We start from the raw sequence: 120,971 nt of genomic DNA, 5'->3' as shown, positions 1-120,971 counted from the left end.
CTTATCAGGTTCTGTGGCGAAATAAAACTAAATAATTTATATCTATTGTCCTTAACAAGGTCAAAAGCAGGAAACAATAAGCAAAGCTTATTTTCAAAATGCTGAACTAAACAGACTCCATTTCCCTCAGATCATTAAAGGAAGGGACTTCTTCAATAAGTAACGGCACCCCACACACTTGATACCACTAAGAAAATTGAGAATTCTTGGAGTGATGAACTAGGGCTAATTTTTTTATCTTTTCTTAATTTTTTCCATTATTTTTCAAATAATCTATAAAACAGTTTAACTTTATCATCAATGTGAAAGTCCTGCCCACTCATCCTAGCGAGCAAGAATTTAGCTCTTTGGGTTTTAGGCATTTCATGGTGGGGGGAAAAGGGTACTCGATCCATTTATTTAAAATCCAGGCTGAAAAATAAACCAACAAAAAGTTCTTGTCCCTCTGGAGACTTTAGTATATTTATTTGAAAACCAGGTTCTGTGAAAGAGCGCACCAAGAGTCATACATCTTCTCTCCAACCAGATGTGAGGACAGGGTTCTTCAGGTCAGCGCAGATGCAGTGATACATGCAGTGACGAGCAGGTGTCAACGCCGAGTTTCCTCCCAGGCATTTCCAAGGAGCCTGGGCAGTCTTCTTCAGCTGAGCGATGAGGCCCTGGGGAAGATAGGGTCATTCTTTATTTTCAAAACATTTTTATGTTGTCTTTTAGACTACTAGCTGTTGAAGTCTAAAAGTAGCCCCTAACCCTGCCTATACGTCCTAATATGCCAGTTTGTGCCTACATTACAGTCTTCAAACTTCTATTGTTCTGAATATTTTATCCTTTTGAAAACCAACACGGATCCAATTGCTTTCTGCAAACTTCTAAGCCACCTTTAAAGACCTCACTGGGGGTTTTCAGGAGGGTGCTGTGAAAGGCTGAGCGGACTCTGTACAGGCCCAGTGCTCATGGTAGGAATACTGACTGCTGGGGGCTGTCTGGATAAGCTTAGGGAACCATCAAGGGCTGAAAGAGAATGCTCAAGGGCAAGTTTAGATAGCAGTGAAGTCAGTATAAATTTCCCTCTCCAAGGTTCAAACTGTCTCTCAGAGGCTTGAAAAATAGTATTTTCCTACTAACAGCAGAGTTTCTGCCATAATACATACCTGACATTTCTGTAAAAACTTTCATTGTTAGTCAGTGTATAATACCCATAGTGCTAGATTTGTAACCTGACATTTGCAACCTGACATGTATTTTCTTTTGTCATAATGTAATAAACGATACTGTTCTTATTTTCTTGAGAGTTGAATAAGTTCATATTTGTCTGACAATGTTATTTATATTAGGGTGGAATTAGACAATCTTGATTACACATTTTACATGCATCTTCAAATATGTGATGACTGTTCAAGAAAATGGGGGAAATAAGAATGAAAATTTCATGAAATTAGATTATTCCAATCTTTTGCATTTAAAGACCCCCTTTCAACATTGTTAGAACAGTAGCATAATAATAATCTTTTTCAACGGGATAAACCTTTGTGTTAGAGTCTAACTGACCCCAAAATACATTAGATGTTCAACAGCTTCACTGATTAAATGAATGTTATGGCTTTTAGTGCCAAACGTATTGGCAAAGAAAAGGGAGAGACAGAAGAATCAGTGAGAAGTACAGACCTGTGCTTCTCAAACTGTAATCTACGGACCAGTGCTGGCCCACAAACTGTAACTGACCCACAACTAGGAGCTTACATCAAAATGTAAATCAACTCCACTGTTGAGCCAAGTGTCGGCAGTTCAGCGGACTTTCTCAATAAAAGAAGCATTGAGCAGACTCCTATTCTGAAGCAAGCTCTCTCCTTCCTCATGGAGCTACGGAAACACTCTGCAGAGCAGCCGCTTCGAACTGCACTGTTCGTACACTATAGGTAGTGAGCCAACGAAGACAGAAAAAGAGTTGGAAGAAGAGGTGAAAAGGGGAAGTTTTAATATTGTTTATGTAAAGCGGGATTAAGCACAGAAGAAAGGGAAGAAGTGGGACAATGCGCCTGCACAAAACCACCGAGTAAAATGTTTGCTGCACACACACCTCTGGGCCTTAATCATCAATGTACTCAAACGGTTCTGGGGGTTCTGGCTCTTGTTCTTCTTCCTCGATTTTTGGGCCATGCGCTGCCACAGGTTCCACGAGCTCTTCCATGTCTTCACTGGTATCCTTCAGAATGATGATGCCTCCAATGGACAGCTGTCAACACACAGCAGGGAATAAAGAGGCACAAGCTGCACTCACATTCCAGACTGCTCCAGAATCCAGTGTGCGAATTTGTTAAATGGGTAAATGGTACCTTAAGACCACCTGAATGTTTTGGAGGCAAAGAACTGGGCTAGAACTACACTTTACTAGGTGAGAGCCAGGAAACCTGGGCATTCATGCCTGTGTGCTGCTACACTGGTGACTTAACCAGACTGTTCAACTGGAAGAAGGGGCTGAGATCTTCCTGTTCTATTCCTTCAGGTTAGTCTGAGGCATGAATGAGGAAAGCAATGGCAGTGTGTACTACACGGGACAGAGAAAACTGGAATCTATGAGGAGTATCTGCAAGCTTAACCCAGGCGCTCTGTCTGCGTGATACATCCCATTTAAGAAGAGTATTTCCCAGTACAAGCCTCAGTCTGAGTGCGAGGAGAATGTTTACTGTCCAAACATGGTATTCTAATACCATATTCTAGAACTGCACCTTGCTACTCAATAACATCGTTATCACCTGGGAGCTGTTAGATGCAGAAAACTTGGTCCTACCTTAGAGCTACAGAATCTGCATTTTAACAAGATCTCCATCCAGGTGATTTGTACGCACACTGAAGTTTGAGAAGTACACTAGTCTAATAGACACCTTATTATTTGTGAGAAAACCATCATTTTTGACACAAAAGACAATCTACAAACAAATATATGGTGATGGAAGGAGAACTGACTCTGGGTGATGAACACACAATGGGATTTATAGATGATGTAATACAGAATGGTACACCTGAAATCTATGTAACTTTACTAACAATTGACACCCCGATAAACTTTAATTAAAAAAAAAGACAATCTACAAATGAAAAGCCAATTTTCTCCAGCAATTTCAGAATGACAGAATAACATAAATACAACAGATACCTGACTGTTTTCCACTTTAATCTACAAATCCTTGTGATGGAAGACAATGAAGAAATAGCAATTCTATTAAGCCCTCTCCCAAACTTATTAGCAGAAGGTAAATTCAAACAGCAAACTGTTCACCCATCCCTGGTGTGCTAATCTTATTCTGTTTGCTTGCCTGTGTCAAAGGAAATGGAAAGCTGCTCTCTGTAATTAAATCAGTCAACAGTGGCAGGGCACATCTGGAAAAAATGTATTTCTACCAAAGCACATTACTGGGAAGGAAAAGAAGCACAAGAACATTAGTTAAATGATTTACATATGTGTAAGCATCTCTGCAGTTCAATCTAATCTGATTTTTTTATGCATCAGAACTCTGCCCTGCCACGCTATAAAACTGGTGCACCTTCATGAATTTCTAAACGATTTCCCTTCTCTCAACAGCCACATATCTGTACTCATTACTCTAGAACTCTTTTCCTTAAAAAGTTTGCTTTTCTTGAAGCTGGGCCATTTTATGAATGGACCCTGCCTTTACCACCAACATTCACCCAACAACAATCAGAGTACATGGCGACTGTCCTAATCCTCCATGGCCTAGAAGTTTACTCAAATCTTCTAAAGGACCAAATGCAAATGAGTTTTCTACTAAATAGAAGAAATTACCCATGTTTACAAAAGGAGTTCTTACATGTTGGAAACACATGGCTCCAGATTATAACTACTACATCATGCGTAAATGGAATGAAATAATCCAACTCAAGCCCTGCAATATAATCAACATATGGAAAGAGCTTTTTATAGCTGCATGGTTTAGGCTTATTAATGCTTTACGTGTTAGTGAGAAAGTTCATATTCTCTAAACAGAGGATAATATACGTGTATATGACATTGTTTTCGGAGAAGGTTAGTGACAACTGAAGACACAGGCAATAGAACATTTCCTGTTGCCAAGCACTCCACACTCTTAAGACATCTTTTAAGATGTACAGGAAGCACATCTAATTCAAGAACACGTTCATTAATCTAAAAGAAACCCTGCACCATTAGCAGTCACTCTCTATTCCCCCTACTCCCAGCCCCTGGCAACCATTAATGTAACTTCTGTTTCTATGGGTGTGCCTCTTCTGGACATTTCATGTAAATGGAATCATACAATATGTGGACTTTTGTGTCTGGCTTATATCACATCTTGCTTATCCATTCACGACCTGATGGACATTTCAGTTATTTCTACATTTTGGCTATTACACAGAAAGCTGGCATGAATGTTAGTGTGCACATATTTGTGTGGACACAGTTTTCATTCTCTTGGGAGTGGAACTGCTGGGTTATATGGAAAGTCTACATTTAACTTTTTGAAGAATTGCCAACTGGCTTCCACAGAATCTGAAATAGTCTATATTCCCACCAGTGTTTTATGAAGATTCCAATTTCTCCACATACTTGCTAACTTTAACCTACAAATCTACTGCCCTTCTTTTTTATTATAACCACTCTAGTGGGTATGATGCCGTATCTCCTTGTGGTTTTGATTTTCATTTCCCTAATGATTACTGATGTGGCACATCTTGTTACGGGTTACTGGCTACTTGTATATATTCATTCTTTGGAGAAATGTCTATTAAAATCCGTTGCCCATTTTAAAAATAGGTTGTCTTCTTATTGTAGAGTTGGAAGAGATTTTTAAATGTATTCAGGATACAAGTCTCTTATCAGATATATAATTTGAAAATATTTTCTCCTATTCTGTGGATTATTTTTAACTTTCTTACTAGTGTGTATCTTTTGCAACACAAAAGTTTTTTTTTTTTTATAAAGTCGAATTTATTGTTTTTTTGGTTGCTTGTGCTTTAGATGTCATATATAAGAAAACATCACCTAATCCAAGGTCACAAAGATTTACATGTATGTTTTCATCTATGGATTTTATAGTTTTAGTTCTTATATTTAAGTCTTTGATCATTTTTAGTTAATTTTATTTTTTTAAATTTTATTGGGGAATATTGGGGAACAGTGTGCTTCTCCAGGGCCCATCAGCTCCAAGTCATTGTCCTTCAATCTAGTTGTGGAGGGCGCAGCTCAGCTCCAAGTCTAGTTGCTGTTTTCAATCTTTAGTTGCAGGGGGTGCAGTCCACCATCCGATGTGGGAATTGAACCAGCAAACTTGTTGAGAGCTCACGCTCTAACCAACTGAGCCATCTAGCTGCACCTCCGGAAGCTCAGCGGCAGCTCCTTGTCTTTACTCTAGTTGCGGAGGGCGCAGCTCACTGGCCCAGGTGGGAATCGAACCCACAACCCTGTTGTTTGGAGCTCATGCTCTAACCAACTGAGCCATCCGGCTGCCCTTCAGTTAATTTTTATAAATGATATGAGGTAGGGGTCCAACTTAATTCTCTTGCAGGTGAATATCCAGTTGTCCCAGCACTATTTCTTGAAAAGACTTATTCTTTCGTCATTGAATGGTCTTAGCATCCTTGTCAAAAATCAACTGACTATAAATGTATGGGTTTATTTCTGGACTCTCAATTTAATTCCACTGATCTGTATGTGTAAACTTATCCCAATACCACACAGTCTTGATTATTGTAGCTCTGTAGTAAGTTTTGAAATTGGGAAGTGTGATTCTTCCAATTTTATTCTTTTTTAAGACTGTTTTGGTTATTCTGAGTACCCTGCATTTCCATATGAATTTGAAGATCAGCCTGCCAATTTCTGTAAAGTCAGCTGGGATTTTGATAAGGATTGTGTTGAATCTGTAGATCAAATTGAAGAGTACTGCTATCTTAATAATATTAAGTCTTCCAATCCATGAACATTGATTATTGGTCTGTAGTTTTCTTTTCTTGTAGGTCTTTGTCTGGTTTTACTATCAGGGTAATACTGGCCTCATAGAATGAATCAGGCAGTGTTCCCTCCTCTTCCATTTTTTCAGAAGTTTGCAAAGGATTGGTATTAATTTTTTAAAAATGTTTTAAAGAATTAACCAGGGAAATCATCTGGCTCTGGGCTTTTTTTGGGGTAGTTTTCTGATTATTAATTCAATCTCTTTACTTATTATAGGTCTATTCAGATTTTCTATTTCTTCGAGTCAGTTATAGTAGTTTGTGTTTTTCTGGGAATTTGTCCATTTCATCTAAATTACTTAATTTGTTGACATACAGTAATTCATAGTGTTCTCCTATAATCCTTTTTATTTCTGTAAGGTTGGTAGTAATGACCCTCTTTGTTTCCTGATTTTAATAATTTAAGTCCCCCCCTTTTTGATTAAACAGATAGGCTTACTCGTATTTATTTGCCATATATAGTAAGAATAATTATAACAATAACCAACATTTATTGTATATTTTGTGCCAGACATGGCTCTAGATGCTTGTATGAATTACTAATTTTATCTTTATAAGCCTGATATAGACAATATCTATAATAAAGATATAGATATAATAATAACAATGATTATCATTAACTCTCATTTTATAGATGAAGAAATAAAAGCATGGAGAAATTAATTTGTCAGCAATCTAGGGCTAATACAATTTTTTAAAATCTTTCATTTCTTTTAATAAATAGACTTTATTTTTTAGAGCAATTTTAGATTCACAGCAAAACTGAGTGGAAAGTATAGAGATTTCCCATATAGCCCTGGCCCCACTCATGTATAGCTTCTAACATTTTTAGCACCCTCTATCAGGGTGTGCAATTATTTGCTATAATCGATGAACCTACATTGACACATCATTATCACTCGAAGTCCATAGTGTACATTAGGGTTTACTCTTGGTGCTATATATTCTATGAGTTTGGACAAATGTGTAATGACATTTATCTATTATTATAGTATCATAAAGAGCAGTTTCACTTCCCTAAAAATCCTGTGCTGCACCTGTTCATCCCTCTCTGACCCTATCTTCTCTCCTTTTTTCTTGCTCAATCTAGGTAAAAGTTTGTCAACTTTGTTAATTTCTAAAGGAATCAACTTTTGGCTTTCTTGATTTTCTCTACTGTTTTCCTATTTCTCTATGTTATAACTATGGTGTATTATGAACTTCTATGGCATAAGCCTCTGGCAGATGAAGGATATTTGAAGCACTACATAAAGAAAAGCTCCCCCATATCTATATGGAATGGAAGGAAATGTTCTCTCTTTTGCTAAGAGATTTATTAGTACTAAAGAGCTATCTCCAATGCTTTGGAGTTTTATCCTTTTCTACCAATATTCCATTGTCCTGTGGGTTAATATCCCTTGGGTATATAGCTAAGGGCCATAGGTCACTTACTGGTTTGAAAGGCTGGTATCTACAGGTCTCTGGCATGGTCAGAACCTTAAGCTGGGCAGGCATAACTCGGGCTGGGTTATCCAGTAACTGGAAGTTTGGCTCAGGTTCTTTTTTCTTCTCTTTTTCTTCCTTTTTCTCTGCCTCATCCTAGAAAATATTTAAAAAATTGCCCAAAAAAGGTTCACTTCTGTTCCACATCACTGAATAATGTTTAATAACTTTACCGAGCAACTATTAGGTAGAAAAGGTAGTTAGGATTAGATACAATGGAGGTACAATTAAAGTAATATCAGACTCAGAGGAGGGAGAGTATTACTCTGCTTGGGGGTGAGAATTGTTATTTAACTTGGTTTAATAGAAAGAAAAGGTTTTTTTCACCAGCAGAGATCAGGAAAAAAAGGGTCTATTTAAGCAAATGACCCATTTCAGTTGTCATTTCCTCCAAGAACGCTTTTCTGATTTGTACGATGCTCTTTTCTTCCCGTGAATGAATATAATTTCTTAAGTCTCTTCCAATTAAAATTTTATGAGTCTCTATCATTGGAACAGAATAATTATTTAAAGGGAGCCAAGAGCAAGGTATAATAATGTTCAGCTAAGGAAGAATGTAGACCATGACGGAGATAGATAAATCAACCCACATAAACACCAAGTTATACCCACCACTTCCATTTTTTCCTCCTCTTTTTTTTCTTTTTCTTTTTCTTTCTTTTTCGCCTTGGCAGTAATAGATAACACAGCTGTGGAAACCTAAAGGAAAGGAACAGTGTAAATCATTATAATCCCTCATCTACATAGAAACGTGCTAGCACAAAGAGAACTCAGTCCCACAATACTGTTCTATTTCCTGGCAGTAAGTATCATAAAGAACAAAGCAATCGAGGCATAAACGGGAAAAGCAAGCAGGACATTTATTCATATAATTACTATGGTCATCAGGTGAAGCTTGTGTCCAATATAACTCTTATTTACTTATTCATTTTTTTACCTGAAGCTTACGTTGGATGTGGATTTGCTATCATGAGCTTCTGAGATGGAGATCTGGGTGCTGCACCCTTTTATATTCTACAGGGAAAACACTAGAAAACATAAAATTTTTTTCTACACCTGGTCGTAAAGATACTCTCACTGGACTAGATGCCCTGGAAATACACAGTGGGTGAGTGATTAGTCTGGAATTATCCTCCTTGATGGGCTTCACTGAAATCAAAGGTGAAACAGGGACTCTGAAAAGCTGAGCAGTACTGCTGTAAACTGACTTTGTTTCAGACCCTAAAGGGGGGAGTGTGAAACACAGCTGATGAAACAACATGTTGTCATCAAAGGATATTCATTACCCACCACCCTCAAATTAGGTCACTTATGTAATTATCCCTACTTACACACAAATTTACAGCAAATAATCAACAACTGGCTAATATGGAACATTATCTTGAGAGAAAGAACCACTTTCCTAAATGTAAGGTATCATGACGGGTAATTTTACTAAGAAAACTTTAGGGATATGTTCAGCCCTCTAATTCACCATAGTCTGATTTAACACATAGCAACGAGTGTCTTCACACACTGTTGGTAGGAGTATAAATGGGTTATATCCATTTTGAAGGTAAATGTAGTTAATACCTATGAAAATAAATAATGTGCATTGCTTTTGATCAAGCAATTCCACATCTAAGATACTAACCTATAGCTATATTTGTACTAGTGCACAAATATATGTGTATAAAGACTCTTATTCCAGTTTCATTTGTAACAGTGACAAATTAGAAATAACTTTAAATATCTGTCAGATAAGGAACTGGTAAGAAAAATGATATATATGTAAAGGGACTGCCCTGCAGCTTTGGAAAAAAACAAGATCCATATACACTGAAAGATTTAAAGACTAATTGTTTAAGTGAAAACAATAAGATGCAGAATAGTATGTAGAGAATAATTCTATTTGTGGTATAAAAAGTATTGATAGGTGCAGAGAAAACATTTGAAGGGATTCACAAATGGTGATTCCTGCAACATGGGACTTGAATGACCAGGAGAGAAAGAGGGCTCTTACTTCATATTCTTGTATAATGTTGGATTTTACCAGAAGAAGTATTACTTTAAAAGTGTCTAATTTAAAATATAAAAATATGTAAAACAAACTCAAGTGAAACACGAAGCAATTCCTATATATAAGTACAAATAGTGCTCAAAGAAACAAAGAACCTACCTTTTCCTTCTCTTTTTCTTTTGGTACTTCCAGAGGGGCAGGATATGCAAATGTAGACGGTTTACAGTTCGATTTATACTGAACTTTCGGCATCTGAAGACAAAAGAATTACCCCCTCCATTAAAATAATCAAAATCAAGATTTAAGTATCATATACTATTAACAAACATACAAATGCAAAGTTTCAATCCAGGCAAAATGTTCAATTACAGTGCTATTCAATTTATGTTATCATTCGTCCCTTAAAGGCATCTGTCTTCTTTCAGTGAGTTAGTTTTGTGGTGCTTTACAGAACTACCTGCACTTCCCTATACTTTCCTGAAGCTCTGTGTCTTTGAACAGGCATCCCTTGATCTCATCTTTACTGACCATGCATCCTGCTTCAGTGGGTTAAGTCCCACTCATGGTACTTATCAGATCAACTGCACCTCCTTTTAAAGTGTTACATGATTACCTAGCCTGCACAACTAATGTCCACATTCCTTCCTTGTACCACACTAACAACCTGTATAAGTTTGTATACATAAGTTTCTATGCCATATAATCATACTGCACAAGATTCTAACATGAGCCTAATGGAAAAGTCAGCTTCACATCACTTCTTGACCAGGTTTAAAATTCTCCAGTCTGAATTTTTCTGTTTACCTAGTTTGCATTGGTAAAGAGTGGTAATAAGCATCATATATACTAGTACAAGAAATCTTGTCTTTCCATCCCTCTTTCATTGTGAAGAACAGAAACAGAGGTCATAAAATTGTGTGCCAGAGGAGTATGTCCCTAAAGATTATACGGGATGTTTAGCCACAATATCAAAAGTTAGGGGCACGGCCAGATGGCTCAGTTGGTTAGAGCGTGAGCTCTGAACAAGAGGGTTGCTGGTTCAATTCTCACATGGGCCAGTGAGCTGTGCCCTCCACAACTAGATTGAAGACAACGAGCTGCAGGTGAGCCTCCGGAGGGGCAGCTGGATGGTTCAGTTGGTTAGAGCACGAGCTCTCAACAACAAGGTTGCCAGTTCAATTCCCACATGGGGTGGTGGGCTGTGCCACCTGCAACTAAGAATGAAAATGGCAACTAGACTTGGAGCTGAGCGGCACGGCACCCTCCACAACTAGATTGAAGGACAACAACTTGGAGCTGATGGGCCCTGGAGAAACACACTGTTTCCCAATATTCCCCAATAAAATAAAATAAAAAAAGGGTTATGGGTTGGGAAACCAAAAATTCTTGTTTTGAAAGATAAAACTGCTCAATATTTTCACATGTGAGTAGTTTAATGCTGAAACACTGACAGGATAATTTGCTGTACTGCTATACTGAAAAGAATCAATTTAATGAAATATTCAATCTTTATCAACCATTTTTTTTTCGGCCTAAAATTTTTCCACTCTGAGAGCTTAGCAGAACATTTTAACAACAGTGATGACCAGACGTAGGAGTTACTTAAGGTTAGAAAGGCCCTCTGAGAAGATGGAAGAACAGGGTGAATGAATCATTGGGCCACAGGACTGAGAAAGACCTAAGCACAAACCCCATTAAGAAAGGATGATGTGATGACAGGGGATGTATCACCTTAAGTCCTTGACTTAAGTGATTAGTTTCCTCCTGTCAGACTCCCTGGCTCCTTGCTGTTGGTCTTGTTTTCTGCCACTACCAAAGGGACATCCTCGTTTTTCCCTTTAGTAATAATCCTTCTTCCATCAAATATTCTAGCACCAAATATCTCTGAAACACATCCCTGTCTCAAACCTTCATTCCTTATTAAGATTTCCTTTAGGTCCTCTTTCTTCCTTGCCCAGATTATTGCAATGCCATTGTAATGGATTTCCATTGATACCAGAATGATGTTTCTAGAATGCAAACTTTATTATGTTATTTATCTGCATGAAATTATTCCACAGTTCCCACAGATTTTTAGTATTAATAAAGTTCATCAGGGTGATCTATAAAGCTTTTTCATATATACATATATATATATATATATATATATATATATATATATATATATATATATATATTTAAGTGGTTTATCGTTTAGTTATATGACCCATTTCCTAATGTTTTGGTATACTGAATTTCCGCCCCCCTTCCGCCTCCGCCCCACCCCCACTCCAGTTCAAGCCGTTGTTTCTCAGTCTAGTTGTGTAGGACACAGCTCCCTGGCCCAGGCTGGTGTTATGAGCCTTCTGCTTTCCCTGGCTGAGGCAGTCGGTCGCCAGTCCTCTGTCGGACACTCACGGCAGCTCCCGGCAGCTCTTGCCAGCTGCTGGCTGCTCATGCTGGCTGCCGGCTACTCACGGCGGCACATGGTAGCCCACGGCTGCTTCAGGGAAAGCTGTTGTTCACATTCTTAGCTGTAGAGGGCGCAGCTCACTGGCCCATGTGGGAATTGAACCGGTGACCTCGGCGTTAGGAGCACGGTGCTCCAACCACCTGAGCCATCGGGCTGGCCCACTTTTTCATATTTTTATGTTTTGTCCCCTCTCTCACCATTCCCTCTCAATTGATTTACCCAAGGTTACAGTTAGTAAGGAGGCTTGATTTTCAACAATTTCAGCACATTCCACTCAACATGGTGACGACTTAATTTGAAGGGGAAATACTTTATTGATGAGATGCCACCTCATCTTTAAAATTTCATGAAAATCTTCATGAGTGGGTGGTGAATAGAATACGGTGAAGAAGATACACTATAAAACGGAGGTCTCACAAACATACCTTTAAGTCCTTGTTAAGGCCAATGACACAGGTCGGGGTATAAGCCAATGACAGGAAGTGTGAAAGAGGAAACCAGAACCAGAACTGGGTAAAGACAAGGACACCAACCACAGAAGGCATATGGGTGTGCCCAGTCCTGGACTGCAAGGAGATTGTGACATTATGACCACCTGTAGAAAAAGAGAAACCATGAACATGAATCCAGGAAATCAATAGGATTTTTAAGTACTGCACTAGGGAAACATTTGTGATTATTGTAAGAGTACAGTTCATAAAATCTAATATGGTGTTGCTGTAATTAGTCAGCCAGTGAGCAATCTCGAGTCTCCAAAACCGGAAGTACTGTATTTTAACTGGACTCAGGGTAAATCTAGGTCTGCTTTCTATACAGGAAGGCATTTTTCAAAAAATAAGCTTGAAGGATGCCAAAACTGTATGTTAAATTAAATATTAGTCTATTATTATACATAGGCTTTTAATGTACTAATAAAAAGTAAAACTTTAACACCCGTATTTGCAAAAAATAGGCAAGAGGCAAAAGGTAGACACTGTTTGCTTAGTTTTACTCTTTATGCTTTAGTCATGTCTAACTGCAGGCAGCTCCAAGATTAACTAGCCTTGTGACCCTGGACAAATCACTTTACCTCTAAAAAAAGTATTTTCCCCCATTGGTAAAATGAGGGCTTGAACGTGAGTACTTGAACTAGAGCACTACCACTAACAAGGAAAATGTTAATCTCCAATCTTTGATTCAATTGAAATTATTCTGAGAAAGCACAAAATATAAAACAATGAAATCAGAGCTAATTCTAGTTCATCAGAAATTTGGACTGTTGAGAGGGTATATGGCTTGGAACCTGACCTGTTCAGCTACCTCTTGGCACATCCCCTAGGCTACCCCTTCAGGAAGTGCAGAGAAACAGTTTGAACAAGAGCTGAGCTCCAAGTATTAGTTAGACGGCTGGATCTTGATCGGGCCTTTTTAAGCTGAGGTTCTTGGAGGCTATTAGGGGTTGCAAACTTGAATACCTTTAGGAAGCAGTCAGGTAAAGGAATGAGAAAACTTGGGCTGAAAGCAATGGGGATTGAAGCAAACTGGAAAGCTCATGTCTTATTTAAAGAGGACATGTTACTAGGGGCGTAGGTCTAGGGTCACTAGGTAATTTTGTTTTAAAAAGCAGACTTGAAGACTTGAATCTGGATTTTGAACAAAAGTTTGCAAATTTTTCTAGGTAGACAAAACAAAACACATGTTTAAGTCAGATTTGGTCCAGGGGCTGCTGTGTTGCAGTCTCTGGTCTATATGGTAACAGTGTCAGGGCCGAACCTCAGGACTCTGAGACGCAGATCTTTTAGTTTATACAATATAGACCATAAAAATGGGGCAGTCTGTGCCTAGCCACCATCATAATTTGATTTCCAATTCTGGATCCCTGCTGTTCACATTTCACTTTGCTAATCTCGGTATCTCACAGAGGCCATGTGCATGTTTTGCTTGGAGTCAGGAAGTGAGTATCAACTTTACTAAACCAAAAAGCATTTAAAGTTTTTATAAGAATCAGGGTTCTACTGCCCAACCAAATAATCTAGATTTTCTGAATACTCCACTACAGATATTTAAGATTTTATCTGGAAAAAAAATCAGGCATACTTTAATTTTGTTTTTTCCAATAGGAATGAGTTATATACACTTACTGTTTGCTTGTACTCTTCTCTACTCTAACCCCACATTCACTGAATGCTTACTACATGTTGAAAGTTTTGAACAAAATACTGAAAAAGATCCCAAGGAGCCTCCAGTTTAGTACAGAAGACAGATAATTCAAAAATTAAAATAAGGCATAAAAGTACTTCTGATAGTTATAAACCTGGGTACTGGTGGGAACATACAGCCAAGAATGTGATATCTGATCAAGTTTTGAAGCTAAATTTCCTTTTATTTCAATGAAACCTATCGTCTTCAAACTTAGAAACTAAACTAGCCTCTTGCTCTAATAGTCCAAGTTTCCGATAAAAGAAGGGAGAGTTTATCCTATTGATAGTGTTTACACAGTTTTACAAACTTCAGTCATAAATCTTAATCTTCAGCTTTTTTCCCTGAAAAGACCAAATCATTGAGCGAGTTCCCATAACTTTGCTCATTCCTCTGAAGTTGCCCTCTCCACATTTTTTCTGTTACCACTAACTTCTGAGAGACAGACTGCAGGACTACAAATTTTTCTAAGGTAGTTAGCATAGTTTTATAGGAGGATAGGATAGTAAAGGAAAATGGGGTAAGAGAATGCTTTTATGCTCATAATAGTGAACATGACAGTAGACTTCTATGTGCTAAATACTAAAATACCAAACGCAAAAGCCATTATAAATAGAGAAATGAACAGAAGCATCAAAATTGATTGGTCCATGACAAATCAAATAGACACTTGCAAAAAAAGAGGTAGAAGGAGAGAGGAGCTGCAAGAAGGAAGGAAGGAGGGGAAAACAGATTGAACTTCTAAAGCTGAAACAGAGAATTATCCTCCCCTAATTCTAACACAAACTCTATTATAGTAAAAACTGGCAAAAAAACTGTAGTTTATTAAATCAACAAGTAAAGGGTTGTAGTTTATACCCACAAACTTCAAAAAGTGGCAGCTAGAAGGAATAAAAAGACTGTGGAGTAGAAAAATGTCACTCTAAATCTTACATTAAAACTAATTATCAAAAGTAGCCAATCTGTAAAGGCTACATACTATATGATTCCAACTATATAACATTCCGGAAAAGGAAAAACTAAAGCTATAGAGACAGTAAAAAGATCAGTGGTTGCCAGGGGATTGTGGGGAGAGAGGGAGGGAAGAAAAGGTGGAGCACAGAATTTTTTGGTCAGTGAAACTATTCTGTATAATACTGTGATGGTAGATATATTTCATCATGCATTTGTCAAAATCCAGCGAGACTCAAGCCGAATGTAAACCAGGCATAAACTAGGGACTGATAAAATCCAGCCAATTAAGTGATAAATCTTAGTACAGTACCCAGGAATAAGCAGCAGCAATAACAGAAATGGTGGTGAACACTGAATCCATTTCAAGATATAACTAAGACTAAACTGAGAGAGCTAGGATTTCACAAGAGAATGTAAATATTATAAACCATGACAATGGAAACATAAAAATATTGGAAGGTGGTAAGGAATGAGGAAGAAACTATGGCATATCAATCTGTGCAGTTTAGATGCGTCGAGAATTGAAATGTTTATACTTTAAAGTATCTATGGCATATTTTCCTTATTTACACACAGCTGCAAGAAACTGTCTTTCAATTAAAAGAGAAAAAAGAAATTGTACCCAACACTAAAAATTTAAGTCTCAACTTCTTGGAAAATTAAAACAAAACAAAAACATCTCCACTAGACAAATGGATTAAAAGAGAATTATTTGCCTTAAAAACTTAGAAAAGTGCACCAACGTCCTAAGAAAAGAAAAAGCAAATAAAAGGTCCAAGCAGAAATAAAGAAATTAGAGAAAAAAGAGAGTAGCATCAGAATACAAACAAACAAAAAGTGAAATCTCTAGCAAATCTAATGGAGAAAAAGAGAAAGAAAAAAAAATTAGAAAGGAGACAGAGATTTTAAAAAAGCCATTAAGGGAGATTATCTAAAAGTATAAAACAAGGACACTGAAAACCTTGATAACGATTAAAAAACACTCAGCATGTATAAAACCTAAAGAGATTTAATTAAAAAAAAATCCTTAAAAAAATATGTATTTTCCTTATCTCCTTCACTATAAATATACATACATTTCTAGTTGACTAAGAAAAGAATAACTGCCATAAATATGGCTAACAGTGTTTTAAGTGAAAGAAATGCAGATGGCTAATAAATTTGAGGAAATGTTCATCTAATAACAGAACTACTATGAAACCATGAGATACTATTTTTCACCTTTCAAATTAGCAAAGATTAACAGAAAAGATTATATTCTACATGGCTAAGGTACAGTAAGAAAAGGAATCACATACTGGTACAATGAAATAGGCATGCTTGTTCTCTTCTACCCTATTGAAACGTCACCGATAACAACAGTTAAGGAACATGTCGAACGAACCCCAAGTCCAAGGTACTTAAGCACACCATTCTACCGTGGAAGGGCAGTCTGCTTCTTTTGAAATGAACCACACCGCACAGTGCTATGTAAGCATTTATCAGGCAAATATTCCATGTATCTTATTTTAGGATGATTTGGTTGCTAGAATTTGTCTAAAACCTAATGTTTCCTCAAAAAATTTCCAATGTCAACTATTTAAAACTGATATATATTAATAAAATTAAAGAAAAAAAAACCCAGCCAACACTCACTGAGCACTTTACTAGGTGACAGGCACTATTATGTTTCCCCGAAAATAAGCCCTAGCCAGACCATCAAGTCTAATGAATCTTTTGGAGCAAAAATTAATACAAGACCCAGTCACATTACATCACATCACATCACATCACCTCACATCACGTCTTATATTAAATTATACATATATATATACATATATACATATATATACATATATATATATATATATATATATATATATATTTTTTTTTTTTTTTTTAAGATTTTATTGGGGAAGGGGAACAGGACTTTATTGGGGAAGAGTGTGTTCTTCCAGGACTTTTATTTTCCAAGTCAAGTTGTTGTCCTCTCAATCTTAGTTGTGGAGGGTCCAGCTCAGCTCCAGGTCCAGTTGCCGTTGCTAGTTGCAGGGGGCGCAGCCCACCAACCCCTGCGGGAGTCGAACCGGCAACCCTGTGGTTGAAAGGACGCACTCCAACCAACTGAGCCATCCAGGAGCTCAGCAGCAGCTCAGCTCAAGGTGCCGGGCTCAATCCCAGTTGCAGGGGGCGGAGCCCACCATCCCTTGCAGGACTCGAGGAACTGAACTGGCAACCTTGTGGTTGAGAGCCCACCGGCCCACGCAGGAATCGAACCGGCAGCCCTCGGAGCCAGGAGCACGGAGTCCCAACCGCCTGAGCCACCGGGCTGGCACTTAGATTATATTATATTATTATTATACCCAGTCTTATATAAAGTAAGACTGGGTCTTTCTTATATTAATTTTTGCTCCAAAAGATGCATTAGAGCTGATGGTCCAACTAGGTCTTATTTTCAGGGAAACACGGTAAGCACTATTCTAATTGCTTTACATGTATTTTCAATCCTCCCAACACTATGAGGTAGACTTCATAAGACAAAAAAACAGACACATAGAGGGGGAAATAACTTCTCAGGTTATATAGCTAGTATACTGTAAAGGGACTGGGATTCAAACTCTAACAGTCTGCACTCAACAACTCTACTACTTCCTATAAACTGTAGTCTCTAAATTTTCTCCAGGAATAATTTACCCCAGACTCAATTTACACTATGTCATATAGTTATTTCATTAGATTTAGTTTAAATAGATAAATAAATCTGGAAGACTTAAAATCATTTACCTGCATCCAATATTCCCTGGGCCAGAATAGCGCCAAACTTGGCCATGACATCATCGTGTTTATCATTGATGACTTTGGAATACAGCTGTCTGAACTGATTCACCTGAAGGAACAAGAAAAAGAATTATATAGTCTGATTCTATTCATATACTGTGTCATTTTAGAGCAGGAAATAACTTGCTCAATTGGCAATGAAACTTGAGTTCTGAATTTCACAACATTCTAAAAGAGAGGGTATGGAGCAGAGTTGAGGGCAACACAGTTCCACGGTTGAAATCATGGAGTTAGGACTTTTCTGGTGTGGGAGCACCAGTTCTGTTTTCAATTCTCATGCCACAGTGGATGATTCAGACTCAAGGGAATGTTGAATTCGATTTCATATGGCACCACTGTTAGTCAGCAGGCTTAAACAGTTCAAGGGAACAGTAAAGCTTTCGTTGAACTGTGAATTACAGCTATTCTGCTTACCATCAACCTTACAGATTTCTTAACAGGCACGGTCCTTTGGGTCTACCTTAAAGTAAACTACCCTTCAGTGAAATTGTGTGAGGTATATTTTGGATTAAGTGTATTCACACATAAAGATTTTCATTATGCACACACATTAATTTTTTGAGGACATGTCACAATAATTACTCTTATTAAAAGGAACAAACCAAAATGAAACATGTGCTGACTCACTTAGGATGGGATTACTGGTAATTTTTGTTTGCTTTATTCTTTTCTGCATTTTCTAGAATTAACATATATTACTTTTACAATTAGAAAATATTTACAGAACATGTTATTAATATACTTGTGATTCCTTTAAAAGTGTATGGATGACAATAAGGCAACTATTTTATGCTTCTTCTACATATTCCACTTCTGTTTTCCCACCAGTGCTTTTCAAATGGCAGGCACCCAGGAAGCACATGATCACGGAGCGCCCCAAATCTGCCCAAAGCAGAAAATATGAATTTCCTAATGTGATGACTTTATATGCATTAAATATTCTTTCAGACTCTCTTCCCTCTTCATTCATCGTGGTCTGCCGGGCCACACTGTGATGTAGGGCAGAGTCATATAGAATCAGACAACCCTGGCTTATAAATACTTCTGCTCTTACAGTAAGCTGTTTGGATAAGTTACTTAGCTTCTCTGGGTCTGTTTCTTCATCTCTACAGGGATCATAGTACCTACCTAACATGGCTGTTGTAAGGATTATGTGAGATAATATTCATATAATGTAATATGTAAAAGGCAGTTTATAGTTCAATAAGCATGGCTGTCTTACCTTACCAAGTCAGAATCCTACCAGTCCTATTATCTCTGCAATCTAAATACTGCTAGTAAAATTATACTCCTTAAAACATGGTTCTCGTTTTTATTCACAGGCAGCAACAGAATGTGATGGAAAAACAATGAAGCAACTCTGCCACCACGCAGCATATAAGCATTAGTAAGCTACTGACTTCTCTAGCTCTTACTTTTTCTAACTATAAACCCCAGCATGATTAGATCATCACAAAATTTCTGTCAAGTTTTAAAAATCCAAAGGTTTGATGCTTTTATTCTGGTTCAACAGGCCAAATTCCTTTGATTCTGAACTTATTTTAGAAGAACACTTACATTACCTTATATAGGATGGAAACTTTATGTGCTAAAGATTTATGAAATAGTTCAAGAACTTATAAAAAGAAACATTGGACAAAGCACTGTATGTATATTAGAAGGAAGAATTTAAATACAAAATTGCATCCAAAACAATAGGCAAACATTCAGTGAAATTGAAAGATGGATAAAAAAAAAAAAAAATCAATGCAAATACATATAATGGGCTTATCTAAACTTTTTAAGCATAGCTTTAATATTTTATTTTTCAATTACAGTTGACATTTAATATTATTTTATATTAGTTTCGGGTATACAGCATAGTGGTTAGACATTTACATAATTTATAAAGGGACTGTCCCCTCCCCAGTAAGTCTAGTACTCACCTGGTACATACAATAACTACGTAATGCATAGTTATTACAGTATTACTGACTGTATTCCCTATGGGCTTATCTAATTAATATTAAGTATACTACTTTAAAAAGCTAGTTTTTAATAATTAAACAAATTTTCTTCACATTTTATTACTTATGCAGCAGTAACTCAACTCTCACTCTTCTTTGTAAATAATCATTATTTTAGTAGGTTAGGATAGTATCTTAAATTTGGAGTCAACTTTGAGATCATCTGGTATACTCCCTCTATTTTACAAATGTGAAAACTGACGTAAAATAGGTGAAACGACTGGCTTGCTTGTGATCACAAACAACTAACTGCAGTCATGGCTAGGATCATGATTTTCTGACTCAACTTCATTGTTATGAATAGTCTGCCCCCCACATAAGACCAAGTAGAATTTGTAGGAGAAAATCACATTAATTTTCCATTTTATAGTATGATAATCCCACAGATGAGAGAAAGTTTCCTGTTCTGCATGATCATCTAAAATCTTAACATTTCATGTTTTTAACTCTATACCGTGTACTGTTGGGGGGGCACTCTGAAATGTCAGGGAGAAAAATTAAGGATGGGGAGAGGTAAGTAAACTTTCTTGGAGTCATTTCTGTTGGTGCTCATCACCTGGTTATGTCTCGTTCTTTCTAGTTTCTTCTTTTTTTCCTGAACATAGAACTGTAGCTGCACATGAGGGATCAGTTTGAGTTTCTATTTTTTTGTCTTTTCTCTTTCTATGACATTTTATCTGCTCTTATGATTGAACTATAGGTCTCTAATTCCTTCCATGAAATCCTTGAGGCCAGATGAACTTTGGAATTCAGAATTTAGAAAGCTAACAGGGCGCATACGCCATATTGAGATGGGATTATGCAATACTCTCAGTGTAGTGTGGGGGCAATAGCCCATAATCAAACAAGGTAATATTTCTGAAGCAGCAAACTGATTAAAATTAACACTAAATGGGATAAAGGTTATCAATGAGTTTAGGTTTTGTAGCTGAACGAGTCCTTAAAAACAAATCTCTTTTAGTTTTCAGAGCTTTCTGGATTTTGGAGTTGCAGATACAGAGCTATGCACTTAATATGATTTGTTTGTGGCTAGTTCCCAAATCTCTTTCTTCAGTTCTGATTCTTTTCCTGTGCTCTCATCTTATGTCCAACTGACTTGCTATCATGTCATCTCAAACTCAACATACCTAAAACGAAAATTCTTTATTCTTCTTTCCTGGTATTCCTGTCAATGCTATCATGACTTTCCCATTATCAATATCCCAAGTAATGTTTTCAGCTCTTCTCAATTTTATCAGTACTATTTTGTTCATGGTAGTTGCTTGCAGCCTTTTCTTTACATTACCACTGACACTTAAAGTGATTATTACTGTATCTTAAGGTAATAATACAGTAATATAGATTACTATTTACGAATGTTTTATGGTGTAAAATACCACCATATAATATAAAATTTCATGCTTATAATTTCATCTTATAAAAAGTTCACACATTTCACTACAGAAATATTTCTAGGTTACCATGATGGCTCACAAAAGCCTAATCTACCCAAACTGTGATTTATTTTAGAACCACAAAAGCTTATCAAGCTTGGCTAAATATGATCCTGCTTCCAAAAAGGGTACCCTGTCAGTGGTGGGAGAAGTTTCCCTGTAGCAGACTTTAGGCCCGGTGATATTAGGTGAGGAGGAGCCAGATCCTATTCTTACACTGTGATATTTCTATCTGATTCTATGTATGATATTTACTATGTACAAGTCCAAATAACTCCTAAAGGTAGATTTCACTTAACAGGAAAAACAAAAGCTGGATCCTTCCTAAAGAGCAGAGTTGGGTTCCTGAAGAAAATAGCTCCAAGGACCGTTAATGTCCAAAAGACATTATTGTAGTTAAAGGCTCTGAATCTCTGGTCTAAGGGCTTTCTAAAGGGGGTTTGCAAGCACCCAGGGGTGGATGCATGTTCCTGGGTCTATGTTTGTGAGACTGAGTGAGCAAAAAACTGGCAGAAGAAAAGCAAAGATGTACTGGAGTTACTTAAACTAAGACTAGAATGTGTAGGGCCAAGTGTTAAGACCGCATTCTGTAAAAGGTAGTGACATATTTCATGATTACATAAAAGTCTTTCCTTTGGAAATGTCCATTGTAAATCTCACAAAATATCCAAAAAATGTCCCTTTTGGAGTCCTTTGAGGAGGAACTATAGTCTTGATGAAATTAACACTCGATCTTTGATTTCGAGGCGCTTCATTTTATTTCATGGACTAATTTACAACCTTGTGACTAGGACTCTTGCTTCTCTTCAAGCATGTTAACAGCTTTTTCTTTTCAGCAAAATGTCACATCCCACCCAAAGGAATATCAGTGTTGTCTTATTAGCAATTATTGGATAAAAGAGAGATGACAGAAACTATAATCCACAAAGTTCTTTATCATGTGTTGATAGCAGAAAACAACGAAATAGAACTTAAAACTCTTAAGAATTCATGAGCTGAGTAAGAATGTCATTCTCTGGGACAGTGTCTCCTGAAAGAACATATATAGTTTTGCTTTTGTAGGCAATGGGGGTACACACTTGACTTTCCTACCAGGTTTATATTAATGGCAAAGGCTACCAGCTATAACTGCATCTCAACATTCTTAATCAATACCCGAGATTCTGATACAACCTAAAGATGGAAGTGTGCATCACATAGTCACATCAGCTAAGCATTGGTTCAACAGTATTTTACGGAATGATTTAAAAATACTAATTATTTAAAATGTTTTCTTTTTTTGTTTTTTTCCTCATTTTTTCTAAATATGAAAAAGTGTTCTTTACTTATTAGAATAAGAAGTTAAATGCTTCTCAAACTGTACAGTCTACCCTGTCCTACTCCCATTCCAAAGGGCTCTGCCATTGTTGGTGCAGAGCTTATGATTGTAAAATCAATGAAATCCTACAGCAGAGGACAGGAAGATGTTAAAACATTTATCTTGTTCACAATGCAAATAATGTGAAACTGACATGTGAGGTCAAAGTGAATAAAAATCTACGTGTATATATTAGGGGAAGTGCTTCCCATAGCCTAAATTTCCTTCTTTAATGACATTACCTCCAACTGATAAAGATCAGCAGAGGATCAAATAAAAGATGCAAAAGCTACTCATATTATAATTGCTATATATATATATATTTTTTAAAAAAGCAAAAAGAAAATAGTCTCTGAAAAATTGTTTATGTTCTAGAAGACCAAATAATATTAATACAGAATCAGAAGTCTGATTCTATCTTTGTACCAATCCAATTTTTATAAGTCTTAAAAATGATTTTTACACAGAGAAGCACTGAATAAAGGAAACAAAAATGGTACCACCTGCTTAAAAACTGAAATCTATTAAATAAAGTTCCATAAAATGAGAATGAATAATTGATGAGTTCTGGAAATTTTTCTCCCTTCCCATCAACCTACTTTGCCGAAAATGAGGATGTTCTACATCTGCTTGATGAGGCAGAAAACAGTATGCCAACGTTTTTTTTTTCTGTTGTCAATTTTTTGACTGCTGCTCATATAGGAGTAGAATTAGTACAAGGCTGTTAATTGCCATAATTTTAACTTAAGAATTAAAAGATCTGAAACTGTTGCATAAATTATCACATCTATTTAATATATCAACATGGTAATTTTTAGTACATGTAAATATGATCTATGCATTTTCTCAATGAAATGAGAACTTTTGGCTCAGGTGCCAAGATACATTAGATATCAAACTCTAACATGAGGTCTGAGAGGTTGTCGTGAGGACATTTTAAAAGAAACGTCTCAAAATCTGTTAACAGAGTCATCTGCAGGGTGTAATAAGTCTTGGACTGTAGCAGAACATGTGATGAGGATTTCTACGGGAAAAGCTGGGCTGTGAGTCTTCCCCTCAGTCCAAGCCTAGAGATGCACTTCAGAGGAACCACTTGGAGAGCTTAATATGGTCAGTGGTCACTGTGCACTGACACCTAGCACATGAAGTAAGAGGCATTTAGCTTTTGACTGAGGCACTCGCAGAGAGAGTAGAGGGAGAGAGAAGGAAGGAATGAGACAGAGAGGGAGAGGGGCAGGCAAAGCTGCACTGAGAGCCTACTATACCTCTACCCACAAGGGGCAAAATATGCAGGAGTGTTTCTTTGAAAATGTTGGTCCAGATGGAAATGACATTCTATCATAGAATCTGGATGTACTCATTTCTAAACTGAGATTGTATGTACTATATAAAGTGACTGTAGGGCTGTTTATCACCTCAGAAGAATGGATCAAAGAAGTTATGGACTGCCTGAGTTTGCATCCTGTATCAGAGGAACAAGTTATCCCATTGAATAAATTTTAAAAGGACAGTAGAAGGCAAAAATTAAAGTTGATTTTTATGATTTCATCAACCCACAAGTTCTAAATTTTCAAGTATGGCTATATAATTGAATTAAGAAAGTGACCATAAATCTATAAAAATGCATTTAAAGAGTATTATGTATTTGAAGTTTCCCATACTCCTACCTCTTTACTTCCTATGAGTTCAGTGTTTACCACATCGGAGGTAAAAATGTCCTCAAAAGAAAAGCCCAAAACAGCTCTATTCCAGAGAATTTTTCTGTTGGCTCACCTTTGGACAAGTGATTTCGGTCTGCTGGATCATGATGAGAGCTGAAGCTATGAGTGCTCCTTGCCTCACATAGTTCACAGGGTCATTTGTCATTGGTTCTAGCAAATTAATTGCTTCCTGAAAACATTAAAACAAAAAACAAAACAAAAACCTTAAATAAAGTTGCATAGCTGGATTTTCAAATTAGTTACATCATTCTAAGTCAGTATTTTTATCTAACATTGTAGTAACAAGTTAATTTAAGACTAACTGGATGCAATAGTTCAGAACTGAGTATGCTTTAAGTATCAATATAATGATGGTTCATGAAAAGGAAACTCGTAGAACAAGAGTGCTCCCGTCTTGAGGTAAAAAGAGGTCAAAAAGAAAGGGAAAATGAAGTTAATGTTTGATAAGCACCCATTATTTTCTAGGCACAGTGAGAGGTATTTTATGTTATCCCATATAAGCCTCTCAATCCTAAAAATAAAACAAAAACAAAACAACAACAGCAACACAAAATAATCTTTATAAATAAAGAAACAGAGTAAGAAAGGTTAAGTAATTTGCCCAAAACCACATAAATAGCTAATAACTCAGGTCAGTCTGACTAGAAAACCTGTAATAACATCCAACTTCTTTCAAATACTAGGGTATGGTAATGTCTTAGATGATTTTACAAGACCTAATTTAAAAAATTAAATTTTTGAAAAACAAAAAACAAAGATAAACTCCCAAAACAAAAAGATTTTATTTGCTAGTAGAATGGTAAAACATTAAGTCAAACAGGAATAGAATTGATTTCACTTGACAAGATTTTCTAAAATATTTATTGGGATTTCCCAATACCATATCCTTCAAAATATCAGTTCGGGGGTGGGGGGGGGAGGAGAATTCCTTGATTAAATCAGTTTGGGAGCTCCTGCATACACACACAGACACACACACACACACACATGCGCACACACACGGTGCCAAACAATGTATACACATTTTAAGAAAGGAAAACTGTATTAAAATTGTAATACTCAATATATACCAATAACAAAAGATGAATACAAGTCACGTTTGACTTCTGCAATTACAAGAGGTGCTCAAAGTGGTCACCATTAGCGTCTAGACACCTCTGATTATGGCGAACTATTGCTTGAGAAACGCTGACCAAAGTGTCCATTTGTATACATTTTTTTGGCACCTCCACTATACATATAAATCACCTCCTCTTGAAGATTCAAATGTATATAGCATATCAAAGACTCTAGGAATGTACATATCCTAACAAAAGCTCCAGGAAGCCTCATTAAAGAAACCTTACAACTTTTGTTTATCCCAGCATTTGTACATTGTATTTGACCAAGAACTCTTTTAGCCCATAAAACGCCTGTTAACAACCTTCAGAACCTTTGTTAAGTGCCACTTTATAACATCTCTTATAAGGTCCTTAGGTATGAATATGAAGGAACAGAGCAACGGATTTACATGATTTTCAAACTTATTTCTTAATACAGTGTCATTTCTCAAACATCCTTTGTTCCAAAGCCAAGGAAAGGAAGAATAAATGGAATTCTCCTTTTGGGAAAACGACTTTAGATTTCTTTCCATGTGGATTTAGTCACGCACTGCTTAATGATGGGGCCATGTTCTGAGAAATGCGTAGTTAGGTGACTTTGCTGCTGTGCAAACATCACAGAACGCACTTACACAGACCTAGACGGTATATCCTGCTACTGTAATGTAATGCGCGGTACTTTTATACATCCGGCAGTGCAGTCGGTTTGTTTACACCAGCATCACCACAAACACGTGAGTAATGCTTTGCACTAACCCGATGTTACCATGGTTACATCGCTAGGTAATAGGAATTTTTCAGCTCCATTATAATCTTATGGGACCTAAACACCATTATTCAGCACATGATTATATTTGTTTTAAAAAATCAGAACTATTAACAGATAATTTATGTACTAGATAAATGTTTTCTTTCTCCCCACTTTTACGAAAAATGTAATGACATTGTGCAGAGTAGGTTTTTCAAACGTTACTTACATATTGTCAATATTGTTTATGAAATAGTCATGATAAAAATATAACCAAATTTCCAACTTATAAGTTAAAAGACACTAACTTTGCCTTTGAGGTATATGATGTAACATCAAAGATATATTTTAGAATAAAAGGATGTTCTAGGTTTTTAAGAAACAAAAATAATCAAAGCACCAAACTTTAGTCAGATAGGTATTGATACGTAAATCACACAAAGTATCTAGAAATAAAGCAGACTTGTTTAGTATGAGTAATAAAAATATTCATTGAATTAACTTGTCAGATGCTGTGTCTCAAAGAACATTTGCTCCGAGATATCATATTAAGTTCAGAATAATCTGGAAAGAAAAAAATCTAATTTACATTTAACTTATGAGGCCTGACATAAATGTCTACTAAAGATCTGACAGGGGAGATACTTAGCAAAACATTCAACTATGTTTTCCTTTGTTTATAGAACATATGTGTCCCAGAAAAAAATGAAGGCCAATTCCTATAAACTGCATTTTATATACCCAATGACATTTCTAATAAAACTGAAGATACATTCTCATGTAAGAATTTTTCACCCAAAAGAAATGAAAACATTTTAAAAACAACTCTGTGAGGGCAGAGACCATGTCCAACTTTTTCACCGTCATATCCTTAAATGATCATCCCTCCATCATTCATCTGACAAATATTTACTGAAATTCTATGTGCCAGGTCTGACTTTAGATTCTAGTAGTGAACACACCCTTCTCAGGGACTTCACATTTCAGTGGAGAGGAGACAGAAAATAAACAAAATAGGTGTAAAAATATGCCAGGTGGTGGTAAGTATTGTGAAGAAAAATAAAGCAGGGTAAGGAGACAGAATGAGAGTACTAGAAAGGGGTGTCTCCATAAATTTTTACACAATTCTTGCCACATGTAGTAAAAATGCCTATTGTAATTTCTAGCTTCAATTACGTTTTATATGATTAGAAAGTTATTTGTATCCAATACTAATAACGCTTTTTAGAGAAAAAGTCAAGCAAATTAAAATTTAATCCTGGAATCACTCAATAAACTAATAACTATGCTTTATTTTATTTTCGTTTGAACAGAGAAGATAAAAAAGCAACTCCTTCCCGCTGCTGTGAAGACACTGGGAACATAATCATGTTCTCATTCTCTGGTCCGTCTGTTCCGTCCTCCCTCCCTCCTCCCCACCTGTTAAAAGAAAAGCTCACCAAGATGTGTGCATGTGAGCTATAAAAGGTAAAATGTGATGTATATGTCACTGCTGTGAATAAAAAATACTTGGTAGTTAAGCAATAGTTTCTTAATGAATCTTACGACGAATTGTGTTTTCAAACCATCAACTTGCCTAACCCAACTCTCTCACTTTTGAGGGCTTAACAAATATCAGGTTACCTATTAAATTTGTGAAGAGAAAACAGGCAAACAACAGTTAAGTGATTTGCTAACAAAACAAAACAAAACAAAACAAAACAAAACAAAATAAAACAAAACCAAACCAAACCAAACCAAACGAATTAAACTGAGTTGATTTTGGTGGCCTCAGATGAGAACCTTGATTTCTACAATACTAATTATGCAAATTAAACATGTAAAATAACTGTGTAAAATGACCAGAGTAGTTCTTTAAAGAAAAAATATCTTCTTCTTTCTTTTTTAAAGAAATCTATGCTTTCAAAAGGGAAGTCAACAGCATTGTGTCCATATAGCCACCCATGTAATATGCTGGTTTGTTCTTAAGGGCCCTGAGCCATCCAGTATCGTAAAGTAAGGAAATTCTGGGAAGTTCTGTGAGGCAAGTTAAGTCTTACAGATCACATCACACTTGTGTTTTTACAGCTGTTACATAAACTTTTCTATGAGCGAAAACAGTCTGGCGCCAGGCAAGAACTACCCCCACTGGCATGGGGGGGGGGGGGGGCTTTACCTTATTTCCTGTACCAGCACAGCAGATGCCCAGGGCCATGGCAGCTCCGTAACGCACGTGAGGATTGTAACTCTCTGACAACAGCGAAACCACGCTGGGACACTGTTCAGGGGTCCTGATAAGAAACAGAGGAAGTGAAGACAGTGTTCTATGTTAACATATTTCAAATCCAGATGGAAGGATTTTAACCCATTTTCTAAAAGTTATGGGAAACAACAGTTATATTTAACACAGAAATTGCAGAATTAAAAATCTACAGAATTCTAATTATTGATATTATTAATAGAAATCTGTCTTCAACATTCAGAGAATATATGCAAAGAAAGAGGAATGTACCCGCGACTCCTCGACCACAACTCTGCATTACAGCGTTAATCAGTCACCCTTTCGTGCTTCCTCCATAGTGGGGCACAACCATGGGGGCACGGGGGACGCACGCTGCTTTACAGCCAATCTTATTTACTCTGTGTTTTGTTTCAGAAGACAAAAGTCATTTTATAAAGATTCCAGGATGTTTCCAAAGCTGCAAGAAAGACTGAAATCTGCCAGCATTACTTTGGTTGAATATTAAACCAGTAAATGAGGGCACTCTGATTTTTTTTGTCTTTAGCAATTATTTTTGTGTTAATGAGAACAGAGAAATTGTTCTTTTCTCATTTTCTTACATTTGTGACAAAGAAAAAAACCACAGGGCATCCTTGACTAATGAAGTATCTGATTCTAAAAGACTATCCAGTCATGGTGGTTACACTCACCGGGCAGCAGGCAGGGGTAGTAACTAGAAGAGAGTGTAAGGAGAGTTTATGGGAGGCTGGCAATGATCGTGAACACACAGGTGTGTTCAGCTGTGAAAATTCATCAAGCTGTAGGCTTATGACTATGAGCATGTTTTCGGATGTATATTATACTTCAATAAAATCTTTTTTTAAAAAAAAAGACTATCCTGAAAGCAGTTATTACCTACAGATCAATTCAAATCTATAATTCAATGCTGGAATTGTCCCCTAGCTCGAACTCCAGTGAGTGGTAAATTCACATTTCAAATGGAGTAGAGCCAAGTTAATGAAAGTAGAATTCTGCTATGAGAGAAAGTTGGATTATTTCCCCCTACAACAGAGTCCATACTCTTTCTTAAAAATGTTCAGTTTGACTAAGTTTCCTAATATGAATAATTTGGAAATAACACTAATGGCAACAATATGGAAAAAAAATTCGGTGCTGGGACAAAAGTAATATACTACCAAATGGAAGATCTGGGTGCTAGTCCTAGTTTTGCTAATTTCTTGGTACATGACATTAAGCAAGTCCCATTTTCTTTTCTGTAATTAGAGATAACTTTTTGCAGGAAGACAAAAACCAAATGAGCAAATAACTGAAAATATGGTAAGAACACATATGCTTTGAGTTAATGCATAATGAGATAAATGATAAGTTATAGAAGAGGAAGCCATGGAGTCAAAAACCCATGTTCAAGTTCTTGTTTTGTCTGTAAATAACTAGGATAATTGAGACAAGGTTCAATTAATCGAACAGTCTGGGGTCCCTTTCCACATCTGATAAAAGAAGGAATGGGACGAGCAGTTCCAGAAGGTGTACTCCACTTTACAATTCTATGGCATTTAAAAAATGAACCAAACATCAGATTTTAAATCAATGTTCATTACCAGTAGACCTTTCCTCAATGAAAAATATTCCTATGAAATTTAAAGTGATATTACACCAAAGAGACTGGAGAATTATTCTGCAACTTGTAGTTGACAGCACCATCATTTAACGTTCATTTTTCACTCCTGTCAGGCTAAGAACTTAACACTCAGTCCATAATTTGATGCCCAAATCCTCTGACAAACTCAAGCATTTTGTGACCTAATTAATTACAAATAATACCAGTCAAGATTGCACATGTCTTACACACAATGTGATATACAGATGATGTATTACAGAACTGTACACCTGAAATATATGTAACTTTACTAACAATTGTCACCCCAATAAACTTTAATTAAAAAAAAAAAAAAAGACTGCACATGTCTCAAGGGCCAAGGGCTGAGACTGTCTTCTATATTTTTTATTTCCCATAAATATTAGCACAGTGCTAGGTACTAAAGATAATTTTTATCACTTAGTAAAAGACAAAGGGAGCCAAACTAAATTCATATTTAGAGACTTAACCAAGTATTTTCTACCAGGCTCAAGGCCTAATGGTTAACCATTGGGAAAAATATCAAGCCCTTCATTGTTTCCCTTCCCCTTTAAGTTTATAATTCAGCTAGATAATAAAAAAAAGGGAGAGTTAACAAGTACCTGTGAGTGTTACTTCATAAGGGCTAAATGAATGTCTTTAAATTTTATGTGCTTTGAAGTTCCCAGTAGGGAGACCACATATAGGTCTAGAGAAGACCTGCTGTAAAAAATGAAACACACTGAAATAGGTAACTAAATTCTGATTTGTTGTTTCAATCAAATTTCTTGGCTTGTAGCTAACAGTCATCTTGCCAACATTACTATTTGTACAAACCTTCCCAGAGCAGGAACTGTGCAAGGGCATAAGCACAAGTCATTGCCACGTCACCCGACTATGCATGTATGAATTCCTTTCTTTCAACATACTGGCTATTAACCATTGTTTCCTTATTGAATATTTTCTGCGACCTCAACATTAAATCATATTAATAAATCAAGATGCTTTCAAGAATGTGATGTCTTTTTTCTAATCTACATTCACTAGAGGAGGAAAAATACAGCAATATATATATATGGGCAGAAACACTGTTCTAAGCATATGGGGTCTACCACAGTGGGAATCTGGTGAGGCCATAAACCTCAGGGTAGACCCTTGGTAGAATTATGAATATATAATTCTCATTAGGTAAGTGCCACAGGATTAACATAATGACACAGGAATTAAGAATATATACCTGTGCACCCCCCTCTCGTTCAACTCCCTATGAATGGATTCCAAATAGTTTGAGCAGCATCCTGAATTTTGAAGTATCCACTGAATGGCATAACCAAATACACCACAAACACTTCAATCAACACAGAATTCCATACAGAAAGAGGAATAAAGGGCAGCCTCAGCTAAACTGCTTCTTCCACCATGACCACAGTGGAAACTCACATCCTTCGATCATTTTATTCCCCCACTCCCCACATCTAATCTGCTACCAAGTCAAGTGAAACCCTTTAATCTGGTTTGTTTCCATTGCCTGTTTTAGGCCCTCATCATCTCTTCTTGGAAATAATACAGTGATTCCTTAAATGATCTCTCTGCCTCCTTTCTCTCTCATCTTCAAGTTGCTGTGGTGGACAGAACATGGACTTAGAATCAGAAAGACTTGGATTCCAACTCTAGTGCAGACATTTACAGAGTGGCAATCACTAAATCTCTGAGCCTTACTTGCTTTATCCATAAAACAATATCTGGTCTACCTTATTCATGCTGCGCAGAGTTGGTGATGATACAGAATACTATACTATAACCACTGAAACCTAGATCATAACCAGAAATTGCCTTCGAATCAGAACCAGAAATTTGGCTACTCAAATGCTATAGTTTGGGCTCTTATTTTTAAAAAAGGTAAGGTAACTCATGCCCCAAAGTTTACCCAAAACAATACAAAGCAAGTTGGATATTAAACCAAGAAAACTGGTTACATTAAGGGTTCTGACCTCCAGACTTCTCACCAACTTTTTAGGGAGCTAATGGCACACAGGACACTTACCCACTTGCCCCTCAGCTGTAGCAAGGGCAGGATATTCCAGGGAAAACTGACTCATATAGCAAAGCTTATCCTAAATGTACCTTAAAACTTCATTTGTTTTATTAATATGATCCCCACTTGTTAAAAAAGTAGTATACTCAGAATAGGGCATTAATAATTTCATGAGATTTAGAAAGTTTTTTGTTGGGAACATAAACACTGGGAGCTTAGTGCAGAGCTTTACCTAAAGACTGAAATAGGTTGTGAGGGCTATAAATTCAAAAGCACATAAAAAAATTCTTGTAGTTTCTCAGTCCAATAACAGTTCCAACTCTGACACATTCTTCAGGAAAGTGTTAAGACAAGGAATGACAAATACTTTAATAAATTAGCTTAAACATTCAATCTCTTCAGGAGTACAATAAAACCATAATATTCTTTGTTTACTTCAACTTTTCAGCAGGCAGTGCTAAAAGGACAAAAGAATCTTTCTAAGCAATGATCGGAATGCAAACATTCACTGAAAGCAAAACTTCTGCATATTAATCTTTATCCAGACATAGTATATATATACATATAGTGTACGTCTATATAAAAAATGTTAAGTAACAGTTAACAAATGAATAAATGATAAAAATTACATAATCACCATTTTGCAATGTGGAATGAATTAATGGACCTTAGCATAATTATCAATGACTGCTAACATCATGGAAAGAGAAATAACTAGACCTTATATGCACTGCCAGTCCTGCCCCTCCAGAGAGAGGAGAAAATTTGAATCTGAACGTGACCAAGCCTCTAGCTCCAACTATCAATTTACAGAAAATATAGAAGACCGAAAAACACATTATATTACACATAGGGATGCACTCAGCAAAATCCATACTGTTGGAAACTTGACAGTAATAATAACCTGGTTTCTTCCACAAATAAACTGCAAGGAGGGGAAAAAAAAGAGAGGTGAGGCAAGGCAAGAGATGGAGAGAAACCTACAAATTAAAAGAAAATACCCCCAATTTTAAATTCCATTAGGCCTTCTTTCAGTCATTTTAGGTAATTCTGACACTCCTTAAATCTTAGCTTTTCTTTCTTTGTTTCTTTTTTTAAAATTTATTGGGGTGACACTTGTTAGTAAAATTTCAGGTGTACAATTCTGTATTACATCATCTATAAATCCCATTGTGTGTTCACCACACAGAGTCAGTTCTCCTTCCATCACCATATATTTGAAGCTTTTCTATATAAACGTTTATCTCTGAGATAATATCACAAAATAATTCGTATAGTTTGTTATAATACCCTGAGATTAGCATTTCTAACAAACATTAAAATGACTAATTCTCAATCAGCAATAAAAGCTCATCTCTATGTCTCCATGAACCTATTTTGAAAAATAAATGTCTAGAAATGGCTAAGTCACAGGAAAAATAGTGGATTGTTTTGTAGGGTGGGGAAAGGTAGAAAGCAAAGAATTAAATACTTGGGAAATCATTTTATTAACACAATGTGTTATCTATGACTTAACCTTTTTAAATATTTATGTTTTGATACGTTGAGAATTTAGAAGTATATTTATTCAATTACAGATGTGCTGGCTGCATTTGTTTTAACAATGGAGCTACATATTGTGGGAATTCTAGCAACTTTTCCTGCACTCTTTTATATTTTTGGCTAGTTTATATATAAAAACAGTGACTATCATTAGAGGTTAAAAAGGGCCAGGAGAGATATACTTTTCTGGATTTTGTTTTCATCACAATACAAAAGAGATGCATAAAATATTCATTATCAAGAAAATAATAGAAAGAAGAAATGTTTTGCTTCCCAAATATACTTTTGTCCCATGAAACTATCCTAAGCTAATATTATTTGTAGTTTTTACTTTATCAGTTTAGTATTTACTGAATATCTACTACATGTAAAATACAAAACCACACAGATCCTGCTCCAAACTTTACAAGTTTAGTCCACCTTTAATATTTTCTTTTAAAATGGACTTTAGAAAACTAAAAATTAGTATAGTTTTAAACAAGCTTTTGGTATATTTGCAAATAGATTAATTTCTTTCAGGTGCTGCCAAAATGGGGGGTGAGTGGGGAGCATGATATCTCAAAGAGGTGAGAAGAAAGTAGATTCGTAAGATTTATATTAGTACAACGAAATTGCTACTTAACCATAATAAGAAACATGGCTCTTAACAATCTCAGATTGTATTCTTGGATCTAGAGAAATCTGTAATATTCAAAAAGTTATAGCATTATTAGCACACACAATCTTCCCCCTTTAAATCAGCAAACCAAGTCTTTCAATATGAGTGGGTTGCCACCAACTTAGAGATCATTAAAAGACTTTATTGGTATTGCCTTGATTTTATAAAAATGAGCACAAATACACTTTGATTCTCAAAAAATTTAATTCATTTCTGACATTTAAATAAGTGTTCTGATAATAAAAGTCCACTTCTAATAGCTAATTTCAGTGATTACTGAAGACCTGCAGCATCGAGCAAATTTACATCATAGATATTTATAATAAACTATAATTCAATTCCAAGTATAAGAATTCTTTTGATTAAAGACATCATCATTTCATTAAATTGTACTGTATCATTCCACTGATCTTTAAAAAAAAATCTCATTTTTCTTTTGTTCTTGACAAAAGCAGATACAGTATGAGCAGCTCTCTGACAATAACTAGGCAACAACCACCACCTAGGAAAAACTGTCAGAATCATTTTTTATAGTCTAGTCAAATACTTACAACAACCAGCGAAAAGCTTAATGAAGAAGCATGCTACTGCACTGTTGTAAGAGTGCTACACATTTTAGATTGTCCACCTACCACCTACATTCCCTAGACTGGAGTGGCAGTGAAGATGGCAGCCTGTGCTCCTGGTGCAAGATGCTAATGAGAGGAAGCAATACCGACCTTCTCAGAGAAATGTGGGTGTGCGTTTTAACCTGTCTGGTGGCTCCCTGAAAGACCAATGCAATAGCTTGCCTTTGTTTCACTCAACTTAAAGTGCTCTCAGGGCTGAAGCAATTCCCCAGGCGACATTTGCCCAAAAATATTTAAAGGCTAAAGTGCTGGCCATAGCAGCCTGGGGCAAGGCCTAATAGTCAGGACAGGCTATAAACAAACCGAAAAGCCTAGAAAGGAAGAGGCTGGGAAAGGGCAAAAGGGCTTTGAAAAGCTCCTGAGTATACCAGGGGAGTTGAGAAGATCCCAGGCATGCTCAGGGTTGGACGCATGCTCAGGAAAGGCGTGAGAGGACCCTGAACGTTCACCTCAAGCTCTGTACAAGCAGGAAGTGAGGGTAAAGCAGAGGGGTAAATGACTAGCTAATTTAAGAACTGAAAGAGTGCCCCAACACAGAGCCAATGTGCAAAGACTGGGAGAGTTTTTTTTCTTTTTCCTTTCCTTTCTTTTTTCTTTTCTTGGCTCCGAGTATTTAAGGAAACTGTCAAAACATTCGCTGACCACTAAGCTAATGGAACAGACTTCAGTCTCATGTATACATGAGAAATACAGACTTTACAAAACTACTTTAGAAAAGTCACTGAACAACCTACAATTCACAACAAATAGCAATAACAAGCCCTTGGAAGGGGAATCTGATTTCATGAGTTGCCAAATTATAATATTCAAAATGTTCAGTTTTCAACAAAAAATTATGAGGCATGCAAAGATATGAAAGTACAGCCCATTCACAGGAATAAAATAAATTAACAGATTTGGTCCCTGAGGAAGCCCAAGTATTGGACTTAAGTGAACTATCATAAATATATTCAAAGAGCTAATGGAAACCATGGGCAAATAACTAAAGGAAATAGAACAATATTTCACCAAACTGAAAACATCAATAAAGAGGTAGAAATTATAAAAAGAAACCAAATAGAAATTGTGGAACTGAAAAGTACAATAAGTGAAATTAAAAATTCACTAGAGGGGGCGGACGGATGGTTCAGTTGGTTAGAGCGGGAGCTCTCAACAACAAAGTTGCCGGTTCAATTCCTGCATGGGATGGTGGGCTGTGCCCCCTGCAACTAACGACTGAAAATGGCAACTGGACTTGGAGCTGAGCTGCGCCCTCCACAACTAGACTGAAGGACAATGACTTGGAGCTGATGGGCCCTGGAGAAACCACTGTTCCCCAATTCCCCACTCACCAATTAAAAAAAATTAAAAAGAAATTCACTAGAGGGGATTCAGCAGCAGAAGTGAGCAGGCAGAAAAAGAATCAAGTTAGGTTAATTGAGAACTGAAGTTAGGTTAATTGAGATTATCCAGACTGAGGAGCAAAAGGAAAAAAAGAATGAAGAAAAATGAACAAGAAAGCCTGAGACCTGTGGGACACCATCAAGCATCATCACCAACATACGTATAACGGGACTTCCAGAGGGAGAGGAGTGGGACAGAGGGACAGAAAGAGCCTTTAAAGAAACAATGGCCAAAAACGTTCCAAATTTTGATGAAAGAGTAGAAATGTATCAAACTCCAAGTGGGATAAACTCAAAGAGATCAGTGAACAAAAGACGACAAAGGCTACATTCTAGCAGGAGACAGACAATAAATAGTAAATGGTAAAGTAAGTTAAAAGGTGAAGTACTAAGGAGAACAAAAAAGGCCATCAAGTAAGGGATACTGGAAGAGCCAGGAGGGCACACTGCAGGATTAATTAGGGTACGCTTCAACAATGAGGTGACATTAAAGCAAAGAAAGGAAGGCAGTGAGGGAGCGAGCCAAGTGGCTATTGGGAGGAGTGTATTAGTGGAGGAAACAGCTCCTGCAAAGTCCTTATGGTGGGACAGACAGTGCTTGGTGTGTTTGAGGAACAGCAAGGAAGCCGATAGTTTGAGTGTAGTGAAGACGGGGAAGAGTACTTGGAAACAGGGTCAGGTCACACAGGACATCATAGGAACTTTGGCTTTTACTGTAAGTGAAGACCATCAAAGGATTCTGAGCAAAGTAATGACATCATCTGACTTGTTTAAAAAGCGTCCTTTTGGCTATTATATTGAGAATAGAGGGCAAAGGTAGAAGATAACCAGGTAAGAGGCAGAAATACAGTCAAGATATGACGGTGACCTGGATAAGGTGGAAATAGTGGAGATAGGGCACAAAAAGTTTGAGTTTGGGGTGTGTTTATGTGTGTATTTATATTTATATACCGGGGTGCCAAAAAATGTATATACATGAGTTGTATTCATCTTTTGTTATTGATATATATTGAGTATTACAATTTTAATAGTTTTTTCCTTTCTTAAAATGTGTACACATTTTTTGGCACCAACAAGATTTTGTGATGGATAAAATGTAGGCTTAAGAGAAGGAGACTAGAAGGATCTATATGCCTTTAACTGAAATAAAGAAACCAAGAGAGCAGATTTGGAGGGAAAGAACAGAAGTTCAGTTTTGGATATTTTGAGACTTTTTTTAGACATCTAAGGGAAATACTGAGTAGGTAGTTGAACAGTAAGAGTGGAGCTTGAAGGAAAGATCTAAGCTAGAGATATAAATTTGGGAGCTAAAGTATACAGATAGTATTTAGAACCATAAACACGTATGAGATCACCAAGTGCAGACAGAAGGGAGAAGAGGTCCACCAACGAGTTTCAGAGGAGCCCCAATATTAAGAGGTTGTGGAGATGAAACAGAACAAGTAAAGGAAACTAAGAAGGAACAGTCAGTGAGGTAGAAAATCCAGTAAATTGTGGGCTAGTGGAAGCCAAGTTGAAAATCTATTTTAAGGAAAGGGAAATGATCAACTAGATCAAATGGTGCTGTGACATAGGCAGAGCAGGTTATGTCACGTTTCTTTTTACAAATGCAGAGAACTGCATTTATAAATGCAGACAAACCAATTTCTCTGAGTTTTAAACTCAGAGAAATTGGTTTGTCTGCGATCTCCTAACGCTTACGTATGTTACTTGTCTCATTTCATAACCACAGAATCATAACCACTAGGCTGGAAAAGTGTTTCAGGAGCTTTCTTCTACCAGTTGATGGAAACCATAACATAAGAGTGAATTGAGAAAGGAAATGAAGAGGAGGATGAAATCAAGAGAGGACAGGAAAGGGGTGGGGGGAGGATCTGAATATTAAGAGGGTAGAATAAGAGTTAGTATGGCCAGACAACCAAGATGGCGCAGTAGGTAAATGCTGTGTTTACTTTCTCTCACAACCACATCAAAATTACAACTAATCTACAAAACAACCATTATTGAGAATCACCTATAATCAAGCTGAACTGAAGCCTTTCAACTAAGGACTTGCAGAAGAAGCCACCTCCAGACTGGTAGGAAGGTCAGAGACACAGAACGGGCTGGTCCCAAAGATCAGGAGGGCTATTTTGCCTGTGGGGGTCCCCTCCCCATCCCCTAGAGGAGTGAGAGATTCCAGCCCAGGGTTCCAGTGCTGGGGAGAGAAGTCCCCATAATTTTGGGCTATGAAAACCAGCAGAGATTGTGACTAAGTGAGACCGAGTGCGCTGCAATCGTGGGCGCTCCTCTTAGAGGGACCGCGCGTGGACTTATCCATCAACGGAATCACTCACTCTGGGCTCCAGTGCTGGGGCAGCAGCTGGAAAGGTGGCAGGGACAAATGGTGGGGAATTGAGTTGTGTGGCTTGGGACCGGGGCTGGAGAGGCAGATTTCTCCTGGATGGAGGAGCTGGCAGAGGCCATTGTTCCTTTGTTGAGTCCTCCCCCTTCCCGGCATGTGAACAGATAAGGAGCTTCCCAGACAAGAAAAAGCTGAAGGAGTTCATCAACACCAAACCAGTATTACAAGGAGTCTTACAAGGACTTCTTTAAGATGGGAGGGGGTTAAGGATGGGAGAAATGGAAAGGGATTAAGAAGAACAAATTGGCTGTTATACAGTAGTCATGGGGATGTAGGGTACAGCATAAGGAATATAGTCAATAATATTGTAATAACTATGTATGGTACCAGATGGATACTAAATCTGCCAGGGTGATAGATGGCAATGGGGTTGGGGACAGGGTGAAAAAGGTGAAGGCATTAAGAAATACAAATTGAGGGGCCAACAGGTGGCTCAGTTGGTTAGAGCGTGAGCTCTGGGCAAAGGGGCTGCCGGTTCGATTCCGACATGGGCCAGCGAGCTGTGCCCTCCGCAACTAGAATGAAGTCAATGAGCTGCCACTCAGCTCCCGAATGGTCAGATGGCTCAGTTGGTTGGAGCGTGGGCTCTCAACCATGGGGTTGCCAATTCGACTTCCGCAAGGGATGGTGGGCTGAGCCCCCTGCAACTAACAACGGCAACTGGATCTGAGCTGCGCCCTCCACAACTAAGACTGAAAGGACAACAACTTGACTTGGAAAAGTCCTTGAAGTACACAGTTCCCTAATAAAGTCCTGTTCCTCTTCCCAAATAAAAATCTTAAAAAAAAGAAATACAAATTGATAATTAATACAGTGTGGGGAATATAATCAATAATGTTGTAAAGATCATGTAAGGTGCCAGATGGGCACTGGACTTATCAGGTGGATCATGTCATAGACTGTGTAGATGCCTGACCAGTACAATATACACCTGAAGAGCTGAAATAGAATAATACTGAATGCCAACTATAACTAAATATATAGGTCTATATAGTCACAGGATGTGCAGTACAGCATAGGGAATATCGCCAATAGTATTGTAACAGCTATATAAGATGTCAGAGGGGTAGTAGCTTGTGGGGGGGGTTATCACTTTATGAGGGGTTTAAATGTCTAACTATTATGTTGTTTTGTACATCTGAAACTAATAAGATTTTTAAAATATTTTTTTTAAAAGTTAGTACAGATTCTATAAGACAAAGAACTAGGATGTGGGCGGGGGTGGTCTTTAATGCCAAGAAATGATACAAGTTTTAAGGAGAAAAGCTTAGTCAACAGTGCTGAATATTGAACAAAATCAGTAACTGGTATTAATTAGTGATTTTTAAGAGTTGTTTAGTAGAATGTTGGAAATGAAAGGATAGGCAATTATTTAATGAAGTTTGATGATGAAGGAAAGAGACTTAAGGGATAAGGAAAGGTTTTATTTTTCATTAATTGGAAACCTGAGCAGGTCTACAAGAAAGAAGTGAGAACTGAGGAATTGAATATGCAAGGAATAGATTCTATGTGCGAAAAAGAAGATAACGTATTCAGTAAGACCGCAAATTGAAGAGTTAGAATTGAGAACTTAAGAGGAAGTTAGTTTTGGAAAAGGGAAATGACAATATAACCCCAAAGAAGAATAGGTTGAATGAAAACCAAGATATTCTGAGAAGAGAAGGTGAATGTGACAGAGCTTTCAGATTGGTCTAAGTCTTTCATTAAAATAAGAAGTAAGTTCAGTCATCAGCCGGAAGTGAGCGAAGGAGCCTTAGGAGAACAGGTTAAGTTTGGAATAGCTTTTCTTCCAGTTTTAGCTCTTTCACTGATCTCGTCAAAGAGAATGGATAAAGGTATTAAGAAAAACAGAAAGCCAAAAAATATTTCAGCTGTACTGTGGGCCCTATTGAAGTGAGCTAGTCTTAGCTCTACCATGTCTATGTTAAAATTATCAATATACTTGTTTATATCTGCATAAGGTTATAAATTACATAGGGCGGAAAATGTTTATCTTGTTCACTTCATCTCCACAAGCAAATGGAATTCAGCGAATACTTCACAAATGAATGAATGTGTAATGGACACAATCCAGATATCATTAAAAATTCCTTAATGGTGGGTGTCTGGTAAATATGACTGATAGATTAAAAATGTCCTTGGTTGATATTGAAGGTGTCTTCCTAGGCCTATGAAAGATATTATACTGCCCCTTTAAGTCAAAGATAGAATCTGTTCAATAAATTAAAAAGGCATCAGGGATAAAATTCATTATTTTAGAAAAATGCACCAATCAGGTTTTTTGGTTATGGTCAGATTAGAGTCTGAATCTGACCCTTAAGCTACTTTAACAAGAATTAATTTATCTGGAGTTTTTGGTAAAAGAGATATTCTACACAAATGAAGTTTCCAGATATTTGAAATATCATTCTACCATTAAGAATCATACTTTTATATTTATATCATTTTGGAAGAAAATCTTTTTAAAAATGCATGTCACGTATTCCTACCATCCAAAACAGAGCTGAATAAAGATGATTTAACCTTTTCTTAAAAATGTGGAGTCACCACTGTGACATCAATTATACCACATATAGTTGTAGAGGGCTGAGTTACATGGAGCTATAAGCCTCTATTCTGAGCTGCCCTACACACCTATACGTTTTAATTCCTGTTTCTTCAGTTGCCCTGTTTGCTATTATCAAAGTGCTTGTCTACCTTTTAATTTGTTATTCTGCTCTGGAGTAGGCAAGGAAATGTGTTAAAATTGTCTCAAGAGTGAATTTACCACTGAACATTTTTTTGTACTATTGAGATTTACTACCATGTGCACATGTTATTTTCATTAAAGAGAGGAAGAGATAGCTTCTGTGAATGTGTGTGTAGAGCAAAAAGATTTGGAATGGGGATTTACAGGCTGCCTCTATCTAATACGCATGAGGTTTTAGAGCACAGGTTTAGTTACTTGCCAACTGAGATATCTGGCTATCCTTTTATTTATTTCTTTATTATTATTTTGCTTTCATTCTGATTTTCAGCTATACTTCTAATAACTCAAAGTTGCCAAATAAGCAGTTGTTCTAACCAGTTATATTCCATAGCCATTAAACTAATTTGAAAATACAAAAATAAAAATAACCCAAGTACCAATTTTAACTATTTTTAGTTAAGATTAAAAAAAAGAGAGAAGGGTTAATTAGTATTGGCAAAGTATTATAATAATAATAATGGTTAGTATTTTTATAATATACTCACTGAATATTTTTTAAAAATGTTATCTATAAACATAAATCAATGAAGGTTTGTTCCATACAAGTCTGTCCACTGAATATAATGGTACTGCTATTTTCAATATGATGTTATTTGTTTTGTAGACACCTATCTGCCCGCATAAGCACAGATGCCAAATTATGATTTCATTATAAAGCAGTATTTTAAAATACTTCTGTATTCCCAAAGAAATTCTGGCACATTAAAATCCATCTGATTGTTCTTGAGTATTATTTTATTTATTTTCACCCCAAATTCTTAGCAAATATTTTTTCTAAAATATTGAATATTAAGTTAAAAAAAACCAGCAAAAATATTTTAAGTACTCAGCAGAACTGAAATGAACCAAGTATTTTCCAATAACTTTCACACAAGCTAAAGAATATAAATTTGAAACAGAAACAGGATACAAATGTTACTGCTGACCTAGAAGTAATCAAAAACATTTAAAATATGAGTCATCTACGATGATCTTTTTAAAAAGGAGAATGCTTAAGTTCCAATACTAAGCTAGTCTTATAGTTTATATCAATTTTCTGAAATAAGGCAGAAATGTATTTTTATTATATATCATGTACTTTCCCCAATATATCTGTGGAAAAAAAACTGCCAATAAATCAACTCCTAAATTCAGAGGCTATCTGTTTAAAAACGAGCAATGCAAGTTTCGGCTAAAACCTAAGTGTACATGTAGAATGCAGACTTTTCTGTGCTCTTCTATATAAGGTTGCAACCATAGCAAACTAATTATGTTCCACAGCAAAGGAATATAAAAGCTGGATAAGAATCTTGTTTCACTGCTAGAAATTAGAACTCTGGAAATCGCTATAAGGCTCACAGGGCAGAATCGTCATAGAATGAAAGCTCTAGAAGTATCTTATTTTTTCTCGAGCAGGAAAAACAGCCCAGGATTAATCCAAAACAAAACTGTCTTAAGCTAAAATGACAGAGTTCATTACAATCCCCCAAATATTAAAGAGAGCTCTTAAAAATATAACTTGAATGAGGGTCATGAACTATTTTAACATACCTCACTGGTGGTTTTATGAATTATAATGAATGCTGCTAATCTCTAGAAAGGAATGTATCAAAGAGGAAATAACCTCCCTGGCATGCTTACAGCTATACAACACATTAGTTTCACTACTTTCAAATGTCAGTGCTGGAGGCTCAGAATAAGCCTTCGGGAGGAGGACTTCAGTCACAGCAGCAAGCAGGTCTACTGAGCAGATAAGGGAAACAAGCAAATAAGAGGTAAGTATTTAACAAATAAATAAAGAGGTAAGTATTTAACAAATAAATATAGAGTTAATCTAAAGGTGTTTTTTTCCTTTCTTCAAAAACTCTGCTACCATAATCTTTCATTTCTATTCAGAGTTTTAAAAACCAAATGAAAAATTCATCAATGCTAAAGGAGAGATTTTTAATATAGGATTTGTAGATTTTTATGAACAAGTGGTTTAATCTTCCTCTTAGGGTCCCTTCCTTCCCAAGGAAACTGGGAGAATTAAGGAAAAAAATTACTACTTAAACAAAAAACTGGTTCAAATGTGGCATAAAGTGATACACTTGGAAAATGTCTGTTGCAGAAACCTGCTTTCTTTGAAAGACGAAATTACTAAAAACAATTATTTGGATCCTAGTAATACCTGCATTTTTTTCCTTCTGTCAAACTAAAGGTATCCTAAAATGCTTTATGAAAATAGCATTTATATCAGTATTAAAATAAACCTGGTCAGACAAAACCCAAATACAAATAAGGATTCCTAGCTGGTAAATCATTTATTTATACCTTAGGCAGGCTGGGAGTGTTTCTAGGTGTGTGGCCAGTGTGTGTACCAAAAAGTTCTATTCAGAATTATTTAGTGCTCTGATGTTTCTATTCTTCTATACGTATTTCCAAAGTAAAGGTAAAAAAAGACATTCAAGGGTCAGGAAATATCTCTAACCATTGAAAAAATGAATGTGTTTCCTGTTTCGTTAATTGAGGCATATAAGGAATATGTTTGTGGGAACTGGCAGCACTGTGACAAATGCGCAAGAGACCTATTGAGAAGGGAGAGGGAGGCTACTAAGTTGTGTGGTTTTTTTTTTTAACTGTTTTTTTGAAAATAAAGAAATAAAATAAGGCAATCCACATAATTTATATCTAGGGGAATTCTCTGGTATTTAAATTCAAACACAATTCTACCACTATAGAAAAAAAAAAGAAACTAATAAATAGTCTTTTTTCACAGCTATCGGATTCTTTCACTAAACCTTCCGAAATCTGAGCCTCTGCAGAATACTAAACACTTGGTCCTTACCTACAGACATGGACAGATGCATGCACGCTCTCATTTTAGAGAACTTGAAATTGTTTTTAAAGGAAGGAGTCAACTTTGGCTTCGAGTATTTGGCATGGGTACAATGCCTTAAAAAAGCAGATGACCAGCGTAGCTACTGACCATGCTGACCACTGTCCAGAATCGGATCAAATCACAGAGAAACTACCAATGGCTTTCTCTTATAGAATATCTAAACAAAGCACAATTCCTGAGCACATTCTGCAGAGCTCATTTGATCACTTTATCTCTTCTAACTGGTCTGGATTACCAGAATCGATACCAGAGGAAATGAAACAGATTGGTGAGGAACAGGGAAATAAACCTCGCTGGGCAGCTCTTCTGATACTCATGGTGATAATACCCACAATTGGTGGAAATATCCTTGTTATTCTGGCTGTTTCACTGGAGAAAAAGCTGCAGTATGCTACCAATTATTTTCTAATGTCCCTGGCAGTGGCTGATTTGCTGGTTGGATTGTTTGTGATGCCGATTGCCCTCTTGACAATAATGTTTGGTAAGTATTTCACTTTGTTCCTGCCATCAAATCACAGAACTATGATATACTATTAGAGAAATGAATACTTATTTAATCTTTAAAGATGGACCTGGACTATTTACACATACAGTGAGTAAACAGTTCATTTTTCATCATTTTCTATGGTTGATAGTTTTAAAGAGCGAAAAATAATTTCGCAGAAACAATTTTATTCCCTCTTTAGTCATCTAATAAAATCATTTAAAAAGTCACCCAAGTTAGCAATATTCATAGACTCTGTATACATTACGTAAAGATTACAGTGAAGAAAAGAGCTATGCTTTAACTGCATTAATACCTTTTTTCTTGACAAAGAAATAGCTAGAACACTTTTGTAACACCTACATACTGGGTTAGTTATTAATGATAAGGTCTTTGAATCACTAAATTCCAACTTATATCACTAAACTCTAATTTTAAATTGGAATTGTTCTAAAAATTCTTGTTATCGCTCTATAGTTTGTGCACTTTAGACTTAAACACAATTCTTACACATGTGTCACGTTAAGAAAAAAATTATGTTTAGTTGCTAAAGAAAATGGTCTGGCTACGAGTGTCCCAGGAGATGATCCATTTGATTAATTTTTATGATTTCTGACCATCCATGTCCTTGATATATGTAAGACGTATCAGACCTCTAGCTTAGTAAAAAAGTGACCAATACCTGAGTTATTACAATAATAAAAAATACAGTTTGAAATTGAAATCTTATTTGCTATATTAAAAAAGATAATATTAAGATGATATAAGTTGTTTCTGATTCATGCATATTATCTTAGTTATAGAATTTGAATAGACACAAATAATTCTGCTGATGAATTATGAGGGCTCCTAAGAATCAGCATTAAGAGGATATTTAACTTATTCAATGCTTGTGTAAATTGATACTACATTCATTAAATGCTTAAGAAAAATGATTATTTGTACCAGATAGGGCTTCTTGGAATTATGTTTATATGGTGAACATAAAAATATTACAATTAGTAGAATGCATATTAGGAGGTGAAGAAAAACTGGCATTTCAAACCACTTTATTCAGGTTGAAATGTTACATTTTTATAAGTAAATTATAGAAAGATATCTAAAATTAAACACTTCATCTCCCGAATATAATAGGATGGTGACAGGTTGAAACTTCCCATTCTAAATCAATATTTATCCAGGCTTTAAATTCTGTGTCTGAGCAAGCAGTAATGAATACAGTTCTATTGTCTTAATAGACTCTCTAATTATTAATACTGTCTTTCTGACTATCCTCCCCCCTTTTATAAACTTATAATCTTTTGAATAATCTAGTGCTACACATAACTATGGAATATAAGAAATCTTACTGTAAGGAAGAACCTAAACAATCTTAATTCTGAATAAAGTTTAAAAGAAATAAAGTAAGTGAGGATTATGTAGGAACATTTATGCATATTTAGTAAAGACTGTACAGGTATTTGATTTAAGCTCTTATCTCCACACACATAACAGTAGCACACATAATATGTGTAAAATCATACTCCTTTAACTGTGTTTTACTAGGCATACAGAATATGTTAAAATGCTCGTCTCATACTACCACAAAATTTAATTGATATGTTATGTTAAACAAATGAGATTGAATAAGTTATGTAGAAGTGAGTTTTAATTAAAATTCACTAGTCCACAAATATCAAACATCTACTATATGTAAAATACTGTAGTAATTAAATTGTCAGCTAAACAGTTAAGGAATCTTAAGAGGCAAAGTTCCATAATATTAAAGTGAGCTGAGTAACGAAACACAAAAACAGGTAAGAGAGATAATTCCATGTATTCCATAGGAAAATAGCAGGAATAGGTAGGTATCCAGGAACTGAAAACTCAGTTTATATTATTTAAAGTTTTGGGGCCCAAGATATTCTTAGCAATAAAAGTTACCAGGAAACCCAACGCATATTTTCACATAAAATATGTGGAATGTCTTTTTATTTATGTCCTAAATAATTATGTATTTTTAACTACATTTCACTCTTCCAAATGTTTAATTTTTAATTACAAAATAAAATCTTTCGTAGCCCCAAAGACTTTTATTATCAGTAATTAAGCTGTATAGTAGGGTTAGATTTGGGGAACTTAACCACTATTTAAAACATTATTGCATTAGTTCATTATTGAAAATATTATTATATTTCTATGAGAAAGTCCATGAAAAAAAGGGCATGTTGTCCTCTAAAAAGCTCCGAAAGGACTCATTCATAAATTGGAAATTGCACATATTATAAATGCGGACCTGACTTTACTAAGATTTTTTTGATAGCCTTTCACATGTTAACAAATACTTTCTAAATTAATGTATTTATAAGAATTTCTGATAAGTTTAAAAGGCAAGAATAGATTTTGTGTGTTTTTCTCTCATTATAGAGATAACCTTCAGAACTTCTGAAGTCTGTATAATCAAAATTGTCCCTAGTTCTGTAAATATAAAAAGTTAAGTACCACTATGAGTTGAGGGGTGATTTTAGTTATCTCAAGGAAATTTAACGAAAATAACACAGAAACTTTATATTAGCTAATATTCTAATAAAACTAAGTTTTAAAAAAGGAGAGCAGTACATTTTAAAAAGTGGCTCTTATACTGAGGAATATTTTATTCCACCAATGATTTATATAATATTGATTATCTATTGTTTGAATTTCTATTTTACCAAGATTATGACTCCTGATATAACATGGTCTTTCAAATGAGTTGTGCTATGTCAACTTTTCTGCCACTTCTTCCTCTCTGGGAACACTAGGATTTAACCCACTTTACAGTTCTAGTTTTTTACTATCTTGCCTATAATCCCTAAAACCCATGATCACAAATTAGTAGTTTATAACATAAGTCTTGAAAATTCCTACATCAGAAATACCTGAGTAGGACACACAGAAAAGTGGAATTACCACATGCCAATATAAAAAAGATGGGATGTTCGCAGTTTAGAAACTTTCGTTCTAAACTTTTCCTTCCCTCATTAAATTAAAAATGTAAAGGGAGAAAATACAGCATTTGGCCATCCATTGGTTATTACTGGCTCATTTATAACTTAAATTGTAATGCATGTCTCATGATCTATAAGTTGAAACAGTATCTGATACAGTTGAAAGAAGGTACACAAAAAGGCTGAAAGATGGGAGTATGAAAAAAGACACACAGACTTTGAATCCTGGTTCTCCTGTGTTGGCTTAGGCAAGTCATTTAACATGTCAGAGTTCAATCACCTTGTCTGTAAAATGGGTTTGCTAAATCTTACATTGCAGGTATTTGTGAAATTGTCAAGTAGGGCCCAGAACATTATAAGCACTACCAATTGGCAAGTATTAGTACAGTATGCAAAGGGTTTATATACTTCAATATGTGATTTAATTTAGACGTGAGTCTGACCAGAGATGAAACAGATGTATAGTAGTAAAATAAATCATTCATTTATGCAATGAAATGTTGTTCTGTCCAATTCTTAAATGAGGGAGCAAAGCAGCAATTAGAGGCACTTCTTTTTGGAAAGTGGAAATTTTAAAAAGGAAAAATTTTCATAAGCATTAAATCACTTGAAACATTTAAAACATTAACACATCAGAAATCTAACCCCCGAATATTTCCTATGCTCAAATATAGTGGGAAAAGAACAAAAACAAAATAGAAGCCTCATAATAAAAATTTAAGCACTGGTCTATGTCTCTCTTTTCTGGAAAGTAAAGATAGAAACAAAAATTTCTGAAGTGAAATAATGTGTACTTGAAAACTATGTCCTTTTTGGATATCAGGACTCTAGGATTTGTGCTGCTCTGATCTATTCATGAGCTGTTTACCTTGGTGAACTCTCTAGGCATAGCTCTCTAGGAATGGCTTTGAAAATAATGTTTTAAATCGTCAAAAGGGAACTATTTTATGCCCCAGATTTATAGATTAATGTCATTTAGTTTCTGAACTCATTACATAACTCAGCTTTCCAAACAAAAACTTGCCCAAAGGGTAGACAGGTTTCAGATAAAATTAGTCTATCTCATCAAGAAACGATTTTGGCTTCTTGTTAAAAACCAGTTTTTGTTTTAAAAATTTAGGTTTTTACACCAGTTACAAAGCAAAAAACCAAAAAATTAACAAAAACCAGACATGGCAATGCATATAGGTTATTTGAGTTTCTTTGTGTTATTTATATACATATATGTATAAATAGTTAAAATTCAACTTTAGTAAAAGGCACACTTTCATGACAAATTAAAGAGTTAAACAGTTAAACATGTTTTCATGCCTGTTTTTAAAGCGTGGCTTTAAGTTCAATTGGATGCATGCAATCTTGCTACAGCAGGCAGGAAGATAAACATACTGATTTTATACTGATGATATGGCTTATTGTTTCTAAGTAGAAGTGTTTTAATGGCTGGGCTAGTTTCTGTCAAACAATAATAGTATATTTATTGTGTGCTTTCTCTATGCCAGACATTGTTTTAAACACTTCACATATATTATTGCATTTAATGCTCAAAGCAATCCTATAAAAATGTTATTATTACCATCCCCATTTTACGAGAGACATGATTTGATAAATCATAAATGGCAGAGACATGATTTGAACCCAGGAGAACTGACTCTAAAATTCATACTATTAATCTCTATTACTCTGCTTTCTCAAATGAAATGAGAAATTATTTCAATCAAAAATGTCATATTTGACAAACAGCCAACATTTATATCTTAAATCACTCTAACAAGAGGGCCATAAAATTTTCTCTAGGGACAAAGGCAGAACCCAATAATTTTTAAAGTTGTATTTCATATTAAATAATACATAATAATTGGATCTTAACCAATACGTGTATGAATTCTTGAGATGATTGTCAGACCTCTTATCTGAGAAAGATATTAGACTTAGGCCCATGCATGAGGTTGCTGAACCTTCTCTGGGAGACAAATAGAATCTTACATGACTGAATGGCAATTCTACCACTCCTTATGTATGGCTGTATTTAAAACACACAAATCTTCATTTTAAACAACAGAATATTCATGCTATTAATATTTTTAGATAAATAATGAACCATGTATAATCCAATACTCAGTTAAGACTTGTTTTGCTTCTATAATTATCAATCTGTAATTATCTCAGGCACCCACATAAATGTCATTATTCAAACCTTATTGAAATTAAATTCTTCTTGGAATTGAATTTGGAAGTGGGTGATGGAAAGAGGTGGAAAATAGGATTTGTTTTTCAGAGCAATTTTGTGTGCCTTCTTTTTGTAGATAACAAATGCTATAACATTTTAATGTTTCCCCCCTTCCGTTTTAGCTTTTATGAAAAAGTCAAATTTAGAGCCCCAGAAAAGCAGTAATTAATTTAGTTCAAGTATTTAATAACTTATTTCCCTTAGACTGACTCTTAATACACTTTTCTCTTTTTATGTAAATCTGTTAACTATTCCATTTTAAATAATATATTAAGTTCTTATGGAAATAAGCTGGACAAAATACATTACAAAAAAAATTATAAATCCTTAAAACAAATTAAAATTCCTAATAAAAACAACATATAAAGTTTTGGAATAGTTAACCTATCTCAACATGACCTTTTACACTTTTCTAGATAGTAAGAAACTTTTCTGACTTTGAGCCTATCAAATCAATACTAACTGAAAACATAATTTTATAATGAAAGTATCTGGACTAGGGAAAATCCCTTTATAAATTGAGAATGTCTAGAACTGTTTTCATTTTTTTATAAATTCTTAGATTACCTGAATCTATTTAGGCAATTAGACAATCCTTTTCTCTCTGTATAAAAGATATCTACTCGTATTAATTTAATGTAGTCAGCTGTTCCTTTCATGTAAGTGTCATAAAAAGTCTATTCACTAGTATTTCATGAAACTTGGGATGACAAAGAATCATAAAGATCATCTCTTATTCCTAAAGCTCACAGTCTCTTCCTTTATTAAAGAAAATTCTATACCATGCCTCAATATTTCTATTGTTGGTAACAAGAAAAGACTGACTCAACAAAATTCTAGTGATCTGCACGGATTTTAATACCTATTTTCTATTCCAAAATTGGAGCTTAAAAAATAAATTCATTTTGTTGGAAAGTGAGGCTAACAAGGCTTCATAGGCATAATTAAATCAGCACTAAAGAGCTTTCTCTCTTAGTTCACGATTAGAAATATGTGGGTCAGATAGCCTAATTCCAAAGACACGTATTTTTTAGATGAGAGCTCTGTTGTGGCTTCCTGCTCATGGCTACTAGATTTATGACCAGAATTTTCCAGATCTTAATTTTTAAAAATATAATCCATAATTAGAATAGCTAAACAGGCAAGTTTAAATTAGAAACCCGTTTTAAAAGATGATACAGAGCGCATGCATTTAAAAGAAAAAAAGCCTAAGATATGACATTAATTATCTGCCTTTCATAATCCTTAACTATGATCAATATCTCTGGACGCAGCTCTAGACTTGAATAGTTTTCCACCTTCCACTCAATCCTAAATCTAGAACTCCTGGACAGTTCAGAATGCAGCTTCACGTTAGTAATTTCCATTGCAAAACTCTCTCAATCATACGTACTTCTTCTGTTCACTCTACAGGCTATTGGTTTGCTTAAGCTCAGGTCAAACATTGCTGCCTTTGACTAGCCAAGGTCCTCTCCCACTGATTAACAGAAAATCTGAACAGGACAGCTAAAAGGAAGAAAATTTAGTTGTTTTCTTTCTACACACGGGTTTCTCAATCATACTTTATTTCTTTATTTTGAGAGGTTTCCCACAAGTTCCTTTCTATGAGGTATTCTGAGTGCCTACATTAGCTAACATACCATGTTTCCCAGAAAATAAGACCGGATCTTATATTAATTTTTGCTCCAAAAGACGCATTAGGGCGTATTTTCAGGGGATGTCTTATTTTTTTTCATGTACAACAATCTACATTTATTCAAATATAGTCATGTCATCTTCTGGAACATCATCATAACGTACTAAAATGCATCCATCTGGCTCATGATCTTAACTGGGGCTTATTTTCAGGGTAGGTCTTATTTTCAGGGAAACACGGTAGGTACATCTTTTAAGAATTAAGACACCTTTCCCAGCAAGTCTTCTAAAGCAGTGTTTCTCAAACACTGATTTTCATACAAATCACCTGGTATCTTGTTTAACTGCAAGTGATTCAGTACGTCTGGGATGAGGCCCAAGAACCTGCAGTTCTAACAAGTCCCCAGCTTATGTTGGTCCTTGCAGATCTGAAGAGCACTTTGAGTAACAAGGTTCAAAAGAACACTTTCAACTAATATGTAAGTTTTGATAAACAAATGCTCCCTCTCACATTCAGACTTAATTGTACCTGAATCCACTCAACTGCAAAACCAGTGATATAATCTCTAAGTCCCCTTCCAGCTCAATGACTCTAATTTATCGTCTCCACAATCCCTTATCCCCACCCTCCATTAGTGATGTAGGGAAAGTATGACTATAGCAATTTATTTCAAACTATGAATTACTCTTTCCACCTGAAGCTTTAATCCTTTAAGAAGCTGCTGAACATGGAATCAAGTACTAAGCAATAATTTATCCTTTTTGAACAAAAATTCATACTGATTTTGTTATTCTGTTCCGAAGAAGAAATATTTTAGTATTCCTATTAAGAATGCCACATAGCAACTCTGGAAACAGAAGGCACCAAAAAGCAGATGGGTCAGCCTTCCTACCTTTTTGTAAAGTATCCAACTATTTTTCACTGAAATCCCAGTTGACTCTTGAAAAAAAATATATTCAAGTCTATAACAAACTTCTTTCTCTAAATTATGGTCGTTATTTTTTGGTCTGGATGCTAACCTTTCTCCACCCCCAGGCTTCTTCAAGTCAAAGTTTACACTAAATGGTTTGTTGGTGCTCTGAAGTCCTGAGCTGGTTATCTTGGCCCACCTTCACTTATCCCAATCATTTTGCCTGTCAAAGTCAGATACACTTCCAAAATCCAGGAAAAGCAGTTTATATTTTGTCAGTGGACATACAACAATTAAACTGTAAATAGGATTCAGATAATCTCATATCTATGACATTTGTTGTATACTGGAGTAATTTGCTTTTATAGCAAGTTCTAAAATGTGTGTGCGCGTGTGTGTTGGTAAAATGGATTCTAACTGAAATATTCTAGGGTGAACCCTAATATAAATTTTAGTTGCTCTGAAACTGCAAACCTGTATGTAGTGGGTATACGTATAACACATACTGTATCAAATCCATGTATGTATGGATACTTGCCCAAGTAAATTTATAGGAAAACTATGTAGAATATTCAGTATCATATACAAAAATGTGAGATTTTAAAAAAGTTAATACTTCTAAACTGCTTAAGATTGTCTGAAGTATACAGTAAGTACTTGTGTTAAAATAAGAGTTTGTTAAATAAATTAAGTACTATGTCTAAAGCTGAGATTTTCTTTTTAAACAAAATTCTTTATCACTTGTTACACCTCCAGAGATTAGAGTGAATGATGGAATATGAAAGGATAACAACTGACTTTTCCTCAGGATAACCTGAAGTCATTCCTTTCGCAAACTTTATTCAAGAACTATTTCTGTCAGAAAGAAAACTCAAATCATTCCACTTAATTATTTTGCTAAGTGACAGTTTGCTACAAACAAGGTTCATGCTGCTAGACATTGCTACAAGAGAGCCCAGCCCAATTCCTGGCTTCACTCCCATTCTAATACTCTTTTTGCCACATTACATTGCTTCCCCCACGTGGTAAAATGTTTCCTTATTAGACAATAGCAGCTTAAAAATAAATTTTATTTGACTAGCAAGGTTAAATTCCAGGTATAACAATGTATAAATTTTTAAAAGATCACAAAAAGAATAGACAAAAGAGCAGAGGTCAAAATAATGCTAAACTGCTGCTGAGTTCCAAAAACCGTTGTAATTATTATACAAAACAGAAAATACATTTAAAAGGTACATACCATCTACAGAAATATATTTAATATTACTGATTCTATTATCTGAAGTTAAACGTTATCTGTGGAGGTTAAGTCATAAAATTTCAGATGAATAACAAAAAGGTAAAAAAATAGTTATCACTTTAAAGAGAAATTGCAGATTGAAGGTTGCCATTTTGCAGAAGAAATGTTTTTGTTTTGTTTTTCTTTCTTTCAGAAGCTATGTGGCCCCTCCCACTTGTTCTATGCCCTGCCTGGTTATTTCTTGATGTTCTTTTTTCTACTGCATCCATTATGCATCTCTGTGCCATTTCAGTGGATCGTTATATAGCCATCAAAAAGCCAATCCAGGCCAATCAATATAACTCACGAGCTACAGCGTTCATCAAGATTACAGTGGTGTGGTTCATTTCAATAGGTACGTGGGGAATGTCGGGGTGTGGTGTGGTGTATACAGCCTTTGGTTCCATTGGGCTAGGAGAATTCTAGGCGTGATAGGCCATGAAGCTCAGCCTGAGAGGTCAGGGCAGCCTACTGACACACCAACACAAGCTCTTTATACCACTACATTCACCACACAGCTTCTAAACCATACTGTCAACAAAAAGTATAAAAAGCAGAAAAGTTCATGTCCTCAGAAAGAACCACCTTCACAGTGTGTACTGAGATATCATCCTGCTTTGATTCTGACATGCAGGAAGTCTAAGTCTGAAACAGGTTTCACATTTGTCAACAGATCATTAAGGTCTAGGTAGCATACTGAATTCTATAACATATTAAAACAACAAACAAGAAACGTATCTTGAATCATGTCTAAGAAGATAAATAGGAAAAGAGAAAAAAAGGACCCAGAAATTTTGTATGCAGGTATCAAATTTATCTGGGAAGCAATTATGTGTGCATACGAAAGGTAGTGTCTACTTAAGTGTCTCGAATATGTTTAATTACATGTTTTAAGAGAGATGTGACGTTCAGAAATGATTTATAGAAAGAAATCGTATTTCTTCTAACCTGTTTTATGCCCCTGTGCCCATCTTTAACGTGCAAAGATAGCTGCTATAATTATCTTAGCATGAAGTATAGCATAAGTAATTCAAACCTCTAATAAGTTAAAATCAGAAAAACAAACACATTCACAACAATTACGATGACCATTCAGTCTGACGAGCAGATACACTTCTTCACAGTAAAAAAAAATTCAAAGAGGAAAAGAAATCAAGAGAGACCTAGAATGCTAAATAAGGAAAGCAAGAAAAAGATGTGACTTCTCTAATCAGAATAAGAACACTGGGGCAAAAAAACAACACACTGAAATTGACTTTTATATTCCTGAAATTACGATATCAGTGCTAAACCTCTTGAAAAGTCTATAGGTTAAAAAAAAGTAAGGAGTGTTACTACTCTGGCTTGGGGAGAAAGTAGGGGCAAGGAAAAGTCTATTCAGAATGGAGTGATTTCCAAACAGCGAGAAAAGGCTAGTTTGGGGGGCAGAAGCTAAGCCTGCCCCCAAAAGAAGCTAGAGAAAAGGCATGGGAAATAATGGGTGACAATTACCGAAATTTAAAGCAGAAAGGAGGAAACCTAAAGCAGTTCACGTCAAACTTATCACATCTTTTTGATAAGTTCACTGCAATGAGGAAGAGGAAAAGGGAGACAGTGTAAAGTGTGTGTGTGGGGGCAGGGTGGGGAGAATAGGCAAAGGCAGGGAGAAACGGATCCTTAAGAATTAAAACATTTGAAACTGTGAAATATGATCAAGCCAATAAATAAACAGTCTGTTGGTAGATGTGGTACTTCAATTAAGGTTGGATAACAGGAATTTATAAATTGATCAAATTTTTATTATCTATGATGTGTTAGGTAGTAATATAAAGATGAACAAGAAAAAGAATCTTTACACTCAAGGAAGGCAGATATATAAATAAATTAGACTAATACAAAGTGTAAGTATGCAGGAATAAAAGAATAAAAAGAATACCCCAGATTTATTGCTTTGGAAAGGGGTCTTACAAATCTACTTTTTCCCTTTATAAAAGGAGAGAAAACAAACAAACAAAAAACCCTAGAGGTTTTTTAAATAGTTGGGTTAAAGACTCTCACAGCTTTTCAGCACCAAGGCCAAGATCAATGCTCTTTTCATTTTATTACAGTTGTCCTGTAGAACCAGTGACAATTTAGTAACTTTGTAAAAGAAAGCAGATGATGGTGGGGTTAGTTCAGTTCTTAAATTCTGCAAAGTGCTGAAATGAGCCCACTTTCTTCTTCTTCTGGATTTACGGTTATCCTAGATAACACCTGGCAACAGTAAGGTATGAAAGGAGACTAAGAAAGTAAGGGTATAAAAAATACCAGTGAAAACTTAAATGTTATTGGCCAACAAGCTGGTTAAGAAGGTAAGCCTTGATGAAGTTAACGGAATGTGACAATAGGGAAAGATGGACTAGAGATCAAGATAACCGTAAAGAAGTTCTTCAGTAATGAAGAGTGGTAGCAGCACAAAAAAGGGAAATATAAGAAGCGATCTTGATGGGATAGAATAGTTTTAAGTGGGCTTTATGGATGGCTGCAGGAGTGCAAATAATAATAATTAGAGTTGAGCTCAAGAAATACAAAATTAAGGTATTAGAAAGGTTATCAATGGGATGAAGTCATGGAAGGTGAGAGCAATGGAACAGTAAGACTAAATAGCAAGGTGCAGCTGAGCCAGATGCACAAATGTCCTGGAGGTTGGTAGGTGGATGGAGAATAGAGTGGTGTAAGTAGATTAATAGACTTTAAAAGGGGAAGTGTTTTGGGGGGAAAGACAGTGGAAAGATTACCTGGAAGTAAGAGGGTAGAGCAGGGGTCAATCAACTTTTTCTGTAAAGGGCAAGATAGTACATATTTTGGGTTTGCAGGCTCTATATGGTTTCTGTCACAACTACTCAACTCTGCAGCAGAACAAGAGCAGCCACAGATAATAGGCTAACGCATGGGTATGGCTGTGTTCCAATAAAATGCTATTTACAAAAACACAAGGCAGGCCAGATTTAGCCCTCAAGCTGTAGTTTGCTGACCCCTAGAGTAGAACAGTAAGTATACAGAGCCCTCCTAGGGCAAAGCAGGACAAGCAGTGGCCTCCATTAGAAAGGGTTTGAGGAAAACATTCTTGTCATGGGCTCTTTAACTATAAAAAGGCTGTGCAGATAATGGAGTACTTTCAGATTCCTAAAACAACATATGGTTTCTAGAGATTTCTAACAATCCCTTAGTTTTCCCTAAGAAGGAGGAAAAGATTAAAAGACATCCATAAACATCAAACAATAAAACTTAAATGAAACCGTGTAACCTCAAAGAATAGATATCTATTCAGAATTAAGATATTGCTTGAATGTACTCTGAAGTCTTAGATCAACTACACTGGATATTAAGATAAAAGTTGGATATTAAGCTAAAAGCAGCTTCTCTTCTGAATTCCTTTTCCTTAACCTGGTACAGAACAACAAACAAAAAGATTATGAGAACTGGAGAATAAATGAATACATTCTCTACTATTTCATGAACATACTATATAGCTTTAGAGAAGCCTTAATTATAAACCTGAAATCACCAATCTCTGTTTAAAAACAGCAGGTTTGCCTACTGAGGTTCTATCTGTCAAATCTTCCATGAAGCACTTTGACAGATTCTGCATTGTGGGTACTAGGAATTACAATATACTAACCGCATAAAATCACTAAACACTCTAAAATGACCTATCTTAGAGTTGAAATAAAATTAACTCAGTTTATCTTGTTTCCTCTTCCTTAGGCATTGCTGTTCCGGTCCCTATTAAAGGGATAGAAGCTGATGTGGGTAACCCAAATAACATCACTTGTGGGCTGACAAAGGATCGTTTTGGCAACTTCATGCTCTTTGGCTCACTGGCTTCCTTCTTTATACCTCTGGCGATCATGATTGTCACCTACTTTCTCACTATCCGTGCTTTACAGCAGAAAGCTTACTTGGTCAAAAACAAGCCACCTCCACGTCTAACATGGCTGACTGTGTCCACAGTTTTCCAAAGGGATGAAACACCTTGCTCATCACCTGAAAAGGTGGCAATGCTGGATGGTTCTCACAAGGACAAAACTCTGCCCAACTCAAGTGACGACATACTTATGCGAAGAATGTCCACAGCTGGAAAAAAGTCACTGCAGAACATTTCCAATGAACAGAGAGCCTCAAAGGTTCTGGGGATTGTGTTTTTCCTCTTTTTGCTTATGTGGTGCCCCTTTTTTATTACAAATATAACTTTAGTTTTATGTGATTCCTGCAACCAGACTACTCTCAAAATGCTCCTGGAGATATTTGTGTGGATAGGCTACGTTTCCTCAGGGGTGAATCCTTTGGTCTACACCCTCTTCAACAAGACATTTAGGGATGCATTTGGCCGATTCATCACCTGCAATTACCAGGCCACAAAATCAGTAAAGACTCTTCGAAAATGTTCCAGTAATATCTACTTCCAGAATCCAATGGCAGAAAACTCAAAGTTTTTCATAAAACATGGAATGAGAAATGGGATTAATTCTGCCATGTACGAGAGCCCAATGAGGCTCCGAAGTTCAACCATTCAGTCTTCAATCATCCCACTGGATACACTTCTTCTCACCGAAAATGAAGGTGACAAAACTGAAGAGCAAGTCAGTTATGTATAGAATGGCAGTTTTCATTAACTAATATAATGATGAACAAGATGATGAAGCAGATGTAAACGTACCAAGAATTATATAAAAAACTATGTCGTGTATCAAATCATCTCTTTTAACTAGTAAGAGTTATTTATTAAGATTATCCAATTTTGTTTATTTGGACAAAATTACTCCATGAAAAAAATCATTTTGTACAGCTGCAAATTAAAACATTACCTGCACAAACTTTTTGTGGTAATTAAAGAGCCCTTGACATGAATGTTAAGGTAGTCAAATAAAGTAAAATTAAGTAAATCAATAAATTTCGGGCTTAAAAAAAACCCCAATGTTATCCTATGTAACTTATTTAGTTCCTAATAATATGCAAAGCTATGCTGCAAATGAAATAAAACAAGCATTAATCTTGTCTTCGACACCTTAAAAGTGTAAGGCATAACAGAACAGTGACAGGAACAGAGGACTAAAAATAAGTACACAAAATAATGATAACATCTGGAGATAAGATCACCATTTACAGACTGGCTTAGTTAAATGTAGTCATGACTTTGCTTTGATCAGGAGACTGTCTTGATGGAGGGGTAGGGAGGACAATAATTGGATATCATACAAAATTATGGGATCTTAGCACTAGAGCTGTTTGTTAAGTGGCTGGTACCAGGCATCGACTCAGTAGAGGAGAAAGCAAATGAAATCACTCTTGGGTACCTAAACCTCATTATGTTCCTTGAGGAACATGTAGAAACAAACTGGAGGCATGGGACCTCAACCCAGGAACCTAAACTTTAATGATCTTATGAACTCAGATCATGGCTGCCCAAGCTTGCCTAAAGACTTGTTTGAACTTTGGGCACAAAATTTCTAATTCACTCTTTCATTATTTCATTTTGCATTGCGAGATCTGGGAATAAATCCAATCTGTGTCACTTACTGTATTTGGCCGTGTATAATGCGCACTTTTTGCCCAAATTTATAAGGGAAAAATAAGGAGCATTATATATGCGTAGTACTAATTCCAAGTCTATATAAATGTTTTTAATTCTTTTACTTATGCTTATGAGTTACAAGTGTAACTCTAGAAATCAATAACAATATCTGTATGCAAAATAATATCCTGGAGTATGACAATAGGTTTTGTTGAACTTATGACGAACTTGCAACAACGAAGAGTTCTTGGCCTTTTATGATGCATAAATATAGTAAGTTTGTTACTGGTATATAAAATTTCTTGTACTTTGTATCTGTCCTTGTGTTTTATAATTACTGTTACATAAAATGTCTTGCACTATATTGTTAAAAAATAAATGCTAAAATGCCTTTATAATACAAAAAACAAATCCCTAAATGTAAACAAATAAAAATTTGAATTAAAAAATTAAAACGAGGGCCGGCCCGGTGGCTCAGGTGGTTGGAGTGCCGTGCTCCTAATACCGAGGTCGCCGGTTCGATTCCCACATGGGTCAGTGAGCTGCGCCCTCTACAGCTAAGATCATGAACAATGGCTCTCCCGGGAGCTGGGCTGCTGTGAGCATCCAGAGGTTGGCGTGAGCTGCCGTGTGCTGCCAGGAGCGGCTGGTGGCCAGCATGAGTGGCCAGCAGCCAGTGTGAGCGGCCGTGTGCTGGCGTGGGCTGCTGTGTGCTGGCGTGGGCTACCATGTGCTGCCATGAGCAGCTCACAGCCGCGAGAACTGCCGTGAGCTGCCCACCGGTGACTGACTGCCTCAGCCCGGGGGGAGCGCAAGGCTCGTAATACCAGCGTGGGCCAGGGAGCTGTGTCCTACACAATCAGACTGAGAAACAATGGCTTGAACCGGAGTGGGGGTGGAGGAAGGCGGAAGAATGAGGAAAAAAACAAAAAACAACAAAAGATTTTGTCTCTGAAAGTTTGGGCCAAAAACGTGGGTGCGCATTATACACTGTGAAATACGGTACTAGCTAACTGAATTTGCAAAAGATACTGAATTTCCCTGAGCTTCAATTTCCTTATCTACATTTCACAGGGTTCTTATGAGGGTGAATATATGTGGGCACTTTGTAAATGGACGATTCTGTTTACTTCTGATATTTTATTTTTATTCTACTCCCACAAATGGTGAACAAATTCAGGCTGAGAGGGTCTGCAGAGAAGAGAGCCAGTGTCTTAGCTTTTCCTTTTCGGGTTTACCCATTCTTACGCCTCAACCTACTGCTATATTGCTGTCCCTTCTCCACACAACTCAGTTTAAGAAAATTACTTCAAGAAATGTGTTGGCTAGAGAGAAACTCAACCTAAGTGAACCAGGTATATATTTGCCAAATAGTAGAATCCTTTCCTAGAACATGGTTCTAATACACAGAACAGGCTCTATGCCATCTGCCAGAGAGAGCGTATCTTATAATTTAATCCTTAAATCATCCAGGCACTTTTCCTCACTAGTCTAAGATTTTCCAGCAGCAGTGAGGTGGGCTAGCTCAAATAAGAGGATAAATAATTTACGTTCTTAAAAAAACAAAAAATTCTTCTCTATTTTGGTTCCTGTCTCTAATATGATGGGTTTGGCATATGTTAATATTTATATTCTTGCCAAATCATGTGCGATTAAGCTTTCAGATATCACTTTAACAGTATTCCAAACCGCATGTTATGTATATGAAGGTGTATATAATCATTTCAGGAAATCTAAATACTAGAGATGCCAATCACACTGCCAAAGCTCTACCTCCAGACAATCTAGAAGGACTATCTTCCCATAGCCTCTAAACTGCCTCCAAATTGGTGGATGTGCTTAAACATATGTACAACTACAAAATTAACTACAAGACCTTTAAATTATTTAGCTTTAATTTCTGAAAAAGATTTCTTTGCTTATAGTTAGCTGAGAAATCTTTCTATAGTTAATGAGAGCATTTTAGTATTTCTAGAAGATTCTAGAAAATGAAATACAACTCCAACAAAAAAATCTGTAATTTTAAAGCAAAATTATCAGAAGTTAACTACCCCATGGTAACACAGAAACTCTATTTAATAGTCTTATCACCAGAGAAAATAGATTGTACCTCTTTAGAAGAATACATTTTGCAAAATAAGCCCCAACTTTATTCCATGTTACTCTATTCCATGTTTACTGTTAACACTCTATTCCATGTTTACTGTTAATTAATGGAGAGGAGAAAACAAAGATGTAGAAAAAAGAATGAAAAAGACAAAAATAAAGGAAGATACAGCACACAGAACATAAACACAAAGATAGTGAGGCAGAAACAGAGAATAACATACAGAGAATATGCATTAAATTGATACATAATTGTAAATGGAGATACTGTAAAGATAATTCATGCATTTGGTGGTAACTAGTTGATTGCTAGAGTTCCTTCAAATTCTAAGGATCTATAATGATGCAACATTTTCACATTCAGGGAAGCAGTTTTTGTGGCCTAAAAAATATCTGCACCAAGAATCTCCCTCTCATCTAGCAAGATCCCTCCATATCTGAAAGCATATTAATGTATACATTGAAAATTATTTAGTTTCATACTGTGACAGTGTAAGTCATAGCAAAGATGACCAAGAACCTCCAAGATTGTTTAATTTTAAGAAAGGTCTGTATCAGATCATCAACTTGTTCACCATTATAGCAATTTTATTTAAACAAGTATGTAAGACCAATGTATCTTTTGACTTTTTCATTTTCCTTTCCAATGTCAAATTAAAATAATTCAGATTCTGTTCAATTTCAATTGAGTTTCAGTTAACACCAAGCACAGTACTGTACAAAGAGTTGTTATTATAAAATCTGCTGAATACAGGATTAGGAATAGAGACAGTGGAAATGTAATGGCTGTGTGCGATGTCAGAGGAGTAGTAGATAGGGGGAAGGGGGTTGACACACTGTGAGGGATATAAATGATAAATGTCTAACTATTACATTGTTTTGTGCACCTGAAACTAATAAAAAAATAAAAATAAAATCAAATCTGCTGACTAGACTGATAACAATGGACCCAACAATCAACCTACTTATTAGATCAAAAAATGTACTAGGTTCGGCTGGCCCGGTGGCTCAGGCGGTTAGAGCTCCATGCTCCTAACTCCGAAAGCTGCCGGTTCGATTCCCACATGGGCCAGTGGGCTCTCAACCACAAGGTTGCCAGTTCGATTCCTTGAGTCCCACAAGGGATGGTGGGCAGCGCCCCCTGCAACTAGCAACGGCAACTGGGCCTGGAGCTGAGCTGCGCCCTCCACAACTAAGACTGAAAGGACAACAACTTGCAGCTGAACGGCACCCTCCACAACTAAGATTGAAAGGACAACAACTTGACTTGGAAAAAAAAGTGCTAGAAGTACACACTGTTCCCCAATAAAGTCCTGTTCCCCTTCCCCAATTAAAACAAGGAAAAAAAATCACTAAATTAAAAAAAAAATGTACTAGGTTCATTTCAACCTGGCAAGAATGCTTTTCAACTTAACTTTCTATTTTTAACATACACATGCACAAATCATCCACAAATATCAGGAGGAAAAAAGTGAAAGAAAATACTACAACTCCCTGAACTATCCTGAGAATAAAGAATAAAATATACATGATAATTTTTAATTTCCCACAAAGACAATTTCATATTAGTTGCTGAAATACAAATACGTGTTTACTGATGTTTGCAGTATTCATATCCAATAAGTACACTTAAAAAGAAATTTAAAAAATTATGAAGAAATAAATCCTTAAAACATGGTTCAGGAAGGCCAAATATCTGTAGTTATTTTAAAAGCAACATCTAAAAGGGAAGAAGTGATAAAATGGAACACACATTAAGAAAGTAAATGATGACACATCAGAAAACATTTACTATTCTTAGGAGACAGGACAGAAACTTTCCACATATTAAAGTTAACGAGGAAATTTGAGAATAAAACTGTTCTACCGGAGCCACTTGGGAAAATAGTGCTATGATGGAGAGAAACAGTGGAGAAAGCACCGATCTATCATGAGACCTGTTTCAAATTTCAGTTCTACCATTTAGCTCTATGACATTGGGAAATTTTATTAACTAGCTTGGAATTCAATTTCTTTCTCTTTTTAAAAAATGAGAATATCGCTTAATTTCTAAGTTTCTTTCACTTTTTAAAATTCTCATTCCTGGGAAATAGTACTAATTTAAAATTTAGAGACTTGGTTTTAATTGCTGCTCCTTAGACAAGTTGATTACATTTAATTTTCTTCACCTATGAAGTAAGTTTTAAACAAAACCATCTCTAAAGTCTTTTCCAGATTCTACTCCTTATAAGAATGGTCCCTTAGAAAGAACGGGCACATAAACAACTCATTGCTGGGATCTGACTATCCTAGGTAGAGAGAGCTTAGCAAAGCCTAAAAGCAACTCATGGGCGACATCTGCTGCTGAAACTGGGGATTTAGCATATGTGTGAGCTACAGAAAACACAAGGGCAGAAATGAATTTTGTTAATTAGACAGCAAAGCCCTCTCTGGTTAAAAAGAAAAAGTTTTCAATTAGCCCATCAACTTCCTATGCAGCAGAATATGCACACTAGGCCACTGATTTATATGATATGAAATGTAAAGTCACTAATAAGGAGAATTAAGAGCTGACAATGAAAAAAAAACAAAGAGCCTACCACGAGTAGGATTTTTTTACACAAGCCAAGTTGCTAAGAGTATACTTAGAAGATATACTTTCCATACTAAAATTATCTAGTTCCCCAATAAGAATTAAAGAAAAAAACCAAGCCTCTCTGGACGACACTAGTAAAATCTCCCCCCCCCACCCCAATTGTGTCTCAACTCTAGAGCAAAAATATGAGAGGCGACGGTCACACTTTGGCTAGAATGATACACCAAAGATGACAGGAAGGAAACAGAACTATTCAGCTTGTATTTTACTTCCATCTTTTCTCCTAGGAGAATGATTTTTAGAACAGAAAAGACTGAAAAGCAATGCTGTGAAGACTGATCGAAATGCAAAACAGGTGAAGAGAATGACTGCCTTAAATGAGTTAAAGTCTCTAAGCTAACTGAATCAACTCCCCAAAAAAGAACTTGTCAATGTAATTATTCAACCACTGTTGTCAAATTTGAGAGAAAGAAACAGAAAATGACAAAGGTACAAAAGAACTGTACGTGGTTAAATATTCTGATGCTCAGAAAGAATCTTTTTAAGAAATAGGATTTAAGAAATTCAAAGTGTGGAGTCTACCGCAGATCTTTTGGGGAAAAAAAAAGCTTAATATACATAGGTTTTGTCAGATCTTAGAAAAGGAATCAATGAACATTTGACATGTCTATGGATTTACTAAGAAACAATAACCAACTAATCTTGTTCTGGAGGTACCAGACCAGCAAATCTGTATAAATAAATACTAAGTCTTTAGGGTTTTGTGAAGGCTCTCGGGTGTCTTTGTCAACAGTTAGACAAATGAGGGTTAGAAGATAATACAGTGAACATTTGTACTTGGATGAACAACCTCATTCACCAAAACTGACTGGTATAAGGAGAAACCAATTAGCATGCCATGTGGGTCTGTGCTTTGCTCGGTTTTAGTCAACATTTTTATCCACAATAGGAAGAAAATATTTCACAGCCTGCAGTAAATAGGTAACTTCCTATCTGGGATGTTATGGAGAAGATCCTATAACCAAATCACAGTAGATGTCAAATAAATATTTGTTGAATTACATTACAATCTTTGTAACAAAGGTTCACTTCCAAGAACTTGGGGTAGAAAATCTACACCAGAGATTAAAAGGACATGAGACACTTGATTCATCTAACATGTACCTTGGGAACTTATTTTATTGTGTAATTTCATCACAAAGAAGCTGTAAAAAGCAGTGTCCAAACACAGGTAAAAGAAGTACTTTTAATTTTTGTTTATTTTAAGATAAAATAACTAAAAAACAAACAAAAAAAACACAGTGGAATTTGAGATCGGAGCTAAGCAGACAGTAAGAACTGCTGGAAGAACTACTGCATCTACCACTAACTATAGCAAGTACCACTACTAACACATAGTTAAATAGCACTTAACTATTACCAGACACTGTTCTAAAGGTTTTAGATATTAATTCACTTAAATTGTCAAAAAACACGCTCCTCAAATAGGTACTATTATTATGCCCATTTTACAGATGAGGAATCTGAGGCTCAAGGAGGCAAAGTAACAAGCCCAAAGACTCAGCTAACAAGGGTGGAGCCAGGATTCAATACATGTAGATTGGTTTTAGAGTGTCTACCTCTTAATCACAACTATCCAGACCTTCAAGTCCAAAATATGTTTTTTAAACCTGCAAAATTTTCACCCTTTTGCATTTAAACAATATCTTCACTATGCATTTAAACAAACCTTTTCCTTTCATGGAGGAGCTTCAAGAACTCTACAAACCTGTGTAAGCGATAGCATCCCACTTGAATTACCAATATACATGGAAAGAGGAGTACTGAAGGTGTTACTTGGATTTTAAAAATTAAGTGAATAAGTAGAAATGTTATGAAAAAATAAAGAGAAATAATTAAGTTATTTTTCTACTTCTCATATACGCTCTCAGAATCCCAAGATATACTTCTTTTTTTTTTTTCCCAAAAGCACAGCACTCGTCTAATTGTTAAAGGTCCTTACTCTGAACCTAGATATATTCCTCGGGTATTTTAGTTTAGATACTGACTATAAAAAGAAATGGAACATAAATAGAACCAGGAGTTAGAAATTATTACCTGAACAGAATGAATCCAAGTGATTCTACAGCTGCCCTCCTGACATCGTCATTAACATCACTCACCTAGGAAACAACGTAAAGGATGATTACATTAACCGTGCACTCTATTACTGAACTACTCCGAGAGGCCCACATCATTCAAATGTAAATTGGACCTGATTAATATGTTATTCCTTTATTAGAATGTCTTCCCGAAATTTAGAAAAACTCATCCGAGAATTTCATTTCAGGGGTGAGAAGCCTTTAAAACTTGGTGATGTTTAAGATTCAAGGCTACTTCTAAAGACTATTTCAGCTGCATTATAGCTTTTGTGGGCTACGCTGAAAATCTAACCATTCCTTCAATGTTATTTTCAAAAACGTTATGTCCTAAGTTCAAGCAAAACACAAACATTACCACATTCTGCACTGATAACGGATAAATTACTAATAAATACTGTGGGATGTGAATAGCTTTGGGAAGGAGTTAATGATAGTTTAAACCCATTCTGCCCAGGAAGATGACCTTGGGCTTACCTTCTCCCAGCACCATGATAGTGGAAACCTACTGAGTTGAGACATGTAGAATGCCCGCTGTGTCACCAGGCAACATTATTTGTTGTTGATAGGCTATATATCTGGATTAGGAGGACTATGACTGGGAAAAGCCTGCTGGAAAACATGGGCATTGGCTTTCCTTTGCAATGTGTCTCTTGGAATACAGCATGTCCCTTGGGGGTACCTGAAAGCTAATTTCACGGGCTATAAAAAGAAGCGGTTCTTATTGTTCATTAGATTTCCTGATCCTAGGGTGACTGCACACACTCATGTGGTCCTATTCCTTATAAAGAGTGTGCCCCTTAGAATAGGGTTTCAAAATGTGCACCGGAAGGGGTTTCATTCATACTGACATACTGTTATCCTGTTCTCTACCCTTCTGAAAAGGTAAGTGAACCTGGAGCTAGGTATGGCAGATGGTACCCTGTGAATGAGAATCTGAACCTGAGACCACTGGTGGTGGTCCCGTGGTGTGGGTGATGCACTTACCTAGACACTTAGGATCCACTGAAAACTTTCCCTTCCACCCCTATCCCCAGAAAGGTCAGAGTACTTACAGCAACATGTAGCAGGCGTCGAATAGCTTTGTTGTTACCTGAGCCACAATAAGCCATGGCTACGGTATACATTCCAGACCGTCGAAGAATTGGGTCCTAAGAAAGAATAATTCAACATCAATCATCAGCTTATCATTTCAAATAGTAACTTCTACAGTCTAACAGGCATAGTTGCATGCACCAGGAGAGTTCGCTACAGGTAGGAAACAATGAACTCTTTTGTGGATGGTGTTTTCTAAATGAATGGGGAAGTAAGAGACTCTAATATGGGAGGAAATAACTGCTTGTAATTCCCAATATTCTGTGTAACATGCTTGTCCTGCCTCACACTTTCTAGGAAGTATAAACTCACATCCAATACCAACAATACTGCCCTGTGACACTCAACTTCCATTTATCAAATGAACAACAAAGAAGCCCACTTCTAAATGTAATTTTAACTTGCTTTTTCACCTTATTAATTCAATTATTGGGCACTGATCGCTGAGTGGCAGAAATATGAAGTCTGATAGTTGAGCAAAATAATTAGTAGGTTCATCAATAAACTATATCAGTAGCTATTTTTACCAGATTATAGAGGACAATATTACCACTGACTACCATAACCAATACTAGTGTAAAAATAAAAGGCAACGGGAAAAAAACCTCACCCAAATAAATATGTATTCATTTGGCACCATTTTTTAACGAAAAAACATAGAAGTAAACTTTTTATCTTAAGAGATTATGAAATCATTCCAAAAACACTATTTCTAAAAGAAATCAACTTGTAAATTTCTGAAGAACTTTTGTAGATCTGCTTATCGGAAAATCACTGATCTGAAGCCTTCATTAAATTTAAAATCCTCAACTTACTCCTGTCCATCTCTTCTAATCAGTTGTTTTTCTTTCCTGAATTCTATTAGGCTTTATATCTTGCAAGAAGTTTTATCAACAAATGTAGCCAGGTGCTCTGAGGGGAACACAGATAATTTCCAGTGAAAGTGAGTGTTTCTGTAAATGGTGGAGATAACTGCAAGGTGAGGAAGTGCAAGGAGAAGAGGATAACGAATGTGTGCTGTCACCTTATCACGGCAGAGAGACTCAATGAGAGCATCAGCTTCTTCCATTCTCCCATACATGACTAATGCAATGCCAACTGCAAGCCCACGCAGAATCTTCTCATGCTGAGTTTCTTGTGCATAGCCGACCATGTCCTCAATAGCCTGGGCGTTTTTAGACCCCAACATAACCAAACCTAGGGCCAGGCCAGCTGCTTCCCCTAGCGAGTAAAAAGTAAAACATTAAAGAATGGGATGGTGGGCAGCACCCCCTGCAACTAGCAATGGCAACTGGACCTGGAGCTGAGCTGCACCCTCCACAACTAAGACTGAAAGGACAACAACTTGAAGCTGAACAGCACCCTCCACAACTAAGATTGAAAGGACAACTTGACTTGGAAAAAAGGCCTGGAAGTACACACTGTTCCCCAATAAAGTCCTGTTCCCCTTCCCCAATAAAATATTTAAAAAACACACAAAAACAACCATTAGCTTCCTATAGCATTATTTTTCAAACATCTGACAAAAAGGAGGGTATTTTATGTGGAAGTACATCCATATATTTATACCTATTTTCCTTTTAAATCTTGACTGAATGCACCATCAAATCCTACAGTGATTTCCAAGGTGACATTTTTTCTACATTATCACCATGCAGTATAGATAGCCCTATGATACAAATAGATTGTTCTAATAAATTTCTATTTGCAAAAGTCAGTTATACCGAGAGACACACAAGATATACCATTTATAAAAGCCTATATATTACAAAACATACTTTTATGAGTCTGACAAATGGAGAAAAATCCTCTTCAAGTAGAGAAATCCATTAGATTTTTAAGAGGTTATAAAATATAGGTAGAAAATAAATATTAGTTATGTTAATTATTCCTAAAATTTGTTGTCTTTAGAAAGAATCGTTTACCTGTCACAGCATCATCCTGATAAAGGTTTGTTTTTAGCAAATCATACACATCCTGGCGTGCGGTCCCCATGGCAGCCAAACCAAGGCCCAGACTGCCACCGTGTCGAACAATCTAGGGAAAAGGCATGGGCTGCATTGATTTGGTACACTGTACTTAAAATCCGAGCTTTTATACTAATTTCAAAATATATTTTGACAGTAAACATATAAAGCAGTTGGTCTAGTGAGAATGATCAAAGGATTTGATAATCAGAAGACCAGTGGTAACCTCAGCAATTTCAATTTCAAAAGAATGGTGCTTACTAATGCAAAATAGTGAGTTGAGAAGTGAATAAAAGAAAAGAAAGTGGAAACCACAACTCTTTTTCAACAAGTTTACAGAAGAAGAGGAGAAAGATAACAACCAAGAGGAAGAAGCAAGTGTCAAGGAAAGTTTGTTTAAGGATAGGTGAGACTTGAATATGCTTATGGGCTAAGAGGAAGGAGGAAGCATAGAAGGAGGCTGAAGAGGAGAAAAAAAGGTATCTAATAAAACATGGTTGTGAATAAAGTAGGAGAAAATGAGGTCAAGAGCAGAAGTTGGTCTTTACTTGAAGTGGGACACTAGTGATCATGTCATTTTTTGAATGAACAGTATCTTTTTATTGGTAATAGCACCTTAGTCTTGCTTGGGGAATACTCCTCTCCCATCTGTTAGTCTTGGTGGGACTGTCATTTAAGAAGCTCCCACCTTCCTCTAGCCAAAGTGCAGACCTATGACCCAAGACAGGCCAATCGCATGCTCCTTCCCTGGAATTTTAAGTGGAATGATCACTTTCTTAAGTGGAATGACCCAGGGACCAAAAACATTTCAAGTTCACTCATCCTGACAGTAGGGATTTAAAGAGACAATTCCATCATTCCTGTTATCTAGGTCCCAAGAATCGCCCTGGCTCTTAACCTTTGTGAGAACTAGTTCATCAGATTCTCTTTTAATTATATAAGATACTTCCAATAAACTCCTGTTTATGCTGGCAACCAAAAAGCTTGTGTAAGAATATTTCTACCTGAGACCAGAGAACATGAGGTAAAGGCAGTAAATATACATAAGGCCTGCGGACAGGGGCCGTATTAGCTGAGCCAGATCGTCCTGCTGGCCTGAATCTTTTCAATGAAGTAGGAGGACAAAGTTTTCTTCACTCAGCTACTCTCCTTACAGCTTTCTGAGTTTACTCTAACATAAAAAAGTCTAAAATCTATTTCTAGATTACTTAAAATAACATGGGGCTACTTAATAAGTTTTTCAAAACTTTTGCATTTAAAAAATTATCAAAGATCATAACAAGCAAGAATTCTGATTCCTAAGAGAATATATGCAATTTTGGGGGGGCCTCGGTTTCCTGTAAAATGGTGGGATCAGACTAAATGATCACTAAGGTCACTTCTAGCTATAACATTACTAGATTCTAAAGTGCAGGGAATACAACATTGTGTTTTACAAATCCCTGGTACTTTATTTTGCTTCTCACAGGTTTAAAGGACTGAGAAGCACAATTTTAGCTTAAAGAAAAGAAAATTACCTTTTTTTTTAAAAAAAAACCTCTATGAGAACAGTACTGATTTGGGAATTCACAAATTCCACAAAATTTCTACTCACTAAAACAATTTGGCAAATATGTTTTCCTGGATACTTAAGTAATGGAATTTTAGTTTTCCATTCTAATACTTACATCATTGCTGGCATTCTTAAGCTGGTTAAGCAGATAGTCAATTATATCACCACCATGATTGGCATGAATGAGACCCAACGCGTAGAGACCTCCACCTTCCTGATAGGCTGATCCTGGAGAGGTGTCCTTGGGAAGGTATGTTGCCATTAACTGTAATGCTTCCTTCTCATGACCCTGTAAATTTGGGCCACAACAAAGGTGTCAGTAAGAAAAAGTAAGAGGAAAAAGACCTAACATTTTCTATGATTACTGTTTTTCTCTAGAATGTTCCCTTGCTGAAAGAGAAGGAGGAAGTGGGGCTCTCTCTTATACAACTTTATCACTCAAATAAGAGAAAAGCCTTTATGAGATCCAGTCACATCCTGCTTAGAAACAAATGCTTCCATTTTTTCCCCTTGTTTTATAACATTTTCCCAAATTCATCTTAGACTATGCCAATAACTTATTTCAATTTGTCCTTTGAGAAATGGCTTAGTCTTCATAGGAAAAGGATTTCTACCTTTTAATAAAAACAAACACATACATGTGTATTTTAGTAGTATCTTACTTTATCCTTCCCTGTAAGAGGACTGATCTAACAAAATGTACTTCAATGAATTACAGTAAACTTTTACTTTTTCTTAACTTCAGAAAAATTGCTCTGCTCTGATGCCTGTTCACACTGATCAGTATATATTACCTTATGAATTACACCCAAACTGGCTGTAGCTGTAAATTTTGCCCAGTTAGTGGCTCTGGCCAACCATTCCAAGTTATCTCTGTAAGAAAGAAAATTTAGCAACACGATTGAAACAAACTCCAAACTTTTTATAACACTAAAGTCAAAGCTTTAAAAATATAACTTGAACTATTACAAATTGTTTCACTTTATGGATCTCAAATTATTACTGATTCTATTTTACCTCCTAAGTTGTTCTTAATATTTTGAGAATTTTTTTTTAATGCATGATATGTAATTCCACTATGAACAAAAGCAAAATTATATTAAATTCCTAAGCTTAATATATTTCATTCAAAAGTTGATACTCGAGCCAACTAATAAAATAAAGAGTATTAATTCTATCTTAAAACAAGTAAGCGTATCAATAAAAATGTTTTTTAATAGCAAAAACAGAATTTAAAATTCAGGACTGGCAGGCAGGGGAAGCTTTCCACATCTTGTGACAATGTCAACAGAGTCTCTGTTAAAGATGATTTAAAACAAAGTGGGAACCTTCAAGCATATTTACCTAAGAAACTGGTCACTGGTAGTCCCACAGTGCATAAAAGAGTTTGCTATAACGGTTGCTGTGTGACATACAGAATTCCGTACTGCATCCTACAAAAACAAATACAGATTTTTATCACTGGCAAAGTATTCACACATATACAAGCTCGCACATGAACACACAACCAGAGGCCCTGTTTTTTAGTGAAATATGAATAAACTGAAATGGTATTTAATTTAAAAAAAAAAATTTTATTGGGGAAGGAGAATAGGACTTTATTGGGGAACAGTGTGTACTTCTGGGACTTTTTCCAAGTTAAGTTGGAAAAAGACAACTAAGATTGTTGTCCTTTCCATCTTAGTTGTGGAGGACGCAGCTCAGCTCCAGGTCCAGTTGCCGTTGTTAGTTGCAGGGAGTGCAGCCCACCATCTCTTGCAGGAGTCGAGTCAAACCAGCAACCTTGTGGTTGAGAGCCCGTACTCCAACCGAGCCATCTGGCCATCTGGGAGCTGAGCGGCAGCTCATTGACTTTATTCTAGTTGAGGAGGGCGCAGCTCGCTGGCCCATGTGGGAATCGAACCAGCAGCCCCTTGCCCAGAGCTAGCTCTCTAACAAACTAGCCACCCGGCCTCCCCAGAACTGGTATTTAAAATACAGATCTTGGATATTTCTTTATCAAGATTAAATAGCTAGTTTATAAAAATAAGCAAGTCAAATAGAGCTTTATTTGTGGTCTCAACTTGAGGTCAGTAGTAGATTTAGGTAATAGGTGTTCTAGTTTTTGGTTTCTGAAAAGTTTAACTTGCCGTTTCTCTTTAGCATTTTGCCCAAGGTCTCCAAGGTGTTGGGGTAACCCAAAGAGCAACGCTGTACCTTTGGCAGTCATCAAAATCATTTTGTTTATTTTTAATGAGACTATATTATAAAGATTAGTTTCAAATAGTTGTCATGAATGCAAATTATGTAATTCTGTGTCTTTTTGCCATTTGTAAAAATTGTCTTAAAAGTTTGGAGAAGCATTATTACATATGCTTCAAACAATTGTTCAATAATGAAATAATATATGGATTTTAAAAAAAGAATAAATGACTTTGGGAAAAAGTACTGGGTAAACGAGACAGGAAAGGGAGGAAGATTTTTCATGTTCTATATCTTTTCATATTAAAACATTTTTTGAAGCAGATGAATATATTACCTGTTCAAAAATTAAAATTAATATGAACAACTGTGATCAATACCTCAACAAAGGTTACAATAATAATTTGCTCTCAAGTTTGTAGTTCGTGGGAAAACAGACAAATCGAATTAATGTTGATTATTCTATATTTGTCCAAATACTACAAGCATACATTAAAATAAAAAGTTAGCTAAAGAAAATGAAAAAAAAAAATCCACTAAACTTCCCAATGAGAGACTAGCACAAAAACAGGAGTTCAAGCAATATTAATTCCTTTTCTTTTTCAACAAGTTTAAGAGTTTCTCCCAACAGAAACTCATAGACACAGACAATGGTTTGGTGGTTGCCAGAGGGTAAGGGGGGTGGGGGGTGGGGGGTGGGGGGTGGGAGATGTGGGTAAGGGGGATCAAATATATGGTGATGGAAGGAGAACTGACTCTGGGTGATGAACACACAACGGGATTTATAGATGATGTAATACAGAATTGTACACCTGAAATCTATGTAATTTTACTAACAACTGTCACCTCAATAAATTTAATAAAAAAAAAAAAAAAAAAAAAAAAAAAAAGAGTTTCTCCCATTGTTACTTTTACAAAAACTTACTTATTTCCTTGGTCAAGAGGAAAATGCAACCAAGTGTTCAATAAGAAATAAATATAAGTACTTATATTCAACAAAGAAATAAATATAAGAAAAAAGCTTCCATTATAGATGAATTTCCTACCTTTGTGTTTTTTAGAATCATGAGATCTGTGTTATTGTTTCGTATTAAAAACTGCAGATGTAACTCAATAGCCATTTCACCACTTAAAATTTTAATCATTTTCAAAGTCTGGTCCTTGGGCTCTGGACTCTACCAAAATAAACACAGAAAAAAAATTCATATATTACTGGAATCTACTAAGCCAACTTTATTTTAATAGCCCTAAACCAGTGAAACTCAGTCTGTACACACGACCACACTCATATTTTAACAGTAGGATCTAGAAAATATGTATATGACTCTGGATGGTGAGCACACAATGTGATACATATATGATGTATTACAGAATTGTATACCTGAAACCTATGTAACTTTACTAACAATTATTACCCCTATGAACTTTAATTAAAAACAAAAAACCTCATGTATAATGTGAGAGAAAGAATTAATTTATTTATTTATTTGATGCCACTGAGATATGATACCAGCTTCATGAAGGAAAGCAATTCATTCTGAACTAGCTTCCAATGTAAAATATTTTAATATTAAAAAAATAACAAAAACCCAAACTGTAAAAGAATAACTAATTACTGATATGCAAGGAAAACTATTTTATATACAGCCAACTTATACTTTAGGTGAAGAACTCCCTAATCCAAACTGAGAAAATCAAAAGCACCTTTAATCAACACATATACATATATGGTCTCATGAACTACCAAGCCATCAACACAACTATCTAACCAAGTGAACAACAGCTGAAGTTTATATACCTGAGCATGAAAAACCGAAAGTCCTGATGGAGGAAACATTTATGTCCAACAGAGCACTGCTCTAATACTTACCCAACTCTTCCACACACCATGAATATTAAAGGACAACAAAGACAACTAAAATGCCCCCCTCTATAAGTTGTCATTTATACAGAGGCCATACTTTTTTCTCTCCCTGTGACAGTGTTATTCGGGACAGAGTTCATTCTTTGGTAAAGATCTAAGGATTTCATTTCTTCTAAGTTAAGTTCTCTCTGGGATCAGTCTTTAAAACCGTACTTTTTACAAAAAAGCTGTTTTTTATAAAATGACTTTGGTATCAAACCTAATAATAAACCTCCATAAAAACAAGTCTGTAACACTAAAGTAATTTACAATATACCATGGGAATATATGTTAAATAGCCCATCAAAACCTCAACTTACCGCTTCTGGTGTCTTTCCTACAAGTACACTACCTGTCTTTTCTTCTGTTTCCATTGAGTCACTAAAATGAAGAGAACCAACAGTTACTGTTTTGATAAATCTTTTCTGAATAGTATGTGTGGGTGATCTGTTATCAAATTGCAGATCTGAACCATGTCCAAATTAAATATTTTGCAAGGAAATAAATGTTCAATTACTTCGTAAGTATTGCTGTTAAGAATCAGATACGATTCTAATTAAGATGGAGGCAGCCCAGTTACTGAATTTCCTCCAAATAAATTCCTAAAAACACACAAAGCAACTAACTAGGTTAGCAAAATGCATAAACAACAAATACAACAAAACCAGGTGACAAAGTATCCCCCAAATTCTCCAAATGGTCAGGTGGAGATACACCAACAGCTACAAGATCAATTTGAAGTGAAGCCGCTGGGGGCCCCAATAACTCTTAAAACTAACCAGCCAACACTCACTTCTTGGTCAAAGCACTATATTGAGAAAATGCTAAGCATAGGATCCAAATTAAGAAGGGAAAAGGAAGGCACAAATAAAAGTGGGAAAGGAAACAGAGCCAGGAGATCTCAGAACATAAAACACCATTTTGTTTACTAGTCCACAAACACAACATAAGAGGAAGTTCTAAAGAGCAGTGAAATTAGAAAAATTTTCCTAAATAAGCCTCTTTTGTAAAAATTTAGGATAACTAATTACAGTAAAGATAAGCCACAGGAAAGGATAAAGTTAAACCCCATACAATAGTGTAAGAAAAAAATTTCAAAAGAAGTAAAAGACATTAAGAAAATCATGCAAGGTATAAAAGAATATTACATATCAGAATTAGAAAAACTCAGAAATGAAACAGAACTAGGGACAATTAAAAATGAAAGAGGAAAAATAATCATTTCAGAAATCAGATTAACTTGGAAGGAACACGAGAGCAAATAAACACAACACAAGAAAAGGAGAAGGTAAGAGAAAAAATTTTAATTAAAAAGAAATAAACTGAATGCTATCCCCTTTAAGATCAGAACAAGACAGGGCCGGCCCAGTGGCTCAGGCGGTTGGAGCTCCAGAGGCTGCCAGTTCGATTCCCACATGGGCCAGTGCCAGATGGCTCAGTTGGTTGAAGTGCAGGCTCTCAACCACAAGGTTGCCAGTTCAACACCTCAACTCCCGCAAGGCATAGTGGGCTCCCCCCTGCAACTAAGATTGAACACAGCACCTTGAGCTGAGTTGCTGCTGAGATACCGGATGGCTCAGTTGGTTGGAGTGTGGGCTCTCAACCACAAGGTTGCCGGTTCGACTCCCGCAAGGGATGGTGGGCTGCGCTCTCCCTACTACTAACAACGGCAACTGGACCTGGAGCTGAGCAGCACCATCCACAACTAAGATTGAGGGGACAACAACTTGACTTGGAAAAAGTCCTGGAGGTACACTCTGTTCCCCAATAAAGTCCTGTTGCCCCCCCTTCCCCCTTCCCCAAACTGAAAAAAAAAAAAAAAAATAACCAAAAAAACTTTAAGATCAGAACAAAATAAAGAGGTTCACTCTCATCACATCCATCCAAAAATATATGGGAAATTCTAGCCAAGGCAGAAAAACAAGGGGGAAAAGGTATGAAAGTTATAAAGGAAGAAGTAAAATCGTTTCTTTCTAGTCACAGATGACATGATTCCCATGTAGCGAATTCTATGAAAAGATCTAGAAAAATTTTTTTACTAGACCTACGATGTGATTTAAGCAAGGCTGTGGGATTCAACATTAATATACAAAAATCAATTGTATTTCTACATATTAACAACTGGAAGTTGAAATTTAAACATACCACTTACAATAACATCAAGAAACACAGTATACTTAGGAATAAATTTAAAGAAATATTGGCAAAATTTCTGAATTGAAACCTACAAAACAATGCTGAGAAAAACTAAAGAAAACCTAAATCAATGAAGAATAATACCATGTTTATGGATTGTAAGATCCATAAAATCCCATAGCTGGGGGTTCAATTTATTCTAAATTGAAGAGATTCAACACAATCCCAATCTGAATCTCTGCCGATTTATAGCAGAAATGCAAAAGGCTAATAATAGCCAAAACAATCTTGGGGGAAAAGAGTCTTAACTGTAGGTCTTCCATTACTTAATTTCAAGACTTACCACACGCTTTAGTAACAAAGATACCGTGGTATTGATACAAGGAAAGACAAATAGATAATGGAAAATATAGAAATCAACACATACACACAGCAAAATGATTTTTGTCAAAGGCTCCAAGGCAATTCAACAGGGAAAGGATAGTCTTTTAAACAAATGGTGATGGAATAACTAGATATCCATATACGGGGGGTGCCAAAAAAATGTACACAAGTAGACACTTTGATCAACGTTGCTCAAGCAGTAGTTCACCGTGATCAGAAGTGTCTGGACGCTGATGGTAACCACTTTGAGCACCTCTTGTAAATGCAGAAGTCAAACGTGGCTTGTATTCATCTTTTGTTATTGGTATATATTGAATATTACAATTTTAATAGGTTTTTCCTTTCTTAAAATGTGTATACATTTTTTTGACACCCCCTGTACTCCTACGTCATACCGTATACAAAGAGTTCAGCTGAGCTCTACCATAGGCATAACACTAAAACCTAAAACTATATGGTTTCTGGAAGAAAGCACAGCAGAATATCTTTGCAATCATCAGGCTGGCAAAGAATTTCTTAGATGGGATCCCAAAATGGGAAACTGGATTATCGAAAATAAAAACTTCTGCTTATCAAGATACCACTAATAAAATGAAGAAATAAGCCAAAGATAAGGAGAATATTCATAACAATATATCTCACAAGTGACTGTATTAAGATCACAACAAAACACTACTTTATACCACTAGAATAAGTAACATTAAAAAGACTGATAACATCTAATGTTGCAAAGATGTGGAATAACTGGAGTGCTCATACACTGCAGTTGGGAGGGTAAAATGGGCAACCACATTGGAAAACAGTCCGGCAGATTCTTACCAAGTTAAACATATTCCCTGTGATCCAGTTTTTCCAATCCTAGGTATTGACCCTAGAGAAATGAAAACATCTTTCCACAAAAAAGACTTGTACAAGAATGTTCATAGAAGCCTTGTTCTTAACAGCCAATAACCAGAAACAACCAAATGTCCACCAGTATAAGAATGAATAAACAAACAGTGGTGTATTCATACAATGAAATGCTGCTCAGCAACAAAGATCAGTTATTCATTCACCCAAAAACACAGATGTATATCAGAGACATGCCGAGTGAAAAAAGCAGGAACAAAAGAATACGTACCCTAAAATCTCATTCTCATAAAGTTCAAGAACTGGCAAAACTAATCTATGGTGATAGAAATCAAAACAGTAGTTGCCTTGGGGGTAGGGGGTTGACCTCAAAGGATACAAGGGAAGTTTCTGTGATGATAACAGAAGTGATGGCTACGTAAATGTTTATACTGCCAGAATTCACTGAACTGAATAATTAAGATATATGCATTTTACTATATTTAAATTATTATTCAATTAAAAGAATTAAAGAGCTGAAAAGGATTCAGAAAAAAGTGACAAATATAGAAGATGGGCAAAGAAAGTATAACTTATATAAAGCAAGTGACCACAAAGAAGGAAAGTAAGGGAAGAAAACAAATACTAAAAACTAAAATTCAAGAAAACCTTATTGAGGCAGGAAAATTTTCACTGTTTCTGAAGACCAGTAAGGTCAATGAGATCTGAAGGTGGTAAGTAAAGAAGTAGCAAGAAATGAGGTAAGGGAATTTTATATGAAATATGTTTAGGTTTCAAAAGGATGACTCTCACTGCTATGTGAACAATTTTAAAACGAAAACAGGCAGGCACAACAAAGACACTTAAGTTGAACGTTTTTAATAAGTGGCTTAAATGTGTATGTAAGAAAATAATATCTAATACTGTATCAGCCTAAGATATATGTATATTTAGTTCTAATAAGAACACCAAAAGCTGAGAATGTTTCTTATTTCCAAATATCTAACTCAAGTATCTAAAATCTAGCCCACCTACTCCATCTGAGATTTTTCATTTACTTGATTAGACAGCACACCAATCAGAAAATCCTTTCCATTTCTTTCCAGAAGAGGTCGATTTCTTTGGTTTTCCTTAATGTGCTCAGACCAATGTAAAACAGCAATATCCTTAATAAGACTTTACAATCTATGAAAGCTAATGGTAAAATTTATTCTTAAAATATGCAGACTATGAACATTTTACCTATTCCCAAATGAAATCAAGATTGTTCAATTAATTCTGATGCAGAAAAAAGATACTTATACCTGTCTTTCTCTGATCCTGGAACAGTACCCGTATTGGTGGACCCAGGCACAGAAGCAATAGGGGTGCCAACAGTTCGAAGATTCTGGATTACAGATGACAAAAACTGCTGGCTAGCACTTTCATACAAATCAAAACAAATCTGATAAGCCATCAGGAGGTTGTCTTCCTTCACCAGTTTTTCTAAGATATCACTCACAGCCTGCGGATCATCTAAGAAAATTAAGCACTGAAATGCAGATAAAGAACAATTACATATCAATCGAAAACTCTGTCTACAAGATACTGAGCGTGACAGTCATTATTATTTAATCACATACAGGAAACCTGAAAACAGAGGCATAGGCAAACTGGGGCAGACTAACTGTCTAGTCTAGCACTCCATTTCTGATGCTGGCACTACATAAAAGTTTTCCTAAAAATGGCATCTACCTTCCATAAGAAAAGCCATACAAATTATAGTCACAGCTCCTAATATTATGCCTGGCAATTAGCAGTATTCAATAACTGGTTGGTGAATGAATCTTGGCTGCTTTATATCTTACCCTTAATTTACACTTAAGTGCTCCTTACTTGTAATTTCTGCGTTACCATAAATTGTAGGAGTCATTCACTCATAGTATTGTGCTGGGCCCAGACAAGAGGCATAAAATGACCATTCTGAAGCAGTTTTCTAACTATTCTTATGATCTGCCATGTGTTTTAACAAAATTATCGAATAATGTTACAATTTTTCCTTTAAACTTAAATTTTCTTGTTCCCTTCAGAAGCAAATAACTCAATTTTAAAATGAATACATAATCAGTTATTACAAATTAAGAATAGAAAATAATGGAAACAAAATAAATGACCAATAACAGAGAAACGGCTAAGTAAAGCAAAGTACATCCACTGAGTGACTACTACACAGTCAAGAAAGAGTTAGAACATGAAGAAATGTTAGGTTGACAGACACATGTAATTGACACTATTTGCCTCCAGAGAAGGGAACTTAAGAGCTAGAGGAAAGGGGTGGGAAGATTTTTCACTGTATATCTTTTGGTTCTTTTTGAATTTTGAATCATGTGAATGTATTACCTGCTCAAAAAATATATTTTAAAAATGTTAAAATAAATTTTAAAAAAGTTTTAAGGGACAAGGATTAAAATAGTTGAAAGAAATAAAATTGCCTCTAAGGAATAAAACTGAAATACCCAAAGGAAGAACACAGACGACTACTGTTTCTCATATAAAAATTTAAAAACTATTAAAAAAACTATTTAGAAACAAAACTCCAAAAGCCTACATGAGCAAACTGAAAGGAAATACACTAAAATGTTGACTTTGGGTGATATAAATGTGGTTATTTTTCTTCCAGGTTTTTCTGTTTCAAACTTGCTTTAAAAAGCATTAAAAAAAAGGATTAACCTAAATTTTAAAAAGGTAGAGAGGATGAAAACATAATGAGAACACATTTAACAAACAAAATGTGTGATAAAATGCTATACTCTAAGCAGAATACAACAATTTATATAGTATGATGTTATTAAAAAGCAAACCTATGTGTACTTCCAGTCAATAAAAATACAGTGTAGCCACTGAAAAGAATGAGGTAGCTGGACATGTGCTAATAATATATGGTGGAAAAACATCTATGTGTTACCCTTGAGAAAAGGCTGAAGGAAAGGAAAAGATACACCTTTTGTTTTATATACCTTCAGTACTGTCTGAACTTTTTAAAAATGTGCAAGCAAATTTATACACAAAAAAAGAGAAAGAAAATATACCCAAATGTTTTGGTTGTGTTTGGGTAATGAAACAAAGATAATTTTTACACTCGAAATTCTTTGAAGAATTATACGATATAACATAGGTATTGTTTTTATCTTTTCTTCTTCTATTTCTCTTTTAACCTTCTTCAGTCCCAAAATTTCCTTAAATGCTTGGCTTATTTTCAAAATGAAAAAATACACAGGAAGAATGCATTACAACAAAATAGCTTTTAGTTTTGTGAGATGCAATTTCTTATAGGTAAAAAGGAATATAAATTACATACCTTATCTTCACAGGGCTGTTGTTATGAAGGAAAACTGAGAGAGATGTATGAAACCATTATAGCAATGCAATGCAATAAAATGTAATATGATGTAATATAGTGAGGCACAGCCCAGCAGTAGTGTGAAGGACTACAACGAAATGTAATTACCTGACAAACATTGATAAAATCGGGTTTCTCCAAGTTCATGTAGATTTTAACTAGAACTCTTAGTACTTTATTCCGAAACTGTTTATTCTGCATTAAAGACATACACAACTTGAGACTATAAGCTAGCATTCCTGGGACATCATTCTGAAAGAAATAATTTAAAGATACAGCATTATCTTACTACTGAAGCATGTTTATTTAGAAATCAAATTATTTAATCTATATTCTTCAGTCATTCTAGACAGCCAAAGATTTAAAAAGCCCTTAAACAATAAAAACTTCAAAACTTTTAACCATTTTAGATATAAAAATTAAAAGGAAATTACTTATTTCCTTGTCTTCATGAAAAAATGAATAGAAATAGTGATCATCCAGGATCATCATTATATGAACATAGTATGCTTTAACAAAGTGATGCTACTAATTATTCTAAAAAGATATACACAAATAACTGCCCATATATTGAGTGGCTATGTTTTTCAGTCGTGTCTGCTGAAGTCTTTCCACCTCCAATTCTTGCTACGACTAGACTCCCTCATGACTTACTGACTATAGTCTCTGGCCAGAAACATATGTAACAACTGTTATTCAGCTCTGAGTGACCCAAGTTTTGAGTGCTGTCACATCTGGTTGATGGAAATTTCGACTCCAGACTTGAACGTTACAGTTCTTCAAAGCATGCCCAATATTTGAGATATCAACTTATTAAAGTCCTACAACATAAATAAACATACTGAAGAGCTACAGGAGTATTTTTCAAATAGTGAGTTGTGCTGCATTAGTGTATAATGAAATCAACTTACTGGGACTAGCATTTTAAAAAAAATAAAATACAATTTTAAAATATCAGAGTTACATTACAAGCAGTAAAAGTAGGAACTGTTTCATAAAACTCGTTATGTCTATATGCATATGTACACTGGGATGCAAAGTAAGATGCACTTTTTACTCTGCTTTATTCTTTTTTTTAACATTTACCACCCTTTTATCTTCTATAATTATTTGCCTGGCTGCCTATTCCTCCAATGGATTGTTCCATTTGGGCAGGGACTATGTTGGTGGTGTTTGCCACTGTATCTCCAGTGCCTAGAATAGTGTTTGGCACATAGTACACATTCAAAATTATTGGTTGAATGAATGAAAACAAGTACTTTCATTCTATTCACATGAAGACAAGGAGAGGCTACAACTACACAAAAATGAAACTGAGTAAAACAGGGCCATTCTATCACACTGGGTGTTTCATTAATTTACTCATTTAAACAATTCTCATCACTGCGACTAAACATTGCCTTCAGCTTTGGGGCCATAGTGGTGAACCAGGCACAAAGTACCTGTCCTTATGGAGGTTATAATCTGGTGAGAAAGACAGATGTTAACTACGTAATAATACAATTAGTTAATTACTACAGTAGTAACATGAAAAAAACACAAGGCTCCAAGAGATTAACAAAAGAATTGGCACTATTTCATCTTTTCTTATGTGTATATATACCATATCTTCTTTATCCAATCATCTTTTGAAGGACACTTTGGTTGTTTCCATGTTTTGGACACCATAAATAAAGCTGCAATGAACATGGGAGTATATTTATCTTTTATGGATAAATGTTTTCAGATTTTTTGGGTATGTACCCAGGAGAGAGATTGTTGGGTCATATGGTAATTCTATTCTTAAATAAATTTAATTAAAAGAAATTGGACCTAGTCTTGGCAGGAGGGGTTGAGGAAGGTATGGGTGGCGGGGATTGATGGAAGGATCTATAAACAAGTGACAGTTGAGATGACCTCTGAATCTTGAACAGGAATAAAGCAGGTAAAGGGTAAAAAAGGAAGTATTTTTGGCACAAGCAGTATTTTGGGCAAGGGGAACAAGGCAGCGTACATCCTAGCAGCTGAGAGGAGGTCAAAATGGCTGGCGTGCAGAGAGCTAACTCATAGAAGACAGGTGGGGAGGCAGCAAAGTGGGCATGTGAATCAGTGCTCACTGAACTCAGTCTTGCACCGTTTTGACTACTGGTTGGCAACTTACAATTGTCATAATTATTGCAAAACACCCCAAGACAGAAATCTAGTTCTTAGTTTTAGCCATAATAAATACATTAATATAGTTTATTAATACAGTCTTCTTTAAAAAGGCAGGGTAATTAATACAACTTCCCCATGCAAAACCTCAAAAAAACAAATGCAGTAAGATAAAAGCAGATATTCGATAAACATAAAATACAGCCAAAGTTCATATATAAAGTATAAAAATAAAACATTAGGCAAAGAGTACCTTACTATTTCTAAACTAGATTCTTTTCACTACCAATAATTCGCAGTGCTGATCATTTGCTTTGCTGATTCCCCATCAATAACAATCTCTAATATCACATCATCCACCTACCGACTCCAGTATAGTCTTTTCAAAGATGTCCAGTCTTCGTGTCTCCAGAGCAATGCCGATAGCCTGCTTATACTTGTGATCATCCAGACATCGCTGGAACATTTTATTCACAATGCCTTCCAGTCTCTGGTCAATTGGTTTCTTTTCTCCTTCAGGCAAATCTGCATTTTCTACACATTGTTTGGTGTAGTGATCAATGCATTTTGCTATGGAGAAAATAAAATAACTCTGATTACCTTGTAAATTGGGCTGAACTACTTAAAAGGACAATGCCTATACTTGTAGTCATAAAAATTTATGGGACTATAGAGTAATAAGAAAATTTCAAAATTGTTAAATGCTAAAAGTTATACAAATTATAGCTTCCTTCCCAACAATTACATTGGAAGGCTACACACTAATTCTAATAAGGCTGATATTACTCAAAACATTTCTATCTCGTTACTTTATTTTGATCAAAATTATATTATTCAATGTGACTAAGCTGCTTATTCAACAGTTGGCTATAAATAGCTACCATTTCACTTCAAAAAAACAAGCATTTGCCATTATTGAGGATATTAAAAAAGACCTATTGCAGCAATTACTACATGGCAACAAATTATTAGACTTCTTCGCATTAATGAAACTATTAGCTACTTGAGAGAAAGGACCATGTCTAAGTCATCTCTGTTGAATAATGGTGAAATGACCTGAAATGTGCCATGGGTTCTAAAGGCAGTTCCAAAGATTTCCAAAAATCTTTCCAGCAATTGTAGCACATCAACCAAAATAGTCATTGTCTCAATGAGAGGTGGGTAGAAGCTATTCACAACCCACCCCCACCACCCCCAGTGTGAAGATTCATGCAATGGTGTATGTGCACAATTTGGCTTCCACATTTCACAATGATTTGGGTGAATGGGGAGGATGGGGCGACATACTGAAGGGCGCCAATAGCGCACTGGATATGAAATAGTTAAGTTTGCTTACAACCTACACTACCTTGGAATCACACTTTAAACTTTTTAGGAAAAACCAAAAAAGGGAATTTCCCTAAGCCTTCTTCACCTTCATAAGGAAGAAAGTTGAATGACATACTCCTATATAATAGCTATTCTCCCCTTCAAAGAAAAGAAAGGCTGCAACTATAGCCCCAGGAAATGGAAACATTTGAACTAGCATAAAGAACTGCTAGCCCATTAGGTGGCCATGTTAAATGGGTCCATATTTGGGGGGAAAGCACATGACTTTTGTTAACTGGAAAGTACCAAACTTTGGGTCCATTCAGGTAGAACCACTCAGGTCCAGGTACAGTCAGTCAACGTGGCAGTCACAAAGCAGACCTTAAAGAATTCTGGTTGCAGAAAATTTTCACCAGGCCCTCATATAAGCTTTTTGAACCAAACGTAGTTAAGTGAGAAAACGTTACCCCATCCCATTAAAGAGGACCCTCAGAATTATAGAATTTAGGGAGTTTTCTTTAGATTATAATTGAGAGGAAAAATAACGTACCGTAGTTGTAAATTTGTGCTCTCACCTAGCAGGTTTATGTCATAACTTAGAATCATTCCCAGTGGAAGTCTTATCGTAACTGGGAGAAGAGTTACTAGTCTTGAATTTTCTGGATGTACTGTTTATGATATTAAGATACTAAGAAGTATTTCCCAAATTTTATTTTGTATATCTCCTCACGAATTCACTGATGTTAAAAAAAAAAAAAATCCATTCTAACAGTCCCTATAAAACTAGAAGAGTTTTCTTCCACATAAAGAAAAGCAAAGTGAACTAGCTTGTGGATCAACAATCACTTTCTACAAGCTAAGATGATAAATAGTTTAGAAACAGGGAAGGCATCTACCACTTCATAGCCCTTTATAGATCAGCAGCCCTGTTTAAAAGCATGATTTGTAAAATGATAGCACTGCAAGCACGTGCAGATCACTTTTGGAAAAAATTATCAACAATCATCAAAAAACAAAATCCTTTAAATAAGAAAAAAGAGTATTTAACACCCCCTTTCTAACTTAATGTAAAGAAATGTTCTGGTTTCAAACGATATGGTCTATTCTTTAAAATCATGTATTCTTTCCATGGGATTCACAGATGAAACTCCAATTCAATGAGCCCCCAACAGCAGTAAAGTTACTTGCAACCCTTTCACACCATCGCAGCAAAAATGTGAACACAGACTCCTACTTAGAACTTCAGGGACATTTGAAAGTATCCCTTTGGACCACCTCGTGCAGCATTTCTCAATTTCTGAAAGAGAATACCAACTTTCTTCTTTTAAGGGTTTAGGTGAATAACGTAGCTTTCCTCTTAATAAGAAACTCAAAACATATCCATACTGTATACTCCTTACAGAGAACATACTCTTGGGCCCTCTGTAACTATGATCTAAAGCCTGATTTCATAAAGACATGTCTGAAGGGTATGCAGTCCTTCCTTCATCTAATGGATCAGAAGTTTTCCAACACTTTTTAAAGGTACAAAATCTTTGAACAAAATCTTACATAGTTGGTTCAACTTGCAAAATGGAGAACCAGAAGCCCTGCCTCTGTGCTACAACCTCACTTCAAAAATAAACAAATGAAAAAACAATGGTTACTAACAGAAACAGCATGGATTCTGAAGTGAATAAGCCTGGGTTTTAAATTCTGACCCTCCTATTTAATAGCCATGTGTGTTTATCATCTTGAAATCCAAGTTTTCTCATTGTTAATACAGGGATTGCTCCTCCTTCACAGAGCAGCTCTGGAATAAACCATAGTATGAAACCTGACTGGCACAGTGCCTAGCACTGTGGAAATACTCAATAATGGTTTCCTGTACTAGAAACAACTCTACAAACTGCTATCATTTAATTTCTGTTTCTCATAATAATCAAATTTAATTTTTTCATATAACAGTATGCTCATTGGGCTAGAGACAAACAGGATCATTGAGATAACTATCTTCGTGTTAAGTTAGCTGTTTCTGAATAATTTCTTGGATTCATTCTTAAAATGTTTTATGAGGTATCTTTATCATTACTGTTATTAATGTTACTGTTCATTATGACAAAAAATAATAAAGCACAGAATTAGAAATTAGATCTAAACACTCAGCCTACATAAAACTATTGTAGAAAGGTTACGAACTTCCAATTAAAATGAAATTTAGCAACATCAAAAAGTAATTCAGGGAAAAAAAAGTGCCTATATGCACTAGAGCAAGAAAGAGGCTGACAAGATAGAGCTTTAGCAGATGGAACATAATTACCTATAATAGTCTCCACATATTCAGAGTTATCATTGACATTGAAGAGGTCACCTGCTCCAAGTGCATAATTCAGAGACTCCTCAAAAGCCCCCAGGTGATAAAATACTTTAGATGCCACTAAGGCTGCAAATTGCCGACTCCGGAAACCTTCATCTTCATATAAAACTTCTCTGAAAGAATAGGAAGTATAGGCCTAATTCAAACTGTGGTCTGGTGCTCCTGAAAAATCCCAAATCTAAATATTCAAGCCACAATTTAGTAGCAGCAAATTTCTAAATGAATTTATAAACTATAAGACCCACATCCACAAAGTTGATTTATCTCATTCCAATTTATAGAAATAAAGTAATTTCTTACATTTTGTCTACAGACTCAGAAATTTCTGCCCAGAAGTCATTGACAACTGCATTCAATTTGTGTAGTGCAAATTCCTGTAGAAGATAAAACCAAAATTCGATTTTGAGACAGACTCACCATTACACTTCCTTTAAAAAAAAATTCCCAACAAACCAAAGGCAAAATTTTGTCTTATTTACTAAAACTTTTAATCTATGACAAATATAAAAAATTACCAACTGATTTATATTTTCTCTTGGGCTTACACATTAACTTTCTGTTTTCAATCATCAAATATCAGACTAGTCATATAACATCATTGCTTATCATAATGAACATTTTTCTTCTTTGAATATACAAGGTTGACCTCTGGTTGCTAGTTTGAATATAAATGAAGTCAGGTGTCTAGAGCCACTTGAAGTATATGACACATTTTTGTCAAATGAAAATAATTTAAAAATATGTGACACAGAAGAAACAATTTTTTGTGCTACTGATAAAGAAACTGAGGGGTGGAGGGTGTTCAAGTACCACATTGATTTATTGAGGTTTATATGCCTAAGCTTTGTTAAACTCTAGGGGAAACCAACTGCTGTTGTCAAAACACTGTCCTCGGAGGCTAGATTTCAATGACTGGGCACAGGCTGGGTATGATGGCTGTTTTAAATGATGGAAGATATACAGATATCATTAAATTCAAAGAGCTTCACAGTATTCATACTAAACCATTAATTTTTCTTCAACTCATACCTTAAGCTGTGGTTCTTCTTCATCCAGAAGAGAAATAATTCCAGCTATAAGACAAAAAGTGCATCATGATTATAAAACATAAGGTAGAAACAAGTATTTTTTGAAGGGTTACTTCACTAGAGGAATGATTATTTTTCTTTAAAACTATGAAGGTTTATATTTCAAAGTTTAAGAATTAACTGTATTCAAACCCTCATGACACCGCATGTATCACTCATACTTTGCCGAATTCAATAGTTTTCAAAGTGTGATCCCTGGACCAGTAGCATCAGCATTACCTGGGAACTAGTTAAAAATGCCTTGTTTTTCCCCCCATCACAGACTAACGGAATCAGAAGTTGTGGGGATGGAGCCACAAGCCTTTCTTGTGATACTGATGCTCACTATAGTGTGAAAATCAAATCAAAGGCCTAATTTATTGACCATAATGGGAAACTTTCCCACACAATTTTGGAATAAAATTGTCCACACAAAACAAACCAACTCCCTTTACAAAAAAGGGAGTAATCAGTCATCAACTCATCAGGGTAAAATACTTCCATTATTTCAAGATGCCTATAGTAAGGCATCGCTTTTGCATCTCAAGTAACTTAGGTTTTGCTAAATGATGAACCATCTTACTTGTTCTTGACTTTAATTCCTAAGCAGTGTTTTCCATATGACCTTGAGGTGTTAGCACTAACACTGGGAAAGTAAAGAAAACTGTCCTCTCCAAAAAAATGCACCTTGAAATATAGTCATTATGTCAAAATAATTATTAGAAAAAAGATGTGGGTAACTGTCCTTGTAAAGGAAACCAAACTGTCTCTCAGATACACGTTTTCCATGTAGGTCTTAAAATCATTCTGGAACAGAGCTGAAATTGTGATTTGATTAAAAAGTATCAAGGCAACTTTACTTAAGAATGTAGCCATTTCTAACTGGTTAGTGTAGTTTTGCCAAAGAGCCTCAGCAGTCTTTGGAGAGCCATAACGAAAGGATACAAAATGTAGCAAACAAAACTACACCATGGTACTGGCTAGTGCATACTACTACTCTAAAATCATAAAAGCAGATAAGAAGAACTTCTTGGTACTCTAGGTTGGTATGCCAAGTCCAGAAAGAAGAACCGAACTGACAGCACGGAGAGAAGACAAATTAAAGAATGCAATTGTGTGTGTGTGTGTGTGTGGGGGGGGGGGTGTAAACTAGTGATGTGGAATAGCTGATAGACAAGAATGCTTTAAATGTGAAACAGATCATAAATAGCACAACATTTCATCAAAATACTAAAAAAGCTACCCATTCCCTATCATCAATCAATAGTGTTTTGAATTGCTTTTACCAAAGGAGGTGATATTTTTTATACTCTCCTGTTTGGTTTCTCTTTAGACTAATGTGTTACATGGTCCTGGCTTAGAAATAAAGCCATTGTCCATGGAACGCAACTAAATCAAATATTTTTCATTCCATACACGAATATTTCCCATCTTAAAAACAAAACAAAACTCTCCTTTAGATGGGGTTTAGACGGGGGTGGGGGACAGGGAATGGGAAAGGTTTAAGGATGCTAAAAAACCTCTTATGCTGTTATAGGAAATCAGCAGATATACATTATCTAAAATTGTTGGATCAATTTATAATATTTGGATATTATTTATAAATATGGAGATATGTTCCAGAAATACAGCTTAAAAGTTGAAAATGGCTGCCTCTGGGGATGAGGAAGGGAAAAGAGGAGTGAGTGGGAGACTATTGTTTTAAAGCTTTTTAGCATAATTTTCCTTTATGCGCCTATATTGTTAAAAACAAAAACAACAAAAACAAAACTGAGTTTCACATCTCCCTCCAGCAACCACTTATCCCTATCTCTCAACTCCCTTTCCACGTCAAGCCTCATAAAAAACTTAACAGTATATGATGATCTCTTATCCACTACTGTGTTCTTAGTGCCTAGCAGATGAATGAATAATCGGACTAATTCACACCTGAACCATGACGCTATCTTGTTTAGCACCTGGGACAGATCCTATGCCAATGTGACCCAAAGGACAGAAAACAAGGTGACACAAGGTTTGGAGCAGAAGGTGATCAGAAATTCAGCAAATTTAACAAACGAGAGTAACAAATACACACTATACTGTCATCACAGAGTCTCAGGGTAGGACTTAAAAATCATTACTCCTGCCATACTTGATAAGATTTAAGTTCTATTATATTCCCACCAAATACTTTTTCAGCCTCTACTTAAAGTACTCTAGGGACTGATTTATTGATTTGATTAGTTGACTTATCACTTCATTCAAGACATACTTCTGAACTTCTGCCATCTGCTAGGCAATGTTCTAAGAATTATGAAAACACCAAGTTTCCCGCCCAAAATTCTACCGGAGAAAGACAGTAATCAGACAAGTAAACAAACCAAGTAATTACAGGACTGCGATGAAGGCAGGGGCCAGCAAAGGGGGAAAGAGGCAACATGTTTTAACAAAATGATCAGGAAAGACTAACATTTGAACTGAGATTAAAGATAGAGAAGCTAAGGAAAGACTTGAGGAGAGGAGTCCAGAAAGAAGGAATAGAATGTGCGGGGGCCCTGAGGTCGGACAGAAACGGAATCTTCAAAGCATAGAAAGGCCCGTGTGACTAGGGTGCAGCGAGGGAGCAGCAGCACACAGGGCAGGACTCAGCTCATGAGGCCTTTGGTTAAGAGTCTGGATTTTACTCTAAACACAATGGAAAACACTGGAGGATTTGCAGCAGAGAAATCCGTGATTGAAGTTTTAAAAAGAATATTCCGACTACAATAAGAATCCACTATATGGAAGTAACGGTAGAAAAACAGTCTTAAAGCTGTTAGCATAACCCGGGCAAGACATGAGGTAAGGTTTGGGCTAACAAGCAGTGTTAATGAATAGACTTGAAATAGAATGACGTCTTCGTGTACAGGTGGCAAGAAACTTAGTGCTTATTATTTCACCTTTAGAGAGTGCTGACTGGTAAAGCGCTTCCTCGTATTAAACTAAAATTCATCTCCCAATCACTTCTAATTCGTGGAGACAAATATCTAATTTCAAGTACCGGTGACACCTCTTCAAATCTTTGAAAATGGCTGTTACGTCTCCCAGCATCTCCACCAACTTCTGTAAGCAATTCTCATAAAAATACGGTGTTGAGCTCCGTACAAGTTCCTGTCTTCTGATCGCCGGTTGTTCACAACAGGATACTTGTGGGACAAGTGCCGGGTACAGAGGCCGACAAGGGGGCGTGTAAGCAGCCAAGGAAAGAAAAGCACCGAGGCTGTGGCCAGCTATCAACAAACCCATCCGCAGGAGGGGTGTACCAGCCATCCCTCGACCTTGATGTCTGTAGTGGACCCCATTTTAAACAAACGTCACGACAGGGATCCACGTACGCGACAAAACCCACGCGACACCCCTGAGTTCTTTCTTCAGTGCAGGGTATTTACTGCGCACCCGGCCTCACAGGCACCGGCTGCTTCTCAGGATAACGCCGCGTGCACAGCGCTGTCGTCACCGAACACAGAAGTCCTCCGGGCGCTTTAACTGAATACCCTTGAGGGGACCCCGAACCGACCCCCTCCAACCTCATTTCGGGTGTCACTCCCGGGAGAACGGAGCGGAAGCTCTCGGGGGTGTAACTGCCGTCTGACTGTCCGGCCGCACAGGAGAACCGTCCCGGCCCAACCCCCTGCGAGGAAGCACTGGGATCGGACTGCCCCACGTGGCCCATTTCGGGACGGACAGAATTATGGAAAACTCCTCCGGGTCGAAAACGGGCGCAAGGAGCCCACAGGGTGCGGGCACGGGGGTGTGACTGGGGAGAGATGCCAAGGCGGGCGACTCGGCGCAATTCCCCGGAGCTGGAGGGGGCGCGGGGCTCGCAGAGATGCCCGGCCAGACTGCCAGCCCCGGTGCCGGGCGTGGGCCTTGGGCAGCGAGCGGCCGCGCAGGCCGGCGCGCCGCCGGGAGGTGCCCAGTCACCGGCCCTGACTCAGCTAAAAGCCGGCGCGGCGGCTCTGCCCTGTCCGCGCCGGCTGCGGTGGCACTCACCGGCTGAGGTGATCATGGCTGCGCCCTGCACTCGCTCGCCCGCTCGCTCGCGGTTCCAGCCCCGCAGTGTATCTGTCAGCTCAGGGCCACTCGCTCCGCCGCGCCTCTTCACTGCCCCGGTGCCCAGCTCAGTCAGTCGCCTCTTCAGGCCGCCGGCTCACTTCTCGCCCAGGACCCCGCCCGTCCAGGGGCTGCCCACCGCCCCGCCTGCCGCCCGGCGCACGTTCTCCCCCGGCCTGCGTCTTCCGCGCCGCACCGCCCCTCGCGGAAGGGTGCGCAGAGAGCTCCATTGTTTTCTCTAATCCTCTTTGAGGTCAAAGCTCCCGCGGGGTGGAAACACTCGTCTGCACCTGCGATCAGGCTTCGGAATGGCCACCCCTAGAGAGAGGACCCCCCCCGCCACCCCCCTTCCACACACGCACCATCACCCGCCATTGCTTAAAGTGTGTTGAAGGGAGGTACGAGCGGTGCCCGCAGCGCCACCTGCTGCGTGGGAGGTCTCACTGCAGCGCCCTCCCAGGCTAGCCTTTGGGAGGCAGGGTGAACATGGGGCAAATACCGTTTTCCTTTTTTTCACATTTTAGAAAGCTTTACTTGTCTACAAAACATGATACTGTGTCAACCAGCAAATGCAAACCAAAATGTTTAAGGTTATATATAAATTATATTTAAAGTGGCATGGGGAACATTTTAATACGTTCGATCTATCAGGTGGGACCCTTAAAGATGTTTTAAAATGGCCCTATTTACAGGGAACAATCTAAAAATTATGGAATCTGAGACCCGGAAAGGGAAAGCCAGTTCCACAGGGTCACCAGCCACTACAGCTATAGTCACGTCTCTTTGTCCATTTCCCAACTGAACAAGGAAGTACTCAAGGGCACGGCCACATCTTATTCATCTGCGTCCCCTACAGTAACTAGCACAGTATCAGGCACATAGTAAGTGCTCATTAAATGTTTGTTGGCTAAATGGATGAACACAGGGTCAGTTAGTTATTGGCACTGGCTAGATCTCATAACTATGTCTCTGATACCCTGCCCTCTCCAAGACTCTGAAACGGGCTCTATATATTTTCAGGGAAGATTTAGGGCATAGTAGAATCACGGGAAGAATTCTTACCGAGGGCTCTGTTCATAAACAGCGATCTCCCTCCAACTATAGGAGTGACACAAAACGTCTCAAAGCCCAAACGAGGACAGCTGTGGGCTCACACAGGTATGGGCAGGGCGGGGGCCTCTCTCAGGGTGAAGGGAGGGAACCGTGACCCGGCGCGTTCTTTGCCAGTGTGCCCACCTTGCACAGGATTCAGTTCTCAACTTGCTGGGAGCATCTATCTCCCTGACCCGCGCGACGCCCTCTAGTGGTCACAGTGGTCGGCAGAAGGCGGGAACTCCAGAACCGGCGTGCGCCGGGTGACCACCTACCCCTACCCACAAACTCCTAGCCTCCTGGCATTTAAATCCTGGGTTTTAGGTGGGTTCGGCCCAACTGTCAAAAATCGAGCTTGATTGCTTTTTGAGCTGCAGCGTGATGAGGTGGAAAGAGCAGGTGTGGGAGCCAGGAGACGCAGGCGTTGGAGCCAGGAGACGCAAGATCATATCCCTTTTCTGCCACCTAGCAGCGCTGTGGCGGTGTGGTCACTGAAGCTCTGCCGTAGAGGGGGCGGGTCCACCTACCTGGCAAGGCTGCTGCGAGGGGATGTGCTCTCTCATCAAGGGCCTGGCATAGAACAGTGCTCAATAAACGCAGATCTTATGTCACCAGGACTGGCCAGAAAGCTAGTGGTTGCTTCACGTACATCATTCATGCCACATGCTTTTGGAGTAAAAGCATTTATTCATGAAAGCAGAAATGTGAAACGCATCCAGTGACACGGGCCTCCTGTGGGTGGCTATTTGGTTGGAGGGAAACGCCTTGCCAGGAAAGGAACTGGCCTGGGTGCACTGAGGCACAAAAGGACCTGGGAAGCCATCCGCGACCCTCCCTTTAAGGATGGTGCCCAGGAGGGCAACCAGAAGGAAGGTTGCCCTGAACGAGCTGGTACTGGAAACCACTGTCGTCCCTTTGCTGCTGGTCTGGGATGACCAGCCAGCTCTGGGCAAGTGGCCAGGGGTGGGAGGAGCCACGGGTTCGGCCCAACTGTCCTAGGACAGGACCTAGGACAGGTCTCCTGCCCATTTCCCATGTTCCAAACCCTCTCCGTCCCATCCCAGCCACTAGCCACAGGTGCTATCAAGCACTTGAAATGCGGCTAGTGCAACTCAGGAACTGATTTTAAATTTAGTTTTGTTTCATTGAAATTTAAACATTGATACTCAGTTCAGGTATAGGAAAACTTTTATATATGAAATAAATTGAAGATGTGTATCTATTTTTTCAACTATACATTTAACAAAATCTAAATACAGATCAAGTATTTGGATAAAAATTTAGTATCTGAATTGGGCTGCAGGTTGTAAAATTCTTACAGGATTTCAGAGATGCAAAATGTCTTATTACATTTTAATATTTGCAGTTGAAATACTATTTTGGACATATGGGATAAATAAAATATATTTTTTAAAATTAATTTCCCGTTTCTTTTTGTTCTTCCAATGTGGCTACCAGAAAAATCTAAAGCTACAGATGTGCCTGGTGTTCGATTTCTCCTCGGCAGGGCTGGTCTAGACCCACCCGAGGTCTCGTTCCCTCTGGCCTCCCACGTAGGCCTGGCTTTTTGGCCTGCTTCTCAGGCTTGCCTGCGCTTTGGTGCTGGTGCATGCTGGGCCAGACCAGACGAGGTGGTAGAGGCTGAAGCTGAGACCCTCCCCTGTCAGGGAGCAAGGGGCTGGGAGCGGCTGCCCTGGCAGCCGGGAGTTCTAGAGCAGGCAATATACCTGGGATGGTAGGTGGTCAGGGTAAGAGTCGTCTGGGCTTAGGGTACTGACCCAAGGCAACAAGCTGCTCTGATCAGACCTCGATGAGCAGTGAGGGAGAGAAGGCACTCAGTGCGACAAGATGGAGACCCAACTTCTACAACCAGGACTCAAAATGAGGGCTTGGTCACAAGAACTAAGCTAAGTGCCTCAATACTCCAAATACGTTCAGAGCAGGACAGCGACAAGCCTGACTTAGACTTAACATTGGAACTCCTACCTGAGGATCTCTGACTCTCACTGGTCAACGACAGGCAGGCGTGGGTCTGCATTTGCAGCCCCAGCTGGGGATGGGGTACTCAGGGGGTGGCCCCAATGCCCAGCCCACCTTTGAACCAGAGCTCTCCCACACGCTGGTACCCATGACCCACAGCACGGCCCAGTGGGGTAGGTTTACCTCTGCTCCCAACTAGGCAGCCCTAATGTAACTAGACGGCTCCAGCTCAAGGGCCAAAGGCATCTGAGGGGTTCATGCAGGATCCCGGTTGTCCACCCTGCTTCGTACCCATTTCCCCTTAAACTCCAAGGTTATATGAGTACAAGTGGCAGGTTGCCCAGGCCAAACTCCATGTCCGTCTCAATCTTTGATTCACTAACACACAAAACCAGGTCACAAGGGGTTATACACCCTTCGGTGCAAAACAACCAGCTTCTTCCACTCAGCTGGATGTGTTTACTACCCTAGAGGACAAAGTGCAGGTCTCCTGGCCACAGGGAACCAGCCTTGTCGCATGGTTTTGAGGTGAAGACTGTTTTCAGGGTCATGTGGCCGTCATCGACTGGTTTCCCTGTCTGGGGTAAGGCCTTGTTTAGATCACAGGTTTGGGGGGCATCAGCCCTCGGCCCCTTTACAGGTTTGCTTGCTTTTGGTTTGACAACCAAAGGACTCTTCTTGTGTGGTAAGTCTCGGAGACTTGCCACAGAAATACTTTGAGAAGAAACTGTGACACAGATATTCTAAAGGGCTCTCTGAGACTCAGATAAGGCCATTTTATCTCGTTAAACGTGTGCACACACACACACACACACACACACACACCATTAAATACCAAGCTAAATGCCATCTTTCAAAAAATCTCTTTAAAAATATTTACTTTCTAACTGCAGCCAACAGGGCTGTGGAGATGTCACCCAGGGAAGAACTGGGGGACTTTCAGGCCAGACTATTCCAGAGGTTTCCATTTGCCGATGGTCTGTTCCCAAATGCTCCTGCAAGGGACACCTTATGAAAATAAAGGGGAAGACCCATTCTGGTTTTGACTAGACAGCAATGAGGTACTGTTTGGTTTTATTAGATAAAGGAATTACCAATTCAAGTTCAGAAGCAGTACAACTACTGCCATATTAGAAAGATTAGTACCCAAGAGCCCAGACTGTGCCCTGACTGCAGGCTCCTTGCCAAAGGCTCCTGGTACCACTGACCTAATCCAAAGTCTCCACTCAGGCAAGCCCATCCCAACCTTCATGCCTTGTAATAGACCTTGGGAGAAGAGATTCACCACCAATGTCATCCCTTCTAGCACCTACCTAACTCTTCTGTCTGCTAGAAAAGGGCAACTAGATTGTTCTTAATGGATGGCGCTTAGCTTAGCCATATCTCAAGAAAGCCAAGATGGGCCCAGAAGCATCTCAGCCCTGCCTTTATCAATTGGGAGGCAGAACCCAACCCTCAATAAAAGAAACACCTGTCTTCAACTAGTCACAGGAAGTACTAAAGGTAATGAAAAAATATGTAACCCACCCTTTACATCAAAAGCTTGCAAACTCAAATGCCCACGAGGACCAGGGCCAGGCAGGGAGCATATATGAGTGAAGTGCAGTAGAGGGGTGGGGTGGGTGGATGGGAGAGGGACTCATGTGTTGGGGGGGTGGGATTATAGCAACATGGAGATGACGGTATGCCTCACCTTCCACCCCCAAAACTGGCTTTTTTATGTGCAGTCTCCCAACTTTCAAATATTGGCAACGAACTCATAAGTTTTTAAACACATCAGAGGCTGCTGCCTTGTATAGTAACTTTGGCCTCAGACAATTTCCTAACTTAAAAAAAGCTACCTCCCCACATCAAGTAAAAAAATTCTGACCAAACCATTGCAAAGAAATTAATGGATAAATGGAAAACTATAGCAACTTCAAAGATACCAGATTCCCCATTCTAAAACAAAATCGACAGTAATTCATTGAGTTCATTCTTGTGTAGAAGTCAGCTGGATCCTTCTCTTGGTGAGAGAGCTTTGCATTATTAAAATAACTGCTGCCAACCCACCCCAAATAAGATATCCACCCACCTGTCCTCACACTAATAGGGATTAGGCGCCCTATTACAGAGAATAAATTTGAGGCATAGAGCAGAGAAGGCTGCTCTTAATATCCCAGAGCCCCTCAGCCACAGTTTTCCCATTCCACATTTTGGCACCATCATAGAGAGAGCTGAAATAACTAAAGGAAGTAATGCAGCACTTGGCAGGTGACTGGGTAAATAGTAGGCACAATTGCATGTCTGCTGAGTGAATCATTAATGAATGAATAAATTGAGCTACTTCCCTTTAGATAGTACTTCCTACCAGGGAAAATCAGGAGCTGTCCTTGCCATTCCAAAGACTGGATTTCTCCAGGGGCAGGCAAGGAAGACAAAGGAGGTAATGCAGAGTTCCCTCTCTGAGTGAACAGATGGGCTTCCTGGCTTTTAAGGGAACATCATCGACCCTGTCTGACTCATACATAGAGAAAAAAGGATTCAGGAACTCAGCTCTTCTAGGCTCGGTCGACTTTTACCTTGGGTTAGGACCTGAGATTGAGAGCAAGTCCTATGCCGTTGTATTAATCTATACCCCTAACTTTCCTTCTGTTTGGTGCCGTGAGCAGCCCCTGGCATCTTTATTCTCAAAGGACTTGGCACTAAAAGTCAATGTCAACATGAGGAAGAAAAAGGGCCCTTTCTTCTCACAGATGGGCATGGCTATTTCTGCCCTGGGCCTGCAGCAATGCAGTATCTTGGCTCTGACCCCACAGGACCCCCCCACGTGGCAATGCAGTCTTTAGTCTGGCTTGCTTGGGAGCCAAGGTCCCAGGAAGCCCAACCCTCTCTGCTCTGGGAGATTCACTCTAGAATTTGACAGGGAAGAGACTGGCTCATCCAGAGTTTCTCAAAGGTGCTGTGATTGATATGTTGAGTGGAACAATCTCTGTGCTGTTGGAGATTGTCCTACACAATATGAGATGTCTACTAAATGCCAGGGGCGCCCCCCAGTCAGTGACCCTCCCAACACACACACACACACACACACACACACACACACACACACACACACACACGGGTCCAGTGCTGCCTGGAGGGGTAGCCTGGCCCCTGGTTGAGTGATAGGTCCAAGGCCCTCCCTCCTTATCTGATGACTTCTGGTCCAGAGTTCTTTCTAGCTGCACTTAAAATGATGGATGCTCATGCAAACATGCCACAGCACTGCAGAGCCTCAAAGTAGACAGCCATCTGTCTCAATGGCATAGAAAAAACAAGGCACAGAGAGAAAAAAACAAACTCAGTGTAACCAAAGAGTGACCAAATGCGAGATGGGGGGCAGGTTCCCGATGACACGTTTTCCTAGGCCCAGCTTAGCTTAGTGAATCCTGCTGCCTTGTTGGTAACTGTCAGTGAGGCCCCAGCAGGTGGGCCCTTCGTAGTTCCTGCCACCCCAAGGTCTACATGGAGGCATTGGGCTCCATGAGAAGGAGCCAGCCCCCCAGTCTGCAGGTTAGAGTTGGCGCAGCCCGGGGGTCCAGACTTCATCTCAAGTCTCCAGTGGGCTCAGCAGGAGTGTGAACAACTCCATCACAGGCTCTCGAAGCCTTTCCAGGATCCTCACAGTCTCTGTTGGGAAATAAGGCTGTCAGTGCCAGCTCCTCCTCTGAGTCCTGGAAGTTACCTGGAACACAAGAGATGGAATCATCCCGTCAGAAGACAAAGTCTATGAGTGGATAAGCTAAGACTGAGAGGGAGGAAATTGGCCCCAGTGACTATCTACTTAAAAAATGCAACAAAATGAGTATCAAAAACCTTAAAAATGTACATACCCTTTGACCCAGCAATTCCACTTCTAGGATTTTATCCTAAGGAAATAATTAGGCATAATTAGTGGAACTGCTGCAGCCACCTTGCTCCGAGCCTAAGGATGAAACAACACTTAGGACGGCCCAGCAGACAGAAGGAAAGAATCTGGGTCCTTGATGGGGTCGCTGGGCCCCTGAACCAACCAGTCAGTCAGAAGCTGACTCTACCTCTAGACTGTCTTTTAGGTGAGATAACGATGCCCTTGTTGCTTTTGCTACTTGGAGCCATGGTTTCTTTACCTGCAACAAATCAGTTACATCCCAGTTGATTCAAGGTCCAACGAAAGAGATTGGTTGAATAAACTGTAGCTCACCCAGAAGATGGGATTCAGGTATTAAAAATGATGTCTAAAGTTCCATAGAGCTAATCACACACACACACACACACACACACACACACACACACACACACACAAGTCCAAGTAAAACTGGGCAAATAGGAATAAGATCTGTGGATTGTTTCAGTGTCAATATCCCAGGTGTGATATCATCCTACAGTTTTGCAAGATGTTACCATTGGGGGAAATTGGGCGAAGTGTACACAGGATCTCTTTGTATGATTTCTTAGAATTCCATGTGAATCGAAAATTACCTCAAAAAAAAAGATAAAAGATGTTGACATATAATTATTGCCATGGCATATTGCATAGTTACAATATATTATTGATGAAGAAAGCAGATCCCGAAACAATATGTATAAATGTTTGTATGTATGCATAATTCCATATTATTATGTATATTATAAATGCATATGTATAGTCTATTAATGCAATTTGCATTTTAGTACATTCACTTCTACAGGAGATTAAACAATTCAAAATATGCTACAGAGGACAGTTATTGAAGATTTATGTGTCATTGTTTGATTCCTTTGATTTTTTGCTTTCCCTTAGTTTCCACATACATTCAAAATGATGATGGAGAAGCTGGAGTTAACATTTTTGTGATTAAATATTTCAAATATCTGATGTAGATGATTTATATACTATACAGAAGTAAATGTATTAAAATTTAAACAGTACAAGGAGCTAGAGCTAGATAGACAGACAGAATGGTCTACCCCAAAATATGGACTTGTAGTTATCTTTGAGTAATGGAATGAAGGGAATGATTTTTTAAATATTTGTGTTCCTTCGTTTGCATTTTCTGAGCTCTCAACTGATAGGCAGAATTCTAAGATGGCCCCCAAGAACGCTACCCCTTGGTGTGCTCGGCCTGCGTACTCCCCTTCCTTTGGAGTGTGGCTGGGATCTGTGAATATGGTGGGAGAATCACTCCCTTGATTTGGGCACTGTGTATGACGAAGGTGATGGAGAGCCACTCTGCTGATTACAGTACATTCTAGGAGCCTGGAGAGCCCCTGCTGATCCAAGAAGCAGCTGCCGTGTTGTGAGAGAGCCTGCGAGGGAACTGCTAGGCCTCTTGTAGCTGACAGCCAGCAAGAACACAGGGACCTCAGTACTACAGTGGCAAAGAAATGAATTCTGCCCACAACCACGTGAACTTGAAGGAGGACCAGGCTCCAGAAAGGAATGCAGCCCGGCCCACCTTGAGGCACCTTTGTGAAGCCCTGCACAGAAAAGGCCCAGCTAAGCCCTGCCCAGACTCCTGACCTTGGAAAGAGTGAAAGAATAAATGGGTGTTGTTTTAAGCTGCTACATGTGTGGTTATTTGCTACTCAGTAATAGAAGATTGATAAATCAACTAATGATTTTTTTTAAGGGACACAATAAAATTTCATTTTAAAGCACTACTCATCTGTAACAAAGCTTCACTGTTCAGTACACTTTGGGGGTGGGGGTCATGTACAGTCAGCTGGTTACAACCTGCTCCCCTGAGTACACTCATATGCCCCACAATGACCTACTGTGCTGTCAGTTGTGTAAAATTCTACCACATTCAATTATGTACCGTATATAATACTTGATAATGATAAGAAATGACTATGTTACTGGCTTATGTGTTTATAATACTATCCTATACTTTTTATTGTTCCTTTAGACTCTTTCTACTTGCAAAATAAAAAAGTTTGCTGTAAAACAGTATGATGTGTTACACCGGCAGCAGCCTCATACATCTCGTATTTACTGCATCTCTCAATTGCGCCATTTTCTCTTGTGCTTGCTTTCACTATGTGTTGTTGTTTTGGACAGTTAACAGGCTGCACAGGCTTGTAGCCTAGGAGCAATCGGCTACCCCACAGAGCCTAGGTGTGTCGTAGGCTGTACCATCTAGGTTTGTGTGAGTGCATTCTGTGATATTCCCACAACGGAATCACCTAAGATGCATTTCTCAGCATGTGTCCTCGAGGTTAAGCAGCGAATGACCCTATGTCCTAGCTCAGTCGCAGCACACTCCGCCTACCTGAGTGAGTGCGCCTGTTGACCTCGCAAAGTTCTTTCGCTTTACCTTCTCCCTCACCTCCATGTAGCAGCCTGATGATTCTATCCTAGAAATGGCTCGAGGGTGGGTGAGCTCCATTCCGACGCTGGCGCCCTTGGGTCCAGGCTGTCTATCGTCCCTCCTAGGACTATGCAGTCAGTTCCCTCCTGGCTGGGCTCTGCCTCTGCTCGCTCCCTGCTCCTGCAGCCCAGTCATGGTCTCTAAACACACCCCTCCTCTCCACACCATTGCTCAGAAAGCACCAGTGGCTCACTATTCCTGAGAGACTCCGGTCTAGGCCCCGATGTGGTCCCAACTTTCCTCGTCAGCCTCAGTCCTCACCAGTCTCTCCTTTTGCACCTCATCCCTGGCACTCTTGACAGGGGTCCCTTTTCTGAGCATGACCTCATGCTGTCACACCTTTGTTTACATTGCTCCATCTTCAGATCTTCCCATTTCTTCCTAAGAAGATCCTCTGACCCCCACTCCAATGTCACTTGTTCTGTGAGACTGTACATCTGGACCCCGGGCCCTACCACACATGTGGCCGACACCTGCATACAACCCTGCCCACATGGCCTCACGCGGCTGAGACTCCTGAGGCTGGAGCCCTGCTGACCCAGCCTGTGTACCACTACCGGGTGGTGGGAAACCAGCACTTTGCTAACCTCCACACCCACACACGGCAAGTGCCCCCATGGATGCACGTCCACTCTCTCCCTAAGGTCCCTGTGTGCGTGTGATCACTCCCATAATCCCAAGCGCCCAGACCTCAGGGTCCAGGAGGCCAGGAAGGTGACACACTCACCCTGAGCTGGGCCACTGGGGGAAGTGGCATCCGGGTCCTTCCCCCGGCTCCAAGGACCCCAGGAAAAGCACGCCAGCAGCGCGGGGAGGCCCGGTCTCTCCCAGGCTCCTTCTGCTAGAAGGAACACAAAGTCCCAGAGGCAGCAGGTCAGAGGGTGCTTGACTCGACAGAGATTTTCTGTTCAGCAAACCAAAGAGCTTCAACTGTCAACTGTCCTAGTTTCAATGGTCTGATTAAAATAAACAAAGATTCTGACCCCACGGTTTTTGTACTTAAAAAAAAAAAGATTACTATATATATATATATATATATGGTATCATTTCATCCTCACAAAAACCCTATGGCGTAGGTACTATGATGGGGGAAACTACAGTAATACAGTAACAAGAATGGCATGAAATGAATCACAATTACATAGTAACAAAGAAAATACTAAAGGAGAAGTAACTTCCCCGACTTTTATTTCAAACTATTTCTTAATAGGAACAGATTGAAACTTTTTTGATAATCACACACAAAACAATCACATGTTGATTCTAGTTTCCTTATTATATATAGTACCACCTAAGTTATCAGGAGATCCCCTGAGAGCCCCAACCATCTGGAATAAGGCAACTGCCACAGAGTTTTAAAAAAGGACTGTAGGCAGTCAAAACACAGAAAATCCTTTTTCCTAATTCTTTACTCGGGGCCTATTTCTTCTTAATTTGAGGCCAGTTCTAACAACACTGGATCCTTGGTTTTTCAACCCAAAGGCAGCTAGATTAGGAATAAACTGGGTAAAGGGGCATGCCAAGAGGCAGGCAACTGAAATAAAAGTGTAAGAATAGCCAGGAAGCAGTGAGGAAAGAGACTGGAAAACTTGGAAAAGCCAGACGCAATTGCTAGCAAAACCTTAGCAACGCCCGTGCATGGTGCAACTCACTGCCAAAGCCTGGAAGAAGCGAGTGGACGATGAGTTAAAATTACACTCATGACCTTTAATCATTAATGACAGGTTTCACGTTATTCGGTATGTTTTTATAAAAGTAGAAAAGAATTTAACGCAGTAAAGATTGATTCCTTTGCAAAGTGTAAAAATATTCTTAAGTGTTATTGTTGAAAAGGAGGCAAGGATTCTGCATGCCAGGCAGGTGTCGGGAAATGGGAATACAGTGGTGATTAAACTCACAAGGGGACGTGACAAAACTGTGGTAAGAGATTGGAGAGCGGGTTCTGGGATTTCACTTTCAAACATGCAAACAAGTAAGGAGGGTCCAGGAAGTCTTCCTGGAGGAGGAGATCTGTTATGAATGATGAGATGGGATTGGTCAGGTGAAGAAAAGGGATGAAAGGAGAGGCTTTTCATTGCGAGATAACTGCAATGTGTACAAAAGCTTAGGAGGCCAGAGCAAGCTCGGCTTTGTGGGATTAAAAGTTGTTACTTGGCAATGGGAGAGGGCTAAGAGACTAAGGGCTCAGAGAATTTTCTAGGCACCAACTCATTAGGGGGCAGAAAATTTCCCCCCATGGGACTAGGTCAGCGACTGGGGCTGGCATCAACAATCAGAATGACAATCCACCTCAGGGCATTCGCCCTGTCTTTCAGGATGATGGTTGTGTTGTTTCAGGTTTAGGCAGCTTCCTCACAGACTCGACATAAAGGAGTTGTGGGTGTGGGAGCAGTTAGGCCAGGCTACACAGCTGAGAGGGATGGCCTTCGTGCAGGCAGGCCCACTGGCAGGTGGGTCTGGGGCATTTGTGACAACAGAGGTCTCCTAGCTGGAAAAGGCCCCCTGCAAATCTGGCATCTCCTGGTTGTTCTTGCTCCTTAACACACCAGTGCCCAGGGAGGCAGAGCACAGCCCTGTCTCTATTAACTCTTTAGCAAGAAGCTGGCAGAGGTTAGAGGGAAGGCTGGAGGGCTTGGAGAAGGGCAGGTGCTGGAGGAGGACAGAGAGCGCAAAGAACGCTCCTGCATCTCCCAGCTTTGCCAGATCCAGCCATACTTAATGTCTGTATTTTAATTCTGGGACACTGGAAACCTCCTGTAAAACCTGGTGTGCCAGGATGGAGGAGATTCTGACCCTTCTGCTGATGGCAGCAGAAAAAGACCCTCACTCCCCTCCCCACACTTCGGGAGAATTTGAAGGGAAGGGAGGGAGGCACGGCAGTGGCTGCACAGCCAAGGTGAGGCTAGAAAAGTCTGGGCCCTCAGGCCCTCACACCCTTTCCCCACACCTCCAAGTCCCGGCATCTACGCCTTGCCTTGTTCCTATGACCCCGCAGCGCTTCCACACTGAGCCTCTACGGGTGGAATCCCTGGCTGCGCAGCGTCCTAGGAGCTCCTGGCACAGTCAATCCCCTCCCCCCAGTACCAATTCCGTCGTTCCCCAGGTTGAAACTTGCGCAACCTCTTTCCTATCTCCTCCCCCTCGACCCCCTCTCTCCAGCTCCCGGATTTTTGCCCAGCCCAGCTCAACTCTCTCTCCACCAGCCTCCTCTGCCTTCTGCTTGTCCCCTCGGCTTTCCTAACCTCTTGTATTTCCCATGCATTCAGGATCCTGCCAGGATAGACTCGACCCCTTACCCAAGGCCGGCTACACGCTAGGTGGGAGGCCTAGTGCTAGGCACCTCCTTTCTCTGCGCCTCAGTTTACCTCGGTGCCCCACGAGAGAGGCTGGCCTAAAGAGTTCCAGCTTGGGGGCATCCCCCCAGGCGCCTCCTGCCCGCGCCCTCCCGGCCCTTGCGCCCCCTCACCTGGTCGCGCGGGCCCGGCGGCTTGCAGGGCTCTGCAAGCGGCCGCCTGGACAGCCAGGCTGGAGGCGGGGTGGCCCGGGCAGTAGGCGGCCGCCTGCACACGGCCCCCCGCCTGGCGGCCGAACACGGTGCGCAGCAGCGCCTCCAGGAGCCGCAATCCCCGCGCCACCGCGTCCTCGGGCCCGGCCTCCGCCACCAGCACCCCGACCAGCGCCCCACCAGCCGGCCGCCGGTCGCGCACGTCCCGCAGCATCTCCCGCAGGCGGCGCCGCGGCTCCCGGGAGGCCAGTGACAACGCGCGGCACAGCACGAAGACCAGCGGCGAATAGATGGCGCGGGCCCTTGCCGTCCTTGGCGCCCACTGCGCCCCGGGCGCCTCGGGTCCGTCGGCTTCGGCTGCCGCGTCGCCTGGCTTTCCGGCGGCTTGCTCCGGCGGGAACACGGCCCGGGCGAAGTCCCGCAGCAGCGCGCGGCTCTGCTCGCGCTCCCACAGCTCGCCCACCAGGAGCACCTGTCCGCGCCCGCCCGCCGCCTCCACCAGCGCCTGGAAGGGCGGCTCCGCTGGGCGCGCGGGCCGGGCCGCCAGCGTCTCCAGCTCGCGATCCATGCTGGCCGCCGCCAGTCCTCCGCGACCGCAGCAGCCTTGCCGCGGCTGCGGACCTCTCCTGGCGGCCGCGCGGAGCCCGGGAGGACACGCCCCTGAAGGCTGCGCGGGACCCGACCCCAGGCCCGCGGGCCGGGCTCTCTGCGCTCCAACCAGGAGCTGGGCTGGGGGCAGGGGCTTTCTCCCTGAGCCCTCTAAGGGTGGCGCCTCCCGCAGTCTCTGTGGCCGACCGGGGTGGGGTGGGGGTCGGGGAGACAGCTGTGCACTCGCTCATTCATTCATGCATTCATTCATTCATCAGTCCATCCACCCAGTAAATACTGAGCACCTACTAAGTGCAGCGCAGCCTAAGGGGGAGGAAGACAGAAAATTGTCATGTGAACAAATACACCCTCACAAGTTAGATGGGTTGAGACCTGGAGCAGTTATGTCTGAGGAGTCCGCATGGTTTTGGGACAGGAACTTTTAGAGTCAGGGCCTGCCCCTAACTGTGCTGCTTTGGAGTAGTGGTGGTGGGCACCAGAGAAGGGGGTGCAGAGAAGGGAGTCAGGGGGCGAGAAAGGCGAAGCAGTGGTTTCTTCTGTTATTTCTGTCACTTAACGTTTGGGCCTTCAGCATTTAACAAAAACTAATCAAGGGCTCCTTATTTCAACAAATACTTGTTACTTACAGGGCACTGCCCTTGACACTGGGGGCGGGGGGTGAAAATCAAGAAAGCAGATGGCACTGCTCCCTATGGAGCAGAACATCTGGGGGGGCGCAAATGTGGAGCACTACTCTATGTGGGGTGGGGGGACAGGAGGCTGTCGGTAGGCGGGGTCAGAAGCAGGAATGCGGTTCCTTTAGTTCTAAGGGTCTAGGTCAGCTTTGTCCAATAGCACATTCCGTGGTGGCGGAAGTGTTTTATATTACCTGTACTGTCCAATGCAGTAACCACTAGCCACACGTGGCTATCACGGAGCACTTGACTAGTACAACTTGAGGGACTTGAATTTCTCATACTATTTAATTGTAATTAAATGTAAATAGCTGCTTGTGGTTAGTGGCTATGTCATTGGATAGCGCTGGTCAAGGCTCTGTAGTCCCCTCTGTTACACAGTAGAGACCAGAGGCCCCGTTGGGTCAAGAACATGTTAATACTCAGCTCTCGCCTCCACCATTTACCCCGCAATCTGCTCTTCTAGTTACCCTGTTTCCTGCTCCCTGTAATTATGCTGAGCCATCTCCTCCTGGAGAGTCTGTGTGTCCATTCAATAAAAGAAAACCTTTTTGAGCACCTCCTGTGTGCAAACCGTGGGGATTCAAAGATGCATAAGCAGCCTTGCCCTAAGTCAGATCATCCAGCAGTTGGTTCAGCCAATGTTTGGGGGAAGGACCCCATATCTTTGTTGGGTTTCTAGTTACTATGACCTCTTGCCTCTGTGGACTGTCTTTGTCCAGGGTGGAGACCCAGAGGCATTGGTGGGAAAAGCCCAAAATTTGGAGCCGGAAGCCCTGGGCTGGAATCAGGGTTGAGTTCCAGCACCAGCTCAGTGATTCAGTCACTCAACCTGTATGTACTGAGTATCACATCTGTGTTCCAGGCATCCCTGATAGCAGAGAGCTGAGGATGGAGCAAAAATCAGATTGGCTTGAGATTTCTTAACACTAACACTGGCTTTAAGAAGATAGTTGAGTAATATTTTTAAAGTATCAGAGAAAAAGAACTTTGAACTAAGTTTTGATTTCTGGCTAAATTATCAGTTGTTGAAAGGATCAGAAAGTTTATCACGTAGAGACCCTCTTTGCAGATGCTGTTAGAGGAAGCACTCCAACAAGAAGAGTATATACTATAGTATTTTACTACAGGCATACTCAACAATAGTGAGTAAGGATTAAATCACTTGTTTAAGTTATGCTTGTCTAAGGAAATGGTGCAGTGCAGTGCAGTGCCAGCAAAGCACAGCCTAGGAGGCCTTAAACTGAGGCAGTGGCAGAGCTGGTGAGTGAATGGAAAGGAAATTGACCCCTTGAAGTCGCCTCTTCGAGGAAGAGAGGAAGATATAACCGCTGACTAGGGAAGAACTCTCAGATGTGCTGCTATGTTTTGCTTTCTTACAAGACTTGTCTAAAACCAACATGCTCTGCCTCTATTCTCTGACTCTAAATTTCCAGGTAAAAATTCTGAACTTTCCAGTGATGGGATGGAGGAGGGATCAGAGAGGGGGTGGGTGTTAAACAAAGGTCAGAGTCCAGGGCCAGTGCAGTTTATCTTTACCCGCGTTATTTACATGGCAAAGGTTCAGGTATTAAATTAACAGGAAACTACAAAGACCTTTAAAAGAAAAAAACAAAGGCCATATGCCAAGAATATTTCTTCCTCCTCTCTGTGCATGCCCTAGAAAATATCATAAAGCAAATAGTCTTTTTCTTACTTACCTGGTTTTTAATGGAGATATAAAGTGAAACTAGGATTTCTGAAATAATTTGCTTCTTCATGTTCTTTCAAGCAGAACTCGGTAGGAAGAGGGACAGAAAAGTGCTGATTTGGAAAAGAAGGAATAATCTTGGTCTGGTTGCAGGTACCTCCTTTCTCCTCTCTTCTCCCTCTCTTTCATCCTATTCTCCCTTCCTTCTTCTTTTTTTTTCTTCCCTTCTCCTCCCATCCCCCCTCTCCCCTTTCTTTGCCTTCTCTTCCCTTCCCCGTCCCCACCGTTGCCTTGTCTCCTTTTCCATCGCTCTTTCTTCTCTTCTTTCCTTCCTCTCTTTTCTCCCTCCACATTCACTCTTCTTCCCTAAGAAAATTGTTTTGAGAGCTACCAGGAGTGTGGGATTTGGGGAGACTTTATGGGCTTCCTGGGGAGCCAGATAGAGGAAGCAAGATCTTAAATGTGAGGAAGACCCTGGAGCGGAAGGAAATTGGGGAAGTTCCCAGGGCCCACAGAGGAATGAAGCTGGAGTGGGAGGAGGTGTGGCAGGAAGTTCTAAGCCTGGGTCCGACAAGGGGTGTGAGCTGTGCAGTGCAGCAGCCAGGGGCTGTTGTCTTGGCTGCCGGATGACCAAACAGGGCCCCACTGTGCTAACACTTCAGTTGCACGTTGTTGAGGCAGAAGAATTTCCCCTTCTTCCCTTCTAGTTTCTTTGGCTGTTCTAACAATTAAATTGATATAGAATAGATTAACAGGAGAAAAACAAACTTATTTACATACGTACAGGAGCCCCACAGAGATGAGACTCAAAGGCAGTCAGGCAATTGAGGCCTATAAGCCATCCTGAGCTAAGGAAAGGGGTAGGGGCCGGGGCCTTCACAGGGGAGGAGAGCTAATCACAGGAAGAAGAGAAAAGCAGATGTTTGGCCATCAGAGGTTTGCCCTGCCATGCAGTTTTTTCAAATGCGAAAAGAAAACTAGCTCTCTTGCTGGTACATGTCCCCTATCTAAATTTTCTTAGGCAGTTAAGGGGGAGGTAAAGGTTTTGCTGAGTCTCGATGGCCTTCAGCTCAAAATCATCCACATGCCAAAGTGACACATTTTGGGGTGGCATAGTGTGTTCCCTTTCATGGGCTACCTGGCCAGGGCTGGTTGCCATCAGGGTACTGGAAATGCAGATCTCCGTGACCGCTGGCGTTCATATGGGAGCTAAGCACCTCAGTTTTACCTGAACTTTACGAGCCTAAGAAAGCCAGGAGGAAATGCTGTGAGCCGCAGGCCCTGACTTAAGCCCCTGCTGTATCCAGGATGGGTCAGAGGTGTTAGGAGGAGAGGTGGGTGCCCCCTGGGCACACTTATGCTGCCTGAGGGAGTCAGGGGGCAGGGGAGCAATCCTCCATCAGCAGAATCCTGTGCTCAGATCATGCTTGAGCCATCCTACCCCTCCCATCTCCACCCATCCCCTGAGGGGCACACAGTAGAGGACTGGGGAATCACAACTGCAAGAGCCTCTGGGCAAAGTGGGGGACCAGCCAGCTCTGCTTAGCAACTCGGAGCAGGTGACAAACCATCCTGAGCAGGAACAGCACTTGCGCATTTTCAGCTCTGGGCAATGTTGGCAAAATTCAGCCTCAGCAAGCAAGCTTGGAGAGGGTGTCTGCAGCTGTCACCCACCCAGGGCCTCAAGGTGACTTCACGGGGATCTGGCAGCATCTGAGTCTCTGGCAGGAGTAAAGCAGCAGCTGACCTGTGCTGTAAGGACATATGGTGGTGACCTCAAAGCTGCTCAACTTGGTCCTCCTTTAAGATCCTCCTGGTCGGATCAAGTTAGAACCAGACCATGAGTCTCCCGAGCTCCAGCCTCGTGGGACAATGGTGCCGGCCCAGCGTGGCCAGGAAGTGGCCCTGGTGTCAAAGAGCTGAATGGGGCCTTTACCTTCCCCAGAACATGAATGAACCAACCAGGCACTCTTACCTGTCAGGCCCCTCTAGGTTAGAATGGATCAAAGGGCAGTTATCACGAGAAGCATCCCAATTCCTCAGCCAAGGCTCAGAGCAAGCACCCCTTTATAGGTGATCAAACACAATGCCGGCTGTGTCCTTGGTGTGGACCTGAGGGCCAGCTCTCACCATGGCCTCCCTGCCCCCGAACCTATACGTATCATTCTGTGCACTTTCTGCAGCCCCTTTGACCCTGATTGATGAGATACAGGAAGTGTGTATGTTTTAGGGACATGGGCAGTGGGTGACTTCACGATCACGGTTTACAGGGTGCCTGGTATATTAAATATTAATCTTCTGTAGCATTACCGGCTCAGGCCAGCTCTCAGCCAGTGCCTCTCCTGACCATCAAAATGGATCAAGGATTCAGTCTGAATGGGCTCAGTTTCATGGCCAGATCTGTGCATTCCATGGGACCCTGGCAGGTCAGAGGCTTCTGTGATCACTGTTCAGCTTGCCAATCTCAGGTTACGCTGCATGAAAGCACATGATGGTGGCATTACATTGGGGGAGGGGGGCGCAGAGCGAAACCCTCACCTCATAGCTTTAGTAGAAGCCTCTTATCACTGATAGTGGCAGCTGGAGAAGCAGCGCTCGCCAACAGAACTTTCTGTGGTGACAGAAATGTTTTGTACTCTGCTGTCCAGTACAGTAGCTACTAACAACACAGCTGTTGAGCACTTGAAATGTGGCTAGTGTAACTAAGGAACTATATGGAACACTTTTTTTAACTTCAATCAATTTTAAGTTCAATTTAAACGGCCACATGTGGCTAGTAGCTGCCACACTGGGCACCACGTCTAGAAGTTCTGCTATATCATCATTCTCTTGCAGGTTTGGTTTCCATGGTTTTATTGACAACTTGGCTTCAATTGGTTTTCAACAACAGACAGTGACAGGACAGGGGTACCAGCTGTGGCAGACGCTGTTGGTTTCTTATTCACTGCTACTCACACTTACTGAGCCCTGATTTTATGACAGAAGTAATGGGCCCAACCTCAGGGGTTGAACCACAAATAGACTAAGCCATCTGTGACCCTCCTATTCCTCTTTACAATGATTGATTGGTCTTGGGGTGGGCACGTGACTCAATTCTAGCCAGTCCAACACAACAGGAGGTCCCCTGGGAAGATTTCTGGGAAAGAGTTTCTTCCTCGACTATGGAAGGTGAATAGAATAGTCTTTGGGGGCCCCGTCATCTTTCTTCTTGCTTGGGACACAGTTGTGTGAACTTCTATTTCGGGCTGTGGCAGCCATCTTGTCATCATGGGGGAAAGGCCAAGACAATCAATATTTTTCTACGAATTATTGATGATACTTGGTAAAACTCAGTGGACCCATGAGCATCCAAGGAACCTCACCAAGCCTATGCACAGTATCATCAAGGCAACAGACTAGCATGATGTCCTGTAGGACAGGCAGGGTGTCAAGGTCCATCCAGCACAGAGCTCAGAAGGAAAATGGAGGAAACATTCTGCTGTCCACTCTCTCCTCCCCCTTCTGCACTGGCCAGATGGGAGCGCTATCTAGGGCTGTGAGAGGAATCATTTCCCCACCCCACGCTCCCCACATGCGCCTTCAACTTGTTCACAGTGATACTAACAGCTGTGCTCCCTCCTGAGGTGCAATTCTCCTTTAGATTTGCTATTTGTTGGGGAGGCGGGGACCCAGGGGCTTTCCCTTTGCCCTTCCTGTCATAAAAGCCCTTACTTTTGGGGTCACAGAGCCAATGTGGGGATTCTGGCTGAGGTTTAGGGTATTTATTCCAACTCTACACTCAGGCATTGGAGAAGTAATGGGTTCAGGATTCTACCAGTCCTACTATGAGCAGAACTGCAATCAAAGCTCCATTTATCAAACAACCCGGTGGTATTCCCATCCCCCAGGTATTAGTGTTAGTTCAGAGCTAGTGTCCCAAATCTCCTGGAAATTCTGGTTCATTCCTTTCCCCAAGGCACAGTTTCCCTAATACATGGTCAGGTCCTCTGCGGGAAAAGCAGGAATAAGGTAGTAGAATATATGCTTTATGTTATTGCATGGTCTATTCTTGAGGGGACCCAGTCTCGAGTTAATTCAAGGGACTGTGAATGGACACATCAGAGAGGTCAGCCTGCCCCTCTGGGATCTTCTGTTGAAATCAGAGAGGTCATTTTGATGGCAGTATCTTCCCAGTAACAGTCTACTTGGTACATTAGCCCTGGCATCGTTGCTGCCAGCCCCTCAGGATTATGCTCTTGGGCTCTTGTCTCTGCTGCAGCCACTGTGAATATTCTCAGGTTGACCACAGGGACTTTGCATCACTCCCTTCACCATTCAAAGTCCTTGGTAGGAGCACCTACTTGGCTTAGTTTAGGTCATGTGACCATGTGCAGTACTTATTATAAAGAAGCTGGAAGAGAGAATATTTGATTCCCTCTTGGCTTCCAGAGAGAAATAAGCATGAGCCTTGCCTTTCACCTGCCCTAAAGGCTGGACAGCCAAATGTTGGTGATTTTGATATCTTTACTTTTTTGCTTATCTATGTGGTTGTATTTCCATTCTTCCCTTCCCTCCCTCCTTCCTTCCTTCCTTTTTCCTTCCTTCCTTCCTTCCTTCCTTCCTTCCTTCCTTCCTTCCTTCCTTTCTTTTTCTTTTTTCTTTCTTTTTTTTTCAATTGAGGTATGCATAATTGACATATAGCATTATATTAGCTTCATGTGTACAACATAATGATTTGATATATGCATACAAGTCCTGACAATTAAGTTGGCAAACTCATCCTAGAAAAAGTGCTACATACCTCATTGCTGAATATCACTATGGCCACCTTCGAAGTCCTCCCCTTGGGAAGCTATGCACTGACGCCAGCGCCTAGTCCACCCTTCAAAGCAATTTTGGAACTCTTTTTCTGGAATGGCCATCAGAGCTGTCAGATGAAAGGAGAAGATAATTTGGAAGAATGCAAGTAGATGAAAATTCTTTCTACCACAGTCTGATGTTTACTTGATACCTGACAGGGTATTTATGAACTTATCTTTATTCTCTGGATAGTGGACTGGGATTCAGAGACTCATGTCCTTAGGCAGTTTTATAATCCTCTAAAAAGAATTCTAAGAACTTCAAGTTTTTAAGCTTTCTTTTTTTTCTCTTTGGGCATGGATCTGGGACAGCTCAACATCAAAAAGTCACTAGTCTGTCTTAGAGGCAAACTTGAGAAGATGAATCTGCAGTCAGTGAGGTTCAGTAAAGTCTCCACTGGCCACCAGCAGACACGACTGGGGCCTGAAAACTCAGTGTTTGCTCACAGAAGAAGTTACGTATTCATTATAGTACAATTCTGAAGGCGAGCATCACAATCCCCTTCCCAGCATGTTTCTTGTAGAAGAAAAAGAAAACAAAATAATAAAAAAGAAAAAATATTGCCCGGCTTCTTATTATTAGCAACTAGAGGGTTAGACTTCCAGGTTTTGAACAAAGTGCTTGTTATATTCAATAATTTTTTTTTTTTTTTAAGATTTTATTGGGGAAGGGGAACAGGACTTGATTGGGGAACAGTGTGTACTTCCAGGACTTTTTCCCAAGTCAAGTTGTTGTCCTTTCAATCTTAGTTGTGGAGGGTGCTGTTCAGCTTCAAGTTGTTGTCCTTTCAGTCTTAATTGTGGAGGGCGCAGCTCAGCTCCAGGTCTAGTTGTCGTTGCTAGTTGCAGGGGGCGCAGCCCACCATCCCTTGGGGGAGTTGAGGAATTGAACTGGCAACTTTGTGGTTGAGAGCCCGTGCTCCAGCCAACCGAGCCATCTGGGAGCTCAGTGGCGGCTCAGCTCAAGGTGCTGTGTACAATCTTAGTTGCAGGGGGCGGAGCCCACCATCCCTTGTGGGACTTGAGGAATTGAACCAGCAACCTTGTGGTTGAGAGCCCACTGCCCATGTGGGAATCGAACTGGCAGCCTTCGGAGTTAGGAGCACGGAGCTTCAACCACCTGAGCCACCGGACCGGCCCCTAGTCAATAAATATTTATTGAGAGTCTGCTATGTGTAAATCACCATTTTATATCCTGGAGTCTAGCGGTGTTACAAATGTGGACGAGAAAGGGGTTTGTTGGAAAGGCACCTCACTGGTAGGCTTTCCTAAGTGGGCAGGTCATTGTGGGTTGTCAGGTCCCAGGCATATAACTTCTTTAGTTAAAAGGCTTATCTTTGCCTTAAGCAAGGCCTGTCCATTGTTTCTGTGCATCTAGGTTAACATACCTTTGAAACACCTCTTTTCAGATCCTTCAAGTGAAATCTCCCTCAAGAGAGCACATAATCTTATTAGCTGTCCTGTAATCTATCCCCCACCTTGCTTTCTCCCACCTCCCAGTAATCTTCCTTACATTCCCTCCTTAATTCCCAACGCATAAAAGAAGCTGCAAGCTGTTATTCTAGTGAAGTATTTTTCTCAGTCTATTGAGCTCTTGCTTCCAGGTGAATCCTCTGTTTGGTTAAAATATAATCTTATAAAAATTATTTCCAGGTTTGGACATTCTTCTGTCCATAAAAACTAGACACAGTTCGTCCTCTATGTTCCCACCATAGATCTCACAGTCCAAAACACGTTGTACAAATGGCATCACACAGTACACTGTGTTCTGATACCTGCTTTTCTCACTGGACCGTATATTCTGGATATCCTTTCATGTCCACTCCTACAGACTGACATTGTCACTTCAAGAAACCAAACAGTATTATGTACATGTTTAACCACATTTTATTTTAACTAGTGCTCTAATGTTGCGGACTTTTATGCAATTATAAAAAGCATCTCTCATAAAATGTAAGTTGCTGCCAACTATAGTAATGATGCTTTTAATAAAAGTGACCCATGATCTGCAGAAATGAAATGTAATTATAGAATGTAGTAAGTAGGGGAAGTAGTGTTCACTCGATTTTTTTGTACTCACAATAGATGCAAAAAAAACACCAAAAACATTTCTGTGCACAACCTCACATATAACAGACCTGTGCACTGGTCTTACGACTTCAAGATGCTCTTAAATCATCTTCAGATGCACCAACATAGAACGTTGATGCCACCCCAAGTGGCCCATAATCTTTCTGCTGGTTCAATGACTTCAGCTGTACCTGGGTAATCTTTTTGTGTTCAAGTGCTTTTAGATCAAAATAATCCTTATTCCAAAGTGGCATATTTTGGGGTGGCATAGTCTGCCACCCTTTATAGCCCTGGGTACTGCTGGCAGCCCTCTTACAACAATGAGAGTCAAGCTCAGTATGAAGCTGACTTCATGGAAAGCAGAGTGGGGAGAAAGAAAGAAATGAGATCTTTGGAGTAAGCCCACCCCAAAGCCGGCTCTACCTATAGACTTTACGGGTAGGTCATGAGCCATGGCTTTCCTTATTGTCTAAGCCAGATGGAGCTAGGCTCCCCCTTCCTTGGAAATAAGTCTGACTAACATCATAGCCCGTATTCGCTGAGCAGTACTGTGAGTCAGCACTACGGTGAGACCCCAGAGTCTCATTTGATTGATTATGAAACAGATAACTGGTCATGATGCAGCTGTTGGAAATGAGGTATTGCATGGAAAGATTTCCATGAGAAGTGAAAAGAGAGGGTAACAATTATATGTTATGAAATCCTATGTAATCAGGAAAAAATGTCCACTTTTACTGAGTAATCTCTTGCTTGGGGGTGGCAAAGGTAGTGAGAGGACAGAAGGAATCCTGTGTTTTTCAGTTATCTCAGCTCGAGTCTTATCTGATGCTTGAGGTAAGAGAAGGTAACCCCTCCTCCAGGGAGACCCTCTGGGGGAGGGAGGAGCATCCCAGGAAACATGGCTGGAGGTTGAGGCAGAAACATGGGGAAGGGGGTGGGGTGTGTAGGGGTGTGTAAGGGTGTATGGGGGGAGGGAACTAGTCTTTGAAATGCCAAGGTGGGCACTGGGGGATAAGTGGGTACGGGAGTGTGGGGACATAGAAACACAAGAATTAAAATGCCCAATGCATATGGACTCAACAGTCAGCCCAGTGGGGGTCTGCTCCTCTGGGGACGGCCTGAGACCAGAACCTCTTGGTTCTGTGGCATGAAGGGAGCAGGGAGTCCCAGGGCCCCTGGAGAGGGGAGAGTTGACTCAGGTCCCGGGATTTGAGCTCCTGGTGGGCAACAAGTCTGTCTTTTTGTTGAGTCCCCAGTTGTCAAGGACTAATGTAGGTACCAGGGCAGGGCAGTATCAAATGAAAGACTGGAGGAGGCAAGGCCAAGGTGGGGGTGGGGCACAGGCAGCAGAAAGGGGCTTCACACTGGCACACTCCCAATGAGGTAAGGCCCAAGAAACTGGGCTCCCACCGTGTGTTGCCTGACGTCACAGCTGGACTTTCTGCTTTCTGGCCTGGTTCAGAAGTTTCTCCTTTAAATGTAAACATTATTTTTAAGGAGCCTCCTGCCTAGGGAAGTCTCGATCTGCTTAACTGCACTCATTGGGAATACGCACTTTTAAAGCATTTGAAAAGAACCCAGTTCTGAGGAATTTGCATTTTCAGAAAGCTTCCAAGAACGGGCCAAGCAATGGAGCCTGTGAATAAAGTCTTTCTGTGTTTGCTGCTCCCTGTGAACAGTACAAGAGGCACAGGAGAAAGGAAGCACATTGCATTCCCCTGGCCGCTGCGGCTGAGCAAGTGGGGGTAGACTCGTTTGCCAAGAGCCAGAGAGGATTCTGGGAGATGTGTGTTGAGTCGCCTCTCCCCTGCAGGTTTCCAGGGAGCTGGTTTGCATGAGGTAAACATGCAACCCGATTCCCCATTCCAAGGGCCACTCTTCCATGCTCTGCAGCCTCCTGTTGCCTTGTGGGGAGGGGCAGGGTAGCTGTGGGGGAGGAAGAAACTTTCCTCCATCCTCCTAGGTTCTTCCAGCTGGTCTAAGAAATAGACATGAGATAGAGTAACAAGAGAAAAATGACTAAATTTAGTTACATACATATGTATGGGAACGCCACAGATGTGAGAGGTTCAGAGACAGAAAGGGACAATGAGATCTATGTGACATTCTGAGCTAAGGATGAGACAAGATAACTGGGGCTTCAGAGGGGAGGAAAGTCATTGCAGACTTTTAGTGATGAGAAGTTTGCCCCGTCCCATTCCATAGACAGGTTATAAAGAGTTATCTCTGGTAACAACTCTTATGATGGACAAGGCCCCAAAGTTAAATTCTTTAAGGAAGAGGTAAAACTTTCTCATGGTCCCGCAGGGTCTCATTGCTTTCAGCTCAGAAGAATTCACATGTCAAAGGGGCACAGCTTGGGGAGGTCTGATCTGAACTCCTTCATAGCCCAGTGGGCAGTGTTGGGGAGGTCTAGAGCCTGGCTGTCTGGTGTGTGTATGGGATTCAGCCCCACACTCAGATAGGCTTCTTTACCATCCCTTCTGACTCCAGAGGGGACCTGTGGTGGCTACAGCAGTCAGGAGACCTCACCCGTGTGGTTTGCTAATGCTCCCTGTAGCCCCACCAGAGGAGCCCTGGACGCTATGAGGTCACTGTCCCAATTCTTGCTGCAGGTCCTGTATGTGGTCCTGGGAATAAAGGGCTGAGGGGTCCAGACGTGTGACTTCAGGATGTCCCCTGGAAGCCACTGACCTGCGTGGCACATCATTTCAGGTGAGTTTGTTCTAAGAACAGCCTATACACTAGACCAAGAAATTACCCTTGATTTTATTTCTGATATTAACTAACGAACAAGGTAATAGAATGGACAAAATATTGTAGAACAAAATGCCTCCACAAGTGGTCTCCTTCCCCTTGAAAAATGTTACACTCTACCCCACTCTTTCTCCCCCTCTCTTTCTCTCTCGGTCTTTTCTTCCCTCCCTTCCTCTTTCCTTCTCTCCTTCTGTTCCTGTCTCTCAACCCAAACAAAATATTATTGACCTCCTTCTATCTGCCAGGCACTGTTTTAGGAGCTGGTGATATTTTAGTGAACAACACAATCAAGGCATCCCTGGCCAGTAGAGCTTACAGCCTAGAGGAGGGAGACAGGCAATAAATAATCACCATAAGCAATAAGTAAAGTTTACAGCATATTAGAAGGTTCGGAGGGCCATGGGGGAGAGGAGTGTGGGGGAGGGGAGGGTTTGTCAGGGTTGACCTCACTGAGAAAAGGACATTTGAGCAAAGAGTTGAATGAAAGCAAATGTAGGGGAGGAAAAACATCTTTTCCTCGTACCCTTCCAAATTCTCGGCTGGGGCCCGTATAACAAAAGGAAGATTTGTAAGAGAAAAGCATCCAAACTTATCTAATATAAGCTTTTTGTGACACAGGAGCCTTCAAATGGAAATGAAGACCTGAAGAAGGTATTAAACCCGAGTGTTTTTATGCTTGTTTGATGACAACTGGAAAGTTGTGGGAAAGTGTGACAGGACATAAGGGTGCTCCTTCCTCTGGGTATGCGGGGGCACCTCTCACATTAGGGTCTTATGACCTCCTTCAGGAGAAGGTCACAGACTCCTTCCTGCACCTGCCATTTTTCAAGTCCCTTCAGCTGAAGGTAGCGGTGGGCTATCCGGGGAAGAGAGTGCCAGGCCAGGGAACAGCCAGCACAGAGGCCTGGTGTGGGAGTGTACCTGGTACTGGCGAGAAACAGGGGGGTCTGTGTAGCTAGCTGGAGTCCAGGAGGCCGGCCTCACAGGAAATGCAGTCAGAGGGGAAGGGAGACTTGCAAGGACCCAGCTTTTGCTCTGAGATGGAAAGCCTCTGGAGGATTTTTAAAAACTCTTTCTTCTGGCAAATTTCAAGAACACAATGACAAAGAGTCTGTCCTTGACCTAACTCTAGTCGAGCTATTCTGGGCCTCGACTTTAGTCTCTGTCGTTGGCCTCTTTAGTCCAGTTTCAGTGGGAATCCTTCTGGGTCAGTTTAGCTAGAACCTTCTATCCTTGGTATCTGACCATGCTTGATATCTGATTAAATTCCTCACCTCTCACCCTGCAGCCTTAGGTAAGAGTCCTATCGAGTCGGTTTAGTCAGAATCCCCCTTTACGCGCCTGCTTCCTGTTAGTAATCTTCCATCCGCTGACCCTACTCTGCTCCTTGGCTGTAAATCCCCACTTGCCATTGTATTTGGAATGGAGTTCAGTGCTATACTGAGATCTCTCTTCCCCTACTGCAGTAGTTCCTGAATAAATTTGCCTCCACTGCTTCAATCCTGTCTGGCTTTGGTGTTCTTTGACAATATAAAGGTAGAGAGAAGTACATATTAATCAACCAGCTTCCACGTGACCAACTCATGGCCAAGTTGCCCCATCTGTATCGCAACCCCTGCCTCTCTGTCATCACATCGATTCATCCATAGGTATTTCCGTATGTATCTCTGAATGATAAGGACTACTTTTATGCCTAACCCTAACATCACTTTCACGCCTAAAAGTTTACCACATTTCCCTAACATAATCACATTTTCAATCATTGGGCCATTGTGTGGTGAAGAGGTTTGCAGTGGAGACACATGCTCTGACTTACTTTTGGAAATGGTCAGGTTACGTGGCCCACCGGAACTCTCCCACTCTAGTGCAAGAGGGTTGGTCAGAGAGTGCAGCCACTTTGGAAACCAGTGTGGCCGTTTCTTATCAAGTTATAAACATATATTTACTTTAGGATCCAGCAATTCCATTCCTAGGTATTTACCAAAGAGAAATGAAAACCTCAGTCTGCAAAAAAAAGTATACAAACATACGCATAACAACTTTATCTTCAAATCTCCCAATTGGAAACAAGCTGACTGTCCATGAATAGGCAAGTAGATAAACACATGTGACATGGTCACACAAGGAACTACTCCTCAGAGAGAAAAAAGGAACTACTGACATATCCAGGAATAAGAATTGGGTTCAAAACATTATGTTGAGCAAAAAAAGCCAGACACGAGTGCATGCTGTTTGATTTCACTTCTATGAGTTTTTAGAGCACGTAAAACTATGTGTCTGTCTATTGTGATGGGAATCAAACCAGAGGTTTTCTTGGGTGGAGAAGGCGTGGCTATTGACTAGAGAGGGGCTAGCAAGTTGGGAGACTTGGGGTTGAGTTTTGGAAGTCTCTGGGTGTGTGTGTGAGGCCTGAAGACAGAAAGAAGCATCTTGGGGAATGTGAAGTGGTTCAGTGCCTGCCAGACTGAGGCCCACTGGGAGTTTGAGGTCATGAACTCGGAGTGAGTCCCATGGGCACATGGCTGTGCTTCCCCAAGTTCAGCTGAGCAGTGCACGTGCACAGGAGACAGAGAACTGGATTTGACCAGGGTGTGGTTTTGCCAAGTGAGCAAGGTGAAGGGAGATGGGCAAGGGAGTTGGAGTTTCTAACACCAAATTAATTCCTAATCTCATCAGAACAAAAAGACTTTCCTTTTGCTATTCCTGTGGAGAAAGCAATATCCCAAATATGTAGGAAATACTAATCACCAAAGGTGCAAAAAGGACCTCAAACAATCCTCCATCCCACTTCTTCATCAGCTCTGTCCATCTCCAGGGGCTCACCCAGGGGCCTCTCCAAAGCCCAGGGGATTCTTTGAGCAA

At 39.0% G+C, this 120,971-nt stretch overlaps 3 protein-coding genes across 8 annotated transcripts; 1 reads left to right on the top strand and 2 right to left on the bottom strand.

The window, feature by feature from the left end:
• Window positions 1–434: 434 nt before the first annotated feature.
• On the bottom strand, window positions 435–92,647 carry PSMD1 (proteasome 26S subunit, non-ATPase 1). Of its 2 annotated transcripts, XM_019739782.2 has the most exons (25): window positions 92,482–92,647; window positions 88,430–88,473; window positions 87,701–87,774; window positions 87,344–87,513; window positions 84,101–84,306; window positions 81,712–81,855; window positions 79,529–79,755; window positions 75,197–75,257; window positions 74,020–74,148; window positions 72,137–72,225; window positions 71,587–71,665; window positions 70,908–71,081; window positions 69,199–69,310; window positions 68,298–68,494; window positions 67,234–67,329; window positions 66,138–66,202; window positions 28,385–28,499; window positions 24,434–24,550; window positions 17,811–17,913; window positions 12,341–12,510; window positions 9,623–9,715; window positions 8,077–8,163; window positions 7,414–7,560; window positions 2,078–2,233; window positions 435–659 (listed from the first exon to the last, which is right to left on the bottom strand). In XM_019739782.2, exons 1-24 carry the CDS (start codon window positions 92,495–92,497, stop codon window positions 2,087–2,089), a joined length of 2,862 nt encoding a protein of 953 aa, XP_019595341.1. In that variant the 5' UTR covers window positions 92,498–92,647; the 3' UTR covers window positions 435–659; window positions 2,078–2,086. The 2 variants fall into 2 exon arrangements, with proteins under 2 accessions (XP_019595341.1, XP_088650309.1); XM_088794183.1 differs by lacking the exon at window positions 87,344–87,513 and having other exon boundaries at window positions 92,482–92,627.
• HTR2B (5-hydroxytryptamine receptor 2B) lies at window positions 42,813–62,931 on the top strand. The gene is made up of 4 exons (XM_019739783.3): window positions 42,813–43,218; window positions 44,202–44,805; window positions 53,981–54,181; window positions 57,553–62,931. The coding sequence occupies exons 2-4, from the start codon at window positions 44,391–44,393 to the stop codon at window positions 58,440–58,442; spliced, it is 1,506 nt and encodes a 501-aa protein (XP_019595342.2). The 5' UTR covers window positions 42,813–43,218; window positions 44,202–44,390; the 3' UTR covers window positions 58,443–62,931.
• Window positions 92,648–96,670: 4,023 nt separating the features above from the next.
• C17H2orf72 (chromosome 17 C2orf72 homolog) lies at window positions 96,671–106,131 on the bottom strand. Of its 5 annotated transcripts, none has more exons than XM_019739804.3 (4): window positions 105,433–106,131; window positions 102,694–102,807; window positions 99,468–99,503; window positions 99,218–99,319 (listed from the first exon to the last, which is right to left on the bottom strand). In XM_019739804.3, exons 1-3 carry the CDS (start codon window positions 106,037–106,039, stop codon window positions 99,499–99,501), a joined length of 726 nt encoding a protein of 241 aa, XP_019595363.1. In that variant the 5' UTR covers window positions 106,040–106,131; the 3' UTR covers window positions 99,218–99,319; window positions 99,468–99,498. The 5 variants fall into 5 exon arrangements, with proteins under 5 accessions (XP_019595361.1, XP_019595362.1, XP_074170938.1 ...); XM_074314851.2 differs by having other exon boundaries at window positions 102,694–102,804; XM_019739802.3 differs by lacking the exon at window positions 99,468–99,503 and having other exon boundaries at window positions 96,671–99,319.
• Window positions 106,132–120,971: the final 14,840 nt, after the last annotated feature.

The sequence above is a fragment of the Rhinolophus sinicus genome, chromosome 17 (assembly GCF_057876585.1).
Source record: "Rhinolophus sinicus isolate RSI-liver-muscle chromosome 17, RSI-T2T, whole genome shotgun sequence".
Lineage (NCBI taxonomy): Eukaryota > Metazoa > Chordata > Mammalia > Chiroptera > Rhinolophidae > Rhinolophus > Rhinolophus sinicus.
This window is presented reverse-complemented; position numbering and strand designations above follow the sequence as displayed.

Bases quoted from the DNA above. Each gene is read 5' to 3' on its own strand.
- HTR2B (XM_019739783.3), top strand. From the start codon at position 44,391: ATGACCAGCGTAGCTACTGACCATGCTGACCACTGTCCAGAATCGGAT. The intron at 44,806-53,980 runs GTAAGTATTTCA...TCTTTCTTTCAG, and splicing joins CCTCTTGACAATAATGTTTG to AAGCTATGTGGCCCCTCCCA. The intron at 54,182-57,552 runs GTACGTGGGGAA...CCTCTTCCTTAG, and splicing joins GGTGTGGTTCATTTCAATAG to GCATTGCTGTTCCGGTCCCT.
- PSMD1 (XM_019739782.2), bottom strand. The intron at 87,514-87,700 runs GTAAGAAATTAC...CTATTCTTTCAG, and splicing joins TCTGAGTCTGTAGACAAAAT to AGAAGTTTTATATGAAGATG. The intron at 79,756-81,711 runs GTAATTACATTT...TCTGCATTTCAG, and splicing joins ATTTTATCAATGTTTGTCAG to TGCTTAATTTTCTTAGATGA.
- C17H2orf72 (XM_019739802.3), bottom strand. From the start codon at position 106,039: ATGGATCGCGAGCTGGAGACGCTGGCGGCCCGGCCCGCGCGCCCAGCG. The intron at 102,808-105,432 runs GTGAGGGGGCGC...TGTTCCTTCTAG, and splicing joins CGCCGGGCCCGCGCGACCAG to CAGAAGGAGCCTGGGAGAGA. The intron at 99,320-102,693 runs GTGAGTGTGTCA...CTTGTGTTCCAG, and splicing joins CCCCAGTGGCCCAGCTCAGG to GTAACTTCCAGGACTCAGAG.